General features: G+C 40.1%; 2 protein-coding genes across 4 annotated transcripts; both read right to left on the reverse strand.

The window, feature by feature from the left end:
* Positions 1–40,028: 40,028 nt before the first annotated feature.
* Positions 40,029–48,878, reverse strand: ZNF622 (zinc finger protein 622). 2 transcript variants are annotated; one of them, XM_075142486.1, is made up of 7 exons: positions 48,758–48,878; positions 45,930–46,538; positions 43,820–44,074; positions 42,949–43,111; positions 42,035–42,147; positions 40,989–41,132; positions 40,029–40,370 (listed from the first exon to the last, which is right to left on the reverse strand). In XM_075142486.1, exons 2-7 carry the CDS (start codon positions 46,534–46,536, stop codon positions 40,243–40,245), a joined length of 1,410 nt encoding a protein of 469 aa, XP_074998587.1. In that variant the 5' UTR covers positions 46,537–46,538; positions 48,758–48,878; the 3' UTR covers positions 40,029–40,242. The 2 variants fall into 2 exon arrangements, with proteins under 2 accessions (XP_074998587.1, XP_074998586.1); XM_075142485.1 differs by lacking the exon at positions 48,758–48,878 and adding an exon at positions 48,268–48,687.
* A 429-nt stretch (positions 48,879–49,307) lies between these two features.
* On the reverse strand, positions 49,308–117,816 carry RETREG1 (reticulophagy regulator 1). 2 transcript variants are annotated; one of them, XM_075142488.1, is made up of 9 exons: positions 117,447–117,816; positions 103,539–103,645; positions 101,789–101,819; positions 62,351–62,477; positions 60,482–60,566; positions 59,775–59,912; positions 57,886–57,950; positions 56,609–56,735; positions 49,308–53,503 (listed from the first exon to the last, which is right to left on the reverse strand). In XM_075142488.1, the coding sequence occupies exons 1-9, from the start codon at positions 117,713–117,715 to the stop codon at positions 52,992–52,994; spliced, it is 1,461 nt and encodes a 486-aa protein (XP_074998589.1). In that variant the 5' UTR covers positions 117,716–117,816; the 3' UTR covers positions 49,308–52,991. The 2 variants fall into 2 exon arrangements, with proteins under 2 accessions (XP_074998589.1, XP_074998590.1); XM_075142489.1 differs by lacking the exons at positions 101,789–101,819; positions 103,539–103,645; positions 117,447–117,816 and adding an exon at positions 75,026–75,189.
* Between the last annotated feature and the right edge of the window lie 4,080 nt (positions 117,817–121,896).

Genomic DNA, 121,896 nt, shown 5'->3' on the forward strand with positions numbered 1-121,896 from the left:
ACTGCTATCTAAATAAACTAGATATAGCTAATAGCGCTATCCAATGATGGTGAGTATTTGCACACAGATGTTGACAATCTCAAGAGCCAGTTCATTTCACTCTACTTGAGTTTATCGTATTTGCACCTACATTGAAAAACAAATCAGGTCTGGAAACAGCATGTTGGTCAAATAATTCTTTCAAGCTGAGGAATTTCTGAAGGTGTCCAGCTGGAGAGAAATGTCTCCAAATGAACTGCAGGTGGTCTCAGCCATTTTGACAGTCTTCACTTCAGATACTTTTATACTCACTGTCAAAATAGACTTTGTGAAAACTTCTTCATCTGTCTGTTCGAGGGAATATAAATCACAAATCCCACTTTGACTTCAATAATTCTTTCAAATTTTTAACAGGGACACAGACAGTGTCCAAAATTATGCTATACTCAGAACTTGTAGAATACAGCATAGTCAGTCTGCATTTCCTTTCCTTTCAAACCTAATAGCCAAATATCTGTATATATCTGTATATATCTGCTCAGAGGGGGCTTATAGTGAGAACTAGCAACTATCAAGCTGGACCAGACATGGAATAAAAGAATTGTCCTCCTATATCTAACATGCCCATCTTGCTCAGTCAAAACAGTTCTCACAGTCTCTTGCTTATGCCTTCACAATTCATTATTATACAAACAAATGGAGTCTTTCTTGTATAAACTGTACAGCATGACCGCACTGATATAGATGATAAAGCTGCTAATGTCTCTTGCATTTGCATTTCATACATGAGAAATGGATGGAGGAAAGTGGAAGAAACTGACTGGAAATTTCAAACTAAAACTTCTATGCCCGTTAGAATTATCCTTTAAGGTGGATTGGGTTTTGAGGTTTGTTTGTTTTTTTTTTATTTAGCTAAAAGAGTTACATGATTTTTGGTTTGCATAATTGTATGTTTTAATGTCTTCTGAGGAAGAACTGCCACCATTTCTTTGTTTATACAGGTACTTTGCAATCCACAATTCCAGCCATTCTACCTAGCAGTGCATCCAGAAACTGTTACTGAGATGAAAACATAAGACTGTTGGAAATGTGCCAGAGAACAGCACTGAATTAAGAGAGAATGAGATAAGAATGTAAAGAATGGGAGCTATGGAGAGGGAGTGGGATATTCTTCACACCTACTAACAATGGTCCTAAATGAGTCCTGACGCTCAGATGTCCCACAATTCTGGATGTCAGCTTTGATGATGATCCCTATGCAAGCATTAGAGCCTTGTTACTACAAGCCTCTCTGCAAGAGTCTAGCTGAGACTAACAAACTTTGCAGCTCACTGCTTCCCCACGCTCCTGCTCAGCTACCGCATGTGTAGCCTGGTCAGAGTCTGGAAATACCTCTAGCTCCGTAGGAGAGACAACTCCACCAGCAGCTGGTGGGCAGACATAGACCTTACCCACTGCCCAGTTCCCACTCCACAGCAGGAGAAACAAATATGAAATGAAAATAAGAAGGGCACTGCACAACTGATTTTCCTTGTCTTCTGTTTTTGGTATGTTTTACACTTGCATTTTGTTATGTAAAAAGCACAACTCATTACTGTTTGCAGCCAGCTGATTTGTCTGCCTTGTTCTTTTCCTTTCCTTCCAGAAATTATTCAAGGCACACAAAACTACAGTTGCCTTCCACCAACAACTATACCAAAAATCCCCACAAAATTATTAAATTGGCATTACCCTCTTTGGCAAATGTTGGAAAAGAGCAAATATTACAAGAGCTGGTTTTGTGTCATGCTTTGTAATCAAGCAAGCAAGCATGGAGACTAACGTAATATATGAGATTTTATTCAAGTAGAGATTAGCATTCTCATTGTCTGAGAAGTTCAGAAATGCAGCAGAGAGAATAAGATATCAAGAGTATCATTTTCCCAGGCAAAGCACATACAATTGCAGTGGATCATTCATTACAATCATTGTACCTGGCACAGAAATGAACACATATGGCATTGCAAATTTCCCTTGCCCCCCAGATTGTAGTATAGTATTATTTATATGAGTACTTTCTGGTTGTACAAATTAGTCTATTGATTTCCAGAATTTCCACCATATGGAAAGAGCCACTTATAACTTTACAGATGTTGCACAGAGCACAGATGGCCACACACACAAAAATGGTGTTTGTAATATTTACATCCCAGGTACTTTGGAAAGACCACCATCTTGCTGTTAACCTTCAAAATGTGCACTCTGCTATCACTGTGCAGCTACTAAGAGGGTAATTAAATTTTCTGTGTGTCTCACAGTGCTACAATACGATTTTGAAATTGGTGATAGCAGAAAATAGGAACACAATACAACGTTTTATTTCATAGCTTTTATCCCGCAAAATAGTCATGATACTTACTTACATCCTGTTGCAACAAGGTGAGATGGAAAACATAACAGTTTATCCAAGCATGTACGTCCCTCATCTCTTCAGCATCCTGGTGAAATTCTCTTTAGCAGTGAATCTTCTATGAGAAGTGATGAACCTGCCCCTACAAGTCTCAGCAGTGTATTCTCAGTCCCATTCAAGGGCTCAGCCAAAGGGCGTGAATGTCCTGTTGTGTTCCCAGCAGAGTTTGAAAACCCTGTTCTCTCAATGGCAGCTGTTACCAGCATGTTGGATGTGCCCCAGTCTGTGAGTAAATGAACCTCATTGTAGCTCCAGGACCTCCACCATCATCAGACAGCTGATTGACTTCCTACTGCTAATTAGGTTTGTTAGCTGAGTGGTCAGTGCCAAGGCAAGTACAGCACCTTTGTGTCCTAGGACAGGACACATAGCGAAGTGGTTAATAAAATTTCAGCACTGTTAAAAATTACCTTTCACAATTTATGGAGAATGGGAACATTTGAGAGTCAGGGAAGGGAAGAGTAAACATGTTGTGAGCTTTAAAAAGAAAGGAAGAAAATGCGGCCAGTCAGCAAAGCTTCTGTTTCTGCAAACAGAAGTACTGGAACAAGTAACTAGACAGACTTCTTGGAGGATAACAAGAAGAGAGTAAAAAACAATGTCACTTTTTTGTGAGAATAGATTATATCAGAATAATCCACTTTCCTTCTATGATGGTGTCCTGGTTTCAGCTGGGGTAGAATTAAATTTCTTCCTAGTGCTGTGTTTTGGATTTAGTATGAGAAGAATGTTGATAACACATTGCACTAGGAAGAAATTTAACTCTATCCCAGCCGAAACCAGGACAGATGGGTAACAGATGCTGCAGAAAAAGGAAAAGCATTTGCTATCATATTTCTTGAATTCAGAAAGGCTTTTGATGCTGTTGTTCATTACATTCTCCTTAGCAAATTAGAAAACATGCTGTAGATGAGTCTAGAAGAGAACAGACAAAACCCACATTGGAAAAGCCGTTCTCGGAGACAGAGAGGCTACTGAGGGGCACAGTCAATGTGGAAGTTTGTATTGAATGGGTTCCATGAAGGTCCAGTGATATTCAAGTGATACTCTGCAGCAAGGCACCGCAAATTAGTTCCTTGGGAAATCTTTCCTGGTAAGGGTAAGGATAAAGATACTAAATGCCTCTCAAGACAGTGGCATTCTCATTAACAGAGATTTTAAATAACAAACTAGAAAAAAAGTTGAAAAAACACAGGTAAGAAGCTGAGTATCGTAACCTCTCTTAACATCCATGTTAACTGATTGTTTTGGTACTCAGGGGACCTGAGTAAATACAGGGACCTGGTCAAATACATCTCAGACCCTCTTAAAGGTTCATTTAGCTTAATGCATGCTCTGACTCTAACCATAACAAACAAGGCAAATATAAACCAATGCATAGTCTCTGTATATGCCTCTGTTGCAATTTCTGTTAGCTCTTTAAGGCCTCTTTAAGGGTTTCTCAGGCTGGAGGTTACATCTAGAGCCGGTAGCTTCTAATACATCCATGGATTTTCCAAGGCTTTCATCAACCTGCTTGTAGTTTTGACCTGACACCATGTAGAATTATTGAAATCTACAGTGTAGTCATGTGTGAAAAAGTATTTCTTTTTAATTTTAAACCTGCTGCCTGATACTTTCACTGAATTAATTTAAACCTTAACATACACAGTGAGTAACAGAGGCATGACTTACCTCAGGCAGAGGCACTGGAGTTACTGCTGCTTACCCCAGACTGGAAAGGAGAGAACATCCTTCATGCTGTGTTTGTTCGCTCTTTCAAGAAACATTAGTGCATACCTCATGGCAAATGTCATAGTATCAGCTAAAATTGTTCCTAATTTTTCAACCTCATTCTTTGCAACTTTACCCTTGTGTCTCACAAATTAAAGTGTCTCCATATCTACAACATAGGTAGTTCACCTGTTGACTAGAACAGCTCATCTAACGGAGTCACGAGTAGCAAGGAGGATCAATTGTTCATTGTCTTTTCCATGGTAGAAATTAGGGAATATCAGATGAAAGTAGTGAGTAGCAGTTTCAGAGCAAACAAACAGCAGTGGTTCTTCATACCAAGTATTTACACTGTCTGTAGAGCTCCTTCCTGCAGGATTTTGCAGATGCTGAAGCTTTTACACTGGTTTAAGAGAGGATGTATCTATTTCATGGGAGAGAAATCCCTTGAGGATAACTAAATACACAGGAGCCACATTTGGCTTTAGGAATCCCTGACTCTCAAATGGTTAGAGGCTGGAAGTAATACTAAGAAGTATCATATAAGCTTGTCCAGTTCTTACACCCTTCGCAAAGCATCTGCATTTGATTATTAGCAGAGAGGCTACTGGGCTAGATGGACCTTTGGTCTGACCCCTTATGGCTGTTTCTCTTCCTGCAAATTGGTACAAAAGTAATGTATCAAGTAGCATGAAAATAAATCTACTGTTGGATTTGTCTAAAGACAATGTCTAATAATGCATAACATATTATTTTCTATAACAGCCTTGCTGTTATAGTGATGAGGCATTGAGTCCTGCCCCCAAAGCCAGACATGACCACTGATAGACACAGTGGTTGTTTCTGTGCCTAAGGGGGCAAATGCACTCCACAGTGTGCCTTACAGTCTTGGTCTAGTGCTGGTTCAGATCGAGGTGTTTGCTGGTGTGTGCTGCATCTGCCTTCCTGCCTGCACTCCTGGGTCTTTGCAAAGGAAACCAGACGTGCAGGAGAGGAAGGGTATCACCCATGGCTCATCCTGGTACGGAATCAGGCTACTCCGGAGGAGTTCACCTTGTATATTCGCCCCACATTGTCAGCACCAGGCTTTGTGAGGTGATGTAACCACTGCCTGCCACATATGACCACATGGTCTAGCTGGTTAGAAGCCCTTCATCAGCTAGAAAGTGCAGGTATCTTGCAGTATAGACGTATCCATAGTTTTTGCTTGCCACAAATAGGCTTGCCGCACGTATGAGGGTGTTAATATTTTTCTTTGCATTTATTCTATCTTGGCTTCATTGTACATTTAGATTAAACATAATGAATGTGTTGCACAATTGCACAAATATTTCTGTACATCCCCTGGAAATATACTGTCTTGCAATGCTAAACTGATGTACAAAAGAATGACTATGCTGCTGCATATTATCATTTCTTGCAAGTAATTTCAGCAGAGCTGTACAGTGGACTTTGGGCCAAGCCTTAGCCCAGTGTTTTGCTCCTGTGCCAATCTATGTGAGGCAGCCATTCACATCAGTAATACTCTGCCAGAGGCTGATATCAATCAATGCACCTTCATAAACTTTGCATCATGACTATACGTGGCAGATGTAGGACTGGTCCTGTTTGTATTTGCCATAGCTTTTAGCTAAAGTACTAACAAACCACCATCATAATATCAAACTTTTATGTTCCAGAAATTCCTTCCTGCTTGCAAGAATACAGTATTGTAATAATTGTAACAACATTAAATAATGCATAAATAATCTTGATTTCTTTTTGAGAAGCCAAATTTTGCCACTATTTTGATGAGTAACTCCTTCTCTAAGAATGGTCCTCTTTGGTTTCATTTTCATGTTTTTGTTTGGTAATACTGACAGAAAAAATATGACTCAACAGGCATAGGAATATCAGAACCTGGACCACTATAATTGGTAAGAAACCTAAGATCATTAGAAAAAAAATAAATCAAGATTTGGTATCAAGATAGAATTTCTCTAAATCTAATATACACTGAAGTTCTAAATGTGACTGACATTAAGAAAAAATATGGCTTTCATTATTCCTGCACCCTTAGACACTGTAGTTTTGTGGAAGGGTCCCTTATAAGTAGAAGTGTTTTTCCTGCACGCCTGTGACATGGCTGCCTGGAGTGCTGTAGATCCTGTGTTGTTGGATGGACACCTAACTCTTAGGCGTTACACCACTAAGTTTCACAACACCATGTATTTCAGCCTAGCGGCCTGAAATCATTAAAAAGACATTGCATTACTTTAATTGTTTTGGATCAGCTCATCATCTGACTAAACCAGGACTACCCATGTAAGAGTTTGCAGAATCTGCTTTACACAGCTCCTGCAGTACTAAACCTTTGAAGACTGCTATTGTCAAATGCTGTTCCTACACAACATGGAATAATTCAGTGAGAAATGATGGATGAATGCCAGATGACATAAACATAAAGTATCAATGATTTTTTATTCCAGTCTTTGAACCATGTGTTAATTGCAAAAAGATGTGTAAGATTGGTGAAAATGTGGAAAATGCAGTCTGCTGGGCTATTCTGTACACTGATAAAATCTACATAGAACTAAGACATGTGTCTTCATTCAATCTTATAATTGCCAAAGGCAGTTCATAGGCCCTCTCCAGTTCGCTTCACTTCTCTCCCAAAATTCATTGGCTGCAAAACCTGGCATGTTTTCTGTTCTGCCAATTAGAGAAAGACTTGCAGAACCTTCATGTTGTGACTAGCAATATCATCTCATGTTACACCAAAGGTACAACATTTATTAATGCTAGAAGAATGTTGTACTGTCACATTACATCCTAATTGAAATATAGATCTTGGTATGTCAAAATTCAAGGATGAGTTCTTCCCATTTGGCACATTTATATCAAGAGAGTTGGATATAAAAGCTACCATTCTGACCTGACAGTGTTTTACACAGGCAGCAAGGACTAAGGTAAGCTTGGTCTGTACGCTGCACTCATAACTCTCACCACAACAGTTCTCTCCCAATTGTAGCAATACTGGAAATGAGTATGGAAATGAAGATCAACGGCTTTCACCAGACACCTAAGTCTGACCTGAGCAGAATAAGGTGAAAGTCTGCAGTAAAATTTCTTTTCATATTCCTGACAAAACAAAACAACTTCATTTTCCTGCTCTCATTTTACTCCTCTTAATCATCTCATTGAAACAGGTCTTCTCACGTGTTTGCCGAACCTTTTTTATGAAACCCCTCTATCACTGACCCTTTGAAATCTGGTGGTGTTAAATATGGTTTCAGATCAGCATGAAGGGTCTGCCTGTGCAACACTGGTTTTTTTAATCAAAAGAAAATCTTGTATCTCCCTCATCATGTCTTCAAGGTCTACGAGCTGCTGTCACCTTCTCCTTCAAGTACTGCTTCTACAGCATGACCCACAAGTCTTTCCTTTCTCTGGCACTTGCTGCTCCCTTTATTACACTCCCATAATCAATATAGTGAAGAAATGGCAAGTATAAAGGCAGTGAGCGCCAGGAGATCACTCAAGCATTAAGATAGTGCTGTTTGGGAAGGTGTAGAGAGGTGGTGTCTGATCTCACTGAACCACTTGCATGAGAGAATATGGTTTCACACTAGGCCTGGGCAGGCTCTACCCAGTTCTTTTCATCTGCTCTTTAGAGCTGCTGGCAGGTATTATGATCTCTCCCAGGTTCCTACTCTTTTCATTCTCACTCCAAGAGCCAGGTCACTTAGTGTCTTGAACACATAGACATTCATGCAGTCCTAGATCTCCTCCTCCCTCCCATTCTGCCTCCATCCACGGGCCCTCAAGCAGAAATGTGGGGTAACCAAATGCTCAAATGTGATGGTAACCAAAGAGCCGTTTTGGCATCCTAACTAGCTCAGCCTGGCCTGTGGTCCTCACAGAATCATGGAATGGCTGAGGATGGAAAGGACCTCTGGAGGTCATTTGGTCCAACCACCATGCTGAAAGCAGGACCACCTAGAGCCGGTTCCCCAAGACCGTGTCCAGGCAGCTTTTGAATATCTCCAAGGAAGGAGACTCCACAACCTCTCCTGGCAACCTTTGCCAGTGCTCGGTCACCCTCACCCTGACGTTCAGAGGGAACATCCTGTATTTCAGTATGTGCCCATTGCCTCTAGTCCTGTCAGTGCGCACCATTGAACAGAGAGCCTGGCTCCGTCCTCTTTGCACCCTCCCTTCAGATACTTATATACGTTAATAAAATCCCCCCTGAGCCTTCTCTTTTCCAGGCTGAACAGTCCCATCTCTCCCAGCTTTTCCTCACAGGAGAGATGGTCCAGTCCCTTCATCATCTTCGTGGCCCTTCAATAGATTCTCTCCAGTACTTCTTGTACTGAGGAGCCCAGAGCTGGACACAGCACTCCAGGTGTCACCTCATCAGTGTTGAGCAGAGGGGAAGAATCACCCCCCTTGACCTGCTGGCAATGCTTTGCCTAATGCAGCCCAGGATACTGTTAGCCACTTTTGTGGCAAAGGCAGATTGCTGGCTTGTGTTCAACCTGGTGCCCACCAGCACCCCCAGGTCCTTTTCTGCAAAACTGCTTTCCATCTGGGTGGCCCCCAGCATATAATGGTGCACGGGGTTGTTCCTCCCCAGGTGCAGGACTTTGCATTTCTCCTTGTTGAACCTCACGATGTTCCTGTCAGCCCAATTCTCCAGCCTGTCCAGGTCCCTCTGGATGGCAGGATGACCTTCTGGTGTGTCAGCCACTCCTCCCAGTTTGTGCCATCAGCAAACTGGTGGAGGGTACACTCTGGGAGTATGCTCTCCTGGGTACTCCTCAGCTTATCCAGAGAAGATAAAATTAGATTAAAGATATCAGAGTCCTTGAAACTGTGATCCCTGGCTTACATGCAATTTTGCAGCTGCTTTGATCAGTAGTTATCCTTCCCCATATTACAGCTCAGTAGGTCCTGACCATGTTCCCTCAAATGGAGAAAGAAATTGGGTCCTTTTTTACTATACTCTTTTTTCATCCAGTTTCTTTAAAATGCATAAAATGACTTTTAGTTACAAAAATATGGACAGGAACGTATATATGTAACAATGTAAACACGCTCTCTGAGACAGGCAAGAGTAGCTTCTAAAAGCTTAAAAGACAATATTAGGGCCTCTGCTAAATCTCTGCAATTTCAGAATGTGTAAGATTACAAGAATAACTGTAGTGATAGTGAAAATTAGTAAACCATATAATTATTGCTATGTATTTGCTATATGTCACCCTGCTTAATTCAGTCTAAGAGTAACACAAATACTTCTGCTAAGTCCAGCTATAGGGACAAATGCGTAATATTTTTCTCAGAACAATGCTTTGGAGAGGGGCTGTGTGTTCCAGAAATGAAAATCAACATTATTAGTTTAAGCTCTGTAACTCTCTGCTACCTGGCTTTAAATTGCCACAATTTACCGAGGAAATAAAAGCATATGTGGCTTCCTCAGCTTTTCTTCCAACTTTTCCTCATCCAAAGGGAGAAACACAATCATCACAATCAGTTTACCCACATCCCCAGACGTGGCATCATCCTTCCAGGAAACAATTTCACATGAATTATAACTGATCCCATAGTTCAGATAATAAAATCTCAAGTACTTTAAGGCAACTACTCCCACAGCAATAGGAAGAAGAAGGAAGCAGTGTGACGAATAACTCTGTCTGAATGTGACTCTGATGGAGCTGGTCACGCATAGCCGTCCTGAAAGGTAGCTTTTTTGTTGTTAGCAAGGGGGCTGCTTACAAAATAAGGTGAAACACCACCATAGGGAAACTAGTTGCTTTAAGGGGAATGAGACTAAATTAATCTAGTTTGTAAGTTACTCATTATAAATCATTTTCTCAGCTCAAACCATGGTTGTTATTAGTGCCTCTTGTTAAATCTATTCGAATATTGAGATGATGAGTGCAGCACAGAGAGGAAGCAATATGTCTGGTTTTGTTTGTAAAATAAATGCTTTCCAAAGCTCTGTATTTGAATCGTGGAAAAGAATGGTTTTGATTTCCCCCTGAGAAATGGGCTGAAGCATTTTTGTCAATAGGCGTCCTTTTCAGATAGAAAACTAATTCATTCTGGCCCTGCTGAATGGTTTCAGAGCCATGCACCCTGGCAGCAACAATACTGTCAGCTTTACTCTCATATTAAATTCACACTTGAGGAGCTGTAGATGATGAATTTCAGATTTCTCTAACCCTTGATGCTGTTTTCAGATTTTGAGTAAACTAAAGCAAAAGCTGCTTGCTGAAGGAAGTCAATAAAGAATCTGTAGATAAGAGTCAGTCAATAAGGGTCTGAGCCCTGGGGTCATAGAGTAAAACATTTTTAAAAAAAAGTGTATATATATATGTAGTCATTGTATCAATTAATCTATAGGTAGCACAATGGCCTTCCTTTAGGCCAGCTTAAATCAGATATTTTAACCTTCTCTCTTTCTTTCCTTTTAGGTATGTATATGTACTACATTATATATATAGCTCAGAAATCCTCAAAGAGAACTTATGTTAGGGTCAATTAAATAAACCAAGGAGGGATCTGGTAGTCCAAGTCCAGGACAACGAAGACATTGAAGTAAACTTCAGTTTTAATCCTAAACTTTAGAAAAACAGTATCTTTCTCCAGTCTGGTATGCATTGATCTCCGTGTGGAGTGGGAGGGAGGCAATTTCTGTGCCTTGCATGTTTATACAATGTCTTGAACATTTAAACAAGAAGATGTGCCTATTCAAGATGCCAGCATGATTGCTTTGCACAGCGTCCTTGAGCTCTGCTTTTACTTTTATAGAGAGAGCATCAGAATGAAAGCCCAATGGTCAAAGGCTTGTGATCCGAGTAGGAACTGGCATGGGAAGCACAGCATTCAGCTCTGGTGAGGAGTCAGAAAAGGGAGTAAGGGGCAATTCTGGCAAAAAGGGCTCAAGCACAGTTCAGAAACAGAGGTTTTCCAAAGAGGAATTTGTATCGCGTTTGATTTTTTCTTTCTTGTGCATATTGGCATGGCACTACTAGCCTGTATACAGCTTTCCTAGCTCAGCTGGCATAACTGCTCTCTCTTGAGCATAACTAGGTTATGAAAACAGAGGTAAGGTTTTGGGTTTTCCCATTCACGAAGGAAAACAGAAAGAAAAGACACACTGAGGACATACAGTTACATTAAGGTCCTGCTCAGCAACGTGTTTCTTTTCCCTTCTCGATACAAGCCACAAACTCTCCCAAACCTTTACAATGTCTGGTCAGCTGATCCATCCACCAGAGATTTCTTTAGAACTGAACATTGCAATTTATTACTGGGGAATGAACTTCCCAGCCTTGCCTCACCATAGGAACATGGCTGGATCTCAAGCGGGTTCTACCTAGAGGTTTTACTTTCCTTCTTAGGCCTCTTTCTTTTCCTAGAGGTATATCCTGTTCCTGGTTTACTGGACCCATCATTTATGCAGAGTATACCTTAAAGTCATTACAATGAATGGTAAAAAAATATTGGTAGGTTTCAGCTTGCCAATTAGTTCTAAATTAAATAACCTTACAATACTCACTATTTAATATGGCTTGTTCAAGAGAAGATTAAAATAAATATGACAACATCATTGCAGCACAGTCATGGAGAGAATTACATGATTTGTTTCAGTTTTGAGGAAATTAGACTCAGTGGGAGAAGAAAAAAATTCCTCAGCCATAAGAACCAGCTGTAGCACTAAAACACGGACGATAAAATTAATTCCTGATTAAAAAAAAAATCATAAGTATGTGGGGAGATGTTTCTTTGTAGTTTAGGGAGGGAGGGTTGTAGATCTGTGAAGATTGGTCTTTATTTGCACATCAGAAAGTCCTCTGAAACTATCCCCTTTGAACCTGAAATAAGCAGAGTGGATGCTTCACATCAGCTTCTGGGCATCAATCTTCATATTGTTCCTTTTACAGTACTCAGTCCAAGCTATGATGCTACCTCAGAAATCCAGCCACCAGAGACACAAACGCAATGTGTTTCTACTCATTTTAGCCCTAACATCATAGAACCTGGCTCCTCACCAGGGTGTCAGAAATACCTGGAAGTATTGGAAGATACAATGTTTAGTTGTATTACACATTAAAACATTGCAATTCACTCAATAGAAAGTAGAAAGGACATAGAGAAGACTTTCCTCAAAGCACCAGGTTCAGGTAACCCCAAGCTAACCCCAAGCACTGAAGAAAGCTGAAGCACGCTCAATTGCTTAAACCTATGTCTTAAACCTGGTAGCAGCCAGGTTCTCTATACACCACAGATGTAAAGATTCTGCAAAGAGAGTAAACATTTCCTATTGTACTGCAGGCAACAGGTGAGGGAAGCTCAGAGCCAGGTACACGTGCAAATGCTGCACTTGCGAATCCAATAGAAGTCCTTCCTATGGCCAACAAGGAAAATGTTGCAAGAGAAAAGAAATCGCAAAAGAAACAAACAGAAAAGGTTCCTGTACGCTGAGATGGCTCCAAGCAGCATCAAATGTAGGGAACTTTCCGATTAAGTTTCACACTTGAGTGCTCAGGCTTGTCACCGGTATTTGTAGCACTTGGACATAAAAAAAAAAAAAGGATTTCCTGTCATCCTGTCACTGAAATCTTTCTAATTCGTGGATGTTTGAGGCACTCCTAAAAAGCGGTGACATACAGGTATCCTGGGCTAAACTGGTGAAATGCAGCATTCCAGGATTAACCATCACTGCTGCACAGTAACAACAAGCACAAAACCACTGCATTGTAGTTCCTGCTGGGCATTTTACAACACGATCGCTCATTCACTCTCCTCAGCCTGACTAGAGACAGAAATGGAGCAGCATCAGGACAATACTAACTCAACAGTTGGCTCTTGTTTTGTGGTTTTCTCCCTCTCCGCATTTTAGCAGTATGTGGCTGTTTCTATTATTTCCTGATCTGAGTCCTCTCTGTGTGTAGAGATGTTGCTAATGGCTAATTGTATTCATGAAATTCTAGGAGGGAATGCATTTCAGCATGAAATACACTGTATATCCTGCATTTATTCTTAATCAGGAAGTGCAGCTTCCAAGGAAGTGTGCTGATACTTCTCCTCTATTTTTATGTCTGGCACCTTACAAAAAAAAAAAGATTGGCAAGACCTCAGTGTTTACTAGACTGAGATTTTAACTCCTTCAGAGCCTTGGGTTAAGAAAAGATGAATCAGTTTGAATAAGAAAGGCGTCCTCATCCTTCATGCTGTACATATGGAGAAATCTGGTAGCCCTCTGAGGGTGGAATTTCAGAGCAGTGTTATTCCTGATTTCAAATGCAAGCAGGAATTTGAAAATGAAGATCTCACCAACCTACTCAAAACTGAAAGGGTGTATTGTAAGATTTCTTAATCTGCCACCTAGATTTCCTGATCACGAGAACTTCAGTTGCAACACTGAAGTTGATCCACATCTCTACATCTCCCGTGGTTTATGCACCCCTAGAGAGATGTACATGAACTGAGGAAATCTATTTAGCTCCCTTTTCAAGTCAGGCCTTGTGAATCTTTCAAAAGGTACTCAAAGTCCCCAAAAGTCAAAAGCCACTGAATCTTAATAATTTCACTGGAGCTATGCTATCATATACCAGCTGGGATGTAACTGCTGAGAGAAGCAGTTAACATCGTTTTTTGGACCTCCTGTGGCATGCCACACGGTTATTGAGAGATTAGAAAAGTATTTTTCTTAATGAAGAGGATATCAGGGTAACTCAAAGGGATCTAACAGAGATTATTCTGAAGTCATGGGGAAATCTGCTATTGATTTCTATGAACTTCACATCAGACCCTCAGTTAGGAAGGAGTTAAAGAAAGGAAAAATGGAAGTTTTTCTTGGTGTGATGCAATGGTAGATCTGCCACATGCTGCATGCACCCACTTTTTTTATTCCTCTTTTTTGATTAAAAGATTAAAATAACTTGTAATTTGCAGAATTTACGTCTCAGAGCATAATTTTTCCCACCACAATTCATGCAAGTCTGGCAAATTTCTGTCTGCAATATTTGCTTGAAGCTTGTTTTAATTTTTTATGGGTACAAGTTGGCAAAATTACGATCAACAAGTTGTCATATTCTGACGGGCACAAACTGGATTTGAGCAACCCTTAAAATGTGTCTTTTAATCCTTAAATTAGTCCAGTTCATTAATATTTATTTGCACAGAAATCTAAAAAGAAAACTACTATTTAATATGGCAAGTGTTGGCGGGCAGGTTTTTATATAGCTACTATTTGAAATGAAAAGGTGGTATCTGATGGGAAAACATGCAAGTCTTCTACCTGGCCACCACTCACAAAGGGATGCGTTTCAGTGTTGGAAACCATGCGAACACGCTCCTGCTGTCAGCGTGAGTCTTGTTTGTTATGGTAAGGTACTGGACGTAATGTGGAAGCCAGAGTTGCTATCTCTTTCCAAAAGATTTCTTAAATAAGCTCAAATAACCATCAGAAGAGTGGAAACAAGCCTCTAATAACATGTCATGCCTTCAAATTTTCATTTTTGGCCCTGACAACATGGATGGCATTTTTCAGCTCTGAAACTTTGGGTTTCCTCAGAGAGGGAAACTCTTATTCCATGAAAGCATGTATAGTGGCAGCCAGAAGGGTTTCTAGGAAAAGACGCTAATAATGTATGCTAATTTTTTAAGGATCTCTTTAAAAAATTATAGAAAATGCTCTTTTTCAAAACTTGTTTATATTAAATTTAAATTCCAAGCAAAATGGTTTTGGGAAGAGTAACCTTCTGCAGAATTATGCAGGCAACTCAGGAAAGGGCCTCGTTAGGACTGTAGTTCAAACTGTAGCTCAGATCTGTAGTGCGTATGTGAATATATATGCAACTCTACGTGTATACACAGCTGCATATATTAGGCCCTTCAGCGCTGATCCAGAAATGCAAATGGATTGGAAAGCATCTAGGGACTGAGAAGCGGGGAACTGGAATACACGGTGTTACAGTGGTGGGCCACTCGCTCAGCTGAGAAAATGCAGGAAGGGCATCAAGACTCAGGCTGCCCCAGAAAGACCCCACACAACTTACCCTGAGGTCTCCCAGCGTTTAGAAAAAAATAATGGGAGATGTAGGAAGCAACAGCTGCTTCCCTTCCACTTGCTTCGGGCAGCGGCAGGTCTGAGCCATTGCCTTCTGATTATCATCTAATAGTGCTACTTCCACCAGGTGATTTGCCGTGCTTCAGTAATGCAGCCACCTCAAATATACGTGGTGATGCATTGTCATGAGCTCTTCTTAAGGCACAGGTTGGGGGGGTTGCGGGGGGAGCATGTAGACAGTGCAAGTCCTCGCACACGGTACAAACCGTTACCCTCACAGCTGCTCCTAAAACAAAGCCACAGCTCTAGATAATCTGTGCTTTGGCTGATAATCTTATTAGTACTTATGGGAATTGCTGTGTAAAGTTACACATGGTGTTCCTTGCCAAAGGATCAATTTAATGTTATGCCCTTAAGGTGCATCAATTGTCTGAATAGTTTCCTCTTTATAGATTTGGGCAATATGAGACTGCATTTTCAGATATTCCTGGCTGGGATCCAGTCCAAGATTCACAAATACATTGATTCAGGGAAGGAAATGAAGGAGATGGGGAGGAACAGGGGGAAGTACAGACCTGATAGTCTGTGTCAGATAGATAGATTGAATCAGTCTTCTATTACCTGCATTGGAAGGACTATATCAATCAAAGATATGTTTTAAGAAATGGCTCTGAATCACTGAGCTCTGTTTCTAAGTAACCAGGAAGCTTACGTTACTGTGATGTTTATCGACCTTTTAAAATTCTTCATTAGAAATATACTTATGATTGTGTCTACTACTCACCGGACTGGTGCCTGTCAAAATGAACCTAGCTTGGGTGTTGAAGCAGGCTCTCTTCTCCACATCCCATCACCTTCAAGCATCAGTTTCATTCCCTAGCGTTTTGGACCGGTTAATCTACTCGGCAACTCTTCCTCAGGATCTGGAGTGCCATTTTTTACAATTTCTCTACCTGAAGTGGAATCACATTCAAGAATGGTGCCCAGCCTGCATGTCCCCACTGAAGCTAACTTACCATCTTCACTTTTCCCCCGTAAGTCTTCATCTCAGCTAAGGCTGGGAAAGTCCTGATATTCAGTCTGATTTCCCTCATTTGCACAGTGCCCACAAAGCTAAAACAAGAACAATAAAATTATTGACAAATTAATAAGAGGAGGAGATATGCCGATACATGCAAGATATTGCAGGGAGGGGAGACTGTTAAGAGCTCCTAGACCATAAATCGGTCCGGCTAGGTCTGCTCAGAAACAGACATGTTTTCATCAGATTTGCTGATTCTTTCAGATAGAAATAATTTCTGTAGATTACTTGGTTTCACTGGAATTTGTCAGGAATTCTGCTAGAAACCTGTCTGCTTTCCTGCTGTTCTTCTGCCCAGCTCCGGAGATGCCCTCCCTGTTGATGGGCACGGGGAGAATGGAAATGCCTGATTCTCAGCGTCCCGAGATCCAGAGTGACTTTTGTGTCCGTGGCTCGAGGGTTTTCTTTCCTTTTATGAAAGGAGAGACATAATTTCCTGAAGAGATATTGTTGATGTTCATCTCTGCATAGGACCACCCCAGATTTCACCATAACCCAGCTCCCCATCAGATGCAGAAATTAATTCTCTCAGCTCAGGTCTCCACTGTGTTTCTCGTCAAGCTCTTCAAAATGGGAAAAACAAGCAGAATTTGGTGCTTAACTGCGTAGAAAGATGCAAGCGCACAGCCAACCCACTCAAGAACTTTGTATTAGTAAGGGAGAAAAAAAGAAAAAAAACAAACATGCCAGCTGTTGCTAAATGGTATGTGGAAAAATCAAACCTTTAAGATATGTTTTGTGAGGTGCAACTGAGCTATCTGTAATATATACCACATGCTGCCTGACATGGTGCCAATGTTTTAAAGAATCCTCTGAAAATTTAAGATGACGTTTTTCTTTTTTTCTAATACTTCTCTTGCTCATGTTTCATAGCGGATCAGGTAAAAAGAGTTTTCTACCATCTTAACGTATGTTAGTGGTAAGGGAGTAATATAATCTGTTGTCCAAACATCTGATGTATTTGGTGTTCATACTTGTAAGGGTATTTTCTTTCTCCACAGGTATTTGCTCCCTCACATCTGCGTTGATGTTGCCTAGCTAAAAAAAGATATCTTGCAGATGAGCACATGTGTATTTCTCCTCTGACTAATTGTTGTTTACACCAGAGCTGCATATCCACCCCTCTGCTGGAAACTGAACTGTTTCCACCTTCTAGAAACTGAACTATCATTAGATTTAATCTGGTGGCACTTTCTCCACACTGTGGCTCCTGGAAGGAAAGAAATTGCTGTAGGATGGAAAGGGCAGGACAATGATAAATAAAAATACTTATAAGCTCAAGGTCTGTCTGCAGCCAGATGAGCTCAAAGCGGAAAATAAGTGTTCTTCTTTCAGAAAATACATTACAGCATCCTCTCTTTGGTCACGAAATGGCATGAGCGCTGTTGTTACATGTATCTGCAGTCAACTGGAATTAGCAGAATGGGAAGAGCTACTTAAATTCTGTGTACTGATTGCATAGCACCCCAGAAGCCACCGGAAAAGCTGGCATGCAGGGGAAAAAAAAAGTGTGCATGGGAGGGGTGGTAAAGGAGAAAGAGAACTAGAAAAGTTAATTTTCATTAAAAAGTGTTCCTACCCATTGTTGGGGGTTACATTTCTGACCTGTTGTTGCTGACTTTCATGAATGTAAACGTGTACTTTCACTGTTGCTGGAAGAGTCTGTCCTGTCTGTCAGTCTGAAAGAACTTGCTCCCTTGATGATGATGGGCGGAGGGTAGCCTCTCATGGGGACTGCAAATATAGCTGGGCTAATTTCTCCATTAAGTAACAAGCTCAGCCCAAGACATTTGAAACCTATCTCTGAAATTGACAAAAATTTAGTACTTCACTAAATTGGCCATATTATCAATGACAGGTCCATCCTCTAAAACATCTGAAAATGTTCTCAGGGTGAACAAACCGTCTCGGGTTGCCTTCAACTGGCAGCGCTACTGCAGGCAGAAATGCTCTCTGGGGTGTTTTCCTACTCCCAGTCATCTGTTACAACGGCATCCAGGCAGCTCTGAAATCCTTGGATTTGTTTCATTCACGTATATGTGCCAATGTAGTAATAATAATAATAATAATAATAATAATAATAATAATAATAATAATAATAGGTTGACATGGGCAGGCTATCATAATCCTGCAAGGGCCACTTCTCCTATCGGAAGTCTCAGGGAAAAGACTGCCAACTGCCTGCCTTATTTCCCTGTAAGGCACTTTGGTACCATGGTGATGAATGCACAGAGAGGATCAAACATTGCTTTGCTATCAGATGAGAAATCAGAATCCTTTCAAGCAAGGAAAAAAAGGTCCATACCATTAAAACACTTAAAAAGTGCAAGAACATCTTTTCATTGCACAGTCTGACTGTGAAGCCCATTTACTATTATTTCTTTTTTTATTTGCCAGGATAACTTCCATAAAATCTCTAGCCGCGTTTAAAAAAAGACTGCTCTCCAATGGCAGTATATCGAGAACAATGGTCACAGGAAGAGCATTTAATAAAAGACCAGTCAAATGGCACTTTGTATGTTCTGTGTCAGTGAAATGCAGCCACCTCTGGGGGAGACCCCACGTGCTGTTGAGCAGCACACATTAGGAACATTGAACACTGGAGAGAACCACCATCGTGTATCCATCTGAACAGAAAAGCCTCTATAGAAGCCATTACTTGAAGAGAGTCAACTCTGTTGATCATGGGTAGTTTATACTGGTGGTTTGTTAATCGTAGCGTGGATACAGATGCTTTCTCACAGGTCCCCTGTGCACCTTTGGTCTGGTCAGGCTTTTTAGCAATTTCTCCAGGAAGACAGGCATCCTGGTGGAAGGAAAGATCTACTGTCTTTGATGAGATTTGCCTTTCAGCTCGTACCAGTGTCCTCTTGCACCGAATACAATCCACTGGGAAAGGGGACCTTCAAGGACGGGAAGAAGAAGGTGGTGGTAGTGGGTTTATTACTGGAAACAAAGAGCTGGGTTTGTGGCAGCTGAGAGGACAGCGTGGCAACTTGCTTGCTAGGCACCAAGGTAATGAAGCTTGATGCCTAGGGAGGGTACTTAAGGGTGCAAGAATGAGCCCAAGGTGCGTAGGTGTGCTGGTACTAAATGGTAGAGAAGGGTAGGAAGGTAAGCTGTAGGATAAGGTCTGGCTGTTAAGAATGAGACTGAAGTCCAAGACCTCTATTCTGACTTTTTCTGAATACTTCTAGTTTCCTGGGAGAAACCCTGGGGGCAGGTAGAGGTCCTGAATGCCAGTGCGCGGATGAGTCTTGGGGTAGAAAGGAAGGATTTATGCCTGTTAAGCCCAGGAGACAGGAGTAATCTGCAAAGGATGGATGGGCTATGCCTTAACAGAAACAAGTCCAGTTTGCTAGTGCAGGAAACCAGGGCTGAGGGAGCTGACAGGCATGGAAAATTCTCTTTTTACAGCTGGCACGCTCCTCAGAAGGGACGTGGCTAATACCCACTGGGTCTTTGAAAAGGCCAGAAGGGAAATAAATAGCACAATCACAATGAACAGAAAAAGTCAAGCTGCCTACAATGCCAATACTGAGTGACAGAGCAAGGGCAGTACTCACAAGTGCATTTACACCAACACTGGAAGTCTAAAAATGGCACAAGGGAGCCAGAACACTTGGCATCAAATGGCAATCCTGATCAAACCAGCACCTTGGGCATGCAGTGGGAGGAAGATAATCAATAGTAGCTCCGCCACGCTACCCAACTTTACAGGAATGATAGGGTGGGCCATACGGATGGGGGAGTGACACTACCTGAAGGACTATATGAATTGTAATAGAATAAATATATCATAGGAAAGACAATCATTATAGAATGCTTGTGGGTTGAAATACTGTGATGGTACTAACACCATGATCAGGTTGATAATAACGTTTAGGAAATGCTATCTCAGATCAGAAAACCTGAGAATTTATGACTGGTGACTGTAGAATTCTTAAGCTACCTCTACACAGAGTGAAGAAATGCATCATCAGGATGAGACATAGAATAAATAGTTTCAGGAAGCACTTTTAAGAACTTTTTCCTAGACTCCCCAAGGGGCATGGGACTTAGTAGCTAAAGGGCTGCTCTGTAATAGTACCCATAATGCTACTAGGTTTAACCCTACAGTGGGAAAGAACAAGCCAAACAGAGTCAAGCCATAGCTATTCGATAATAGCTATATAAATAAGAGAGCTATGTAGAAATGAGGGAATTGATCAAACATATAAAGACCAATTCAAATGCCTTCCAGGAGCCTGGAGACTGTTCAAATATCCTATATCAGAAACACAAGTAAATGGTATAGCACAAGTGAAAAAGAGAACTATAAAAACCCTGGACAGAGTAGAAAATAGAAGAAAATAGGAAATAGAAAAAATGGAAGACCCAATAGAAAAGTCAGGTAAGTTACCATTGGAGGGGGGGAAGTCAACACTTAAAAATGGAAATACTTAAATGAGGACAAGAATGGCCATAAAACAAGTCAGGTCAAATGTAAACAGGAAATTAAGAGGGCTAAAAAAGGACTTGAGGAGCACCTTGGAATGGATGCTTATGCTGACAGCAAAAAAGCTATGTAAATACTCAAAGGCAGGAAGCACTAGGAATTGTCAGATGGTTGGATGACCAAGGTGTGAAAAGGACATTCAGGAATGAAAAAGCCATGGCAGAGAAGCTCAGTTAATTCTTTGCTTTTCTTTTTGCTGATGAAGATGTGGGGAGATGCCTGCTCCCAACCCACTCTGTGTAGCAGATAGGTCAGTGTCATGGTTTAACCCCAGCTGGCCACTGAGCACCACGCAGCCGCTCGCTCACCCCCCCCTCCAGTGGGATGGGGCAGAGAATCAGAAGGGTAAAAGTGAGAAAACTCGTGGGTTGAGATAAAGACAGTTTAACAGGTAAACCAAAAGCCGCGCATGCAAGCAAAGCAAAACAAGGAATTCATTCACTACTTCCCATGGCAGGCAGGTGTTCAGCCATCTCCAGGAAAGGAGGGCTCCATCACGCGTAGCGGTGGAAGACAAACGCCATCACTCTGAATGTCCCTCCCTCCTTCTTCTTCCCCCAGCCTTATATGCTGAGCATGACGTCATATGGTATGTAATAGCCCATTGGCCAGTCCCAGCCACGCTCCCTCCCAGCCCCCCGTGCACCTGGCAGGGCACAGGAAGATGAAAAGTCCTTGACTAGCGTAAACATTACTTAGCAACAACTAAAACATCAGTGTGTTATCAACATTATTCTCATACTACATCCAAAACACAGCACTATACCAGCTAATAAGAAGAAAATCAACTCCATCCCAGTTGAAGAAGAAGAAGCTTCAGAGCTTCAGTCAGAGAAGCTAGCTTGATATAAGGTAAACCAACAGTGAGCATTAGATGAAATGAGTAAGTTAATGTTAACAAGTCACCAGGACTAGTTGATGTTCACCTGGGAGTCCGGTGGGAATGTGGCTGTGCAACATATCCTATAACTTGGCCTGCAATGCTGCAACGCTGCACGGGCATGCACGCGGTCGGCCAGGCTAAGTCCCATCTACAAACACAGCCCAGAGGAGGTTCTGGGAACTGCAGACTTGTGAGCCTCCCTCCCACACCTGGTAAGAGGGACTCTGTTTTAGAAAATAGGATCTCAGAGCACAGGATGAACAAAACTAGCTGGGAAAGAGCATGGCTTCTGTAAAGGAAAACCTCTGCTCCAGCCTGCTGGACCTCTGTGGGGGTGTCAATAAGCACGTGGATAAAGGAGATCCAGCCAGACTCATACACTTGGATTTTCAAAAAGTCTTTTACAAGATTCCACATTGAAGATGTTTAAAGATGCTGAGCTGCCTTGAAGGAAAGCTCCTTCTGTGAATTTAAAGGATAGAAAGCAAAGGGTTAGCTTGCTGGTGACTTCTTAGGATGGACTACTGTAGGGCTCACTTAAGAACCAGTGCTGAGATCAGTTTTCTTCAATGCCTTCAGATTCCCCAGAAAAGGAACACTGAAACCTCCAAAATTGTGGAGGTAATGAGAATCTTTCCAGTAGCAAAATGCCAGCCTGATGGCAAGGACCTTGTAAAACTGTGTCTGTGTGGTGGGAGTGGGGACAGATGAGCTTCAGGGTAGATAAATATATGTTATGCTTCTACAGGGAAAATAATCTAATCCACATGTACATGATGCTAAACTTGGAACCTGCAGTTATAACTCAAGAGGGATCTTGGAGTCATCACTGACAGTTCTCTGAAACTGGCTTTCGCTGGCTGCTGCACATTTAGCCAACAAAATGTGGGGAATCATCATGAAGGAACAAGATTTTTGGCCCTAATAAAGACTTTGCACAACCACAACCATCTTAAGTACTATGTACAGTCCTGTTCACTGCATCTCAAGAAAGGGCATAGTAGAGTTGGAGAAGGTTTAGTAAAAATCAAGGGATAAGCACCTGCCTTTATAAGAAGACAACAACAGAGGCTGGGGCTTCAGTTTGGAGGTGGGGGAGGTTATTCACAGGTAACCTCTGAAACTTTCCACAGGCAGCTGTTGGAAGCACACTGTATCAGTAGGTTCAAAAACAAACTCATGGACCATGAAGAGATGCTAAAGGCAAAAAGCAGGAGTGGATCTTCAACACTGCTATTAAAGAAGTACGACTGCTGAGGAAATAGGAGGAGAATAGATCATTGAAAATGGCCGGGCTCACAGACTTTTGCTAAATAGCGTCTCCTATAGCCTTTGCTGGAGAGAAGTATTGGGCTGGATGGGCCATTGGTCTGAGCAGACCTTCCACAATGTTATGGCTGCTACTGGAAACAGGGTACTAGACTAAGTGGACTTTTGATGTGACGCAGTACAGATGTTCTCATGTTCCTAGAGAGCTGGAAAATTGAAAAAAAAACCATGCAAAAGCCCTTGTCCAGGCAATACAAATCTGAACAAACCAATCTATTTCTTACTGGTGACTTCCAGAAAGAAACGTTGTGACTTGCTGTTCTGAAGAGATGGGCAACTGAAGAAAAGCTCAGCAGAGGTGAATGTGCACTGTGTTTGTTTGTGAGACTTTAGCCCTACAGCCGACTTCATCGAGTATGGCCAGGTTGGAGGGCTGAGTCAAAACATAAAGCAGCAGATGAAAACAACAATTGCCCCAACTTTATGAAGGAGCCTGGGAAGAGTCAAACTCAACTTCACCACAGTCAGACAAGGGAGGATGTAACACCTGAGTCACATGCCTGTAAGACAACCATCATTATTCGGCTGCTTCTAAGACAGACATTGGACACTGATGTGAGGTACTGAGAAGGGGAAGGAGGAACCAGACTTACAGGTCTCTGACAAGTACATTACATTACAAGGTGCAAACTAAAAGACTGTCCTTGCCTTAGCAAGCAGGAGTCTAAAACAGGACACAACAGGGAGCAACACAGGTGTGGAGGAGTATAAGAAAACTGTAGTCTAGCACAAGCAGTTGTCCTTAGGAACCTAACCTTAGAAAACTTCAAAAAATAGATCTATTTTCATGGTCTTACATCCCTGGAGATGTGAATTGAAAGTGCTTATAGGATACAGCCTAAACTTCTGGGCTGAGGGAAGGGAAGCCTGTGGTGAGCAGGTTCAGGGGAACCCACTTTCTTGAAAAGATAACAAGAAATGTGCATGAAGGAAGTACACTTAAGAAGCTGACGCCAAAGATGACTGGAGCCTAGTGATACTCAAGGCATGCAGGACACTAGAGAAGGGAGGCTAGTGAGAGTCTGGCAAGGTCAGCATTAGCTGAATAGTTCACTTTCAGCCTGAACTGGAAACACCAGAAGGGGAACCAAAAATTATTTTATAGTAAGCTACTTATATTTTAATACCCTTAATTTTTCCCTAATACAGGCATTTGACCACCATTTTCCCATCTTTATGACAGGTATTGACAACATGACTAACAACAATGTGCAACTTGGTATGTTGGGTGGGCTTGGAAGAAGCTAAACTTACGACTCAAACAAATGGGTATCCCCGGGGTTTCATCTGCTTACTCCGCAGTTACCAAATAGATGTGGAGGAAGAACTGATGTGAAGGAGAACTGTGCAGCTCTTGCAGAAGAGGAAATGGTCTTAAGTACAACTGCAGCAGTAGAGCAGTTGTGTGGGTTCAGAGACAGATGAGGAGCCTGTGTGAGATACTCATTTCAGAGTAAGGTAAGAACAAGAGTAGGAGACCTAGGAGGAAAAGAGAATCAAGGTTATATACAAAGATTGCATGCTGCTGATACAAGCTCCTTCTTAGGCTTTTTGTGGTACCCATGGAGCAGCACTGCCAAAGTTTGAAGTCTTGAGGCTTTTAAAATGTTTTCCATTAATTCTGCTCTGTCCTTCAAAGTCTTGTAGAGTCTGGCCTTGCCTTAGATATGATTGCTTTTTCCAGTTACAAACTTGAGGACTGAGGAGGAAAGCTGGCAAAAACAATGTAGTCAGCTGTTAGAGCTTTGGGGGGATATGGGGGTAGGGAGGGAAAAGAGCGGGTGCTGCTCCTTAAAGCTGAAGATTCATGGACTGCTTCAGCTCCAGGAGAGCGTCGGTATCTTCATAGAATCATAGAATCAAAGAATACCAGGTTGGAAGGGACCTCAAGCATCATCTGGTCCAACCTTTTTGGCAAAAGCACGGTCTAGACAAGATGGCCCAGCACCCTGTCCAGCTGAATCTTAAAAGTGTCCAATGTTGGAGAAACCACCACTTCCCTGGGGAGATTATTCCAATGGTTGATTGTTCTCATTGTGAAAAAATTTTCTCTTGTGTCCAATCGGCATCTCCCCAGGAGTAACTTGTACCCATTACCCCTTGTCTTTTCCATGTGACTCCTTGAAAAAAGGGAGTCTTCATCTTCTTTGTAGCTACCCTTTACATACTGGAACATGGTGATAAGGTCTCCCCTAAGCCTTCTTTTCTCAAGGCTGAACAAACCCAGTTCTTTCAGCCTTTCCTCATATGGCAGGCTTCCCAGTCCTTGGATCCTCTTTGTGGTCCTTCTTCGGACCCTCTCCAGCCTGTCCACATCTTTTTTGCGTAGTGGGGACCAAAACTGAACACCGTATTCCAGGTGTGGCCTGAGAAGCGCTGAGTAGAGTGGGATAATGACTTCTTTACCTTTGCTGGTGATGCCCTTGTTGATGCAACCCAGCATCCTGTTGGCTTTCTTTGGTGCAGCAGCACACTGTTCGCTCACATTGAGCTTGTTGTCCACCAGGACCCCCAGGTCCCTTTCCACAGAGCTGCTCCCCAGCCAGGTAGATCCCAGCCTGTGCTGCACTCCTGGATTATGTTTTCCCAGGTGCAACACCTTACACTTGTCCTTGTTGAACTTCGTAAGGTTCTTGTTAGCCCGCTTTTCCATCCTATCCAGGTCTTCCTGCAGGGTGGCTCTCTCTTCCAAAGCGTCCACTTCCCCACTCAGTTTGGTATCATCGGCAAACTTCATCAGGGTGCACTTGATCCCATCATCCAGATCACTTATGGAGATATTAAACAGCATTGGGCCCAATATCGATCCTCGGGGACCCCACTTGTGGCAGGTTGCCCGTTTGAAAAGGAGCTATTTACCACCACCCTCTGGGTGCGGCCTGTCAGCCGGTTCCCCACTCACCGCACAGACCACTTGTCTAGACCGTAACGCATCAGTTTCTCAAGGAGGAGGCTGTGGGAAACCATACTGAAAGCCTTGGAGAATTCCAGGTAGACAATGTCCACTGCTCACCCCACATCAACTAAGCAGGTTACTTGGGTAACCTGCAAGGCCAGTGCTGCAGTTCTGTATTTTAAAGAATATAAAGTTCAACAGAACAGATCAGTCCATTAAGGCAAGACTATGGAGTTCTTCCCATTAAAAAGGAAAACAATCAAAACCTGAAGTTTGGACTCATCATTCAAGCTGCAGAACCAATGCACTTTAAAGTGGACTGTAGTAAGAAAATATCTTTGGGGTAGCAGGGAGAGGGACAGTTAATAAAAGCTCTTGCTCCTTTCTTTGCAGAGAAGCTTAAAAATACAATCCATATGCATCCTAGAGGTCACTACTGGAGGAAAGAGATGAGGGTTGGATTTGCCTCCTTTTGGTGTAGGGGAGGGTTTGGTATTCCAGCCAGCGAGGACTGACATAAGACTCGTGATTCTTATGAAAACCTGCTTCTGTGACACTGGGGCCTCCTCTTCTTCACAGCTTTTTCCAGTGCCATGTGAAAGGAAAGAAGTTAATCCAACTACGCAAGAAAATATTTTAAAGGGTTCTTGCAACTTTTCTGCCATATATCCCTTTTCTCCCAATTAAAAAAAAAAAAAAAAAGGATTTGAAGAGTGGAGAAGGTGGTACGGAGCTGCTGTTGCCAGCACACACCTAGAACCAACCGCCACCAAGACAGGGAACTGCACCAGGTGCCTCATTGGTCTGTGCAATGTCAGCTTTTATTAGTCTCTACAGTAATAGGAGAAAGACGAAAGCAATCTTTTGTAGTCTCTCCTGAAAGGATTGAACCTCTTCCAGTGCTGCAGTTATGTATTTTAAAGAATATAAAGTTCAACAGGACAGATTAGTCCATTAAGACAAGAGCATGGAGTTCTTCCCATTAAAAAAAAAAAACAATCAAAACCTCAAGTTTGGACTCATCATTCAAGCTGCAGTACCATTGCACTTTAAAATAGACTGTAGTAAGAAAATGAATATTCCTCTCCCTTGCCTTGGCAATCCTCCAATTGCATATTAAGCCTGTGGGCTTGTAAAGAACAGACCTTCCACATAAATATGCATGACATGTAATTCAGTACGTGAGGCTGATTCTTCTGACTAACATTAATTTTAGTCCTGTTGATCAATGATCATGTCTCTTGCCGTTCTGCATTATCTGTCACTCTCCCAGGGATGTTTGCTTGCCAAAAGCAGCCATCAGTAAGCAAAATGCTGCTAAAATGCTGCAAAATGTCTTGGGCTTTTGTTCTCGACTTCAGCCCTGATCTCAGAAGAGGAGACTTTTCAGTGGGGTTGAGGGGATTTCCTGCAGATCCTAAGGATAACCAGGCCCTAGGCTGGATGGAGCCATTTGTCCAGTACTTCTTGGTTTCCCCTTCCCAAAGGAGTCCCCATACTATCTTACACCTCTAGACAGAGGAAAAGTTAAGGTAGTGGACAAAGCTCTACTGCTGAGTACGGAGCCTGCTTATCTGCCCAGATAACGGAGGATGCTGTTAAGGATCGCCAGTACAGTACATACATGTGAAACGGCACTGGCAAAAGGGAACACCTAGGCACTCAGTCCACAGCATTGTGCCTACTGTGATAAGGTATTTAGCACAATTCCCATTCACCACTAATTCATGCTGATCGGCTGGATCAGCGTCACTTTTGAAGTTCTGCATGCTGCTCTTCCTCCATTCAGCCATTAACTGCTTTAAGCTTGTTTAACCATGCTAATAATACGCAAAAAAGATTTTGATTTACAGGGCTCTGATCTCAATGTGAACATTTTAAAGTTCATTATCACTTACAGAATGTGGCTCCAAGTGAGATAAAAACTTCAGCTCATGAATATTGTTAATAAAGCTCTGTACGCTGATGAGCTGGGCTTCTGCATTTAGAAGCCAAATAAAAAGCAAGCGTAGGTGAATCAGCACATGCTATACTACCGAGTGATCTAGATCTCATACAGTGACCCTATTGGCTCCTGTTTTATCATACAAGATGACAGTACTGAAAGGAGATAAGAAGGAAAAAAGGGCAACAAATCTAGGAGCTGCCGCAGTTCAGCTGGGAGGCTGGGGAGGGCGTGCTGGACAGAGAGGCTATCGTTTCCTTGGAGATTACACAGGGTTTATGACTGCTGGATTTGGACCATCAGGTCCGGTTTGTTATTTCTCCGACCTTGCACACAGCTCTGCTCGGAATGCAAAGGCTAACCCTTGTTTTTCCTCGGCTGACAATCCTAGGGGCTTGACGCTCAGCTAGAGCCTAAACGCGTTGTGGACAGGCCGTAGGAGCGGGAGCGGAGCGGGGCAGATGGAGACGCTACGCCTGCAACCAGGAGGAACGCGGGGGAGGCGGCCGCGGGGAGCGCAGCCGCGCGGCCGCCACGGGTCCCACCCAGCGGGTGCCAGGGAGCAGCCGCCCAAAGCGCGTTCCTCCGGCGCCGTGCAGGAAGCCTCAACGCTTCCCACCCATCTGGCGCCTGAGCTAACATTAGAAGCATTCGGCTTGCGCGAAGTACCAGCTCAGGGGAACGTAACAAGGCTGCTCCTAGCAAATGTGAAACTCTTCATCCACTTGCCCCCGCATGCCATCTGCCCGGTTCATCGCCCGCGCGAGGGCGAGCTGGAAGTAGTTCCAGGGCGAACAGCCTCGTGAAAGCAGAGGGAGCAGAGGGAGACTCTGTTCTCAGGAGTCCTGCCGGCATCGTTTGCCAGACTGGCATCACGACTGGTGTCCGTGTTTTCGGAAACACCCGTCTTGATACTACTTACTGAAGATCGGTTTTCTGTTACAGCTGCAAATAGTTTGGTCTGTCAGTCGAGCACTCCTGTGCCCAGAGTAACGTCGACATGTCAGCCGAAACGGGCAGCGTGACTGGCCTGAACTCCTGGCTGCGTCTCTCTGCCAGGCAGAAATGCAATCACCGTGGATGAATAAAGGCGAGGGGGTCTTTACCACAGTGCACAGACTTGTTTTTTTCCAGCCGTGGGTCTTTCCTTGCCTGTTTTGCCCCGATCCCTCTTTTTACCTCCTTACCTCAGGGCTCTCAGGGAAAATTTTCCCATATCAAAACGTTTGCTCACGACTCAGTGTTGTTTTCAAGGACAGGCTCAGGAAAGTCAGATTTTTCACTTTCTGCTTTCAGCACAAAGAGGTGAGACCCAGGAGACCCGGCATTAGGCAGCAGCCTCCGCTGGATTCTCCCACTGCGCGTGCAATGCACGTGCCTGGGGTGGAAGCAGAGGTGGGGTTTCCTATGCCAGCCCCTTAGCTCCGCGGGGTGCATCAGGTTTTCCCCACAGCTGCAGGAGAGAGTATTTTCCCTCTCACGCAGACACTCTGCAGCGTAGCGGGCTGTGATGGAAGCTGGATTTCGGTGAAAGCTGTCAAGGTACAGCACAGAAGCTCTTACACTGCCGAGAAGCTGGACTGAGCTGCTTCCAGTCAGCTGGCTGCGGTTCACTTTGTGGCGGTTGACTTCTGGAGACAACTTATCCCTGCGACAGAAATGTTTTTGCTTTTTAATAACTGTACTACAGACCACTGTATCACAAAACGTCATAGTCTGCCCTGCCTTCTTGTTGCTATTGTGGGCTATATTTGACTTCAAGGCAATTTGTGTGTTTGCTATTGGATGTGGACAGAAGTTGGCATTTTCTGTGAGGCTGGTGTGCTATCTATAAAGTTTTACACCTCTGGTCAAAACTGTAACCAATTTTTGGATGTAAGAAAGCAAGTTCTGTCTCCAAGTGGGGCACTGAACTCATCTATAGAAAAAGCAAGCAATGGCTTCTCCCTTTTGAAGCCATTCTGAATGTACTGGGTCCTTGCAAAGATGAGTATCTTCTATAACTGAATGGATAGGAGACATTGTTGGAAGTAAGCTTAGAGATTGCTGCCTGAGGGACTGACCCCTACATCAGCAGGGTTTCTCTGTATTTTAGTCTCCAAATACAGGACTTGTGCAGACAACAGACAGCAGGAAGAGGAAAGCAACCAGGTGATAGCAGGTCCATGTTAACCAAAGGTACTGAGCAACTAAAATCCTGTTTGTAAATAATACAAATTATGCTATGCCAATCTCAAAGATCAGCTGGAGTCAGAGCCCTTCCAAAAAGCTAAGCTTTTGGGGCGAACATCCCCAGTGTTGTGTGGCCCTCCAAGCTGTAGAATAGACCTTGGTCCCTACGGCAAGATTTATTTTTCCTTCTGTCTGGATACATTTACCTCTTTTTTGCTGTAACCTTGATCTGTAGCTGTACTCCAACTAGGGCACGTCAGATAGGAAGATGAACAGATGTGCAAGAATGCTGAGGCTTTTTGCAATATCATCACCTTGGCCAAGGAGAAAGACAGGCTTTCGAAACCTGCTGGATACTCATTCATAAATTGGTGCTGTTGTATCAATGAAGGAATTCCAGTTTAGTCTTCAATGGCTCCATAAAATAGTTAGTCGTAGCACAGTACAGAGAAAAAAAGCAAAAGCCCCATGTGCATGATGACTAAGAAATAAGAGAAGCAAAGAAGTTAAAAAGGAACTAAATCAAATAAATTACATCTACTTGAGAACTAGTCACCAATTCCATAGCTGGAAAATGCTGAAGTGACTACAGTTCATATTTTTCTGAAGCATTTGGTTAGTTTATAGGAATAGTTCACCTGCTTCTTCGATGGGCTTTTAGAACATTAAGCAACTACTCTGTAAATATTATCCTCTAAAGATCCATTGGGACTCTTATCTTGCAGGCTGCAAAGCTTTACACATTCAGTATGCAGGGGTCTTGGACTGCACAAATCTCCTCCCCTCACCATACTACTTTTTTCTTTTCCTCCAAACCCTTTAAACTATGCTGCAGATTTCATTTTTTGCTCTGATAACCTTGAGAGGTGCTGTTAGGCAACTAATGAATTAAAACAGGGAAGATAAGGATGCGTGTGCTCCTGAGAATATTCTCAAGAGATTCCCTTTGAGATCATAGCCAAGAGGAATGAATACCTTGGTCGTGCAGACCTCGGAAGCATCCCAGATGTAACTGGTACACAGTAAAATCTGGAGAAGCAAAGATTTATTAAAGGTGCAAGGTCTTAGCAAGAATGGAATGCTAATGAGGGAGGAAAGCCCATAAACTGCTCTCGTAATGTTGCTTTTAAACAAAAACGCAGAGCGGGATCTGATCAAGTATATCAAGACTTCTCCTGGGCCCCTCACTACAAGATGGACATGGAGGTGCTGGAGCGTGTCCAGAGGAGGGCAACGAAGCTGGTGAAGGGCCTGGAGCACAAGTCTTATGAGGAGCGGCTGAGGGAACTGGGACTGTTTAGCCTGGAGAAGAGGAGGCTCAGGGGAGACCTCATCGCGCTCTACAACTACTTGAGAGGAGGTTGTAGCAAGGTGGGGGTTGGTCTCTTCTCCCAAGTAACAAGCGATAGGACGAGAGGAAATGGCCTCAAGTTGCGCCAAGGGAGGTTTAGATTGGACATTAGGAGAAATTTCTTTACTGAAGGAGTGGTCAAACATTGGAACAGGCTGCCCAGGGAAGTGGTTGAGTCACCATCCCTGGAAGTATTTAAAAGACGTGTAGATGAGGCGCTTAGGGACATGGTGTAGTGGGTATGGTGGTGTTGGGTTGACGGTTGGACTCAATGATCTTAGAGGTCTTTTCCAACCTTAATGATTCCATGATTCTATGATTCTAAGACAACCGTTGCCTTTTAATCTTCTTATGCTATTTTTTTGTGTGAAGGTTTGAAAGACTTAGAGGAAAACTGTTCATAAGAGCTACTGACCATGGGGGCAAGTGGGGCACAGTTCAGCTGGATGCTCCTGACACGCGATGTAATGCATTTGTGTGACCTTCAGTCCTAGGCATGGTGGTTTCTTGCACTTGTCACTGGACGTCAAACAACCTAGCCAGCCACAACAGGATTATTTCCTCACAATCAATGAGCCGGTAAAATATTATACAGAATAACAGAGGATTTATTTATTCTCTCTGCTTGAATGATTTGCTGTTAATAGCTGCAGCTGTCATAGATAGGCATATAAATGGGCTTGGAAGTTCAAGAGCCTGCATGCTGGAATGCCTCGCTTAAGTGAGCATGTGAGAATGAGCTGTGATCCGCTCCTGCTGACACAAACTGCAGGAAGAAAAACATGTAAAAAGTTATTTTGCTATTATATTTCCTTTGGTTGTTTGCTAGAGTTATCAAGGGGCTTCTTTTACTTTACTTGGAGTTCAACCTCCTAACAGGGGAGGAGGAACAAAGCATAGATTTGGGGCTAGTCTGCTGAGCTCTGGGAGCTACTAGCCAGCTTGAGATGCCCTAGAAACAAGGTGATACGAGCAGCAGCAAAACAAGTGCAGAGTGCAAGGGCATCCATCCATCAGTGAGAACAGGTGGATTCCCAAACTATTCAATGCCTGGTGACCTCCTAAGTCCGGGTGATCTTGTTGTTGAGACATGATAAATGTTTGAGGTGAGCTGACCGCAGTTTCTGGCACTAATTTCCTGTATACACAACCCTGAGTAACTTAGGTATGCACGTACAGCTTTGGCTGTAATCTCGCCCAAAGTACGTCAGCTATTCTTAATGGCTGTACTGGGATCGCTTATTGGAGCTATGCCACAGTACAGAAAAAAATGGATGATTCATGGGGCCAAAAGACGGAGTCATTTAAAATAAAACTTCAAAGGCATCTGGCTGCTTTCTATATTTAACTGCCTAGTAACAAAGAATTTGAACAGCCGGCCTATTAATTAAGAAGTAGGCACCCTCCTGCAAGCACTTAAATGTTCAAATCAGTTCTGGTCAGTTATCTGAAAAGCACCCGCTCTCAGGAGAGGACTCTCTGCTTCAGGTTACTGCTGAAGATAGGTGCCCAGACCCTGGGGCAAGGTGAGATGTTGCATTAGATCCTGTTGATTAGTTCTTGGTAGCTCCTTGCTGGAGAATTGTGTGGCCACAGCTGAGCCACCTAATCCTCTCTTTGTGCCCTGTAAATGGCTACGGGACTGAGCCATGATTGTACTGCTCCTCCCCTCTCCTATAAAACGCTGTTTTTTTTGTCAGGAACTGTGTTGCAGGAAAAACCACGGTGACTTCGGTGTTGAAAGAGTCAAGGACAAACTTAAGCGTAACGTGCTCTCTCTCATGCAGTTACGGCAGGCATGGCTGAGCTAAGCAGACGAGTAAGCAAACAAAAATAGACTGTACAATGAACTATGGGGCTTCTACCAACACCGGTCGGCCAATCTCTAAAGCATTCGAGGATGACAGACAGCGCTCTGTACCTTACAGGTCACTTTTCCCTTCTCTGTGGGACAATGAACCTTCTACTGGCAGGAAAGCAGATGCAGCTGGCAAGTGTTCTATATTAAAGGTGAAGAAAGACGACGCCATCTACCAGGCACTTGGATGTGGGATCAACTTACCATACATCATTTGAATAAAAATAACAGTCCAGGTTTATCCTTGCTCTATGGCCAGTTTAAGGTAATTTCAGTTAGTATTGCTTAATACTTAGTGGAAAAAAACCTTGAAACAATTCTTCATCTGCTGTATTTTGAAAGCATGCACTTCATCAGTATGGTTTAGTTAAAATATGGTGACTTGAATGGCAGGATTTATTGAAATACCACGATGGCAAGGAATTAAGTAAACTAGGTATGACTGCACCTATGAAAGATGTCAGAAAATATCTGGATTTTGGAACACTCGAGTGAATATTTTATCAAGATTTTCAGTGGATATAACGTAAGCAAACACATAATTGCCCTACCTGTTAAGGCATTAGTGGTGGTTAGTGTAGCCAAATTGTGCGAGACCAAAGGCAGGTCTTGCCCAGGAAAACCAGATTGCTTTCATGTCTGCAAAGAGCGGAAATTTAAGGGTGGAAAGCTACCCAAGCCAGAAAAAAAGCAGCCAGCATATCTGTAGATGACTGTTATCAACCTTGCCAAATCATTAACAGGCATTGGCAGGGATAGGAAATGTGAAATTGTTTTTGCATGGTGGGATTTGGTTGAGGTGGAGCGATGTAAGGCAAGTTGGCCTTGAGGTTTACGAGCATGCCCTCTTTTCTAGCTTAAAAGAACCACAAATAACAGAGGAAACGGAGGCAAGGACGCCACACTCAGGCCTCAGCTGGTATTCGGGGCTGCATCTGTGTGTGCTGCAGAGGCTGAAACCCCCTCTGGAGCACTGCAGCCGACGTGCCGCAGGGCGTACGCTCAGGAAGACTCTTTTTTCCTTCCCAGCTTGCTGGGAAATGTCCCCAGAGCTGAGTGCTAGCCTACCCTGCAGCACTCTTCTTACACATCTGGGGTGCTGGGTTTACCCGTTTGTTGTAGAAATGCAACTTCTGCTGGTCTGGTGACTTTACTGAGCCACTTAAGTTTTGTAAACTTCTAGCTGGATCTTCCAGGCATGCTTTAATTATTAAATAGAAAAAAAGTTCTCACTGAGCTGGCAGAATAAAGAAAGAAGTGTTCCAAGGAGAAATGTGTCTTCCGACTGTCCTGGTTCCGGCTGGGACAGGGTTAACTTTCTTCCCAGTAGCTTGGGGGGTGTGCTGTGTTTTGGGTTCGGTGTGAAAGGAGCGTTGATGGCCCATTGATGCTTTGGCTGTTGCTGGGTGATGCTTGCACCGGGAGGGGGGAGCACAGCCGGGGTGGTGGACCCGGCTGGCCAATGGGGTATTCTATACCATGTGACGTCATGCTCAGGATAAAAAACAGGTTCGTGACACGCGGTTGGTCTGGTTGGTCGGCAGTTGCATTGCGCATTGCCTGCTTTGTGTATTCTGTTATTGTTGTTGTTCTCATTGTTATTATTACTGTTCTACTTCGTTTTATTTCGATTATTAAACTGTTTTTATCTCAACTCGGGAGCTTTCCTACTTGTGCCCTCCCGATTCTCTCCCCCATCCCAACCGGGGGGGGGGGGGGGGGGAGGGTGGTGGTGGTGAGCGAGCGGCTGCATGGGGTTTATTCGCTGGCTGGGGTTAAACCACGACACCTACAAATTTCATTCTGTAAAACATTAGGTTATTCTTTGTGGCCTCTAGAGCTTGTAAGATATGTAAAGATTTTCTTTTTTCCCCCTCTTTAACCAATAGCATTTGCTGCTGATAATTCTGTTATTCAGGTTATAGATTGTCAGTAATTCCTACCCAGACCTGTTTCCTGAAGATCCTTAGAGAAAGGAACATTAAGATATGAGGTCATCTGATGATGTGAATGCGCACTTCTTCTGAGTCCTGGTACACGTTCACTTTTGTCTATTAACATATGATGCAGAAGGAGCAAACCTCTTACTTCCACACCCAAGGTTATAGAATTTACCACTGTAAATTCTCAGCAAAGATAAAAAAGTTGAAAAAATAAATCCAGTAAAGTGGGAAGCAAATAAGACTTGGACACAAGAAGTGTAATGAATGATAGAAAATATGTCTCAATGTTAGACAACCCTTTTTCTTGCATCAGAGAACTGTACAAAGACATAAATGTTTGTTTGCCAACGTCATTATTTAAAAACCTGTTTAATGATCCTTTTTGCTTTTGGGAAGGGTCACATAACTTTACACTGGGAAGTGCTGACTCCTTTTAGAGGAGAGTGATTCTGACTCCCTTCCCGGCTCAGCTGGCATTTATTACTCTGCTTTTAGTCTGGTACCCTAGACATGTGCAGACATCCTTAACACAAAACTGGCTACAGGTCTGGGGCTGCTGCTTCTGTTGCTCCTGAAGTGCCTGGCTGCCGCATCTTATGCAGAGTAGTTTGGGATGTAGTGGGAGAGACAACAGAAACTTCCTCTGGCTCAGATTCTGAAAGGAGATGGTTTGGCTTGCTCTGACACAAGAAGTGCCATCAGTTGGTCATCTTAACTATCCAGGCTCTGCTGCCTGCTGAGGATTCAGGATTTGATGACAGCCTGATGATTGCTATTCTCCAGCTGCAGTATGGTAGTCAGTTGGACTAAAGCAATTAACCACCAAGATTCAAAGCTTTTAAGATGTATTTTTCAGTCAGATGTGCCCTAAAGCTTATCTCTAACCTCCCATCTATTACAGGTCATAATAGTATAAACCCACTTGGATCTCTGAAGTGCAGTTTTCCACCAGCAGCTTTATGCATAGTGTGGAGGAAGATGACCAAACCCGTGAGCAGATGAATCCCATTAGCACAGGATGCCTCAGTTTTAATAGATCAAAAATAACTCTTAAAAGTTGTAGCAAAGAATCTCACTCAGATGCCCCTCAAGCATCAGATGTTAGCTGGGCAATGGTCCAACTCCTTTACATTTCAGGCCCTCTACCTTATGGAAACCGATTAGGGATCAATAATGTACTCTTAAAGGGAGTGCTCACTTTAAATAGATCTTTACTTGTCGACTTGCAGCTTCAGCGTAATAAGCTGTTAGGATGTTTTATATATCTGGCTCTCCTGTGTCTCTGCCACTCTACGTCCCATATGCTTCTCTCTTTTTCCTAGCTCCTCCCTTCCAGATAATGGGTACATGTTTTTCCCATCTAATACCACTTGGGTTGCTTTTACATAACTTAAGTGTACAAAACAGAAGAACTACTTCCAAAAGGAGAGAGCAGACGTCCTCTATCAGCTTCGCCAATTCGTTCATTCTGCTGATTCATTCTGCAATGCCTGAGGCAGCATCAGGACCACTTCAACATTCAGCTATTGCTGGATGGACAGGCAGGCAGAACCCCAACCTTGTCCAAAACGGGATACCTTTTCTGTGCTTCTTCCCAGCCTTTCCTGCTATGGATGCACCAGCTTGAGAAGGGATCATCTCCTCCTCTGGGAGCAGCACACCCACTGAATTACAATCATACCAGGAAATTCTTGCCCCAGAGTACCCATTATATTCAGAGACTGTCTCAAGTCTACCTGGTTGCCTCTAGGCTTTACTTTCTTCTCATTCTGATCTCAAGAGCCAGAAAATGCAAGGTCAGAGCAGGGGAGCACAAGTGCAAGAGCTGGAAACATAGCTCCTTGATGGGAACCATCATCATTTGGAATTCCTTTAGGAAACAAAAAAGTGCCCTCAGCTATCCTTAGTATAATCTTCAGGGTTTAGGCTAGGGAGGTAAAAGACTAAACTGTAACACTGTGAAGCGTGTTTAATAAAAATGCTCTCAGATGCTTTGACATAGGTGGAGTTACCTACAAGCTATGCAGACTGTAGCACTGTTGCTGAAGACGGTAGACAACGTGCATACTTGTTCTAGCTACCCTTTGCTCGCAATGCCCTCCCTGGACCTACATAAAGATATTAATAGCAATTCATCTCACAGAAGTCTAGTGCTAATCTTAACTCATGTCAGTGGCAAGCTCTGCCTCCTCGCCCTACCAGTATTCCGCATGAATGTACTCTTTCTAGGCTATTTATTTTCATAGTAAACACAATTCTGGGAAAAGCTTTCCTATGCCCTCTGCTGGTTTTCCAGGGCACCCATTTTCAGCTTAAGAGTTAAAACTCTTCCTTTAAAATACCAGTAGGTTTCCATACCTCTCCTCCATTTTCTTCTGACTAAACTGCAGTAAGACGTATAGGACAGAATCATAGGTGCATGCTATACAAATTGCCTCCTTCAGCTTGCCCTGTGACTTGCCAAATGACTACCAATTTTCATTTTTGCTTACTTGCATTTTTTTCTGGACTAGACTGTTCAGGAAATTCAGGCACTCCCCATCTTTTCATAAGCAGCAGGCTTCTTGGAGCAAATCTGCACAGAGAACAGGAGTTTCCTTTGTTTGCTGTTTCATGCTGAGGAGAGCAGCAAACTCCATTGCACCTTCAGCCTGAACCTCATGGACCCGAAGTCATTTGTCAATGGATTAATTACCTCCTTGCATTTCTGCTTTCACTGCCAAGACTCCTTTAACACCTACCTCTAAGACTTTAGCAACTGTACTAGGTTATGCCCAAGACTCTTCCAGGATTACTGTCCTGTCCTTAATGTTAAGTTTTGGATATTCCACGAGTGTTTCCAAAAAGCTCCAGACTGAATACCGCTCTGATGCTCACTGCTGACTTACACTGGTATTCAAAGCCAGTTCAGCAGGCTTCAAGTTAAGATTCTGGTTAAGAAGTCTAACCCTTCTATTTCTACATTTTTGTGGCGTTTCATTTTGCTCTACGTGTAAAGACAATATAACTTGTCCATAAGCATAAGACCCTTTGATAGTAATCTCTAACTTTGAAGAAAAATATACGAGCAGTTCCCAAGGGCCAGATGCTGAGGCTTGACAAATACAAGTAGGATATACCCTCAGTGCTAGAAATCCATACCATAATTGCAAGCTGGGCCAGGTTATGAGTGTAATAAAGGAATGATGTCTTAAGATTCACATAGCTTGAGTCACATAGAAGCAAGAGATCTAGTCTCAGCTAACTTTGAGAGTAAAGTCCAACAACCTAGAGCAAACCCTCTACAATAAATTCAAATGTGAGCTAGATGCAGCTATGGATTGCCTTGCCAGGAAAAAGGAGGTACTCATTTATCAGCCCAACTTTAGTACAAGATTTTGGATATAAACACAGACTTTCTTTAAAATTCTCTCTGCTTCAGTTTTCCCTTCCCTCAAATCTGTACCTTTTATAATGTTCTAGTCACTTGACTTAATAAATGCTGTGTGAAATCTGTAGCCTGCATTACTGATCAAGTTCTGTCTTCTCAGCAAAAGCAGGAACAGCAAAAAACTTCCAAGACAGCAGAACTTACTAAAAAAAAGAAAAAAAAACAAAGAGCAAAACACCACAGACAAATTCACAAAACAAAAATACGTAGCACGCACCTCCATTGTGAAATGATCACTTTCCTAAGAGTCGCATAAATACACCACTGTTTCAGAAGTGCTGATATACCAATGGTACTACTTTTTCTGAACTTACTTCTTAGGGAGACTTTAGTGGATTATTTTAAGAGGTCAAAATACAGTGTTAATTGACAAAGTCTCCCCCTATCATTCCCAGCGATATTATGCACACACCATTCACAGGAAAGGAAGAAAAGTTATATTAAAATCATGCCAATGAAAGCCACTACCAGGGAATCCAGAGTAATCCTAAAATGCAGAAGTGCAACTTGACCGTAACCAGCTGCAGCTGCCTTCGCAATGGACAGACAGGCAAACAAACAGCAATTTTCCTGTGGCGTACACTCACAGTGCCCAGCACACTACAGTTTGGGGCTTCATGCGCCAGCCTACACCTTTGTGTGTAAGTACCCATCCCCTTATATGAAGGTCAGAAGAACTGGTAAGGTCACGGAAGCTCTTAACATCTACAACACCAGGACCAACACTAGCGCTGCTGCCTCAGCTCTTTTAACAAGCAGGTTTTCTCTACACCCACTTAAGTTGGGGAGCGTGCCTTCATTCTAACCAATACGTGTCTTGGGTCACTTTCCTTCAGCAAGATCATACGAAACACCAGTACTCAATGGGAACAACAAAAGCTGTCATCAACAATAACTTCAGAGTTTTAATCAGGAAATCTTTTAGCAGATCATCAGAAATTTTGATTGACATTCATCTAAATGTTATGGTAATTTTGAGCAGTTTTTAGGTAATGAAAATTCATTAAATTCAACATAAACCAACTGTACTGTAAATTATTAATCCAGTCCTAAGCTGGAGCATTAAGCAAGTACAGTCAACTTCTGAGGACAATATTCATCCTGGAGTTATGTTTTCCATCAGTGCATTTCTTCAAACAATTATCACTTAACCCTCCCAGAATCTCTGCTTTCAAATTTTCATCTCAATAGTGCCAGCTAGAAGTCCAAAACACCCAACTAACTTATGTCTGGCACTGCAAGTGAAAACCTTCAATACGCTCCATCTCAGGCTCTTAGATCTGGGATCTTCTCTTGGCCTCCACCATTTTGCAGAATTGAAAACTGAAGATACTTAAACAGGTGACAACATCAACTGCCCACAGGAATGGATTGCACAAAGATGGGCAGCAAGACTACGCATGCGTCTTTATTCATAGCCATGACTACTTTGCCACATATTCCATTTAAGTTATTTTATTTTTTAAGTTAGGCCAACCATCATTTCACTGGAAGAGACAAGCTCCCGGCTCTTCTTCTCATAGACAGGAAGGCACACCAGCATACACATCCCGATTTGATAGGTACCAAGTCCATTCTAATAACAGAATCCTCGACCCAGAAACCATTAAATCCCCCTTCCCAAAACCAGCTGCATGCAGCTCTCTCGGGAACTCAGAATCTGACTTGCACCCGGAAATGCATCTGCTTTGTAGCATTGTTACTCATTCCTGTCTTGAGCATCCACTTTGACTTCATCCTCTGCAGGTACTGCATATCACGCTGCTGAGCAAAGACTGCCCCTTCAGGGAGAGAGGAGGAAGAGAGAGAGGGATAAATGTCTGAAATCTTGCTTACTTACTACTTACATGCTAATCAGCTGTCTGTCCATTCACATCAGCAGCTAGCTATATGTTTTCCTTCCCATACTGGCACACTTTTCATTTTTCTCTTGGGAAAGGCCAGTTCCCTCTATGAATACCCGTGACTGTGATTAAGGGAGAAGGTTGTTTTGCATTCCAATGTGCGATTCTTTTATTTCAAAAGTGGATACAGATCACATCACTGCTCCCCAACTGGAAAAGTATTCTAACTGTCAAAGAACAGTTTATGCTGTATTATTAAATAGCAAGAGTAGTGCTTTTGACAGGCGGAAACCAACAAATCTTGGGAAATTACCAAATATCACAAACACACGTGCTAATGAATTGAAGGGCTTGCACAGAAGCTGCAATGGATTTTAGACACAAACAACTTCCTATAACTTATTCTGCTTGGATGTCAGGAATGAAAGGGAACTGAGCGGAAGACAAAGTACTGCATAAAACCCCACAAATGTGAAACAAACTTGACCTATTTAACTGTAGAGTGATAAAGTCCCAGAACCTCCTCCTTTGCAAAAACCTCACGCTGTTACTTACCTGTCTGACTTGTCCAGCCCAAAGCTCTGTACTGCTGCAACACCCGACCCACTGCTTTCTTATTTTTCACAACAGCCACCGTTCTTGACAGACCAAACCGTTGCTTGTAGTATCTCATTAAAGAACGATGACCCACTCTTGCACCTGTTCAGAGAAGGGGACATCTTATTATGCATAATGAAGCAGCTTCTGAAATGCAGCATTCAAGCATATTGTGAAAACTGTGGAAAATCCCTATGCTGAGAAATGCTTTTAAAAGGTCCAGAACCTTAAAAACTTTAGAACTATTAGGAACTCAATGTAATTACTGTAAGAGCTGCTGTACTGCACTCTACCTTGAAGAAAAAAAAACAAAGAGTGCTGTTGTTCAAGAGGGCCTTAGCTCAGATAACAAACAGGCAGTTATCAGAAAAGAAAATTTTGATCAGGAGAATGAGCAGAGAGGCAATGCTGTTTCAAGTAACCAGGGAAGTAATTTGCTGACATTCAGGAAATCTTCTGTAACTGCACAGTTGGCAGCACTTTTCAGAATGAAAGGGATGAGGTCCCCTCATACAAAAAACACCAAAACAAAAAATAAAAAAAAAAGTGCAAGCAGAAGTGCCAAATGCTATACAAGGCAGGAGTAAGGTTGTTTAAATAAATTAACTTTACTGAACTAGTTTACTAAACTAGTTACCAGCTGCTTCTCTGCAAAAAAAACTACCCTAGAAAAACTACACTAAGTTATAGCCTCTCCAAGTTGCACTAAAACAAGATATGGAAACTCTTGGAGTATACCGTAAGAGTCACATGTTAATGAAGAGGTAAAGCAGGCAAAGGAACCCCCTGCCCCAGTCCACATACACTTTAATGCTGAAGAAGTTGAACTACTTTGTAGTGAAAATTATGGAAGGTGAGGACAAAACCCCAAAGACAATTAGATGCAAAATTATCTTCTCCCTTGCCAAGGGAAAACACTTACAATGATGACCTATGCTGCAGGTAACGGCTGCAGCTATGAGAAATGCAGAGGAAGTATGTCATAACACAAATCCTGTGCCTACCTGAAGGAAGGATCAGCTCCATGGTGTCATCATCATAATCCAACTCTCTCTCTGCTGGGCGCTCTCCAGACACCTCCACATCTTCCCCATCCTTGTGATCAGGGTAACTGCTCCTGTGGAAGAGCAGCAGTACATGATTTATACACGGTGAGCAGCCACAGCTATCCAGACCCATTACACAAAAGAACTGCCATGCACAGCTACAGCAAGCCACAAACATTGTCACGTTTCACCTACCATGGTTTGAGAGTTCTTCCCAGTAGCACCCTGCCCTGAAGAGAGGCTGAAGACAAGGACCACCCTTCCTCCACCCGGCTCTATAACTCAGCACAGTTCTGTTGCTGCACACTTAACAGCGACTTATGGTGAAAAGCCACCACTGTGCAGCCCACCAGCTCTGCACACTGAATGAGTGCTCCAAGAAGCTCCACTAAATCCACCTGTCACCACAATAGGAGGTTATTTCTGATCAAAATGAACACGGCTTAGGATAAGTTACAGGAAGTTCAACACGAGGCCTCTAAATCACAGCAGTCCTGTTTACCTCCAGATACTTAAAAAAAAATCCACAGTAGGTATTAAGCCCACAATCTGCCTAAAAGGTAATGGAAGAGACAGTTATGCCCTTTTATGGTCTTTGCTGGTGCACTGAAATCTAAACTCAGTAACAGCAAACATACAAAACAGAATGCAAAATATATTTTCATGTAGGACTGGTATTAGTGGTCACAGGAGGGAAGAACCAATCGTGTTGTTCTGCTCACCTAGAAAAGCGGTGAACCAGCGATGCAAAATATGCGTCAGAACCAGAAACAGGACTATACTTTAAGAATGAATAATAGTTTCTGACGTAATATTCAACTGTCCTTTTGTCTGTCCCCATCTGTGCTCCACTCAAAGAAAAGCGTCCTCACCTAAAATCATAGAAGTCTGCAAATTCCAGGGCAGCATCTCCATCTGTGAAGAGTTTGCAGTGGCTTTTATCATTCATGTGAGCCTGTACTGCTTCTGTGGAGTAGAAGGACTTCCCTTTTTCATTGCACCAGATGCAGATTTTCCCAATGCCAACTTTCTCTCCTGCAGAAAACATTGACACTTCTATTGGTCTGAATAGAGCCTCCCTAGACAATAATTAACATTTCTCTGATGCAGGCTTCCCAGCTTGCAGGCAGAGAGACCGAGGAAGAGCCTTGAGCCCTTCATTTCCAGAAAAGCCCTGCTGTTCCTATGCCTTGACCATATAGCTCCATCAGGGACAAGTCTGTGCATTTAAAGATTTCATATGACAAGGTATGGATCATTATGTATTCTCAGTAACAAATTTTGTACTTCCAATACAGTTTTCTGTCTGATACTCCAAAATTATTTTATTCTCATTATTATTTGTAGACTTCAAGGAAGATACATTTTTTCTAGCTTTTAGCTCTCTCAAGTATTGTAAACCGATGAGGCAAATACTTGCAACTCATTAGTAGGATAACACAGTTCATATGCACACTTTAGCAATAGAGTTTTGTCCTAAATTTCACGTTAGCTGAACAACTTTCTCAATGTTAGAAAACAACGCGAAACCTACAGGGTACATGACCACACGTTTGCTCAGTGGGGTTTTCTCTCACTCTCCATGGAAAGCCTGTGGTCCTGTTCATGATCAAAATACTAAACTAGACAGCACTCAGATTTTACACAAAAAAAAAAACCAAAACATTTTAAAGTCATATCCAAGTGAAAATAAGCAATAACAGTATATAATTATCCTGATCAAAAAAATCAGAACAGCCATACCCAGGTACTTGATTAGTCCTCTGAGATCCACAAGGTATTCTATGTCTGGAATGAAGAAACTGTGAGCTTTTGTCATATGTGCCACATTTTTCGTGAGAGATCTTGAATGGTGGGAACAGAACAAGCAGTCCGTGACCGGTATGGCCCCAACAGCAGGAGTGCTTTCAGCTTCTCCCTGCTCCTCCTCTTCTTCTCCCACACTTTCCATCTCTTCTTCAGACCCGATATCTTCATCAGAATCCATATCTTCCCAGTCTTTTAAAGGAAGTTTAAAAAAAAAAATTATTTATATGATTACTTCTCCCAAGCAAAACAAGTCCCAATTAAGTTAGAAAAAGTTATCACAGAAAATATTATATTTTCTATTCTTACAGCTAAGTGCCACACAGTCAATTCCAGGTACAAGAATATACCATCGCCAGTAAAACACATTCTTTGCACAGCAAAGCTCAAGTCTGCTCATAAAAAAGTTGGCAGATCCGATATTTTTTCCCCTCCATTTTCTCAGCTACTAACACTTTATTGCTGTTTTGAAGCCTTAAATTTAATTCACCACAGCACAAGAACACATGCATGGCTCATTAAAAACAATACAACTCTGTCAGAATCATGAAAATACTCATTTCCAGCAGTGACTCAGCAGTGAGGGAAAGCTGTTCACACATACATCTTTAACAACAGAGAAGAACAAAGCCAGCTGTCATAGATAGAGTACGTTACATTATAAGTTAGTATATACCAAGATATACTAACAATTTTACACATTTGCAAGGTTACTGCAGAGCTCATTAATGGATAGACGAACCAGCAATCTGATTATACTGCTAGAGGGGTCTAGAAATCTTTTTTAAGGAGTTCAGATCTGAGACAGTGAGCATTTCCCAGTACTCTATTCCTACTGGTCTCCTTCCAACTACCATGCACACAGAGTGTTTGAGAACAGTGCTCCCCAGTGTTGTAGGCTGCTAATTAGAGATCTTTGCTATAGGATATAGTTTAATAATTTTAAAAGCCTGACATTGAATTAACAGGACTTGTAGGATATATTCCTGGACAAACACTTAAAAGGAAAATTAAATTCAGAAACCTACTGAGATTTTAGCATTACAATTTATGACTAACACCTTAATCCAAAACAGGTGCAAGCTGGCTCCTTCTTTAGATGTTAAGATGCATGTTCAGAGGTGTACGTTTCTCCTCCTGTAGAACAGATTCCCTGAATTGCAACTGAAATTTCACCAGCATAAAACTGCTGTAACAGATGTAATAACATGACACAACGGTTTCAGTAATGAAGCTGGCATAGTATGATCCCACTTCATTCATACCTGTCCCCTTGCTGCAGTTTAATCACCCCACTCAATTGTTCCAATAGATGCCTTCGGAGCTGCACTGTAAACTACAGCACTGAAAGCCTCCAGGTTAAAAATAACCCTTTTCTGGGAATTCTGACGCTCTGATCTTTTCAGTTGTCCACTTTCCAGGCTGACCTCCAACGAAGAGCTGCGTCCACACAAGCGGTGAGAGTGAAGCAGCAGGAACAGGCAGTTGGGGTGGCAACTCAAACCAATTTTAATATAGATGCCAACAAGCTGAGAAGCTATGCCACATACTGTCAGGCTAAGGAGCAAACTTTCTCCTCTGGTCTTGATGGGCAGAGAAAAACACAACCAACCCTACTCCCACCTCCCTTAAACAGATCAGTAAAGTGATTGATGGGACAACAGCAAATGATCATGATTGGATTTTTGTTCATCCGTTTTTCAGAAGTAGTTTTAGGGTAATCTTTTATGTTAGCCTTCCTTAAAGGAAACTTCCCCTGGAATTTTACGTGGGAAATAGTGCTCATATTAGTAACTGTTTATATTCAACCTTCACACTCATTAGTATTGTGCGCAGCTGGCAGTCCAGACACTAACACGGAGTCCTTGACTGCAAGCAGGGCCAACCTTAACTCCTTTGTTAAGCTGAAAATTTAATCAACAGGAAAACCTTTTGTGATGGAAAATGCTGTACTCCTACAGAAATAGAAGGAAGCTTTTACACAAAACCAACAACTACATAGCTTACCCCAGGCTGCTATCTCTTGTCAGGATGTTTACTGCCTTACCTTCTTCCATATCCTCTGCTTCCTCTGCTTGTTGTTTGGCCAGCTTCTTTGCTTGCTGTTCAAACCACTGTAGGCGTGGAGGTTTTTCCGATCGCTCTCTACTCTGTGATAAGCTGGTGCTTCCCATAGAAACTGGAGAGCCGCTTGCACTACTAGGAGGTAAAGGCGACTTCTTCGGAGACGAAGACGGCTGAGCTCTGATGGCTTGCTGAATAGCTGTGTTCATTTCATCTTTGTTTACACTCTCTGGGGCCAGGCCCTTTTCCAGGTTCTTTTCATTTAGTATTTTCACCTTCTTGCTGACAGCTTGAACAGCTTTCTTCTCCAACTCCAGGTGCTTCTTGGACTTCAAGTGATTCTCATAAGCATTGAAGGTGGAGAATCTCTTGCTGCAAACTGTGCAGTAAGTGGCAGTGATTTTGTTCTGCTCCTCTGCTACTGCTCTCTGGGCTAGGACTCTCTCTTGGAAATTCTCAGCAGTGACAGGAGGCATGTCAGCAACCTTACGCTTCAGGTTGTACCTATGCCAGTCCGTTTTGTAATGGGCACGCTGAATGTCAGCATCCTTGAAAGCCACACGGCAAGTGATACAAGTGTAGGTCGCCATTACTAGAAAGTGGTGAAAAAAACAATCATACCAATAAAGATAAGTGACAGCCACAAAAAACCCCAAACACAACGTCCTGATGGCATCCATGTAAGGCAGCATAAGACATACAGTTCTTGTACAGAATTAAATTTATTAAACACCAGCATTCACAAACAGCATGTTATGTACTAGAAGGAGCAAAAGAAGAAAAAATACAGGACTCTGTACAGTCATCAGAGATTACTCGTACCACAGCAACATCTGACCATCCCAGCTGTGGACGCAGCACCCACTGTGCTTGACAGGGCTCGGACACAGAACGAGAGAGTTCCCAGCCCTAGCAGCAGTGCTTCAAAAGCTCTGCACTTTTTACTGAAGATCAGAAACTAAAGGTTCTTATCAAGCTCGTGTTCTGCCAACTATAGGCTTCTGAGGAGACTAGTGATTGCTGCAAAATAAGGGTAAAAAGGGAAAACCTGCTTTCACACCTATTTTCCATTTTCCACAGATTTATCAAATGGAAAGAAAAGTTACTGCATTTAAAAATAAAACCCTCTCAGCTATTTTGGAGCAGTGCACGTACTGTCGACAACACTTTACTCAGCAGAACTGTTAATCTGGGGATGCAGTCAGTCGTGTCTAGATCTAGCACTTGAAGCCACTGTTACCCCTCATCTTCCTCCACTTCCCACCCCTCGGCTGAGCTGCGTTACTGGGGCTGTCACAGGACAAATGTGTGACCTGTACAGTGACCTGTAACCGATGCTGTCCTTTCCAAAGCCACACGTTTCCTTCCTTTTCAGTGTTTAATGAAACTTAACTTTTTTAAAACAAAGTTGATGGAATGTCTCCAAAAGCAAAGAGCAAAAAAGTGTGTACTAACTGGAGATCACTAAAGCCACTCCCATCTTTTAACTGATTTAGAAAAACTATGGTTTAATCTGGGAAAAAAAGGAAATAATACATCAGGAGGAGGGCGTCTGAAAGCAGGCAGAGGAACAGCAGCCCCTCCCAGAAGCTACCAACACGGAGAAGCAGCGGTGAAAGACACAAATACGCAGAGAGTTGAAAGGTACTTTACGAAACGTTTTACGAAGAACTGTACTCCTAATCTACTGATTGCGCTATCTGTAATCCTACAGTGACAGAAAATACATTAACAGAAAATAACGGCCATACTATTTTATTTGAAATACTGTAAGCATCCATTCAGTGCAAGAGATGCTTTTTGTTTCAGAGGAAAATGTATTTTCTGCCCACTGAGGGATTCTGACTGCTCTCTGAAGTATTTCCCTCCCACCTGCAGAGCTCCCTATCCCTATCCTAGCCCAAGCAGGGATTTTACTGCCATAAACCAACTGACGCAGAAGCATGCTTGCTGTTAACCACAAACTCCTTGCAGAAACCTCAGAAACAGAACAGTTCGATCCAGTCTAGTACAGGTAGACAGTAGCTACACACCAGATTAACCTGGGGGATTAAAAAAAGCCCAGAAAACAGATCAGAAGAAGAGGTATGTAACTGAGAAGATCTAGAACCATAAACCTTCATATCTGACTACTAAGTGAAGAAATAACGTCTACAATTCAAGCTGCATAAAGCAGAAAAAGCACCTGCAGAATCTCGTGTAGTTACGCCAGCACTTCCCATTACCCGCGTGCACTTTCCCCCACCATTTTGACCCACAGAACCAAAGCACTGAATCCTCCCCTGCGCGGGGCTCAGGAAAACAGAACTTGAGGCACTCACAAGCCTTCAGCCCAAGGCACAGCCAAGTCCTTCGAGACAAACCTGGTTCTCCCCGCAGGGTCTTCATTACGCCCGATTTTAGCTACTTTTATTTGAATTTAAATTGAGCCGGTGTCCATAAGACTGACACACAGAGAAAGGCCTGACTGACAGGCAGGTGTTTATTATATGGACACCAGAAGTGACAGCACGGCTTAAACCCGCGACATAAAATAAAGCAGAACACAACACAACACAACACAAGAAGGGGCACAGGCGGAAGCCGCGAGCCTCCAGGCCGCCGCCAGACGCGACTCGGACAGGACTCACAGTGAGGCTCCGCCCTGAGAGACAGCAACCGACACACCCCAGGCCGCGCGGCCCACCCGCCGCGCCGGGCCGGGCCTCGTCCTCCCCGCTACCCCCGGCGGAGCCGGGCCGGGCCGACTACCGCCCTCCGCGCGGCGCGGGAGCCTCCCCTCCCCGCCGCCAGGCCCCGCGGGACACGCACCTGCCGCCCGTGGGGTGAGGGGCCCCTCCTCGCCCCCGTGCCGGTGCCCGTGGAGCGGGAAGCGCGAGCAGCAAGACGCCGCGCAGCGCCGGGCAGGAAAGGCGGGGCCGCTCCCTTCCGGCAAGAAGGGCCCGCCCCGCCCGGCGGCACCGCCGCTCCCGCCCCCTGCCGCCGCGGAGGCCCCGCAGCGCTCCCCGCCCGTCAGGCGGCCTGAGGGAGGAGGCCCCCCCCGCCCCCGCGCCTGCGGGCGCGCCCAGGGCGGGCCGGGCCGGAGGGGCCGCCCAGGAGCGGGGCTCCTCGCCTGCCTCCACCCCCTGCCCACCTGAAAGCCGCCCCTCCGTCAGGCCGGGCGACGCCGGGTCTGGAAAAATAACTGAGCGGGGCCAGGCCTGCGGCCCAGAGCCACGGTCAGCGTTTATTGGGCGCGAGCCCGCACCGGGCCGGGAGCGGGGATCAACAGGGGAGCGGCAGCAGCTCCGCTGAAGGGGTTCGGTTTCGGTACTGTGGGGCTTTTTTCCTGTTTTGGGAACAAATATACAATTAGATGTGATGAAAGATAAAAACTAACACATATTTATTAAATGGTTTTACAAACAATCAATATAATAATTCCATGTTTACAAAATAGTAATCAGGCTAGGTAAAGTGCTGCAAAATATTTTAAATAAAGACATTTTGTAATTTTCCAGTTTCTGGTTACCCGGATGGGTGGTGGTAACAGACTGTTACGCTGCTCGTGTGCTGAGAACAGACATGGAGACGACAGGGAATTTGTTCAGAAGGTTTAAACAGTCTGGAAAAAGTGCAAAACGAACAAAAAAACAAAACAAGTATTTCTTCAGATCCTATTACTTTGGGTTAAAATCATTTCCCCTCCTCTGCATAGAACATTTTTTTTTTTTTCACAAACAAACTGAAGAATGGTAAGTAGAAGTGTAGTAACAGGCTCGTGGAAAAGCCCTGTGTTATGCTGGATTTGACGCACCTAAGGCCACTGATCAAATGGCAATCACTCCGTCTGTCACTCAGAGGTACTAACGCAAGGGGAAACTTTCCGAGTACAAAGAGCTGAACTGCATCCCACGGATCCTGTCCAGCAGGGATGCGTGAAGAAGCCACTGCAAGGCGAGCACTTTAACCACGCTACTGCAAAAATACACGGCATCCTCGATTTACTACCAGGTAAGAGCACACCAGATCCCATGGCAAGATCGTACCCTGCGTAACCCGACGGGCACTTGCTCACACGTCCACACTCCGTCTATGCCCTCCACGCTGACTACGGCCTTTTGACTGGAAATTGCACGCAAGCAGGCGTTCCATGGAACAAATGCACGTTTCAAAGCTACGTGCTACCTCATACTCGCTCGCCTTTCTTCCTGCCCGTGTATTCAGTTCTGGAAGATGGGAAGGTGACAACCAGTGCTCGGTAGGAAAGACACTGTGGACCATTGTGATGGGAATTTTTAAGTAACTGCTATTTTGTGGCTGCTGCTAGAATACAGCAAAATGAAGGTTTCTTGAGGGATTTCCAACTGAAGACAACGTGGAAGGGGTCTCACAAAGGAGAGAAACCTTTTCTTTGTGTTCCGCTGTCAAACTGCTGGCAGTGGAATGTATCGTGTCCGAGCAAAGTGTTTCTTAACGTGCGGTTGTTTGGGAGGGAAGAGGTAATTTCCTGCAGAAAACTAAGCATCTTTCCACTACCTGAGGAGGAATATTAAATGTTACAGAATTACCTCCTTCCCATTACACAGTATTCAGGGGCTTGAATGTAATCGACTACCACGAGAACAGAAAAATAAAATTCTAAAGACACTCAAATAAGCAATTATGCCCCTAAACTTTAATGATTTGCTTGTTCAAGTTTTGCTTTGTTTTTCTTTCTGGAGAAAAATAAAATAAATTGAGACTTGTACTGGAGAAAAATCAATCTATTTTTTTATCTTGAAACCAGAAAATGGATCATTTACAAAAAGTCCAAGAAACTCCTCCAACTGCTTTTCCTCCTTGATCTAATCTACTATTCTAGAAGAGTGCCCCTGCGTTACATACTTCTACAGCCACAAGTATTCTTCATAAAACGACAATAAAGTGCATGCTGTTGCAATGCCACCATTGACAGCCAGCTAGTCCGCCCCATCAATCCTCTCCAGAAGAGCCTGTGAAGGATGGCTCCCTCCCGCCCCTCCCCGTCCCCTAGCCCGTTTCTCCTCCTGGCACCAGTACTCCTGCACAAGGAAGCACACAGTTGTCTGGGTGTCCTACAAAGTTTCATCAGCAACTTGGAAGTTGAACTCTTCTAACTATATAGATTGTCCTAAACATGCAGCAAGGAAACGAGGCTTTTAACTCATCTGAGAAATTTAAATGGCCTTTGAACCGACTGATTTCCCAGCAAAAGCTTCTTTTGTTTTTTCAAATGGGAAGGACAGGCTGGGGGAAGCTAAAACGGAAACTTAACAACCAATGCTGTGGAAGTGATGCGGCCATGTTTTTTTAATCAGTTCCAGAAACTCGCTTTTAATGTTAAGATGTTATAATTTCAAAAGCTGCATCTTGTGGGATCTATATCCAGCATCCACTTACTTTGTAATGGATTTGATAATGAAGGCACAGGCTCACTTTTTTACTGGTAAAGGACAGCAAACACGGTCAATATGCATTACTGACACAAAAGCACAAGCAACAATAAAGCTAGTGTCAAAAATTCTCAGCATCTTTCCTTTCACTACACTCTTTTTGGCCATCTGCCTATTTTTTCACCTCAGAAAGAAAAACAAATTAAAATGGAGTTAACTTTAAACACAGGTTTACCTACACAAATGTTAGTGGAAGATTTTTATAATCTGTTGCTGTACTTTTTGAGGGTCCTAGATTACAGTATTCACCTCTTCAAATGCCAGCAAATGGAAAATCACTTCAGTAGTAGTAGCAGCTGAATGGTCCCTCAGCTTTGCTAATGGTTTACATCACATTAAAAAAACTAGCTTTACTTCCTCCTATTTCTTTGATTACTATTGCTTGGTATTACAATTCAATTTTGTCACAGGTGAACAAAAAAGCCCTAGAAAAAGTTAAATAAGTTACCTGCTTAAGATCCCATGCCACTCACTGAGCATGTGTGGAGTTTAAACTGGCAAATAATTTAAACAAGTTCTTTTTTGTTTGTTTTAAATTACATGCCGAGAAGAAGATTCTGAGTGTCTTCTGTAGTAAATGACCTCACCGAATACTTCTAATATCTTAAAAGATTCAGCTTGCAACACAACTTTTGTTGCAAGTGATGGCAGCTGTCCTGGGAAAAAACCACAACAAACCCCACAGAATCTTGAATTAAGGAAGTGGCACCTGAAAAAGCCTTTTCTCTTTTTTTTTTTTTTTTAATTCTAACCTCTATTCCAAACAATAACTACCCTCACCTGCTCCCAAAAAGGTTGTTCGGTTTACATGATATTAACTCTTAAATATAAAAATGTGTTGGCTGACTTTACATGGGCAATACTGCCAAGAACCAGACTATCAAGGAACACAGCAGGTGGTCAGTCAAATAGCATGCCACTTTACAACTCTACAAGCCTAAAACAGCAAAAAACTTGGAAATGCATCACCATATCCAAAATAATTCAAAGGTTTTAAGTATGAAATCAAGTTCTTTGATAGTGTTGCACACATATTTAAACTAGAGTTGTGCTGGTTAATGTGTTTCATATATAGTAGATGCACTATACATAATGCTAACTGCAGGGATTCATACTTCTCGGTATGATTGAAGGAGGTGAGATTTAGCTAATCTCATCGCAATCCTCTGATAACTTACCCTCACTGTGTGAATCATTAATTGTATTACACGGTTGGCAACCAAGAGTAAATAAACGGCCGATGTTGAAAATTTGGCTCAGGACCCCAAAATACATGGTTGGCAAAAAGATAAAAAACACCCCTCTCCCAATTCTTTTGAACAACTGACCTCCAACACTCATCTGCAACCAAACAGTGGATAGATAATTCATTTCCATGCTATTACATCGAGGTATAACTACCAGAAACATTAAACTATCAGTATCAGCTGATATTTATCCAGTTAATTCACTCTGCATAAGGGAAATTATTACAACACATCTAAAGGGATAGTTAAAGCTTATAGCTCAGAATTTTCCTTTTTTTTTGCATTTGATTTTTTTTGTGTGTTTTATGTTTAATTTCTTCTATGTTACCAGCTGCAATTTCCAGGTTAATGACTTCCAAGCAGATTTGAAAGGAAGCCTGAAGATTTTTTCTTTTCCTGGGATTCTGCTTCTTGGCCTTGTGAGAGTCCCAATTCTTTCTCAATCTGCTCAAGCTCAGACTGGTCAAGCAGTTCAAAATCATCAGCTTCCTCTGTGTCTGTCTCCTCGCTCAAACTGGGCACTGCGTGTGAGGGAGCTTGCTGTGCGGACTGCAACTGGTCTTTGATGGCAGCAGACACCGCAGCTGCGATGACATCTCCAGCAATTCCACTCATTAAATTAAAGGTTTGGTCACTGGTCAAAGGCAAGGAGAGCCCTGCAGTGGACGGTCTCTCTTTACTCTGTCTGGAAGCATGATCCACCTTCAAATATGTTTGTTCTTTTTTTCGTTTTTGCTGGATGGGCATACCGATGCTTGAGTCATCGTCATCATTTGTTCCGGCACCATTTTCTAAAGAAGGAAATTCTGAAAGATCTCTAGCGAAAGCTTCTTCATGATCACTAGGTCGGTCAAAATCTATTACAGGATAAACAGAAGGAAACAGTGTTAGCAAACATGAAAGGCTTCCCCAAAAAAGCAGCTAAATGTAAAAACGCAATTAGTAAGTTTTCCTTTAAATACATTTACTAATTCATAGTCTAGTAGTCTTCTTTAGTCTTAATGGAGAGGAGCTTTGTGTTACATCTAAAATAAAATGGTTTTGAGGTTGTAAACCTACTACCACAAGTCACCTGGTACCAACCTAACTGAGAAAGTTGTTTGAGGATAGTATCCTTTTAAAATGGTATCTAGCTGTATATGGAACAAGCCACGCAAATCTTCAGCACAGCCAGTTCTAAATACACCAGCCACATAAAGTCCTAAAATTCATAATGTCACAACAGGTCTTTAAACATTTTTCTTCACAATATAAATAAATCACAAATATGTAAGTGTGTATGAATGTATTACAAGTTTTTAAAACACTTGTAGAATAAAAAAGAATGTTTACACGTTTAAATAAAGATATAAAACCAATGTAAAGACTTAATTTATAACTTTTTCCTTTCTTGGCCAATGCTTGTATTAAATAGGAAACAGAAAATGGAAACTCTACAGATGACTAGGATAGTTTCACATTTTCAAGAGGATAAAAAGCAGAATGTCAACAAATAAAAGATTAGATTTTCATGACTGCTTTAATTGCATGATATTTGTTACTGTAAGTGTGTAAAATACACTGACCACAGTACATGGCCTGTGGAAGAGACCTAAATGAGCATAGGGGAATATTTTGATCTAGTATTTGAATGAGAAGGTAAAAAATAATCACTTTGAACTTACTTTCTATGAAAACAAGCAATAGGAGCATTCATAAGGGCTAAGGAAATGAATCCTAAAAATGTCTGGTATGTCATTTTCTCCATTTTCTTTAGGAAAAACAGGCTGGGAAGGTGAGGAGGAAGGGTTGTGCTGTATGTAGAGTGCTGGCTCAAATGCACAGAGCTTTGAGAAGAGATGAGCCAGTCCTCGGATGCATCCCATCTGGTCTTGCACTTGTGTGTATGTCCCATTTGCTGAAATGCTCCATGGGGGGAGAAGAGTGGATGTTGTTTATTTTTCACTTAGCAAGGCCTTTAATGCAGTTTCCCACATTATCCTTACAGCCAAGTTGGTGAGCAAACTGGGTAAGTGAACTGTAAGGTGGGTGGAAAATCGGTCGGACTGCCAGGTTCAAAGGGCTGTGATCAGTGATACAAGGTCCAACTGGAGGCCAGTTATTAGTGGTGTCTCTCAAAGGTACTTGTCCTGGTTTCGGCACGGGAAGCTGAAAAGTCCTTGACTAGTAGACTACTTAGCAACAACGGAAAACATCAGTGTGTTATCAACATTCTTCTCGTACTGAATCCAAAACACTAAGAAGAAATTTAACCAGGACAGTATTGAAGCCAACACTGTTCAATGTTTTTATTAATGACTTGGATGACAGGAGGGAGTGCACTCTCAGCAAGTTCATGGACGAAAGGAACTGCTGTGGGGCAGGTGTATTTGATATTCTGGAGGGCAGGTCGCCCTCAGAGGAACCTCAACAGGCTGGAGAAATGAACAGGCTGGAAAGGAACATCGTGAAATTCAACAAAAGCAAATGTGAGGTCCTGCATCTGAAATGGAATAACCTGTGCAGCAGTACATGTTGGGGGCAACGAGACAGAAAGCAGCTTTCAAGAAAAAGACCTGTGGGCAGCAAGTCAGTGGTATGCCCTTGCAGGAAGGAAGGCAAACCACATACTGAGCTATACTAGCAAAAACGAAGTCAGAAAGTCAATGGAAGGGACTTCCCCCCTCTATTCAGCACCTGAGAGCGCACATTTGGAGTACTTTGTCCAGTTTTGACCTCTCCAGTACAAGACAGAGAATGAAAGACTGGTGTGAGTCCCCTGGAGGGTCAGCATGATTATCAGGGGGCTGGAGAACATGACATATGAGGAGATGCTAAGAGAATGGGCTTTGTTCGGCCTTAAGAGAAGGTGGCAAAGGGGGGATCACATAGTTGTCTTTAACTACCTAATGGGAAGGTATAGAGAAGATGGGGCCTGACTCTTCTTAAAGGTGCACAGTGGAAGGATGAGAGTAAATCAACACAAGCTGAAACATTGGAAATTTTGACTCACTATAAGGAAAAAACTTTCTCATCATGAGGGTGATCAAATATTGAAAATGGCTGTCCAGGGAGGTTGCTGAATCTCTACCACTGGAGATGCTCAAAATTCGACTGGTCATAGCCCTGAGCAACTTGATCAAGTGGAACCTGCTTTGAATAGGAGGTTAGATGAGATGAATGGCTCATTCCAACTTATGATTCTGTGATCGTACAATGCTGACTATTTACAACTTGAAATATTAACAAAATAATTTAAATTATTAATTTGGCCTGTATAATGTCGTCAAGTAATATCACCCTACTTGTCATTTACAGTGAACTTTTCCTAGAAGAGGAGAAATGCAAGACAAGTAGAGCAACAAATCCACAGATAAGATTACAACAAATTACTGTTGTCCTTAATCTTTATTCAGGCAAAGTGCTAACTGAAAGCTTCGTCTGTAAAAAGTAAGAACTTAAGGATCTGGTCAAGATCAAGACAAGTGCTTGAGAATCTTTTCCTAGTCTTAGTCTTCACATCTCATTCTGGCTCATTGCTGGCTGTCTTCATCAGCATTCTAGTAACCAACACCTAGTAATACTTTCTTTAATTGGCTGTTTAGCAATTCAAAGTATTCACTTTTTCTTCCTCAGCTTTTATTTGTATACTCCACAAAAGCATTGGTGCTAACTTAAACAAGGTTTACTTGTTTAAAAGGTTTGGTGGAAGAGAGCGCTAAATCTGGCAATTATTGAATGTGTCGGTTTTACCCACCACTACCTATTTAGAGACTTACTGATGTACTTTATTATTTTTAAGATGAGGACAGCTCTTACACAAGATGTATCCAAAATTATATAAAACACTGGAATTAATTTTGAATTCATTGTAGGGGGAAAAAAACCAACCCAAAAAACTTTTGTCCTCAAATTCTCTAATTGTTTTCAGTTCACTTACATGACTGCAATTCATTGATGAAATAGATGAAGCCATTACATACCATCAGATGTGTCTGTCTGTGGAGAATACCCCTCAGATAAGTTAAAGGTCCCATTATCGGTCCAAGATACTTCTGATACATCTGTGTCAGACACTGACAGCTCTTTGGCAACAACTGCAGGACTAACCTAAACATGAAAAAGTCCCATACATGGTATTCTTATACTCAAAAAATTCACACTACAGGAAGTCAATGCTGAGATACTGAAAAAGAAGCCTCTTGCATGTCATAGCAATATAAATCAGCTCCTATTTAAGCTTCAATTGTAGAAACATGAAAATAACAGGATTATACAACACTTAGAATTGAAGCATCCCTCTTTGTAGTAACTGAAAGCTGTATTATACTAAAGACACAGAAAATTCCAATTATTCATTCTGAAAGTAACATCCTACTGTAATGAAAACAGAATGAGCCTGCAAATACAAAATACACATAAATGTAAAGAAATGCATAAACTTGGATCAAAAAAACCCCATTATCTATAAGACAGTCAAAAATTAGCTAAATAAAAAAATCATTATCCTTTACGAATTTATCCAACAATATTCAGTTATGTCAGCTACAAATTTTTATCGCATGGGATATAAGTTTATCTTTTTTCAGAATACAAAAACACCTTCAAAGCGATCACTGTCAAAATCAGGCTGTATACACTACTGATCAAATACTGCATAAGGATACCTAGAAAACTGTTTTGTTTTTTTTTTATATCAACCAGTGTTCTGATTATAATGGAAAATCCTTTGCCATACAGTTATTTAGAATATTAAAAGAGAAAAGAGATATTAGAGTGTTCTCATACATATCTAGAAAGATATTTATAGATAACATACTGATTTACACTATCATTGAAAATGATCAGACAAGTGATTACACAAGGATCTGACAAATTACATAGGTTTTCTATGAATGTTTCCCTTTTATATTTTAATTTGATAAAAATTAACTGCAATTTCACTGTTGCTAATAAAAATAGCCGCCTTTGCTATTCTAGTTTAATCATTCCACAGCCAATACAAAATAAACAAATTCTTGTTTAGTAGGCCAAAGAAACCATTACCTTGAAGGCCAGAAGTCACAAATGCAGTAAGTTAATTACTATAAGCCTAAAGGTGGAGACTATGAATCACTTTTAAAGCATACTGCGTAGTTCAGGAACACAGCGTCCTGGGCAGGTTAAAGGCTTCCACAGAAAACAGAGACAGGAGTCTAGATACTCTCCATTATCTATATAGATTTTAAAAGCAAAATAGGGCTGACTGGAAAAAAGTCACCTTAGGACACAGGGCTGATATGTCTAATTCACTGTCATCTTCTGTGGTTTTTGTTTTTGCTGTTTCTGAAAGAAAAAAAATATTTTTTATGCTACTCATGATAACAGACTTTGAGGTTCAGCATGCGTTCCCTGTCACACAGCTTGCGTAGTACAGTAAACTTTCACCTGTTGACACAGGGCATCATTTACATCAATCATATGCTACTAAGGTGAGGGAAAAAGGGCTGATTGAGAGGCTAGATATTTATCAAAATATATCATCCAGCAGCCAAAGCGGGAGAGAGATTGTTGCTCTGAAATACATTCCAACACATTTATTTACTCAGTTTCAGAAGTCTCTGTTGCTCACCGTAATATAATGTTCCCTGGCAATATATATGCATGTTTTAAACTACACTGCTGGTACAGTGCACAGTTGTAACATTCTGTCAAAACAGGCAGCGTAGTTATCCCAGCACATTACTTTTACATCAGAACATGCAATTTTCTAGATAATTTTGTGTAATCTTCATTCACGAAACCTTTCTTCTTCTTTGCACCCAATTCCCCTGCATTCACAACATTTATATGCAAATATGCATGCAAAGCATCCTCTGAAGTCTGGTAGAATGCTGCTCCTAACAGATGAACGGAGACACAAATTTTGCCTCCTCTCTCTGAGAATAGTCTCATCAATATTTTAAACCAATATAAGCTGAAAAACAGAGTCATATTATTCTTGGTTGCCTGTTTTTGCAACTTGCTATTTCCTCTCTTGTGCCAGTACAAGGGTTTGTGAACCCATGTGGTGAACCCAAGTGGTGAACAAGGTAGGGAACTTGTCTGGGTTAAATTAAACTGGAGGGTGAGAGGCAGGAAAGAACAAATCTAATCTCAACCATTTTCCCAGTGCTGGCTTACGAAATATATGAAACAATAGCCTGAAATCTCTGGCAGTTTCACTTAAAAGTAGAACAAGGTGGAATAATACATGAAAGACACTTTTCAATGCATTATTCCCTATTTCCAACAACTACTGCATTACACGTAAGAGAAGGGGAAAAGGCAGAGATGGTTTCTCTCACTGTGTCTGAGAGGAACAGCACACTGTATAATGAATGGTTACAAGAAATGCATGTTTTAAAGCAGAGAGGAAGTCTACTGATGTACCGCTAACTAAAAAGGGTAGGCTACCTGCAAGTAATGTGACTACACTACAAAGGTTTAATTACCAAAACTGTAGCACACATAAAAAGTAAACTAAAGAGAACATCCTTCATATAAATATTTTTCTTGAAATAACTTTATTACTTAAAATCTAAAAGTTTCCAATGTTATAAAGATTTCAGGTGAGATAGGTGAGATTTTGTTTTAAACTGATTTCTCCCCTTTCTAACTAAAAACTTCGATTAATTTGTAGCTACTATCGTACTGCAGTTCTTAAATGTTTATTGAGTATTTAGGGAAGAAAAAGAATTCTCGTTGCTGTTGGGAGTGAAAACAAGGTGAATTTAGATACTGGAACAGAGTTCAGTCTCTTACTGAAAGTTCTGTTATGTATTCATTTTGCGTTCTTGAGTGAGCCTCTCTCTTGGATAAGTTTGCGTTGTGTAAAGAGAGATACGCATTGCATGCTTTATAGTAAGTATTTTTTTCTGAAAACCTACAAGCAGTACATCTAATCAAGTATGAAGAGAACTATCAGTCTTGCCTTGTTTCGTTCCACGAAATATTTTTTTTTACCATACCCAGACGTCTGACGTACATTATCACTCCTTATAAAGCTAAGAATGGTAGCCAGATTCAAAGCCAACTGGCTTCACAGGACAGACCAAACTGTCTGCAAGGTGAATAAAATTTTCTCCGCATACAGAAGTACATTACTTGGGACTATACGTAATTACTCACCAGATCTCTCTTTTTTCTTCTGGTTGATATACTCCACTATTCCAAAATCTAGTTTCATCACAACAGTCTTAATTTTGTTGCACACTTTCTGTCCAAATTCATTGCACTTAAGGAAGGGACATAAAAAGGCACACAATACTGTGATAAAAATGAAGACAGAGAGAAAAACTGCATTGAAATATTGCTTTTTAAGAGATTACTCAATAAAGATTAAACAATGCATTTGTGTAAGATAACTACTGATTTTACATAATGCAATTAGTTTTACATAAAAAAGCACTGTGAAATGCCCATGTCAGAGAAACTGTTGATGTCAAATCCAGTTTCTAGGAGCCATTCCTACTCGTTGCAGAAAACAGTGTTGTATCCATATCAACTGACACCTTTTTTACTTCCAGTAAAGAACAATTTATGATCACTATTACATTTATCAGTATCTTGATTTAGTCTGATTTTGATATCTCTACCTGAGAAACACGACTATGCAACATTGTGCCAGAATCAACAAGCTGAAAAAACTTGTATGCTGACTTCCGTACAACAAAAAGCACTTGTCAGAACCTACATATAGATGTATAAATGTGTATATATATGCATGTGTGTGTATATATATCTCTAAATAAATAAAAAAAATACTCCCTATACAGAGACCAAATAATGAACAAACCACATACATAAATCATGATTGAAAAAGAGACTATACTTACGCAGGACATAGGAGAGGACAACTCCAGGAATGTAACTTCCCAAGACAGTGAAAAATGTACATACACTGCAGACTAATAGGCAAAACTGGCAAAAACATTAAAATTGGCCATTAACATTAATCTTAATGTTATTTAATATTAAATATTTAGATCATTTTGCAAAAGAAAAATGTTGCATGCTAAATGAAATCTAGAATGGAGTAGAAAATGGAACTTTTCTTAAAAATTAGGAAATACTTAAACACTTCTTGTGCAAATAAGCATCAAACAGTTCATTTTGGCTAATTAGGATGTACCCCCTCTTCTATTATAAAAATAGGCTATTTTTATTCATTTACTGTAAAGGTTTAACAAGCTCATGGTTATTGCTAAAATTGCTAGAAATTACTTCACCTTCATTACACAAAAAAAGGCTAAACAATTGATATGCAGAAAAAAACCTCAAATCACTACTTGAAGTATTACAATACATACTTGCTGCATGCTTACAAAAGCAAAAAATTCTTCCAATGAGTACAGTTCCCTCCCCTGTGTTGCTTCGTGAAACTGTTTTCTCTCATATGCTGGCAAGCATTCTCTTGATGCTTGTTGGCTACTCCAGCATCCCCGAAACGACAAGACTGAGCTGAATTTTCAACATAAAACTTGAGATTCAGCCTCTGCTGTGACTGAGACATATAGTGCATCTCACAACTGCGCAATTTTGAGTACAGAATTGATCTGTTGGAAGTTTACAGACAGAATCCATTTGCCTTTGGAGTTGAATTGCAATAAAATGGTTAATTCAAAGAAATTTTGCACAGAGCATCAGTGCCTAATTTGCTTATAATTATAACAGTAAAATAATGACATGGCTCAGAGAATGAAATCAGGAAAAAGAAAGGAAAACATGCTGTCAAAATTAGCTTTTCTAAATCAGGATTAGATATATTTTAACATACAGTTACTGTGTCACGTTACTACATGACAAAATTACGGGACTGCGTATACTGATACCGCATTTCCTTACCTCAATATACACCTACTTCTTTTAAATATAACTTTATTATCCTAAACACATAATTTCTTTTTGTATAATGTATACATCTTTGAAATGTATTTCATCCTGTTGCTCATATGTATTTTCAGTCTAAACTCCTAATATTTGAGTGTGGTACTACATACCTCCAATTTGCTAATTCTGAAGGGCCTGTTTCCAGGAAAGATTTTGTGGCAAAGTTAACTGAGATCAAAAGAGGGGGAAAAACCTCCTAATCTCCTTTCAATTTTTTATAATTAGCAATACAAGTATAAAAATGAAATCTACTATTGCCATGATATACTTCTAAATTATTTATATTTTTTTTTGGAAAAGAAAAATGCGTCACTTTTGGCTAGAATAATCTTCTTCCTAGTAGGAAAGAAGAAACCTTACTCTTGCTTGCCTATTCATGAACTGGGTTCTCCAGCTCAGTCTTTCCAGTAAAAAATTGTGAATAACTGTATCTGTATAGAAGAAAAATTATCACAATAAAATAGGAAGGATTCTCTTCTATCATATAATACTTGTGCAGCCATTTCTGAAAACTAAAATTATTTGGAACAAACGTGTATGTTTAGGAACTGTGTACTTTTCCTGCTTTTTCAAGTTTTTATTAAATTGTGATGTTTTAAATTTCCTTTCCATTGAATGACTGGTGAGGTTCCAGCAGCTCTAAGGGGAGGGACTGTGAGCAGCTTTGCTCACTGATGACCTAGTTGTGTTCTGCCCCGGAGGAACTTAGCAGAAACTCAAAACTGAATGTATCATAATGTGTATTTTATTTTTCAGGTGTTTAGTTTTTTTAAATCTATGTGACCAAACTGTTAATCTTACTTGGGAGTGCTTACCTTGCCAGGGTTTTGTTCCTTGAAGTGGGACATTTCTTGAAGAAATACAAATAAATTCATCAGTGTTTCTGAAATGCACTGATTTATTCTGGGTCTGTAGTCTTGCCTGGAATTGATGACTTTCCAGCTGAGTAAAACAAACAAAAATACCCAACAAATTTGGTTATAGCTCATATGAAAGTTGAAACTGGTTGAAAACGTTTGAAGCCTTATCAACTTCCAAGCCAATCATGTTGTAAAGCTATAGCCTCCAGTGATCAAATGGCTGCTACTATGCTAGAGATACCTGTGCTCATTTCCGCATATTTTATATTGGGCTAATTCCATCTTTTTTAATCAAATAAATTCTGTTCAGTAGTAGCAATTCTTAGTCCTACAAGCAATTACAGAAGAAATTACTGCTTATTTATTCTGGCCAAATGAAAAACCTGAGTTCAAGGCACAGTTGTAATCTAAATTAAGCAACTGAACCCCAAACTTGTTTCTTAATATTGATTTTTTTTTTTAAATATATACCACAGTACTTTTCATTGCCACAGGATGGCCATACATATCAACGCATTTAATTTCATGCATATAATCCTTGTGCTTTTTCTTTTCTATTTTTTGTGTCGTTCTGCAAACTACGGAGATTGTTATCCAACTTAGAAAAAAAGAAACTGCTCTTGAAGTCTTGAGGTTTACATTAATTTCCTTACTGAATTTTTGGTTTTCTATCAGATTGAAAGGACTGTTTCTAAACAGCTTATTACTGGTCAGTCCTTTTAATAAAATAAAAAGAAACTGTACTGATGAATTTGCTCAAAAACACGAGAAGGCATATGCATCTAATTTGGGGTTGATCAGTTTAGACAGTATCGAGTTTAAATTATCACATCATATATCTTTTTGGAGTAGACAAAGCATCTGCAACAAAGTTGTTTTATGAAACCACAAAAGAAAGGAAAAACACAGGCAGGCCAGTCAATATCAAATCAAACTGGTACAAAGTATGGATGTACCACCATGCAAATATTCAGAATATGAAGTAAATTCTGCACCAGTTTTACAAAGTTATCTTTCACATAATTCACTGCTCAGTACAAACTCTTTTGATCAGAGCGAATGCAAGTAAGCCACAAACAATCCCACAGTCATTTTACTCTGATAAATAAGCCATTAAATGTCCAACACATCACTGCATTAATAATAAAGTTTTGTCATAGGCGGATCATATTACAGGATAAATCAAAAACTACGTTACAAAAAAAAAGAATGTACAAGCGTTGGTGTGCAGCAATAAGGACAGACACATAAACTGTCAGATCAAATTGCCAACTCAGATTTCCACATAATTACTCTGCTATTTAGCTACTAAAACACCACAAGGCCCTGTTAACCCTTCTTCTTCTTATTCAGAATGGAAATGCCGTCTGATAGTTCCCTGGAACAACTTGAATTTTAGCAAGCATCAGTGACTGATGAGATTTTTGCTATTTAAACTTCACCCTGTATGAATTTGGTGCTCAAAAGTAACATTTAAACATTTGCTTTAATATTAGGAATACTAAGATATGAAATTTTTTTTTTGTAGTGAACATAAGACTAACAAAAAATTATCTATCATCACTTGTAAAAATACCTGCAGCGATTAAAAACTTCCACGTTAATATTACCCTTGTTCAACAACAGATTGCTTAGTCATTTTTATTGGCACATATTGTAGAAGTTAAAAGCCATCATGAACATTTGGACTTTTCTCAGTTGAAAGCTGGTTAGTAGGTTGCTTTTGTGTACCTTTTCTACTGAGGACACAGGCAAAACCTACCTTTGCTGTATTGTATTTTATTAGCCATGATTTAATGTTAATTCTTACTAATAAGGCACCATTACGTTTTAGGATATGAACTTGTTAACATCTCTCATTTCCTGATATAAGGACAGCCATGAAGATTTTGAAGTTTTTGAACATTTCTGTCTTACAAATTGTATTTTTGTGAGCCACTGGCAAGATTGATGCACGTGTACAACAGCCCTGATGTCCACAGGCTATCGAGACTCCTGGCTCAGGTCTTACTTCGGAGTTTTATTCCCGTAAGTGACAGACATAATGGCGCATACTTAAATTTAGAGTACTGCTTTTTAATTTGCTTAACACCTAACATTTTTCAAAACAGATGTGGATCCCTACATAGCAAATTTAACCCTACCAAAATAGGCTTTTTCAGTCTATAAAGCAAAAGCGTACAGTAATGTTTCTATATGGGCATGAGTTCACACCCCGCTTGCACCAAGACTGCACTGCAGATCTTACTAGCAAGAGCAACTGGTTTACTTAAGACAGCCCAAGGAGATAATGGTTGAAGGAAAATGGATTTGAATTCTGGAAATTATTTACTTGAAAGTTACATGTATAATTGCACTGGACTACAAGAGATATATTGATTTTTCCTAAAAAGATAAGCTTCTGACTTGCTTCTCGTTGTAGGGCTGGGGCTATATGCTGACACTACACTGAAAGAGAAGTGGCATGGCAGCATGCAAGATATACTAACACAGCACTGAAGGGATGATTATTAAAAGGGTCAGTGGCCTAAATTAGGCAGAAGCTTTGATCAATGAATCTTGATAGCAAGTAAAATAATGTAGTCCACACTGTTTATTACATTATAACATCAAACGAAAGGAAAAGTTTGCGATTACGTTATTACCTCAGATTTCTGGTCACGGATTAATAACAAAACTAGGCAAAGTATAAGTATATATATACAAATGTCTATTTCACTTTATTTTCCAACTAAAAAAAAATTTCTATTAATAAATCTTCAGTTGTATAATCCAAAAGATATGTCACTTCTATTTCACAAACTATGATAAAAGGAGAAAGCGAACTCTGAATTTCAAACCCAATGTCTCAGCAAAAAGAACACCAAATTTAAGTTCTTCTTAAAATCTTTAACTAAGATTTCAGCCAAACCCCAGACAATGTGTCTGACATGCAATTCAGCAAGGCCTAAAGCTACTTTTTCTTACAATTATAAATTCTTGCTCTCATTTCTCTTAAACACACAGGATAAGAGGATTTTGGGCTTATGCTGAATTGTACACTTTGGTCCAACTGCTGCCCACATTTAAATTTGTGAATTTTTACATACTTATATCTAAGCCAGGAATAAGTCGTCTTCTCCCACATACATGATACCCGTTTTTACTCCACATAGGAATGTTACATACCTTCTTTTCTGTTGCACTGTAGACATATTGATTACTTGGAAGCAGCTTTCCTAACATAATAGAGATTAACCACCTTCTCCTATTTTTAGATACTTGGTCTGAGCAGCTTCATTTTTGTAAAAAAGTCAGGAATAATTTCGTTCAAAAATGTCTCTACACACATGGAGAAACTTCATCTTTCTCTATACCTATATTTAACTACCGTACAGCAACTTCGCCACGAGGTGGTGACACAGCAACATCAGTATTAGAGCAAGGTTTGGGAGCCATTTCAAACAGAACATAAAGAGCATGCGTGGGGGATTCATGTTCAAACTATTGTATGCATAGTGGAGTGCAGAACATGACTTAAAGAAAAACTAGTATTTCAACCACCGGGTAAAACTGATTAAAGTTCAAAACCGAAACTGTTGCCCTATTCCTGACTTCATTATATTATTTATTATAGTATAGTATTTATAGTGTTGAGTAGTGTGATTTCCTCTTACATTACAGAATATTCAGGGTGAGGGATTTTTCCCCCCTTCAAGAAAAAAGTGTAAACAATTTAGAATAGCGTACCTGAAATTCATAGGATGAGAGTCTCATGTCTTGGACTAGGTAACTTTTGTAAGACAGAAAATGCAACGTATTTTTTCAACCATGCCTGGCACTGCATGCAGGTATTTGCCTCTGACAGAGGATGTAAATAAAACCATTAAATAACTCATGAAGAACACTACAGGAACCCAGCTGGAGGGATTAGCAATGTTACACAGAACTTTTTGTCTGTATCCCATCCACAATAGTGATTTCAATTTCCATCCTCTCTGATAATTAACAGCTTGAGAAAAGTAGTATACAAGGGTTTTGTCTTATGAGAATTGCAATTCTTATGGATAGGCTACTCTCCTTAAAGAAACATTGCTTCCAGCTTTTGTAAATGATTCTGCAGCATTAATAATATGTATTTTAAGAGTTGCTTGTTTATTCTAGTGTTGAAAACTACTATTATGACAGTATTCTGAATTATAAAATCCTTTTACAGACTTTACTCCTATCCTTACTTAAAATTGTTGACAATGAAAGCAGAACTTGGTGGAAGCACAAAGAGAAAACGGATAGGCCTGATGCCTACTATCCAAACAGAGGTTTGAAATACATAGGACAGGTATAGATAGTTGGCTTACTAACTTCAAGTTAATTGCAAAAACGAAGGGGGGGGAGGGGTAGATGAAAGCATAAACTACAATAATAATGCAAACTATTTTCATATACGCTAACCACCAATATAAATACAATATAGATTAAAAAGAAGGAGCTACAACAAGGCACACTGGGATAACTAACAACAATTCAAAACAAACATGCAAATTATGCAGAAAATGGCAGATTTGCAGGGAAAGCTCTCTGGAGTTGCTTCTCTTGGTTCTTAATAATGCTTTCTTTTGCCAAGTTTAAAAGATATTGAAAGTATGAGCTGCAGTGCAGATAAAATGTATTGCTAGATGCTTTGATCCTGTGGTCCGCATGTGGTGCACTGACAAAGAAGCAGCCAAGCAAGAAGAGTGGATGGTACAGGTGAAGTTTGCTTCAAAACATTACAAACCCACTATTAAGCTTGCTCCACAGAAGAATACTTGGCAGTTTCTTGTAGGCCACAAGAAATCATGACACCTTTGTCAGTTCTACTACAGCCACACTTTTCTATTTTACAAGGAACACCAGGGACTATTTTGAACTCTTAGTCTGATTTTAGGCAACTAGAAGCGTCAGAAAGTCAGCTTGCTGACCTTCAGTGCGACAATCAGGTGCACGTGCTGCCTCTTCTTGTTCACGCCTCCCAACAACCACCAGCCCTGGTAACATCTGTCCCTCCTGTCCCTTCTCCCCAGAGCCCACTTGAGCAGCAGTGTCACCCACAGGCCAGAGGGTTGGAACCAGGGGCAGCAACAGAGACCCTGGTGAAGGGGGAGCGAGAAAGGAAGGAGGTACCATGTGCATTTGTATGTATGCAAAGACAGAGAGATTATGTCGTGCCCTTGTGGAAACAGAGATAAACATTAAACTTGCATTAGATCTGAAGCTGACAGACACATAACGATGCATACTCCAGACAAATTCATTTTTCAATGATCACATTTAAAGGCAAAAAGGAAAAAAAGAAGATATGTGAAGTGATGCAGATGATGAACATGGAGTGCATGACATCAGTCAATCAAGAACATAAAAAACTACTCCAGCATAATATTAGTGGAGTTACGTACAGTACCTTCATAAATGACGTAAACATGAACCCTACACTTCCTGCCAAAACAGCTTTTGGGACTCCTGTCAAGGTGCTCCTTTGGTGATATAAGCAGCCAACTCTCTCTGAACACCTTCAAAGGTTTCTGTGCACGATTTAGAAACAATAAAATTTTATGCTCCCATCATTTACACTGAGTTTGATATAAAGTACTACACTTCTATTCTAAAACTACTGTCAATAAGATTGAAGATGTTCAGAGAGAAAATGAATTACTCATATCCTTCTGACTACCCACTGCATCACTTCTAAAACTGAGCAAATGTGTAAACTGTTACTTAGTAGCTGCAAAAAAAACTCCAAAACGATGCCCTCCCGCCCCAGATGCTTCAACCCATCACAGTCACAAACTCTGGCCAGAAGAGTCAGTGGCATTACATTCTCTAAAAATGACTGATGGTGTCATGCTCTCATTTTGTATCTAGACATCTGTTCAAGCAAAGCCCCGTCACATTTCTCTCAGAAAGGTCAGTAGCTCTCATGTTACTGGTTTAAAGATCTCTTCGTGATGTGCTGGATTTTTTTTTAATTATGTGCACACAGTTTTATATGTATCTTCACGTAGATACGCTACTCAGAACGGCAGCAGTGACAAAGTACACCATGATGTGGTGGATCTGAAGGATTGCACCTACATAAACAAAGAGTTAGTAATTATAGAGCTTCTAAACCTTCTTGATTTCCCAGCTGTAACCACACACGCTTGAAACCTGTGCAGACTCTGTAATTTTAAGAGTAACTTAGAATGTATTAGTCAAGGTGGAAGAGCTGAAAGTTACATTCCCAAAGAGATGTAAATCAAAATATAGGTAATATGGCTATTTTTTGTCTTTTAAAAAGTAGTATCTAGAACTTATAGAATGATGCAGCTCTAAGGGATGTGGATATCTAAGGACAAACCTCATGGGCAACCAGGAGTTAAGTATGAAACTTGACCAAATGAAATAAAGTGTGTGAACTGTTAGCAAAATCCAATCAAGCAGGTTTACCTTTTCAGAGCTTTCACAGGTCTCTCCTGTGAGGAAAGGAATCACCACAGTGCAGAAGGCAGTGATTATAATGATGCAGTTACCCTTCTTTGAAACAAACATTTTATACCTGAAGACCTATGCCAAAAAAAACCATTTTAAGATTTGTCTTCTAAATTATTCAGGTACAGAGATAATGGATATAAAATAGTATTTAGATAAAAAAAGTTTGTGAAAAACATTTTAAATGTTTTTTCACACTTACATTTCAGGTGACCACATACTCAAAATAAAAATAACCAACCCTCTCTCTCTCCAAAATATAAAATAGTGTAAAAAGCACAATACAATTAAGTGTATTAAAGTACCAATGGCAAACCCTCTAAAATCTACTACTGAACTCTGTGGTAGAAAACAAGGCAATATTGATTAGCCTTACTGTAATACAATGTAACGAATATGTGAATGTTATGTGCACTACGTGGAAATACATAATAGCAAGTACCACTGAACTCACAGCATAGCATCTTAATGACCTACATGGCTAATTTAAAAGGTGATTATGTAGAATTGTGCTTTATCCTGTGCCACTTTTGGATCCTATGCAATCGTTAAGTATACTAAAATAATTATGTTTGTGTCATGTGGCTATGACCAAGTCAACAAGACTTGCAATTTAAATGAATCACTGGGGCACCATGTAAAATCCTGCTTGCTTCAAAGAGTTCCACAAAAGGTTGCTGTATCACTGAAAGAACGAGGAACGCGGGAAGCATGCACAAATACACTCTGTTCTCAAACTTTAGGGAGAATCTTCCTCTACAACCTTTTTGCTACAAACTCTACAAAGTTTTTCTAATAGAAATCTCTCCAGCTTGTAGCTATCCATATGCACTTTATTTCCCATTGCTAATCTATAGGCGCTGCACAGCTTTAGGCTTTCACCAGTATGTAATACCGTGGCAAACATCCTTTAACGGATCATGTCTGACATCCCTTCAATGTTAAGACCTGGTCACACTTCGAATCTCTAAGATTTACAAAGTTAGACAGACTTTGTTTTTAAATTGAAGCTGGAGAATGTAGTTATCAACCTTAAAGAGTAACTAACAACATTTCCCAATCCAAAAATCTCCTTTAATTATCAACTCTCCTGTAGTTCAAATACATCATTTCTAAGAACTAAATGAATTCTGTTAATACTGTGCAACATTGCTTCTCAAGCTTTTGAAGTGTTCTCTTTCTGACCTCATCTATCTTCATCTGACACTTCAGTTTTGTGCTTTTTATTAAGTGAGTCAGTCCAATTTGCTGTTACCGTTTTTTTCAGGGGAAGGTGTGCAATAAAAAGCTGAAAAAAGATCTCACTTCACAGCTTTCAGTAACATGCATGACCCTTTTATTTCTTGACCATGAATATTTTTTGGTAATATTACTGTACAAGAAATATGTTTAAATCATCAGCATTTGATGAGGCTGGATGTGTTTTTCTCAATGAGCTGCACAGCAGACTGGTCAGGACATGTGACTTTCAACAAAACATAATATACGCAACATTTCATACCTGACTCTATACGATTCTTGCACAGTATGTTAAACTAAAGTCATAATGGTATTTTCTTCTCTTCAACTGACATGGGAACATTTTACCACTGGTGTGCTGCTAAACAGTACCAATCCCATAAATGAAGGTGGGTTTTTTCCTTACATTACTAGTCAAGAACAAACTTTTCTGAAAGTGAGAGCAATCCTGTTGTTATAAAAATACACTCAAGTGTTCTGCAAAGGAATAAGGGAACTCATCTTGTCCTACAGGTTGCTTAAAAAAAAGACCCATTACTACCAGGATTTTATTTTGAAGGAGATGTGTTCATCTCTTCTATTCAAGTATAACATCAGTCACCTTATAAAGTCTCTGTAAGGAGCTGTATTGTCTTTCTTTAGCTGATCAGATACAAACTGGTTAACTCCAACTTTTTTGAAGGTGATTCCAGTACACAAGATCCTCAACACAGCAGATTGTACTAAATGTTGTCGCTTTTTGCTGAACGTCCAGCTACAACAAACAAAATATATTCCAACTAAATTTGGGGCATTACATTGTCCAACTCCTCTAGCAGACTCTTCTCAGCAAACTGATAGGTCAGGTCTCACGGGAAACCCTTCCTTTGACCCGTGCTACTCTTGTCCAGCTCTCCTGAGAAGAGCAACAGCTACTCCAGTTTGAGGTCATTCAAAATGTGAAATGTGATCTGATAGTCAAGTGCTATTAATCCAAACTCATGACTTAGTCAATAGGCGCAGATTTTTTAAACGTCTCTTTGCTTGAAAATTGAGTCTTTCAGTGTCACATAGATACTATTATAGAGTTGCTTTCTGTTTAGCAAAGATTATAACGCTATTACCGCGTGCTGTTGTTTTTTACCAAGACAGTACAAGGGCTGGGATCTTCCAGGTCAACTTTCCACTTGTAATAGAAACTGGTGATGCAAAAGAGACATTTTTATTGTGCTTTTTTTGTTCAGAAAAGTAAGGAAGTCTTGTTTCTATCAACAGGAGCGTAAAGTTCTGTTTGCAGAACTTTAAACAGCTCTGCCCAACTGTTGAAAGCAATTCTTTCACATTTATTTTTCTCCTGCAAAGACATCTCTTTTAACCCTTTTTCACAAACTCAATTAATTTTCCTCCTTCAGCCTCCACATTCTTCAGCTGGGATACTCCTAGTTCAAGGCCTCTCAAAGTCAAACAGCTAGGAAAGATGAGCTGAGCATTCCTTGAGTTGCAGAGCAGCTGCACAAAAAAGGAAAATTGGATTTTCAAGTGCCAGACAAAGAATACTTTTAACCTGCAAAAACATGAGAATAACTTTTCGTGTAATATTACAAGGCGACTTTAACTCTTTCTGTGCGGAAATTCATTCTGACTCCTTTCAATGGGTTTTAATGTGTTTTGTATGCACAGGTGATCATTTATTTTGATGCATTACTGCATTACTGAGAGTTCCTGGCATGAGCTAACCACTTGTTGCCTACATTTATGCACTGAATTTAATCATAAAAGGAAATAAAATACTTTCCACTTTAATACTAGCAGCAGAAACAAATATTCTTATATAATTACAAATCAACATGCTTTGAATAATTAAATAGCATGCAGATTTGAATTCAAACTGGATCTCCATTTTTCTAAATCCAGGCACATACTAAGAAAGGTCAGGTACTAAAGATTGCAGTTCAAAAACAACGGGTTCAAAACAAGGTAGCTTTCTCTCCCATTTTTATTCAAGTCGTAAAAGGTTCCTGGCTAACAGTTTTGTGCATCATCCTTTTCAAGAATAAGCAGATGATGGCGATCAGAACATTTTATCAGACATTGTTCTGATAGAGGAAGTTACACGTCAGTATCTCTTTGAAGCACCTACAGCCAGGTGCTTCGGCCACTTCAGGACCAATTATTCAATTTTTTTTAAAAAAAATAAATTATACCACCTTACATCAAAACTATAGGGGACCTGATGATAAAGAATTACTGGGGGGAAATATCATCCTTATGCTAAACTGTTTTCAATCTTTGACCTTTGACCACATCTTTCCTCACCGTTCTTGATCTGCTACCACCCAGGATCATATAACAAAACAGAACAGAAGATATGAGCGGGTACCTAACCTTCACAACTCTTAGCTTTTTTACTAGCCTCACTAAGAAGTATTTGTGCATACGTTCCTTTGTTTACTATATATTTAAATTCACGTATGACTAACAGACTATTGACCAATGCCACATCTTTAACTATGATGTTATAATGTTCATGAAATACACTTGTGACGCAATATTACGTATTTTCTGAAGTAGGACATGAACTCGAGAGGGGAGAGGATGAAAGAAGTATTTGGCTGCACCTGAGAAGGAGCTACAAGGAGTGCAGTGCGCTGAAACCAATCAGCGAACAAAGCTCATTCTACAGCTTCTACAAAAATACCACTGCCCTCTTTTCTTAAGTATATAAAGCAGTAGCTTTGATTCAGTGTGCTCCCAAAATTACCCCATTATCTGTGCATTTACATTACTATATCTTCTTTTGCTGTTCTAAAATGAATTGCTCCAGTACAGTTCCCATATTGCTTCAGTACAGTTCCCATAGCTCCTCCTTCTATTCCTTCCTGTTTAACTTGGACCAAAATATTCTGATCTCCACCAAATCTCATTAGCACTTCTGTAGGAACGTTCTCCAGTTATATCCTGTTTATTACCACCAAGGCAAAAAGGCAAATTAATTCCAGAAAAAACTTGGAACCTTTTTGCTCAATAGCAAAAACACCAAAGGATGAGGAACTAGCATCAGGGCCAGTTAATTTAATCATAGTTTCAGAAATTATAAATGGGGAGAGCAGGCCCTATTATCATGCTTTTTCAGGTTACTGCTTTAGAAACGTTCATCCTTTTTGTTAAAAAAAAACAAACCAAAACAACTTTGATTCATAAAAAAAAGAAGTCTTAGAGGCTTAGGCCTTGTATTACTTCTATTTAACTGCCAAGGCTTGTTACACGTCTTTATAGAGGAAGAATTGTGAACAAAGGAAGTTAGATATTACAAAGCTTGTATGTTTTGCATACCAGTTGCATCCTTTTACATATTGGTAAACACCGCTGCTTTTTTTTTTTCCCCCAAATCAGAATTTTGAAATAATTTTTTTTTTCAAAATTATTTTTCTTCTCAGCTGGTAAGATTTTCTCCCATTTTGATTAAAAGAAAAAACCCAACACAACACATTTTCAAGGAAGGACATGATGCATATCCTTTATAAAATTGATTCAAAAGAAAAGAAGAAAGGTGATTATGATCCGAAACCTCTTTTTTTTAATGTGTCATGCATATTGCTGTTTTCCTGTATTGAAAAATATACAATTTAACAAATTGGAGATCCAGCTAAACATTTTTTCATAAATAGCAATCAACACTTTGGTGGATATCAGTAATGAGTCAACATTTCCTTAAAAGAAAAGAAAAAAATGCTACCTACTACTACAATTACTTTTAATCTATGTCATATATAGGGCACAACTTAGATCCCCGCAAACGGAAATGCGTAGGTGACCCCACCCTCGCAGAGACCCAATTATGCCACTGGGGATCCATTCACCCACACTCATTCAACTAGGTGACCATGCCTGAATATACTGATCTACAACAGACAACCAGAAATGTCTTTCGTATTTCATCCATCTTACAACAACACATTCACATACATATTGGAAAAACAGCCACATAAATGTTCAAATTTAAATCTAACTAGAAGAAATCAAATCCAAAGCCATAATGAAATACTCACTTCTGATTCTTGTAATTTCTTAAATTAGCCTCTATATTCTGGCATTTTGTTAACTAACTTCTAAAAAAAAAAAAAAGAGTCTATTTCCACATACATGACAATTTTTTTTTGCAATATCAAATATTTCATTAACACCATTTTAGAGCCAACATTTTGATTAGCATCAAGACAGTAAAAATTGCAACTATGGAAAGACCATGTGGACTTTCAGAAACCTAGATTATAAACTCTGTCATAGCCAAACATCAATAACATCTACTTTTAAAATACCTATTTTAAAATCTGTCTATTTAGCTAAATTTAATTAATGCATTTATTTCATAAGAATGTGCTGGATTATATTTGAGAAAATAGTATTTGTTAAATTGTTATTAAGTTTTAGATCCAACTACTTTCTTCTTGTCCTAACTGTTGGTTTTATAAGCTAATTAAGATAGAAGTTAAACTTCAGAAAGACAGGCATACCTCAAAGGGACACAGTGCCCTATCTCATAGTAATGAGTTATGGTTCTGTCAGTAACACGGCTCCGACTAAACTATTTGTGTCTCTGACATTTTGAGGCTTGTAAGTTGTCCCATGGTTGGGAAAAGTGACTAGGTAGAAACCACCCGGTATTTTCTTCCCTTCAGTGTTAGTTTAAGAAATACATAAGAGCTGTACAATTTAACCTCTGTGCAGACATTAAGATCTAATACTCCTCTCTAAGAAGCCTTAGGTTAGCATTAGAGGCAAAACCCTCAAGAATTAGATGATCTGTCACAACGTAGAGAAAACTGATCTTAGGCTGAGAACTCAGGAGTGCACACAGATTAATTACACAAAGCCTCGGTCCGTACTGCACTGCACAAGAAGGCCATCAGAATCAACGTACAGTACCTTTCATCTTGTCCCAGATCCTCACTGTCTGGCATTTCAGATGTAAAAAGGAATTATCTCTCTCTCTCTACCAATCTAGATAATCCAGGCAACGATCTTCTAGTCTGTTTTGTGTGTTAGAAGCGACAACCAGGGCACCTGTCCTGTTTGTTGCCGAGAAGAGCGCTCCTTGCTCAGAGGGCAAATGTTTACAAGACATCCTAAGTGCCTGCTGGTCTTGAATGAAGTTCAGAGTGTTCGGCTTTGATTGGCCAAGGCTATAAATAAACAAGTCATGACTCACCTCACACACTATGACAGGGTGTTTAGTAGCAAGCACAGCCAAAAGCAAAACATTTTTTTTTTCTTCTGGTCATGTGAGGGAGAATCACCACCCAGTTAGTACATTTTATTTTTCTGCTTCCACTGGAAATCTTCCTCAGCATCTCCCATTTTTCTCAGGTGTAAGTGAGCAGCAACCAAAATGACAGGAGGCTAAATGACACAAGCTTTAAAATAACACACTTAATATAAAAGCAAAGAGCTTACTGCAGCTGTAAAAATATCCTTTTTTTCCTCCCCACAAAGTGTCAGTCACAAGCTTTCAGGAGAAGCAAAATTCTTCTCCATTGACTAAATTCACAGATGAAATAAAAACTTAGCAATTCTTTTAAAATAAGGAATAGGAAAATGAGTTTTCAATAAAGATGAATTGCATTGTTTTTAAGTTCTGCTTGTGTCAGATAAGCTTGGAATCAGTCTCAGCTGCCACAGGGATACCAGCAATTGTACTGGAAGAGTCCTCAAAATGAAAGTATGCCAACAAGAGGAGGTTTTCTGCCAAAATACTTCTAACGCCTCTGTGAACAACCTAAAGTGAATTGACAAATTGACAAATTGACAAATTCACTTTCCTCATATCGCTTTTTGCTGTGTGCATGACAGGGATTCTGTCACTCCAGCTACACCAGCTACGTCTCTATTAATTTTCAACACCCCAGCAACCTTATCTGTGCTGCTGAAGCTTTGTCGCGCAGCCCAAGACTCCAAGGATCACATATGTAGGTTGTTCAGCACATTGCTCAGCACTGCTCCTTCACGTGGCTTCCTTCTTCCATTAAACAGCTTGACCTATTGTTCTTACTATTTTCAAACAAGTATTACATCCAGAGATCTTCACATAGAAATCTTTTTTTCTAGGAGGGAACCCAGCAAGATTTAGACCTGCCTCTCCTGCATCACATAGTAGGAATTGTCCCAGGGATGTCCCATCTTAAAAATAAATTAAAAAAAAAAAATCAACAAAGCTGGAACAAAAGGTATGTCAGATTAAAAACCAGCCAGCTCATATCTTTTATTTGTTAAGCTGTATTTGGTGCATTGTGGGTAATGCATCATGTGCCAGAAAGCTGCTTAACATTCAAAACTACAAAGGATTCTACCCTTTCTTCTCATTTTAATATGAAATGCTTCAGAATGACTAGTAAGATCCAGGTAAAAATTGCAAAAATTCCCCAAACCATATAATCATAGATCTATTACTTTAAATTGCATGATTTATATTTACTATGTAAGTATCTGGATTAACAAAATGACCTCAAGAAATGGTGAGAAAACAAAACTAAATGGGAATGCTGCCTATCTGTGAATGACAACTTCCTTAACTCTTCTCCCAACATTCCAGTTAGTTCCTTTTTCCTTTTCTTAATCTCATCCAATCTCCCGTATTCATACCTTTCCTCAATCTTTCACAAGACATGTTCCTCCTGAAGCAGTTTAATGATACTGGACTTTTAAAAGAAAGGAGGGAGGAAAAAAAACAGGAATAAAGTCCTATGTCTAAATTATGCAAGGCAATATATAAATATATATTAATAAATATTCTGCCGTACTCAACAGATGTTCCATGGTCACCTATACCTGCATATTCCAGTATCTCTTCTTTCTTCTTTTCTTTTTCTACTTCTGATAGTTATAGCTGAAATAATTAGAGCTGAATTTCCTTCAAGCTTACCCTGAAACAACAGAGCTGCTAAATTCAAAAATCTTAATTAAAAAAATGGTTTTGTGTGACAGCTTCATTTTCAGATTAAAATTCTGAAGTCCTCTAATTAGGAAAAGAATCAAAATAAATAACTAAAATCTGCAAACACACAAAAGTATCATTCAAAATTTAAATGTAGCATCAAAAATGAAAGCAAGCAAAACTAAACCCCTTGTGCAACTTGAGTTGCTTTTGTTTGTCTACATGCATTATAATATAGTCTTACATAACCACATGCATTTACTATGTAAAATTGCCTTTTTAAAAATATTCCTTTTTAATGATACTTAAATGATCATTAATGAGCATTTGATGGTCACACTCAGGAGCTGAAAGCTTTCAGTATCGCGTCTATCCCTGTATTTCAGTCTTGGAAGTCGATGTACTCCAAACTCTTCAAGTACAACTTTGGAATGTTCATTTCTTTGTCGCAGTGTGCATACAGTGCTCACTGGTACAGCAGAAAAATGATTCACTGTTTACTTTTACAATTCTCTTCCCCAGCCCTCAATGAGGTAAGGAGGATCATATCACCTCATTTACTTATTGATAAGCAAGTCCTGGAAAGATTAGGTTCAAAAGTGTCTACTAAATGAGTACCTAACTGAAATGTCAAGGACCTGTTAACGTGGAAGTAGAGCATTTATAAGACACTTCAATACTCAAAAACTAGTTTCTACTGATATCAGTGCTCATCATTTTTGCAAATCAGACTTCAGAACGGCATGAGCACACAATTAGCAGAACCGCAATCACACTAAAGTATTTTGCTTAGTATCACAAAGACGACTATCTAGAAAATTCATCTCAATTTTTTGATCAGTCTGAATTCTCTGCACCCGAGAGAATTATCGACCCATCTGGAGGTTTCCAGCAGATCTGGCTCCAGACTATTTCACAGTCGCACAATTATCAGCCCATCTGGGGCCAAGTACACTTGGGTGGAACAGCAGCAGGTAAGCAAAAGTACTTCTGGCATCTCCTACTGTGTCCAAAAGCGCAACCTAGGGAAAAATGCATTGCTGCCTCCTCCAAATAGTCTTCCAGACTCCAGCTTATGGCTTATGGGTTTCCTGAACCAGCAGTGATGTCTGTATTTTTAGCTCTGAGTGGATTTTCATCCTGTGATAGCATCTATAACATCTTGTGGCAAGGACTTCTGCAGCTTAACTACATACTGTTTGGAAACAAAAAAACTCCAACCAAACCCCACCCAATTTTGTTTGCTCTGATCTAGCCACTTCAACTGATTTCTAAGAAGTCTTATACCGGAATAGGTAGATTTCAGTTATCTCTCTTCAGCTTTTCCCAGCTATTTATCATTTTTAGAGACCATTATCATATTCTTTTTGATGGGCCTGCAGAATTCAAAGGTGGAGCTGCCTAGAAAAGAGTTCGTCTGGTATTAGAATTCCTAAAAACCAGTTTTAAGCTTTTTCAACCTGGAAAACTCAAAGCAACTAGAGATGACAGAACTGAGGAAGGAAAAGCTCTTTCCCTATCCGTGTTATTTTTCAGGGAGGTTCTTACTTCCTTGCTTAGTTGCAGCTAACGCTACAACCTTCTAAATTGCAGGGGACTTTGGTCAGTCCTCTCTGCCCCTTATAACTTCCTTCTTGCCATCTCTGAGGCCTCACCTCACATGACTAATCCTGCTTTTCTCAGCAACCTCTTTGCTTGAGCTGCCATCTCCCAGCCTTGCTATGTCTCTCTCACTTCTCACATCCAGCATTTTCTGAAATTTTCCCTCCCCTTGGCTCTGTTGGTTCCTCAAAAGAAGGAACAACCCCTTCCCCCTAGTCCCGTTATTTCTGAAAGGAACGTGAAAGCACTTGACTTTGTAATCAAAACGAAAAAGATACTATTGATCATGTTCTGCTCTTGGTCAGCTCATTCAGCTTTAAAAGGCCTATTTTGCTCACTTGTTTTATGCATGTAAGCTGCTGCACACCCTGAAACATCCTCGCTGTTCGTTTCCAAACTCTTCCTACATTTACTATAATGTTTTAAGGTGGGAGAGACCAGAAATGTACACCATCATTCCTGATGAGGGCATACTATCGATTTACACATTTTGACCATTTTTGAGAGTTGCTCCTCATACTCTGTTGGCCCTTGTTACCACAGGTTTTCCAGAGTACGTGGTCTTCTTTATTTTATTTGGGTAACTTTAAGAATCAATCCTTCTTACTTCTGTTCATCTCCGCTACTCTGTTCTTCAACTAGAGAGACCTCCTCTAGACCTTTCTCAAAACTTCCTTGATAGCTGGTAAGTAACGGCTGTCTTTACCATCAGGTATTAAGATACCCCAAAAGATGTGCTGGCACACAGATCAGAACCCTGACATATTGCTTGATCAGGGAATCTTAGCAGTTTTGCTCTTGCTGAGTACAGATTTGGACTGAACATGTATCATAATGATCAATTAAATGGTCTTCCCCCAAACAGTATAGGCATCTATGTGAAATTTTCCTTTTACAGGCAGGTACCAAAGACTTCAGAAGAAGTCATCAGGAACAGAAGAAAAATAAAAGCTACATTCTTGCCAGAGACAAGGAAGTAGCCTTACTGAGTAGCTGAGAGGATCAGAAATTGTGTCGTATGCACTGTTTTACATACTCCGATACTGAAGATGCTCAATGGCTTTAGCAGGCAGGTGAAAGGCAGCGTGCTGTCCACGTGGAGTGCAAGGGGGATGAGCTGGCATTGCGTGGCAGATGGTGTACCCCACCCAGTCTGCAAGCTTTCAAAGATTTTAATTAGTCAGCCTGTGGAATGCTTTAGCTGGTCGACCAGCTCCAGAACTAGCCACAATCACTGCCACTTTCTATGTCTCTCCTCATCTGAAAGGAGAGTAAGACAGTGCTTTCAACATATGACCCCGGTTCTAATTATTCAGCTACGAACGAGTCTCATTTCTAATAATGTGGATGAAAAAAATAATGAGCATCATACCGTACACTTAAAGACATCCTAAAAAACCTCAACTGACTCACAGCAAAAAATCACACTCCAAAAAGAACATCTAGTTTAGTTCATATTTCCAGAAGGAATGGGAAGTCTAGCATTTTATTTTTTGTAGATGGTTTATGCCGATATTATTTTCAGCAAGAGCGTGTGTTTAAAAATTACCATCATTATCAAAGGCACATTTAGGATTAAAACTAATTTGAAATGCATGTTTCTGCTACTGAAAAAATTCATATTAATAACATACATGAAGTCCCTTAAAACAGAATATTTCCTCCCCGCCTTTTTCAATATAGAAAAGTGAATATATTGGTCACATTGGTCTGTGTGTGTGCAGGCATGTGTACATTTACTTATTTATAAGCACACCTACATGAAAGTATACGTTTTAATGTATTTCATCAATTTGAAATGCACACCTGATTTTCCCATATTTTCAACATCCAAATTTTTTGAATATCTGTCCCAACTCTTTCTGACTACGTAAAGCTGACTTCAAAATTGCAAATGCTTATTATATTTACTTAACATTGAGATCTCTTCATACACTGTAAGATAACACAGGAGACTTGTTTTAGAAGAGAGGAAGCCTTTCATACAAGCGTAAATGAAAAATCATGAAGACAGACCTGCTGACATGCTCAGTTCTTTGCTGGAGTATTATAGCAGGTATAACCTCAACCCGGTAAGCAGAGTGCTAAAAAAACTTAAGGCACCTATTACATGCAAAACATAGTTTTGTATTTATATGTACCTAGGACTAGGAACAAAATAAATCGGGGCGGGGGGGGGTGGTGGAAATCTTTCAACAGTTGAAGACCAACAAAAGCAAACAAAGTAAGTGGTCAGGAAAATTTTTCTCTCTTCATGGAATCCTGCATATTATGCAGGACTCTTCTTTGTACCTGGATGAAATAACTAATTGTTAAAACATTTTTTAAATCACAAGCTGCACAGGAAAAAAAACAGCATTCAGGTTTGACATAAAAGAAGTTATGCAACATTCAAAAAGCTAAACAAGATATTGCATGCAAGAAATATTTACTCAGCAGAACAAAGCACATGAATATGTATTTTTAAAGAATCATAAAAAATTGAGTATGAAAGCAACATTGACTACCAACAGACACCAAAACCTGATTTGTATCAGCAACAATGAATTGTCACTGTGAGGTATTAGTGTTTCATCATAAAGCACACATAATAATGCGCCACGGTGCATGAGAGTATTTCCAAGTTTTCGAACACAGGCAGAAAGAAGAATTAAAGGAAGTAAGAAGACACTTAAACTGCGGTTTAGAAAGCAAATGACTACATTTTAGTCACATGAAGATAGCAAATCTTCCTCTGGTACAAATATGATAGATCATGCTGGATTTGTGTGACAAACAGAGAAGAGCTGGAGACAGGGCGGTAGAAGATCTTACCACTAAGGGTGAAAATCTCAACTCTGGGACTTTTTGGCCATGGGATCTCGTTAAACAGCTATAAAAGAAACAGATTTTGGAGGGGAAAAAAAACACATAATACATCACCTAGCAATGATCTGAGCAATTTCTAAAGATGATAACTGAATGTTTTTCCAAATTTTTCAAGAGACTCTTTACATACTGTTTCATTAAATTATTTTGTTTAGTATACCACATTTCCTATTTACCCTAAGACCTACAAAGGTACTTATGTACTAGTTCATCTATAATCATGACCTGTAACTCAGTAAAGTCACATTAAGATGCAATTTTTTGTCCTTTTGTCCTTTGATTTTGAAACCTGCCCCTCCATCTGTCTCTTTTGGTTTGTAGCAGTCTGAATCTGTTTCTTCTCAGCAATTGGTTTCTTCCCCCACTGAAAAGAGAGGAACTATATGAAAGGCAGACCAAATAGCAAGATAGCTACACAATGAAATCAGCTTGCATTGAACAAATTGCTCAAAAGATTAAAAATACTTAAGAACGCATGAAGAATTGAAAATATTTTTCAGAAGTGTTGACACAAAGAGTTAAAGCACAAACCTGAGAAGTTTATTGTGTTTTCTAATATAAGTATTAAACACACCACAGAACAACACAAGAAAAACAGATTGCCAGCAAGCTACCAAGAAAAGGAGAATATTTAGAAGACATTTCTATACGTAATTCAATTAACATAAGAAGTCACTCAGCTACGTAAAATCTCTAAGATTATTAGGACACTCAGAGCCACGTACCGACAATGCCTATGTCTAAAAGATTTTGCTGGTATGCTCACAGTTTACTAAGACAACCCACCATCACTTTGATGCTGCTATCATCCTATGAAGAAGAGGATATGAGCCAGCTTTCCACCTAATCATGTAATTTATTCTTCTGTGCAATGTAAGAAAATCTCACCGGAGAGTGGTTAGTGCAATTGCAAGCCACAACTAGATCGAAGTCCAGGTCACTAGTCCTGAATTAGACTTTACAAGCTTAGGGATGAATAACTGCAGGACTTCAAGTACATTATAATGGAAGCATAGCATGTAGTTATATATTATTAATAATTTTCATTGGCATCAGCCCTATTCTTATGTCCCAGCTCAGAGAGCCAAAGTTCTTGATTAATATTCAGAATTGCTAGCCAAACGTTTTCATACTAAATATAACTTCATCTTGATTCCTTCAGGGCCACAGCCTTTTTCAATGCCTATATAATGAAAGTGAGACAGATTACCGAATTACACTGTTAACTTTTCTCATCAACTCACTATCTATTTGTTGGTTTATTATGTGCCACGAGATAAAGTCTCTAGTGTTTAATACGCCTGGTAAAATCTCAATAACATTCTCTCCCTTTAAAAAGAGCTTTTTTCATTAGAATTATCCTTATTCAGTCTCACTGAATGCAACTGTGTTGTGCAACTGTGACATAAAAAATATCAGATTGTCACTAATGCGACTTAGTTTCAAGGCCATATTTTTATCTGATGGAGCAATTGGTAATTTGTATGCTATCTGTCACTTACTTTCCAACTTCAACACATGTAACAGCACATTAGCAAATCTGATATAATGAAAGCAATGAAATGTAAATTTATATAAGCAAAGTTTAAAGTATTTACAAACTAAAACAGATCAGGGAAAATAATATCAGAGTGCATGCTATTTTAGAAGGCACATACTTGTATATGCAGATCAACCAGCTTGTTTAAAAAAAAAAAAAAAAGGCAAAAATGTAGGAACACCTCACCACAATTCATGTTACCGTTTAATCTCACATTATAGCTCTACCAGTTGGAGAGAGAAACCAGACATATAACCTTGTTAAATGCTAACATCAAAACTTAAAAAAAATACTCCTGAATAATATTGCAGGCAACAACGTACGAGGGTAAGATAGGCAATAATGAGAAACAGCAGCAAGAAATACATTATAAAAAGCCATGGTATGCTTCACACGATGACAATTCATACACATACACAATTGCAAACTGGATAGGATGGTTAATTCTGAGATGCATTGATGAAAACAAAACTAACTTTATCCTGGAATGACTGGAGTGTCCAATTTCTTACCAGAGTTTCTCCAAAGTAAGTACTCGTCAAACCACAATCATTCTGCTCTTTTACCATCTGTCTCTCTGTGAAATAACTGCAAATTTAAAGCTATGGAGGCCAATGAAACACCACGCAGCTCCACAGAAAAGGCAAGGGGGCAGCCAAGACTGCAAAAGAGAACTCGACCCCCTTCCGCAATCACACCTACCCCAAAAAAACCCTACAGAGCTAAATGGCTCTTGGGCTAACAGAAGTCAAGAAAGAGACCAGGAGTGATGATCAATGAAGACCTGCAGCCTAACCCATTTGTCATCAAGGGCACAGGCAGATCTGTGATTTAGAGGAATCCTCTGAACTGGTGGGGCGGGCGCTGCCAGAACACTCAGCCAGAAGCACTGAGCTCCCGATAACCTTCGCCCTGCCTTGAGAAGATGATAATACACATGACATTTTGGTGAGAGGCTGACAGCACTAGTGGGAAGCCAAATTAACTTCAGTTATCTAGACTTTTGTCTCAAAGTGTGAGAGACAAATTTTCCTTTCCCTGTTCCTTTACTATTCATTTTTATTTAAATTCCATCCATTTCATAAGGTGCTTTAGAACACATGTACAGAACACTTTATTTTGCACAGCACAATAGCAGCCCCTATCACTGTTAGAACTTCCTTTTCCCTCATTTTTCATGGATGTCTAAAGAAATCTTTTTGTTAAGCTATAGGAAATACATTTCAATAGTAGATTTTGCTGCCAGAAGACTGAAAAATTAAGCTTTCAATTTAGAAGTTACTTATTCATACATGTATTTTATCTATATAAATCTGTAAAATACATGATATTTTGTCACAGTTTTTGCTGTTTCCTTCAGAATCTTGCTCTCCAAGATATCTATGAGAAAGCATCCTTTGCTTTGAAAAACCTTCTCTGCTGATATACCGATCATAGAATCATAGAATATCTCAAGTTGGAAGGGACCCATAAGGATCCTTGAGTCCAACTCCCTGGATGTTCCTATAGATGTTCCTATAGAGGAGGGAAGTAGAAGGGTGAAAAAATAACACTCTATTCAGACTTTTACTTTAGTCCAGCGAGGTGAGTTTTTCTTATTTAAAAACAAAACAAAACAAAACCAACCCCATACTTTATTTGGGAAATATTAAGAGCACTTTAAATACAACACCCTTCAACTACTTCTCAGGTATCCTGCATTTCTCTCCACCTCATTTCAGTGACTGACAAAGAAAGCCCAAGAAGACCTATTTCCATATGCTAAAGTCATTCTTGGAGAAAAAAAAAAAGCCTCTTTAGTATGTTTTTGTTTGATTACTGATCGATGAAACAAATATTTTCCAAGGTACATCAGGAAGAGTTTTGAGCAAAGGATTTGAAACGTCAACAAAAAATTCTGTTTATGTGTTTTTTTCAGAAACTTCTTTATATTTCTATTTATCATCAGATTAAGGAGTTTTCAGCTGAATTCCCATGTTTTGAGACTTTGATTATAATAGAAAATATCCAATTCAGCTAACAAGTTAGGACAGAAGTTGCCAAGCTACACATCCTACGAAAATTGTCTGCTTATGGTGAACTCACAATGGAAACAGTTTTGTTCCTGTACAGCCCTGACACGAGAACTTCATATAATAATTGTTCAGACACATTTGGAGTCTTTGCTATCAATACACAATACAACAGTCTTAAATGCTTTTGTCTCAGTTTGTGTTCTAAGAAAACACATACATGCATTTGGCTAAAAGTTGTTAAAAATGTTTACAGCAGTATTTTTTTAAAGATCAGATGTGCAAACTTCAGATATTACGGCTCTGATTGATTTTATTACTCTGATCTCATGCCTAAATGCATAAAAGCAAGTTCTTAAGGTACACATTGACCTTGCAACTTCCATAGAATGTGGCGGTAGCAACAGACACTCAGTCTAAAATTGGGCAACAGCTATCTCACATGCCCTTCTGGGATTTCTCACGCTTTAACATTCATATACAATTTATTAACAATATATACAAATGCAGAAATATATAGATGCATTTATTTCAGTCTTACTATGTCACTTAACTGAATAAAAAGTCAATGCTTGTAACGTTTTTAACAAGAACAGCTACACTGGGTCAGCCAAAGGTCCATCTAGCCCTGTGCCCTGTCTTCAACAGCTGCCAAAATTGAATACCTGGGGATACAGAATAAGAACACGGCAAAATACGTAATGATACCTCCATAAAATACCATACAGCCTCCAACAATCTGCAACTCGGGGACTTTCAAAGCCAGAGGTGATTTTTTATTTAACAGCCTTCAATTAATTTTCTTCAAAGAACTGTCCTATAATTTGTATTTTTAATCCACATATAGTTCTAATGTTCACAACAATCCTATGTCAAGGATTTCTAAACCTTAATTACACTTTTTTACCTCAGCCTGCTGCCTGCTATTTTGATGCCTCCTCATTCCAATAGCGTGACAGAAGGCATGTTCTTTAGGGTATCTTAGAGACCTCTACTGTATTTCCCCTTAATTATTCCTTTTCTCTTTTGAAAAGTCCTATCTCATTTACTTGTTCTTTCTACGGAAATAGTTACGTATATTTGCTCTACCTTGTTGCTCTACTCTGGACTTTTTTCCTCCTGTATCTTTTTCTGGGAGGTAGCAGATCAGAACCACACACAGTATTCAGGATGTGGACGTACAACAAATTTGTAAGAGTGGCATGTGGCTGGGCTTACTTTTGCCTGTATGTCTTTTTTACTGATACTTAACAGTAGATTTAGTCTGTTGATCAATGCTGGTTTTGTGAGACCACATCTTATTCATGAGTGGTTAGTCACCTTTGGACACTATTATTTTATGTGTGAATTTAGGACTGGTATTCCTGCATAACTTTACAGTTTCATATGCTATTTTACTGTGAAGGAATGCCATAAGGATCTTCTTAAATTCTTCACAGTCAGTCCTTGTCTTCATTTCCCTGAATAATTTTGGTACCTCCAGCAGGCCTGACCATCCCACTATTCACTGCCTTTTCAGGATCACTTATGAGTACATTTATCAGAATGGTTCCAGCACACACTGCTGCAGGACTTTCTCCAACCTTCCGTTAACACGAAGGCTAGGCATTTACTCTCACTGCTGTTCCCTGTATTCCATCTGTTTTTTTAATTCATGGGAGCATCTTCTCTCATATTGCAGAGTTACTTACTTGGTTTTAGCTAATGCCTTTTGGAAATTCAACTAGACTACATCAATTTCTACTCAGCATTCTGTCACAGTCTTCTTGTCTGAAATTTTTAATATAGATTTTTAAAGAATGTTAATATTTTACTTTTAAAGTATTAAAAAATATTTCTACTACTTTCATATTGGTTATTTTTATATTCACTGTGAAATTCTCTTAAGCATTACCTCACACTATGAACTGACCTACAGTAACATCAATGGCCACAGCTACGTCAGTGATCTATTAATTGTACTACCAATCCAAGCACTCGGTAAAAAAAGGCTGAAGTTTTGGAAGAGTATCATTCTCCTTATATCAAATCTAAGACAGGAGAAGGAAGTGTGTGTCATATGGTGCTGTGACCATAACATTCAGGTGGACTTGGGAGAACTTTTGTGTTTTTGTGCTACAGTAAATATTTATCTCTGAAATTTTTTATTAAACTGGTATCCTGAATATGTCTGATCATCTGTATTCAAGGAGTGGGGAAACTTGCAGAGCATGAAAAACATAATGAGCATATGCTACCCTCTATTTTCCTCAGTGTAAAAATAAAAGACATGTAGCTTTATAGAACTGATTTCCAGTGTTACTTAGACTCTAAAACATCTTGGAATATTAACAAAAAAAAAAAGAATTAAGGCATGAAATATATTTCAGAAGGTAAACATGCAACATCTCTTCTGCCAGTAAGAAAAAAGACAAAAAACAGGAGACTCAGGGAAGGAATATCATAATGTTTGTTCCAAAACAGCTGAGCTGTTTTACTCAACTGTATGTCGAAACACCTAAAAGAATATAATATGTTATTCTGATAGGCTCACATGCTTCGACAAAACTGTGTGCCAGGACATTCCTTACTAAATTAGTGACTAATCAGATGCCGTGCTGAGAAACACACCCTCACGTGTTACAAGCACCCAGGCGTCTGCAACATTAAAAAAAAAAAAAAACAAAAACAAAAAACCAAACGGACTACAACTATAGGTTCTCATGCCCCCTGTAAATAACTTCCATCATGCGTTTTGTAATCTAATGCTCGCATTTGGCAAACCAGATGCAATTAAAGGTCAAAACCCAACTACTATATAAACTCAACTCTACTTACTCTGATCTTTCTCCTGACTATTACCGTTCTAAAGATTCCAAGCAATGACGTCCTCTTCCTTCCATAGCCATAACTAGTATATATTTATAAATATCTTGTTTCATTAATCATAAATGTTTCTTGCTTCTTTTATCAAGTTCTCAAATTAACCAAAATTGCCTTTTTCTTTTTCCTTCTTATTACCCTCAAATTTCCAATATGCTTTATAAATTGTTTAGAATTTGAAAACTTGACAGGAATTAACTCAATAGGCTGTTAGGAGACCTGCACATATTTTCTCCTTGTGAAAAACAGCATTTTTACAAAACTGAATATGTAATTTCTATATTCTTGCTGCATACTGCATATGGAAAACTGTGTAGGACTATAGAATTTTCAAGCTTTGTTCCTGTTGTTGAGATATAATGCAGTAAAAAATATTACTTAAATAATTCAGTTTCTCAAACCACATGTCATAGTACAGAAAAGCAAGCTTCCTCAGCAGAAAAAACAGATACCACTTCAATGACTTGGGTTTCAGGTTCTAGAAACCTTTGCATTGTCTGCAGAATGACCCGAAAGCTGGTCTCATGATGCTGAAATCAATGCTCAGGGACAACTGGCCCCAGAACCATTCCTGTACATCATGTATATATATTCTCATAATCAGATTGATGCCGATTTGTGTGGCAAGAAAATAAATCTGTGACAAGCAACAACAGTGACAAGCAACCACTGAAACTGGGAGACTGCCTCTGATAAATATACCTATGGCAGGTTTGGGTATTTGATTCAGTAACTTTTTTTGTGTGGAAAAAACCCTATTCTTCTCAAAATAATAAAATAACCAAAGCAGCATTTCTGCCTATAGGAAACAGATAATACAGACCAATATTAAAAGGGGAAAAAAGCTATTTGTACTTGCAGGAGAAACACATCTTTTTCAGATTTTTGTGTTTGGCATAAGCCATATAATTTGCTCTTCATGCAGTCTTTAGTGATAATATGAAAATACAGAAGATGGTTAAGCTTGCTACCTGTTTTTATGGAGTTTTTTATCAAATATGATTTGACTTGTGTTTAAGAAAAGCAATTCCAAAATTAAACAGTCCATTTTTTTTCTTAATCCTAAAAGCAGTCTCTCTATTTAAAGTAACACTGGGGGCTCCCTGAATGCTATAGTTTATAAATACCCTTTAAGATGACAAGTCAAATGACTTCAGGATTGTAAATTATCTCTCACAGTTGTTCAACTGTTAAAACGGAAAGCAGTAAGAATAGAATAAAAATACCCATGGTGAAAATGTTGCATGTGCAATGGAATAAATATACGGAATAGGACACATGACCATTTTAACATTAATCTTTCCACTTAAATTTACTCTCTACCCTTTAAAAAGGTCAGTTTTGTGAACTTCTCTCCTGATGAGCAATTTGAGGTCTGTCATTCTGTTCAAAGCTCCACACTGATCAGAAATGCAGTCTACCTCTACTCATGATCTGTCTGGTACTTGTTGCAACAATATTCTGCTGGTTTAGGTATTAATAATAATTCAAAGTAACCCACCTAATTATATAATAAAGAACATTTTAAAATAGATACAAAAGGTGAAAAATATGAACATTACATTTGCAAGCAGAACAAGTCTCTGAGGCAAGCAAACATGCCCAAGAGCTCTGTGGCAATCAGACAGGCTGTTCCTGGATTAGGCAGTAGTTAAATTTATTGTATGGTATAATCCTACTAAGAGTTACAGAAAGGATGTTTTGACTGTATGTCAGTTTTCTGTTTTCTTTAACAGGGCTTGGTACCTCACCACTCTAAAAAAGTACTATTGCTTGTTAACCAATTCAAAGATACAACAATATGGAGCTAAGGTCTACCTGTCTAGACATTTTACTAAGTCTGCCTAAGCTCTTTGAAATCTTTTAACTAGAAGATAGCCTTGCTAACTCTGAGAGTTGTCCTAAAAAAAGGATATTCTTTAGAAGGAACTGACTTTTTCCAGTTAGTGCTGTCTGCAAAGCCTTGGAATACAGTACCTCCACTTGAAAATAAGGAATTAAAGATTGCACTCCAACCAGTAACCTAGTGTTAATTCTGGTGTACTGATATGCCGCTACTTCTACATAGTCACAACTACAAACTACAAGACATTTCATATGGATTCCCACCATAAATTAAAAAATCCCAGAATACCGAATACTTGTTCAAAAGTCTTTATGGATTACGGATAAATATTCAGGGTGAGAGCTGACAGAGGCAGGGAGTGACCAGCTCTTCGTGCAGAATGATGCGACTGCATCCAAGTCTTCGCTTTTCCCTGTCTGAGCCGAGTAGGAAGGCTTTTGCTACCCTTCAAGAGGTAGTTCATAACTTGAGCCTAAGTTCAACATGTGACTTGACGTACACCTGTCTAAGAATGAACACTACTTTTTGGCTGACATTTTATAAGAGTATGTCCAAACCTACTGGATCCTTCAACTGGAAGGATCTTTACCAAGAATATGAGGGGTCTTCGTCACTTTTCCCCACATACACTTCATTCCAAGTTTCACTTTCTTATTGAGGAAATACCTGTCAATCACATCCTTGGACAGGTTTTCTTATAATGCTATTTAGGCTGGCAGCCAAAGTAAGAGTAGACTCTTCTACACCCTGCCTCTGAAGCATGCTATTTATAACAAACTTTGTAAATATAAACAAGTAAAAAAAAGAAACAAAGCAAGGAATTTATACTGAAAATGCAGTAATACTCAGAATTGACAGTAATAATTAAAGTATGTCTGCCAGTAGCTGACAATTTCCAAGCAGCTTTGAAAAATAAATAGGGAAAGAATAACAGATGCTCTGGTTAGCATGAGAACACCGATCTGCTCAAAAATGGTCAGAACAACAACATTTTCTTAGATTCAGGAGGTACCCAAATGTTGTCCCTTTTCTTTTAATTCATCTGATACTCTCTGTGGGGGTCTTGCACCCCACAACAAGCAAAGATTAATTACTTGCTTCAAGAGGGGCCCCTGAAGACAGACAGACAAAGTGATCTGAGATGGATGGCACCAGCACAATTCCTCTGCAGTTTTTCAGATACAGTTTTTCTATACAGATGTTCACACACTTAAGAAATCAACCCACGAAGATAGGATAGATGAATACTTGAAGAGAAGCTTATAGCTTTCACAGTATGTCCAAAGTGTGGCCCACAACTCAATACAGAAGAGAGTATGTTTTGTTTTCCCTGTAATTAGACTTTTAAAGCTTTATCTCTGCTGCTGAAAAATACTGGTTTCAATATTGCTGTATCAGTAAGAAACATGAAAATATTAAAAAGTGAAGGATACCTCCAAACTCCCTTGCTGAAAGCTGGGAAAACTTGGCAAACGGCAGGCAACTGCACTGTACAAATCCGCGAATTCAAATGGAGCACTTGCCATACTTGCTCTTGTCTGAGACAGAGGAGTAGATCTAAGCACTTGTTATTGAGATAGTGCAAAGTTGAGAAAGGGACAAGTGGCATTTGAGAGCTCCAGAATAACACTAACCATTTTGGCGATTTTCTCTTTCTGAATCTCTGGTTCATTTCTCCACTCACCTCCTCAACGGAATTTTCTGTATTTGCTTTATCATGTTCCTTTCAACTCCTATCAGCTTCCAGGAGTTGTTTTGTTTTCTCAGTGCTGGAAACAAGCTGAACTAAAAAAACCAAAACGCCTGCAATTTTACATATCTTGTACTTAATGTTTAGTTAATACTGTGATCAAAAGAAACATTTTATCATTACAATAAACATAACAATAAAAAAAGATGTGAGACAGCCTGGATGATGGTAGGCAGCAGCAGGGAGGTTGCATTTTTTCCCCAGTGATGATAATACAGGTATTAGATGACATGCCAGCGAGCATGACACAGAGCTATCAGAACTGGGTCAGCTCAGAATTAGCAGGTTGTTCACAACATACAAATCCACCTGGCTGTGCTCACAGACACCTTAACAGAACTGCGTTTTTGACACAGTGGATCCAGAAGCAAAACTCTCATGAATAATTGAACGGTGACTGCAGCTCCATACTTCAAAAAATTAAACACGGAATAGAGCTGGCTTTACTATATGTTGAAAATTGCTGAAGAAAAACTGCCTTATGTTTAAATAAAAAATGACAAACAAAGGCTGTATTTCCATCCTCCCATCATTATGGAGCTAGCATTTTTCAATTGAGTGTAAGAGTACATTTTTACCAATGAGTAACAAAGGAATTTAATTACTGAGTCACTTTTGCACAGGATGCAGCATACCCTGCAGTTTGCAAAGACTGCACTTATGTCAGGTATTTATTTCACACATTTAATCATGGATGCAGTGACTTCACTTGAATAAAACTATTTCAAACCTAGTTTATTTAAGCATAGTAAAAATACATGTATCTCTGTGCTGCTGCCCAGATGACCTTTTTTCCAACATGGAGGCAAACCACCAAAATCATAGAATCACAGAGTGATAGAATCATTTAGGTTTAAGATCATCGAGCCCAACTGTAATGCTAGATATAAAGATTTTTAGAAGCCTCCACATGAAATCTCTTGAAGTTGTTCCATGAAATTACTCCTTCTGACTTATTCAAGGAATAATATTTGTTTATCCCTGACAAGATACAAACAGAACACTAAAAAAAAAAAGCTTTCAAACAATATGAAAGAAACATTAGAAATGATTACTGAAATCTCCTGTTTGTGAGAGATTAGCGAGACCAAAAAAAACCAGTCAAATCAGATTATATGTGAGGTGTTCTTCTGTATCTTCAAATTCTGATTAAATATTTGTATAAAACCACTTTTGTTATCAGAAGAACAGAAGAAAAAAAATTTCCCAGAGGTAAACAACGGCAATCTTCTGAATGACTCCCTAGTATCTCAGTGCTGCAAAACCAAAATATATAGTATGGAAATCTTTCAGAGCTCTCTAAATAGAATAAAAAGTTTAAAATAATTCTTGATAATTTTGACTAAAACTAGCCAATGGGTTAGAGGAAGGGACAGGGTTGTGGGACAAATGAAGAGAGTAATACATTTCTCAAGGAATTATGATTTATGAAGTTAAAACTAGAAAAAATAGGGCTATCCAAGCAATTTCAGATCAACTGCTCTCATTTGGATCCTTGGAGAGATACTGACCAAGTTACTGAGAAGCTGTTAAAGAAGTCAACGAGGATTATTCAGATCCAAGTACGTAAAAAAGAAGGGATATTTCTTTTAAAAAAGTACATAGCCCGTCCTAAAGAAAAGATGGAAGCATACATCTCAACTGTTGCAATGCTTTTGAAAATTTCCTATATGACATTTAAAAGCAAACTGCAAAAATACGGCTTATATGCAATCCCCATAGGATAACTTCACGTTTAATTGAAAAGCCATACAAAAGGGCAGGTATTAGAAGTGTGTGGTTATGAGAGATTGATATGTCCTTAGCATTTTCATTCAGTATCTGCACTAATCCTTCAGGTGAGTGAGTGGCAATACCCTGGGAGGAGTGGCAGACACTGCAGAGGACAGAATCAGGGTCCAAAGAGGAGCTCAAACTGGAAAATGGCACGAAACAATCAACCAGCCAAACTCATCAGGGACATAATGTATTTGACAAGCCAAATGCATGAATGCAAAATGGGAAACAACTTACCAAACAAGCAGTGTAGCGAAAAAGGAGAATGTTCCCAACAGAATATAAGCTACTTGAGTTATTTGCAATAGTCTTAGAAAAAATAAATCTATGTCTTGGATGCATTTACAAGACATTTATGGTATACACCACAAGTCATCTCTTTTACTTGATACTGATAAGGCCTCAGTATGAGCATCATGCTAGGAGCAATACAGGTACTCAAACATAAATGATAAAAGTTTCTGAAAACATAACTCACGACTCAGCAAATATTAAATTGGGTTGATGGAATATATCCTTGTCAAAAAAAGTGAAAGCAGTCCCAGACGAATTCTGCTGGTCCTTTGTTTCTGCCCTTACTTCCTCAGAAATTATTCTTTTCTTGCAGCCACAATAACGTTTAACCTTTATTTTTAACTAATAGGGACGGAAGGCAAATAAGGCTTACAGAAAGAGGTATGCAATATTTGTTTGGTATATAATAATGAAAGGTGAATTGAGCTCCTGGAGACGAGGAAGAAAAGAAAATGTCTTGTGATGGCTAAGGCAGAATCATGTTATAACCAAATTACTAACAACCGCAGATAGCAGGTCTGACTTCAAAAGTTTGCAAACCACTCTATGTGAGAAGAAATTGGTTATATGCAGCACACATTATTTCTGGCTAATATAAGAAAAGAACCAAGCCAAACAAACCAGCTATTTCTACCAGTGAGATACGTAACACCTACAAAGGCTGTGCCATCTCCTTCTTTTCCCCTCCCCTTAAACAAAAAAGAACCAACCAACCAAAAACCAAGGATAAGTATGCTGGAAAATGTATTAAACAGTCTTCAGACTTCAAGTGTGACACTTTTGCCAAAGTTAACAGCTTTTCTATTGAAGTATCATTATTTTTTGTTCCTGTAAGAAAACAAACACACAAAATTTTACCAGAATGCTGATTTTATCATTTATCAAATAAAAATAAACCCTGAAGAACACATTATTTGAGAAGTGAGCTAACAATTTGGAAATAACTAGCCAGAAAGCAGGAATAAAGTCACGCGATATAAAAAGAAAAAAAAATACAAGTATCAAGAAGTTTTTGCAATGTAGACAATTCTTTCTGCAATCTGCAGGAGGTTTGAGCATTTATATGTAATGTGCCTTTGTGATTTGGAAAAAAAACAACACCATGCATATTGCTAGCTATCTGACTTGTGACAATGCATTATATAAAACCAAGGATAATTACAATTTGGTATTTGTACAGTACAGTGGCTACTGAATAAATAAAATATAGGTTTAAACAGCAAATAAAACTCAATTTCCGTTTGCTAAGACTACAGTTCCACAAGTATGCATCCACTTTCTGCAGGACTGCAACCACTTTTTTACGTTAAGAACATTTGGGAGAATCATATTTTTAAGCAGAATTATTTGAGGTATGTTATTCAGCCATATATATATTCCAGCACAAACTCATATGAATATATGAGCTGAAATTAACAAAACAGCAAACATTACAAAATACCAGGAGTGGAAGTCTCTGAATACACTAGATGCCTTCAGATTATATTGCAACAACTGAAGAAGGAAATATTTGCAGTCTGAACCTATTTTTATCTATTTAGCTATTAGACTATATTCTGCCCTCTGCCTTCCTGTAGGTCCACAGGAAGTTTTTCCTTCAGTCTGTTACCAGATTTCATGCAGTTGTGTACAGCCATGTGAAGAATGGATCTCGTCTGGATGACCAAACCAAGATTAAGGGACTGCACAACAGAAACTGAAAAATCCGTGTTTCGGTACTGACTGGCCCATATGACTGGCCTTACATTAGCTTTGTTCCTATCTACAACATCAAGGAAATGGATTACCAAGCATAAACCAGAAACACTTCTGTTACAACCTCGATTCTGTTTAGATTTCCTAATGGAAATCTATTTCCTAATCCGCCCATCTACAAAGAGATCTCTTCGCAACACCCTGAAGGACAGAACTTTTTTTTTGAGTTATGGTTAAGCAGCATATCCTCAAGGTCTCAAGAATGAACGGAATACACAATCATACTGTGCCAGAGATTCATTTCAGAGAAGCTGCTTGCACACACAAAGAGACAGAGGTAAATCTAGTCCCCACGCTTGTTGGTCGAGCCCTGCATTTGTTACTGCTGTGGAATGGTATTCCAGCATGTTGCTGCAAGAGTCTGCTTCTTGTAACCACAAGCACCAGTCACAGGCATCTTTAAGACAGACAGGCCTTCAGACCAACAGGGAATAATGACACAAGGGTTGTAAATGCTCTTACTCATCTCACCACCCTAGGCTTACTGTATATATTCAAGGGAAACAAAAAGTCACCATTAAGGTACAATGTACCTGACCAGCCTACAGACATTTCATTTAGGACAAGATGAATCATGCTATATATCTCACAGAGTATTTCAATTCTTTCTCCATTGATCACGAAATAAAGACTAGGCAGACTACATCAGAAATCTTTAGGCAAATGACTTGCAGATTGTCTTAAGCCAACCCAGCAGGCAAAGCACATGCAAATCAGAGGTATGTAAAGCCTCCGACATAATAAATGAAGCATGGTAATTAGATGAAAGGGGGAATTGTCTCATTTATCTTTAGCGATAACACGAAGAGTTTTTTCCATAGCTGTCAGTGACATACTAAGAAGAATTTTGCACACGTGCATTACGGAGCTATGATTAGATTCAAAAGATTTTTTTTCTTCTTCTTGGGAAAAAAACAATAACCACACATTGTGTGAAGTCTGTCAAGCTCTAAACAATGCTAATACAGAATATTGTTGTTCAGAGTGCACTGACCATTGCAACGCATACAAACGTCTATGAGCTGGGCTAATGCAAGTGCGGAATTTCTGTAGGTCAAAAGATGAAAGTTAGGACCTGAATTTGAAGCTGATCTGTCATGACAGGGATTTAGCACCTGCTGGACCAATAACGGATGTAGTTCCCTACCAAGCAGTAAGCCTCTTTCCCCGGGAAGCAAGCAGCAACTTTGATGGCTCTGGGGGTCCACAAGTATCACCACAGTAAACTCTCAAAAAAGGAATCTCTGAAGGAGGCACTGGAGGAGGGGGGTGGCGAGAAACAGGAATGTCCTGGGCTTGGACAAAACCTCTGTGTGTCTGTTTGCAACCTTCTGTCAGTGAAGGCTATTATCTTAGAAATACTCCAGTTGGCTAACTACTGAGCTTCAAGAGAGCTTCAATATAAGCTCATGGCTTTCAACATCAAGTCCTAAATTGCTTCAATAAAGACAGCTGCCAGTTAAAAGCTGCAACCAAGAAATGTCTTTTTTTGTTTGTTTCTTCTTACAGAAGTCTAAGTCTTGGTCCTCTTGGGACCAGAAGAGAGCATGCAAGTCTACCTGGGAGGAAAGCCCCACTCTGGGAAGAAGAAGTCTTCCTTTCAAAATACAGGGCCAGGAGAACCCTTTCAGGACTTATTTTCACGGCCTAAAGAATTATAACGAAGACATTCAATGTATAAAAATGTATTACGTACTGCACACCAACTGCAGTCTGTGCAGCTGATGCGGCTATTAGTGCAGTACGGAGCTTAACGCCATCTTCGGTCAGGCAAGTCTCTTCCTAGAAGTCAGTAGCTTTAATTTGGTTAAGAACATGATAAAGCATAGGGGGGCCTGAGAACTAGCTATGCAGTTCTTCCAGTTTTCACAGCATTAATTCTTCCTTTTTGGCTTATTCTCTTCAGTCACTTTCTGGTGGCCATTTTAAAGGACTGTTGCTTAGTCTCTTCTCAGGCTGCAACTGACTTTTTTTAGGCTTGCTATAAAAGGATAATTTTGAATGAATATTAATTTGACCTCCTTAAGTTTGACCACTCAAGAAACGAAGGTGTGCCACAATTCCTGTGTATATTCTAATACATCTGCTAGCACTGAACAGTGAAGCACCAGGTTTCGAATAAATCTTGTTGTTAGGATGGGAAGAAATAAAACAGCTTTATAAAGAAAAAGAAAGTAATTTTCCAGTGCTCCTTTAACAGTTGTTATCCATTTTTAAAAAAAGGCAAGATATCAGTAGAGAAGTTCCTCAGAAACAGAAGCAGATTCAGAAACAGAACGTACTACAAGAGCCTGCTTCACTGAGAAAGGTTTAGGATGAGTCCTCATCTTGCTTCAGTTCTAAAATTTTTAACTTAATATAGTACTAAATAACTCCATTAGAAATAAAAGCACAGGTCTTCTTACATAGACATATTTTAAATAGGCGGCAACTAGCATTCGCCATTTGAGTTAGGGCAATGAAAAAGAAGAGAGGCTACTCTTGCTTTTTTGAGTCAGCAGTGCTCAACAAAGACCAAGGAGGACCAAAAGCAAGTGCAACAAGTTAACAGTATCGTTACTGAAGGACTCCAATCTCTGATGCTTGGAGTGTATGTGCAGCAGAAGGGATGCACAGTGCACGTGCATGTTGAAGAAATGCAAGTTTCAGAACAGTAATAAGCAGTCATTCACTTCCAACTACCACAAGCTTTAATTGCAAAAACAATAGTACAAAGCATACCATTTCATTATTAAAATCATCATAAAGCTGTGCCACCATTTATGACACAACATAGTGTGATAGCGACGGAATGATAGTAATTTTCAAAAACAGAATTACGTAACACAAAGGCAAGGCAGGAAACGAGTCTGTTCAGATCATTTGTTACTTTCTGACTATATCTATTTTGATAAACTAAGCAGTGTGTGGCAATGCTGTTGGGCACTAGAGTGGGACATTTATGCAGTTAAACCATTAAAATAGCTCTTGGCACAGTTTTGGCACATGCCAACTAGCGCTTTCCCAAACGACCCAAGGTAGTTTCAAAGTTGGCACAGACCAAGAACCCCTTCCAGTCTGCACAGGGCCATTCTGTGTGGACCGTTAAATCCTGCAGACACAGTTGTTTTGTGCCTGTGGGCCGTGATGCCAGAGAATGGTCATAAACACATTTCATTTATTAGAACAAGCATTGCCTCTCATTCACAGTACCACAGATCTATTTTTTTTTCCTCTGTATGTTATTTAAGAGCATGTGATTCTCTGCTGGGTAGTGTTTTTTGTAAACAGACAGTATGGGGATGCATTTGACACAGGTTGCTTAGATAAGATAACATGAAAACAGTTTTTCATATCCGATCTTGAGTAAAATGAAAAGCAACCACGCACCCAGCCTCAAAATCTTCTAGCAGTTCCTCCAATTTTAACCCAATCAACTGGCACATTTATATGTTAGCATTCAGAAGAAGAGAAAAAATACAAAACTACAAATACCTACCCACAGTGCTAACAAATATAAAGTCTTTATGTGAACTTACAAAAGTTCTAAATGAAAGCTAGGGTGCAACAGTTGAAATTTCATTTATGCTAAATAACCTCTCTTAAAGCCGCCTTAACACCAGAGGACTGTGAAGTGTCTAAAGCAACATCTATTTTTAGAGAAAGTATGCAAGAGCCAGAGAACTGCAAACCAGTAAAGACTCATCTCTGTTCTGTGCAAACTGTCAGGAAATCTAATAAAGGACACGCATGCTGTCCTACAGTACAATTTTGTAAAGGACATCACATCACAAGCCTTCTGTGCTCTCAAAGAGTCAACCAGCTTGTAAATGAACGCTGATATCCATAAAAATTCACCTGGATTTCTGAGAAGGCTTTCAACAAGGTCTCTCATCAAATGCTCTTACAGAGACTAAGAAGTCATAGGATGTAAGAGGAATTATTCTGGTAAAGATGGAAACCAACTGCAAGGAATCGTAGAACTTTAACGAAGTATCAAGTGATTTGCTTGTCAAAAGGCAGATGAAATGTGAAAAGATTCACATGGAAAAAAAAAATCTTAAAGTCACGTGGGCTTGAAGCTGACCTTTAGTACTCAGCAACATAATCTTGAGATGATTATATATCCATGAAAAAATCAATTCAGAGCTCAGCAGAGGTTAAAAAAAGCCAATCAAGCATTAGGATTTATTTTGAAAAGAAGAGAGGGTATTTTTTATGACAAAGTATAGTGTTATATCAATGTATAGTCCAATGTCTCCCTGAACGCTGAACACTATTTCTAATTCTGCCCCCACCCCATGACAAAACGGATAACAGAATGGAAGAAAAGTGCAGAAAAGCACAATGGAGATATCAAAGCTACAGAGAACTTCTATTTTAGGAACAATTAAGTAGTCATGGACTGAACAGGACAGGATAGACGTTTATAAAGTCACAGCTTGCTGGAGAATATTAATAGAGAGTGATTGCTCACTATTTCTTCCAACACGAAAGTAGAAAGGGATTAAGAAACTATTATTACAGCAGTAAACAAACACAAGGCTGTGTTCACAAAACACATAGTTAAAGCTGTGGATATCCATGCTACAGGATGTTGCAAATATCAGAAGTTTGTAAGAACAAAAGCAATGAGACAAATTCATGGAAGGTCCACCTAGAACAGTTTAGGGGTTAAAAAAAAAAAAAAGAAAAAAAAAAGAAGAAAAAAAAAAAAGAGACCACTTCTGGTGCTTAGAAGTCCTTTAACTGGAAGCTGCTGGAGGCTGGCAAAGTACACCAGGAGAAGTACATAGCAAGCTTGTCCTGCTTTAATACACTACCCAAGGCCATGTTTCTCCTGGCTGGTCGCTTTCAGAAAGCAGATACCGGGCTACATGGACGTATGAACTGACCTTGTGTTCTTACCACTGCAAATTATTTTACACAGAGATATAGAACGCTTCTATTATATTACCCAATAGAACAGACCATGGTGAGCTCATCAAATTCTCTTTTCCGCTCTCTGTATTGGGCTTTCCACAGACCAGCAAGTCAAGTCCAAGATTCTGGACACCTGAAAACCTGAACCCAAGATATTTGAAGTACTATTTATAGTCTTTTCATGAAGATCAACTGTTCTGTTTTTGGGATGTGATGAACTGGGGAGTGAGAGAAAAAAATTGTCTTGGACTGCAGATTTATTTTTCATGGAAACGAAGGGCAGTTAAAAGCCTATGTTTCCTTCCATTCCATGAGCAATTTGATTATCTTTGCCCTCCTCCTTTCTGATGTAAACAGACACATAAATTCAGATGTCAAAAACCAAAAGATAGTAAGTTTTATGTAAATTTCTCTCACAATGAACAGGATGAAAGAACGAAACGCAAGTCACGCTATCTATTGTGCCACAGTAATGGCTTCTCAATCAAAATCTTTGAAGCACTGCCAGTCTACACAGATACATTGAGTAGCACTAGCTATGGTAAAAGAACCATTTTATGCTGCTTAGTTCATGAACTAACCTGTCATCAGTTCCACACAGCTCCACTTCAGGTTTGTAAGAAAGCCTAAGATAGTTCATCTCTCTAGAAGTTTAGGAATGACTGCACATCTGAACTGCTTTCTGTAACTGCCATGATGTTGGTATCTATCTCTAGGCAGAAAACAAAACCCTGCATCTTTCCTTTCCAACTTTGCATTACTGTTTCTTCAGTGTCAGGGTGTAATACAATAGTGTACTAATGCATATTTGTAATACAGCAGTTGCTTTCAAATGATGTCAGATATACAGTAATTCCTGGTGGTCTGTTTAGAAGAATAATGTCTTAAATATACAAACTTTTATTCTGAAATGGATCGTCTGTAAACCATTTAGAGACATTGTTTACACTGCAAACAAATTAAATCAATGATATGGTCTACACTAACAAGAAGATACAAACATTTGCCTGTGGACTGAGTCAGCCCAATAGCAAGTCAACAGACTTCACAATTATTGATTAATTCCTATTCCTATGGATATCAACTAATATTTATTTGAAATTATAATGATCAATTACTTGTGTTGGCTACTAAAGAGATAAAGGGAAACCCCAGAAGTTATCTACTTCTAGACAGCACTGGTATAACAATGTTCTAAAAGAAACTTACCTCCTTAACGAACATAGTATTTTTCCCTAATAACCAACTTCAAAGAAAACACCAATTCCCAGAAAACACAAAGCATGATAATCCCACTGTAAGAAAAAGCATTTCTAAAAGTATTTTGATATGTTTACTCTGTACTTTAACTCAAATCAGAAAAAATATACTTTCTACAAAGTTATTAAAAATTAAAATTGATGAACAAGCAGTAATAAACTTAGAAAAGATGCTAAGACCAAAATAATTGGGTTCTATTTTAGTTATAGGGAAAATAGACTATTTTTTAAATTCCAGACTAACAATAAAGAAGATATTAAATAACCAATGTATTGAAAATAATATACCTACTTGCCAGTGATGGTCTTCCAAAGCTGCGCACCTGCAATTGTGGGAACGTAAGATGAAACATAATGCACTAAAACAGAAACAATATTATTACTTTTTTCTTTATTCGTAAGGAATGTTCAAATTTGGGTAAAAATTACTAAGGAAGTCTCTATAACAGTCAAAACAGGAAGGGCATATTAACTTATAGTAACAGTTCTTGAATTGTTTTCTGTAAACTTAACAGACCAGTTAAAAATGTAAATGGAAAAAATCAGTATCTTATATTGCTACATTTTCATATGGAAGGAGAAGATTAACTTATGCATTACATCTACAAACTGACAACCACTTTCATTACATTCCTTATGAATCTGTAATAGTCTTGCCATCTAGTGGTTGGCTGGAAGTGTGAAGTAGCTACACAGAAGTGTTATACTGGGAAGAATTTTCTTCTGCTTTTTGGAGTGGCACTTCATTGATTTCAAGTCACTACCACAAGATTTCTACAGTATTACTTCAAGAACCTGATTGTTCTTGAACTCTGTGTATGATGCCATCAAAGGCAACAGTAAAATAAAAAAAGTTAACTATAGTAAAATAACCATTCTGTAAGCTGGGAAACACAGGTCTCCCTAGCCTCATCTCTATGATGAATGGTTAAAAATTCACATAGAAACAGAGTGAAACACAAATGAAGATGGGATGGCATTCTTGCTCTCTTAGCTTGGTCAATATTGGTACATCTTGGATTTGGCCAATATAAAAATATTAGTAATTACAGCTAAGAGAGAATTTATGTAAATCACCACCTTCCAACTAGTGAGGTATTCAACATTAGTGGTGATTTATACAACACAGAGCCTAAAAATCAAATTCTGCTAAGCTTTTTAAGTTGGCCTCTGAGCTTGCAATGCTCAGGCAGGAAACAGAATGGTAATGAAAACTCCAGAGAAGGCAATGACAATGAACCATGCTTCAAAAAAGGTTGCGAATAACTGCGGTAACTTAGCAGGGAACAATAGGCTTTGGCAGTCAGAAATGACGTGGTAGTACATCAAAGAAGAATACCATGCTTCTCTGACACCTATTTCCTGCTTTTGTGCTATGTTCAGGTTATTTTTCAAACACTTTGCATGGGGATTCAACATCAAACAAAAGGCAAAATAAGACACTTTAAAAAACATCTCCCTGACAATGAAAATTACAGACTGATGACCAACAAACAACAAACAAACACCAGCCCAGCCAACTCAAAATCCCTTTCAAACTTGGTTGTATTCACGTAAGACTTTATACACACTGCAAACTAAACACTATATAAAGCAGAAAAAAATACTGCTCACTTTTTATTTCAACTGTGCTAAGATAGGTCATTTCTCAATCTATTTACAAAGTTGATCAACTGATATTTGGTCTCCCAAACTTTCCAACAATGATGTGATTAGAGTAATGTAAGAAGAAGTAGGAATGTTTAGGAAAACTTTGTATTTTAGAAAATAATACATTTTCAGACCTAGCAGTTAAGAAACAAGAATGATTGTTCACCGACACCAATTATACTCATGCTAAAACAAATCTCCTAGTGCCTTTTCTATAAAATGTAGCAAAACTTCATTGAAAATGGTAATAGATCATCACATATATATTATTTTCTCTGAAATTAGCTAATACTTTTACAATAATCATAATATTGAAGTGGATTTAGTAATGAACTAACATGCTCTGAATTGCAGGTATTTAAGCAAGGAACTCTATCAGTATACTGCCTTACCTTTTATCCTCGAGAATACCAAATCCTTTATTATCTGAAGAACTAGCACTCCAAGTATTATGAGAGAAGTCAGATGATACACTCTCCAAGGGGTCAGTGCAACAAACCTAGAATGTCAAGAAGAAATAAACGTTGAATACTTTTAAACTTACTGGAAGTATACGTAAACTGACAGCTGCTATCAGTGCTGAAAATAAAGAGAAAAAAAGAGATTGATATTACGTTAATTGAATTCAGTTTCTCCCCACAACTTTTTCACAGGAAGTAAACACTTAGAGAAAAATTATTACAAGGTACGCTCTTTCAAAGGTGCCCAAGCATAGCTCATTAAATCAAAACTCCTAACAGCTTTGCATCATGTTGTCCCACTATTTTTTTTTTGTGATAATTTTCACCATTAAATACCTTTGATTCTGTTTAAGGATCAAGTTTAACTGCACTGAAGACTTTGCTTAACCTACTTATTTAACTTATTGATAACAGGAGAGGAGGAGATGTGACACTGTAGAGAAAAATCTAATGAAACATTTTTCATACAACTTCTAGGCATCAGAAGTTTGTAACAAATGCAGATCTTTAAGTTATGTGGGCTTAATAACATGCTTATTCTATAGGTTCTTTGTGGTGCTTGTGCATTAATATTTTATAGAATCAAACAGTATGCCCCAACTTAGCAATTGCCATTGGCTTGTCCTCAGTGGTTTAAAGAAATACATCAATACTGAAATTTATGTGTGTGTTTGTGAATGCGTGTGCATACGTACGCACACATTTTACTAGTTGTTAAAGGTAAGATCAGATGTTTACTAAGAGGGTTTAGCCTGTCTTTCAAAGAATATACAGAACGCTTGACCTACTTTATGCTCACAACTAAACCATATTCCTAGTTTCACTGCAATCACAGCTGTCACCTGCTGTTAAAAACGATTGCACTAATGCAGACGAGGATTAGCAAACAAGGATTAACAAGGTAGCATCTTCTCTGAAAGATGCTTCCAAGTCATGTCATTCTTTGCGATACTGCAGTCTTTCTGCTCCACAGCTTTTGGAGCAAAAAACCTGTAATCTACTTGGAGCAGCTAATGTAGCCGCCAAACAAAGACTCTTCACTTATTTGGAGAGCTCTGAATTGTTCTTGCTGGACTTCCCATGCCTTAACATTATTAGCTGTCACACTCCTTCCTTCCCTGCCTCAGTACTCCTTATTTACCCTGCGCTGTTTGCAAGAAAGACCATCTCTTATGAATTAATTCACAGCCAGTGTGTGTCAGCCCTCAGGTGCTCCAGCAATACAGATTAGCAAAACTCTTCGTGAGCCATGTCAGACAGACCTACGTCCTACGTCCTTGAAGCCCTTACTGGTTAAAAGCTGACAAGGTCCCCTTGCAGTTTTTTTTTGCATATGTCTACTAAAATGCCGGGATCTGAAAACCACTTACTATGCTAACAGTGTCAGGATTCAAAATTCTTATATGAATTATCAAAATGATGCATAGCAACCAGACTAACAAAAAGTTTCAGTGGTACTTTTGCTTATTATTAGGAGTTAGGGCTTTTTTTCCTCTTCTTTTTTTTTAAGGAAAAGAACAGAGTTTCCTTAAGTATTTCCTTAAGTATTTTTATCACACATACATACCTGACAAAACTGAAAGGCTCCAGAATGACATCATCACATACTACACAAAAATATTTTTGTTTAGTAGAAGAATCAACAGCTATACTTACTCAACGGACTTTTATGCTCTCTTTTTAAGCAATAAACAAAAAGATTGAATTTAAAATTGTTTAATTTCTTCTACAATTGGTGTGGAAGTAACAACCATTACTAGGGACACCATAAACAAGATTTGTCCCCCCATGAAATTCTGCAGTATTTTGAGAGAGAGGTTTTTTTTTTCAGAAAGCAAAGGTTAAAACAATGTATAGAATCATGCATTTTACATAATGACTGTAGCAGTTAACAGGGCAGCTTGCATGACAAGAGGGCAAGAATCTCCGCTGTAGACAGTGTGGGACTGCACAAAAATGGTCACGAGGTGCCACAGGGCTGAGTCCCCAGCACTGGCTGAAACAGGCATCCCTGGCACATGGGAGGCCTTCACTCAGCCACAGCTCCAGAGGTAGGACACAGCCATCTGGTTTCCCGGTGTGCAAGAAGTGCCTTACGCCTCTCCCCTGGGCTGATGGTAACAGTGGCCTCACCTGTGAAAGATGTGCTCTGGTTGATGCATAGAGCAGTCAAGTGAAAGAGCTACTGGAGGCAGTAAGCAGGTGGCAGATCACTGGGGGTATGATCTCCAAAATCTGATTGGGCAAGCAGCTGAGCAACTTGATCTGACTGCACCTACTCTGAGGAGGAGTTCAGCCTAGCTGACCTCCTGAGGTCCTTCCAACCTGCATTCTTCTACGTAAGAAGAATGTAGGCTTGATGGAGCCAAGCCTGCTACTGAACTCCACTATAGGAGATTGAGAAACCATGATTATAAAAAGAAATAGGGCAGATATCAACTGTTGACTGTTAGGATAATTAAGCAGTGGTTGCCCACAGAGGTCGAAGGCTGTCAAAATAAAACCCTGAGCAACCTGTTTTGAATTAAGAACTGATCTTTTTTGAGCTGGAGGTGGTACTAGAGACCTCCCAAGGCCCCTACCAACCTGAACTATATTTTCATTCTATAACTATTTTAGTCTATTAAAAGTGGCTGGCAAATGCTTTTCTGTAAGATGCTAAACTCGGAACTTTAAGGCATAATAGTTTCTGTTTCTTGGCCTGGTTGTATTGCAGCTGGACTGAAATAATTCTGAACAGCAAAATTAGGAGTCAAAACTTGACTACTTCCACAATTAAAAGTCAAAATTCTTCAACTGTATAATGGTAAAATCTTTCTATTGCAATTTTAAAATAGTACGTATATACAATACTATATAGAAGTGTGAGATTTACTGAAAAAAAGAGAGTACACTATTCTGAAACTCCACTGAGAGCTACCCTACCTGCTCTTCAGCATTTCAGTCACCTTAATTTCCTCCTACCTATATACAAGTACAGAGTACAAAATCATTTTCTTAAATCCCATAATGCAATTTCTCTTAGCAAGTCATGCTTTTTTATTTTTAGTGTCACACAAATAAGTACGTGTTGCCATTAATCTCTATTGCCTGTTCAGAAGTTGCTAAATTCAAATGTAACCTTTTTCAGGTTTTTGGCAACTTCCATATTTTGCTAAAATGTTATGTTTAAATTCAAGAATTGTGCTCTGACTAAAAATAAAACAAGAATATCCTTTTGACAAGCTTCCTATAGCCATGAAGGTCAGATAGAAAGAATAGATGGGACAACAAATGCAGCTGAAATCCCAATGGCAAAAGCAAGACTGTACATAGTAGAAGAGCAACACATTAAAACTAATGATTAGGCCTAATCTGGTTCAAGATCTCCTTTACTTTCTCCTGGAGGTGATATTATCTAGTATCGCACAACCTAAAGATAGAAAAGTACTCTAAGGTACCTTGTCCTTCTTGTCTTTTCTCCAGCTCTTTATAGTATGGGATGATCATATGTCAATACTGGCATGATATGTTAACTAACACAACAAATCATCCATTGGATCTGTTATATCAAGTAGCCACCACCTCCCAGTGCAAAGCTCCTGCGACAATAACTGCACAAACCTGATCATACGGAGTCATTCAAGTGCGGCAAGCCAGCTAAGAAATTCCAGAGGCAAACATTGTCACACAATATTGCAGTCTGTAAACATAATGAACTCTTACAAGGCATGGCAAAAGCTATTTTTAATTGTACTTGTGAGATACAGGGAAGACACAGACCTACTAAATAGCGTTAGAAGCAATGTATCAATTTGACGATACAAGCCTCATTTCAGCTGTGAAGGTATATTTTTTACAACACATTCTAGAATTGTGAATGACTTGCAGTTTGCAAACACAAACCATAAGAAAATATTTCACCAAGAATTAAAACAATTTAGATTAGCAGCAGCCAGAGCTAGTTATTTCTGGAAGGCCTTAGTAGGTACACTTTTAATAACCATCTATCCTTAGATGAATTTCAGAAATAACCACACAAATACTTAAAAGCTGTGAATAACAGACATGAACATGGAGCTTTGCTTCACCATCAGCTATCACAACACATTTGTTGGCTGCATGAGTGATTTGCGGACTTTAGTTCAGTGCTCAACAAACATGTATTTACACCTTAAAACCAGAGCCCAAACTCTCCACAGTATTTTTGTGGTGTTTTAAATAGCATAGGTTGATATATGCTTGTTTCCTCATTGAACGCTAAGGTAAAAATCCAGCAAACACCTTCCAGCCGTAGTTTTCCATAGAACCAGTCTTGTTCCGTAAGACACGGCTATGATGCACCACCGAACAAAAGTGAGAACTGTCCATACAGCTCCAAATGATGTACCTGTACGCAAGTTGAGAATGCTTAACTGCCGACCAGGGATATTCTGCTTTTTTTATCCGTGAATTTTAAAGGTGTGTCTACTCCTGCTCTTACAGGGAACTGCCCAACACTGTTTCAGACAGCCGTCTACAGTGATGGCATGCAGATAAGGAAAAAATGTGGCCATAACTGTTTCCTGCTTGGAGCTGAATGCAGACCATTCTTCCACGCTTACTGCTGGAGTGATCAGCACCAGTCTGGCTGCAACAAATGCTGATGCCTATCTCAAGCCAGAGGTCTGGGGAAGGGGAGGAGGGTTAGTTTTCTTCTAAACACAGCATGAAATGCACTTCCTGAAGAACACTGCTGAAATACACTGCAAAGGTAGTATCAGAAAGCTTGTGCTCTTACTGATCACTGGCTCAATCATTTTGTTTGCCCTCTTATGAATCAAGAAGCAACAATATATATTATATTCAACTATATTTTATTTAAAGGTAATTTAACACTTTGACTCTCCTAATTGAAAAAACATCCCAAGGCAGGTTTGCAAAACCTGCTTTTTACATCTATTAAACATGTGAATTTACAACTTCTATGTGAATTGCTCTTAGATGTAAATGATTTTCATGTGAAGCTTCCGTAAATATCAAAATGCAGTATCTATAAATATTAAAATCCAAATGCTCAAGTATTCATCACATTTGAAATCCAAAACTCAATAATCCAGTATTTTTCCTGTTGTTCCTTTAGTACATCTTGGTGTGAGCCAAAGTATTTAGATACTTGTTCAAGAATTACAGTGCAAAAATCCTTTCCCCATTCCCCATGCACAAAAAGTGTAAATACTCACGTAAGGCAAAACAAGTTAGATTCTACTTTTTTGGTAGAATCTATTTATAGAATAGAATTTGGTAGAATCTTATTATATTTATATGGTATTTAACTGTCAAACTGCATGTCTGAAAGATACACAAAAACTGTTGTACAGCAGATTCCCTGTTGCAGAGAGGGAAACATATTACATGTAATAAAATACATTTGCATACGTGCTGTCCAAAATTTTGAAATGAACGAAGACTTTATAAATTCTGTCTAACAAAACCCCTCACTCCTACAAAAAGCGTAATTTGTTGAATACAGTAATTTCAAAAACCACTTACTCTACATCTTCCGTTAATCCAGATTTAACATATGCACACCACCACTTTGGCTGCCTGGCAGCTTGAACTCAGATAGCTATATATCTGTTTAGCTGAAAACATGTGAATTACTGTAATAGAATGCTTCTTAAAATATGTATATTAAAAAATGTTTAAAATTACTTTTAATTTAGTGGAGAAAAAGTGTAAGCTTCTGTACAGACATAAATTAGGAAGAAACACCTTTTTCACTTAAAACTTTTTCTAAGTAAGAATGCCATCCAAGAACTCAGATATCTAAGATTTTTAATAAAGTATTTCAACCAGAATAGAATGAAGAACTGGAAAGCAGTTGATTTGTGACTTATGTGCCAACCAGCAATGAGTTTTCCATTGTATAGTGCCTAGAAGACTAAAAATTCTATCATTAAGTACTTAAAAATGAAAAAAACAGAAGAGGCATGATAATTATTCTAAAACTTGCAGCATTTTCTTTAATTCTTTCTTTGTTAAGACAAAGACAATTCAGTCATCAACCTTTTATTCAAGGGGCTTATTTGTCAGGTTTTATTCAAAAGATTAGGATGGTATTTGTTCAGCCAGAAAGCACAGATCAAATCAAATGTGGACAGCTGTTTTTTAGAAAACCTTCTAGAACTTATTAGGAATAAAGATTTTGGAATAATAAATAAATCTCTTGTCATAAGAAACAGACTCCCATTAACTTAAACTACTATTACTTTGAAGTCAACTGTAGAAGTGGTAGTTCTCTCAGAGGTCTGTGCACAGGTTGCAGGGCAAAAGGGAAACACCGCTGGACAATTCTAACTAAAGTTAGTAACACATAGGATAGGAATTCAAATTGCATATTCTCTCTACCCCAGCTACAAGAAACAACATTTTAAGCTTATAAATAAGTCCAAATAAAAATGAAAATAGTACAATTCTCTAAGCAAAAATATTAGAAAAAAAATCTTAAAAATGGCTTTGCATTTAATCACCAAAGAGAAACTTGCTTATAAGCTGTAAATTTGGAAGTATATTGGTGGTTTGGGAAATAGGATGAAGTCAATAACAAAATGTCGCATTGCAAAATTATCTCACACTGTTTGCAAGGAAACCTCTTGGGGAATGCAGTACTCAAGAATCATGTTTCAACATCTGTGGCTTGTAGATCAGATTTACTGTAACTTATTGCATTCAGATAGGCATATAAAATAAAAAATTGAGAAGGAGAAAGTTTAAATGACCTAAACGACATACCTTCCGAGTCTACCATGACATCAAATGCTACTGTCACACCAGTGACAACAGGTATTTCCATGGAAGTTAAAACTATTTTGAATTAAACACATAACATCAAATAACCTGGCTTCCTTTATTTTTGCAGAAACATGCCCAGATGACCTCAATTAACCTGTACTCTGGCAAAGTACAGAAGAAATCTTAATCCCATTTTCTCATACAGTAGCAGCAGTTTGATGTTAAACAATCCACCTCTACCATGCTGCCCTAAATCTCCTTTTCTTTAAAGCTCTCATTAGTCCTGTAACATCTACTATGGAGCACAGCATATCCCTCTAAAACTTCCATTGTTCTCAAAATTCTACTTACTATTTGAAAGGTCTCGTTATTTTGAGTTAATACATGAAGAAACTATCATTTCTCTCTTAAGACAACTGCTTTAGACACAGAATTTGTAAGTTTTAGCAAGACAGAATAAACCCAAGCCATGCTGCAATTTGTTCATTCTCCTTTGTTCGGGATTTCCATCTTCCACAAAGTCCTCATCCTGGATTTGGTCCTAAATTGTTCACTAATGCTTACTTTCCCTCAGTTTCTGAGTTATCCTATTTGATTTCTTTCCTGATTGATCCTGTTTTCATCTTACTGGTTGAAAAATGCTGTAAACTGTCCAGGTTTTTATGTAACACTGTCTGGCTCTTAAACAATGTCAATTTTCATTCCTGTAAACCAACCTCTCAGCCAAAACTACGCAAACTGTCACCAGAAAGCTGTTGAGATAATGGCTTTAAATTTTTTTGCTAACTAAATTAAATTAATTTAACTTTCTGTTCCACTTTTCTACCTCCAAAGCCTTCAAAAGTTTTAATAATCTGTATCGGAAAAGTGAACATAAGCTTAAAACTGCCTGAGTAAAAAAAAGTAGACCCTAAAATTATATCACAACTTGTATTGCCATCGGAATTTTAGCTTTACTTGAGAAAGCGCATTTTGGAATATCACCTTCTAGGAAAAAAAAACAAAACCAAACCCAAAAACCAAACCACAAACCTTTTTTTAAGCTTGCAGAACAAACAGCAAATTACTGTACTGTAGCTGGGTGTAATAAAATAATCACAATACCAATAAGTTACAACAGCTTGGTAAAAGGCAGCAAATTAAGTAAGTTAAGACTATCAGACTAGAAGAAACAAACTAGCACCCATGTAAGAAACCCATTCATGTGGATGCACAGTGAATTTCAAAACTGCCTATACCAGAATTTTAATCTTTTCTGATAATGAATGTATTATAATTACAAAAGAAATACGTCAATACATAACCTATTCGACTACCTTTACTTAAGGGATAAGAGATAGAAACTCTTATTCAGGTTTGAGGCAGGATTACAATCTATATTAAACTACTCACTTGTGTGTTATCCTGATACTTTGATTTTGGGAAAGTAATCCCAAAATGACTAAAAAGGTAGCTCTAAGATTACCTATATAACAAAGATAGCTGAAGACTCAAATTTCCCAAATTCAAAACCACATTTAGCATCTGGTTGCTATAAGAAGAAAAACATTTTGTCACAAAAACATACAGATGTGTTCTCCTGACTGGGGAGGTATTACAAATTTAAGATAGTGATCTGAAGGCCAACATACTACAAACTGGCCTCAAAATGTCAATACCCCTTCTTACTCCAACTCACTTAATTTTCATGCATTTTTCTTTATGTTTTGATTTCACAGATTTCTTTTATTCTAATTCTCACTTAATTTAGTTTGGTAATCTCCCTCCTGTCCACCGCCACTGACAAATTTCCCACATATATTCTACATGAAAGCAAGTATTTTGAAGCAAATATTTTCCTTCTAAGGATTTAAATTTGGGCAGAATTAATTCTTTCTGTATTAGTTTTGCTTGGTATGCTCTCAGATTTGAGCATGGTTTTGGGAAAGCTTAAGTCTGAGAGGGGAAAAAAAAGGATTCTGAAATAGCTGAATTACTGTGTAAGCTGAATTAAAGCAACAGGGAATAAAATAAAATCTATTGCAAGTTCAGTAACTGGACTCATCAAAAATCCAGAGCCGTTTAGCTAAAATTAAAAGCTGAATTTACATAGCCAATACAATCTATATAGAGTCTCTTGTGAATTTCTTACTAATGACATCTGGTGGCATGCTGGTAATGGGGAATGGTTTGGATGGATAAAAGCCACATGATCCTTGTACAAGGACTAAGTGAATCATCCTTAAAGAAGGGACCACACAAATTGCTGGGGGAAAACAACCACCAACCTCAAACCCCCAGGCAGTACTGCTACTGACTGAAAAACACTAGTGATCATCACACCAGCCTCCTAGGAATAACATCAGCAGCATAAGATGACCACCCAATACAGACAAGACCAAGAAGAAAGTAACATTTTGTAAGCAGTGGACTGCCTAAGGTTTAGGATGGCAAGTTCACTAAGATGTCCTGTTTGACTGAGCAGTTCCCTGAGGACTCCATTTCCAGTGGTAGCCAGGGTCAATGTTGATAGTAGGCAGAAATTTACAGTCCCCTTTCTCAAACACTTGAAATGGAACATAATGACACAGCCATACCAAACATATATAGCTTATAAACAGCTATACAAATGCGCCTGCTGCATGTCTAATAGCTCAGTTTCTTTCCCATAACAAAGAATGGTATTAGATTTGCGTGGCAAGGTTTTGGTAGCCGGGGGGCTACAGAGGTGGCTTCTATGAGAAGCTGCTAGAAGCTTCCTCCATGTTCAACAGAGCCAATGCCAGCCGGCTCCAAGACGGATCTGCCACTGGCCAAGGCCGAGCCCATCAGTAGCGCCTCTGTGATAACGTATTAAGAAGAGGGAAAAGTTGCTGTGCAACAGCAACAGCAGCCGGAGACAGGAATGAGAATATGTGAGAGAAACAACTCTGCAGACAGCAAGGTCAGAGAAGATGGAGGGGGAGGAGGTGCTCCAGGCACCGGAGCAGAGCTTCCCCTGCAGCCCCTGGTGAAGACCATGGTGAGACAGGCTGTCCCTCTGCAGCCCATGGAGGTCCACGGTGGGGCAGATATCCACCTGCCCATGGAGGACCCCAGGCTCCATCAGAGCAGGTGGATGCCTGAAGGAGGCTGTGACAACAAAAAAAATGAGAGTATGGATGGTGACAAACGACACCGTTTTAATGGTAAATTTTGCCAGCATGCTTGTCTATATCAAGGAATGATACTTGTCTTTTACACAGTTGGTCAGTTAATTTGTTCACCCAGTATGACAACATCATATAACGTTGTTAACATTATATGTTTCCTGCGGTAACATACAAATTTGTCTATCAGAAAGCATATAAAAATCCTTAAAGAAAAATTTGGATTTGGCTAGCAATGAGAACAGCGAACAGGGTAACACAATAAATTCATTCCACAAGGAGACAGAAACAGAGAAAAGACCTATTACATCTTAGTCTTTCTACTGCCCCTCTTCCCAAGAAACCCTATGGAAATCAGTCATTTGGGCAACTGGTGAATAGATGCTACGGCTGCATCTACGGATGCACCTTGCAGACATTAATGTAGTATGTTTGAAACACATATCTGCAAATATAAAACATATATTTGAAACAAATATCTGCAAACTACAAAAGACATATAACAGCACAGAATTACTAAAAATAAACTTGTCCTCTTGACCTCATAGAAATATTTCAGACAGACTGGGAGAACAAAAATGAAAAGCTGCCACTATCCCCCCTACACCATACACACACAAAGTAATAATTAGGCTAGAATACTAGCTTAAAATCTAGGATTGACTGTTAATATTTGTCTAAGAATTAAACCTAAGACTGAAAGTTATCAGTCAGCAGCCTAACACTTGGAATACCTGGACTAAACTTCTGGCACCAGCACAGAGTTTCTTTGCTCTTGGGCAAATCACTCATTTTTTCAGTAGTATGCATGTAAAATAAGAAAAAAAAAATGTTATTTTCCTCATGTGGTATTTTGACTTCAGTTTGTAAACTATCTACAGCGGAAAAGTAGATCCATATCACATTTCAGATGATTAGGTGCTAAATAATATATATCTAACCCTTGTTCATTTTAAAGATTTTCACCTGGGGTCATGTGGGGTGGGGGGCTTAAAGCTATTCATGGTGAATAAATAACGGAAGTGGTAAGTGACAAATGCTTTTTCAATAACCAGATTTCTTTTCACTTTAACTGCCAGCCTTGTTTCATTCATTTTTGAGAAAATTTTATGAAATGCTGGTTCACTAAATATGCCAGTATATATCAGGTCAGCTTTTGCAGGGTCTGAACTTTAGTGCAAGCCTTTATGTTAGAAATCCAAGGAAACTGAAAAACGGTACAGTACTGCCTAGTCTAAGTAGGTCCTAAAGTCATGATCAAGAACTAGTTGCTTTAAGCCTTGTTAAAAAGTCCATGATGATTTGTTAGGAATATGCAAAAAATGAAGGAAAACAGAATGAAATTAAATTACCAAGTTTCTTGTACCTACAATTATTTCAGCAGTAAACATTGAAAATGCATTTATATACAGTACCACCATTAAAAGATTTTTAGTGGGAAAGAGATTACAATCAAATACATAAAAAGAAAAAAAAAAAAAGGACTTTGTGACAGGATGTCAGAGTAGTAGTTGACCCTCAGCAGCTCCTACTGCAACAGTTTACACATGAAATGTTTTGAATGGCATACATACAACAACTAAACTAACACAGTCCTACCAAAATTAAAGGGATGGGAGGAAGGAACAAACACTACTCTTCCAACATTTGGAAAACTGTAAAATTAAAACTTCACCTCCCCTTCCACCCTCTTCTACCAACGCTATTGCTCATATAGTGAGAGAAGTCTCCCACCTAGCAACACAGACATCTCAACTTTGAGAAATAATGAGATTAGAAGCCCTACACACCGGGAGTGCAACTACCTTTGCATGGGGATAGGGATACTCGCAGGCACACGACGAAGAAAGATGAGGCACATGAAGCAGTAACTAGGAAATGTTTCTTCAACCTAGGCTCCGGCCAGCCCTGTTAGGAGAGACTCCACAGGCAGCAGGGGCGAACTCTCGTTCCCAGTCCTGAATCGGTAGTGACTGGCTGAGTCATCACAAACCAGGCTGACCAGTTGGATCTCAAATGAGAAAAGAAGAAGCAGAAAACACACCATGGTGCGAACACTCATGATGATAGCACCAAAGCAGGGAAATGTGAAACTAGATTTAAACGACTGTTTCATTTTCAAAGTGTCAGATTTCATAGGTTTGCTAACAAGATCTTTCCTGATATTCTTCAGTCTCAAACCACAGAAGTTTACTTGCTGTCATACCGGCTCCTACATATTTCCTAGTTTGTTTCCACCTCTCAAATCTCCCCAGCACGAGGATAGCGAGCTTCCTGCTGAGGTACAGCAATAGCACCAAAATAAAACCCATCCTTGCCCTGACTTTTGCCATTCTGATCACCTTGACAGTAAGAAAGGAGAGTGAACTATAAATTTTGATAAAAAAACTTTGAATGCTGGTCACGTAACAAGTTGCCAGTAAGACTACCAAAGGTTTTCTATAGGCATTACATAACGCATGCACTATATACCTTGCTTATGATCAAAGTTGGACAAAAGAATAGCAAACAGGTTGCCAAGCAGCTACTATTCCTTGAGACAGAGAAATGTATTGTCAGACGCTGTCCTTGAAAATTTTATCAGAGCCATGTCACAAAGAAACATAAAGCATGACCCTTCCAAATTGCTGAAAGAACAGATGATCTCTGAAGTATGCAGAAAATGAGAGCAAAACCATGCAGCCTTCCCAATGAAAGGATTTACCAAGGATACCTAAGAGCAAGATGGATAATAAAAGTCAACCTAAATTAGACATCACACACACTACTCCTGGGATTAAAGAGGATAAAATGGTTTTGAAAATACTTGCACAGAGAGATTTTCTTGTGCAATGCAAAGCTTTAGGAAGTTCTCTTTCCGTGACTTGGATCTCATGTTTAAACATCACACTGTTAGGGTTATAGAGAACTAACTGGAGTTTGCAATTAATCCACTTCTTTGCTTGTTTGCCTCTCATTCGCTTAAGAGGAAAGGAGGCAGTTCTAACCAGAGGAGGGGAAACACAATTCAGCCTTAGAGTCTCAACAGTATGATTAGACAGAGCCCCAACACATAAATTGTTCTACATCAGCAAGCAGGCATACGGCAGCATTTTAGGAGATCAGAAAATGAAAAACGTAGGCATTGCCAAAATCTAAGATCAGAGGAAAGTCCTGAAGAAGTTTCACATAGAAAGACAAGTTTTTCCTACAGAAATAAACTCTAGAGTTGTTACAAACACAACAATGAACACGTCCCTATGTTAATTTCTGGGTTTTATTCAACAAAACTCTATCTGACTAGAAAAAGCTTAGTCAAAATAGGAGAGCTGGTGCACTGCAGTAACATTCCCACTGTCCCCACTTCACAAAGCCTCCACTAACTAGGCCACCAATTTGGAAAAGCACGCGCACCCAAAATGAACTCCGAAGTAATGGACCGCGGCAGCAGCGCAGCCCTAACTACGGGCTCGAGGCCTGATTTTACGAGGTTTCAAAAACTCTGCGCAGAAACGCAGGCCCATCGCTCATCTCAACTGCAAGAAATGCAACTTCTCGGCGGGGCGTGCCGCAGCCGCTCAGGTCAGCTGCGATCCCTCGCTACTGAATGAAAGAGGGGAGCAGGAGAGGCAGAATGCAGACACAGAGGTAAGAGAACACGATGAAGCAGACGCACACGACCCGAGGGCCATACCCTGCCCAGAGCGGCTGCCGGAGACAAGCGAAGAGGAAAGCAAGGCCTTCCCCGTGGAAGAGCGGGGGGATCGGGTCAGCTCCCCTCAAAGGGCGGCCAGGGGACGGGTTGGGGAAGGGGGGAGCAAGGCAAACGCTCCTCCCGGGGGACGAGCGAAGCGCGGGGTGGGGGCAGGAGGCGCCCGCCGCCGGGCGGGGCGGCCGCGGGCCGGGCAGGGGCTTTCCTCTCCCTGGGGGGGCGGTCCCGACCCCGGCCCCGGCCCCCACCCCGGCCAGGCTCGCTCACCAGAAGAGCAGGTTGGCGCAGACGAAGCCGCCCAGGCTGTGGAGGGGCCGCTCCCAGCTCAGCGCCGCCGCGATGCAGCAGCCCACCGCTAGCCCCGTCTCCCCCAGCAGCGCCGCGGCCGCCCCGGCCCCGCCTGACACCTCCGCCGGCTCCGCATCCCCGGCCGCCGCCGCGCCCCGCTCCTCGAGGGCCTCCGGCCGCTCCCGCCCGCCGCCACGCTCCCCGCCTGCCTCCGGCTCGCGGGGCTGCGCGGGCGCCGCGCTCGCCATGGCTCGCTGGCGGCCGCCGGGCTGCCGCTCGGCCGGGCGGAGCTGGGCCGGGCCGGGCCGGGCCGGGCTGGCGGGAGGCAGGGCAGGGGCGCGGCCCCGGCCGGGCAGCGCCAGGGGCGGGGCCCGGAGCGCAGCCGTTACCCCTCGCACCCCACCCACCCACCCACCGGCGCCGGTGACGTCACCGCGAGCCGCGCGCCAGACACTGGGGAGGGGGGAACCGCCCCCCAGGCAGGTGTCACGAGGGGTTGCGCGTGCGCGTGACAGGTGCCGGGGGGCGGTGCCTCGTGGGCGGGGAGGGGCGAGAGGCGGGTGGGGGTGATGGCCGTCGGTGGCGGTGACAGTTGGTGGCGTGCGCGCGGGGAGGGCGACGTGCTCGGCCGCCTGGCCGTTGCCCGGCCAAGCAGCAGTCTCCAAAACCCTCCCAAAAATGGAAGTGAACGGTCGTTGGGGCAGTGCTGGGAACTTCTTCCGAGACCGTGGAGGAGGCTACAGGAGTTCGGCGGCTGCCACCTCCATCTTAAGTATCCCAAGACGCTTACTTGGAAGTCTCCACCGCCTTGTCCTGCCATCCGCACTGCCAGGTGTCCGGCCAGCCCCGGGCGCAAGGTGGAGGCTTGACACAATCTTCATGGTGATGGTGCGCATCCCAGCTAATGGGGTTTCGGGGCAGCTGAATTCTGGAGAGCATGCCTGGTGAGAAACCTCACTCGAGCGCCTGTTGCTGAACAGGAACAGCCAAAATTTGGAATCAAACAACACGTCTCTCAGTGTAAACTGCGTAAAATTAAATAATTTTTATTGCAAGAGCAAAGTAACAAAAACAGAAGAAGGATTTTGGGTTGGGAGTTGACATCTAGCGTAATTGAGTACCCCCTGCAAGCTTGATTTTTTTTTCCAGGAAAAGGAGTTGTACTCGCTTCAAGGTCAACATGCCTTTTTTTCTCTGAGGTAAAAGAAGACAAAATAAGATCACAAAAGTAATTAAGTTGCACCGTTAACTGTGGGTTGCAGATCTGCTGTGTATTTTGACCCGATGATCTTGGGAGGGAGTTACGTTACTTCTCTGACTCCACATTCCAGTAGATGAATTGTACCCCAGAGGAAGCATACAGAATGTTGTTCTACATAAGCAATTAAAATTTTTCAAAAGGACATTTTAGTTTTTTTGCTAATTTGTTACTACTATGCTCGCACCTCTAAGAACCTGGGGCCAGGAGACCTGCTTGAATAATTAGCCCAGCTAAAAAGCGATTGATTAGGTGTTGTCTATGAAGGTCTCAGAGAGCAAAAGGAGGGAGACGGGATCCTCTAGTAACCTGAAATACAGGGCTGGAAAAGAAAAGCTCTGGGAAGTAGTTGCAGCAAGCCTGGAGAAACACCTTGTTGTTTTGCGTCAGTTTTATGCTGACGGATAAAACTTTGCCCTAAGAAGACTTGTTCACAACAGGGTATCCTTCCCATGCCGGGAAACAGGCAGCTGCCTCACACGTGCGCCAGCAGCTGCTTACAGTGACCGAGCTCTCCTCCTGGCGTCGCTTGAGCATCTGACGCCTCTCCAGGGTGTGTGCAGTGGTTGCCTGCAGGTGCTGCTTCCCTCTCTTTGGGAGGGGGAGCGAAGGGATTCTTATCAGTCCCTGGGAGTAAAAATAGGGTCTTCTCACAAGGAAAAAGAGGTAGGGAGAGGTGCAGAAGGAGGGGAGTTTCTCCTGTACTTACCCTTTTTTCAGGCCATTGTAGGATGCTGTGTTGCCTATGCCAAGCTGCTGTTCTAGTGAACACTGTCCATAACTTGCCAAAACCATCCCCAGCTTAGCCAGCGGCAGCTGGCTTTCCCTTGCCAGCATTCAGTTATTTCAGTAACGTGGGCTGTCCTATCCAGCATCTAAGTGTGGCTAACTCCAAGCGGTTACTAGATAAGCCTAGAAAGAAGTCAGGTGTTCCTTATGCACTTTTAAAGTGACCATGGGATGGTTAGCCCCAGAAAGCACACTGAGGTTATAAAATGTTTAAATTTGGGTTTAACCAATATTAGGTCTTGATTTGTACTGAGCTTGTGCAATGTGGATAATGGCAATATAATCCTATGGCCCTAAGGATTAAAACCATGGCAGGTTTTAGGCCATCCGCCCTTACCGATATTCCATTTTTTTTTTAAACATTGAGTATGATTGTATGTCATCCCCCCCTCCCTGCAATGTATACTCTATACTATACTCCCTTCAGTCACAGGAGTTCAAGAATCCTCTCTCTCCTCAGAAGAGGGGGGATGGAATCCGTGAGCGGAGGATGAGGTGGGGTTTCCGTGGGCAGGGTAGACTATAGATGTGGGAACTGTTTCCAATTTTAATTAAACTTGCATCCATTCTAGATTACTGGCCTCTGCTTTCCTGACCTATACCATGAATAGAAATTAGTGAAAAGTTCTTCCAGAATAGGTTTTGTAATTTAGCTAATGGAAAAAATGTTTCACATATTGATGGGCACCAGCTCTTCTTTTTCACTGTTGATCGTTATTGGGCTGGGTTTATATGAAGGAGCTTACTGAAAGCACTCTGGTATAGACATCAGTGTGAGAGAAGAGGTGGAATGTTCATTCCCAGCCATTGAAAGCTTAGATGTCTTTTTCAGAAAAAAAAAAGTAGTAAATATGATCTCTGGCTTTGATCTTTCTGTACTTTGATGTTTTGCCTGCCAGGGTTTAAAAGGTTTGTGTGCAGTTTGTGAATTTGAGCTGGGAAAAACTAGGACTAGCACCCAGTGCACAGTTGTGCATGTGAGCTGTAATGCACAGAATTAGGTTAGGGACTGCAGTTCTGTTGTCAGGGACTACCATGTAAATGATGGATGAAAACTGAGGAGAAAGCTTTCTAAATGGTTGTATTCAAAGGAACTTACAAATATCAAAGCATTCCAATGCTTCTGAAGTATGCTTGAAAATGCTGATGTCAGCATAGAGTAACGTTGAATTCATTTGAGGATTCCAGCTCCAAATGGTATGATTTTTCTTCTTCTTTTTTTTAAATTTGTCTTTCATTTGCTTCATTTCATCACAGGATCACAGAATAAGTTACTGCGCTGGTTTTGGCTGGGATAGAGTTAATTTTCTTCGTAGTAGCTAGTAGGGGCTATGTTTTGGATTTGTGCTGAAAACAGTGTTGATAACACAGGGATGTTTTCGTTACTGCTGAGCAGTGCTTACACAGAGTCAAGGCCTTCTCTGCTTCTCAACCCACTCCACCAGCGAGGAGGGTGGGGGTGCACAAGAAGTTGGGAGGGGATACAGCTGGGACAGCTGACCCCGACTGACCAAAGGGATATTCCATACCATATGATGCCATGCTCAGCATATAAAGCTGGGGGAAGAAGAAGGAAGGGGGGGACATTTGGAGTGATGGTGTTTGTCTTCCCAAGTAACAGTGACGCGTGATGGAGCCCTGCTTTCCTGGAGATGGCTGAACACCTGCCTGCCGATGGGAAGCAGTGAATGAATTCCTTGTTTTGCTTTGCTTGCATGCGCGGCTTTTGCTTTCCCTATTAAGCTGACTTTATCTCAACCCACGAGTTTTCTCACTTTTACTCTTCTGATTCTCCCCCCCTTCCCACCGGGGGGGAGTGAGCGAGCGGCTGTGTGGGGCTTAGTTGCCAGCTGGGGTTAAACCATGACAGTTAGTTTGGAAGGAACAATCTGGAAGATGTTTGGTCTGACCTTTCTCCCCACATACACACTCACTCAAAGCACCTTGGTAGTTGGATATGACAGGTTGCTCCATGTCCTGCCCAGCTTAGTTGTGAACGTCTCTGAGGACTACAGCATGCTATGGGCTACCGTTCCAACGTTTGACCACGTTCATTGTGAAGAATATTTTCTTATTATCTATTAAAAATTTCTTGTTCTGCAAGTTTTGCCCACTTCCTCTAATTTGTTTGGTCTGCACCTCGCAGGGGAGGACTCTGGCCCTAACTGCTCTATAACCACACATTAGCTACTTAGCAAGTAGATCCCATTAACCTTCCATCCTCCAGAGTGAGTGAACCCAGCCCTCTCAGCCTCTCCTTCTACATCAGCTGCTGTACGCCACCGACCTTCCGGGAGCCCTCTGGACTCCTTCCAGTATGTCAGCGTGTGTCTTGTATTGGGTTGCCCAAGACTGAACAAAGTATTCCTTAGGTGGTCTCAC

This window comes from Calonectris borealis, chromosome 2 (assembly GCF_964195595.1).
Source record: "Calonectris borealis chromosome 2, bCalBor7.hap1.2, whole genome shotgun sequence".
NCBI lineage: Eukaryota > Metazoa > Chordata > Aves > Procellariiformes > Procellariidae > Calonectris > Calonectris borealis.

Coding starts and splice junctions, on each gene's coding strand:
- ZNF622 (XM_075142485.1), bottom strand. CDS start 48,334: ATGAAGACCCTGCGGGGAGAACCAGGTTTGTCTCGAAGGACTTGGCTG. Junction 43,112..43,819: donor AGGACTAATCAAGTACCTGG/GTATGGCTGTTC, acceptor TGTTTTCTGCAG/GAGAGAAAGTTGGCATTGGG. Junction 42,148..42,948: donor GCAGACTTCTATGATTTTAG/GTGAGGACGCTT, acceptor GCTCTTCCACAG/GAGCAGTTACCCTGATCACA.
- RETREG1 (XM_075142488.1), bottom strand. CDS start 117,715: ATGGCGAGCGCGGCGCCCGCGCAGCCCCGCGAGCCGGAGGCAGGCGGG. Junction 103,646..117,446: donor TGCGCCAACCTGCTCTTCTG/GTGAGCGAGCCT, acceptor TTGACATTCTAG/GTTTGTTGCACTGACCCCTT. Junction 59,913..60,481: donor TGTCCTCTCCTATGTCCTGC/GTAAGTATAGTC, acceptor TTTTTATCACAG/TATTGTGTGCCTTTTTATGT.